The sequence below is a fragment of the Emys orbicularis genome, chromosome 3 (assembly GCF_028017835.1).
Source record: "Emys orbicularis isolate rEmyOrb1 chromosome 3, rEmyOrb1.hap1, whole genome shotgun sequence".
Classification (NCBI taxonomy): Eukaryota; Metazoa; Chordata; order Testudines; family Emydidae; genus Emys; species Emys orbicularis.
This window is the reverse complement of record NC_088685.1, coordinates 116,108,822-116,253,000: the sequence shown is the minus strand read 5'-3', so window position 1 is coordinate 116,253,000 and position 144,179 is coordinate 116,108,822. Positions and strand designations below refer to the sequence as shown.

The window sequence follows — 144,179 nt, the reverse complement described above, 5'->3', positions numbered from 1 at the left end:
ATTTAGGTGCCACCACCAGTCCCTGACTGGTCCTCACTACACAATGCCCCATTAGGTTTGCTATAAGGTAAATCTATCATCAAATTCCACTGAGTAACACCCAGCGACATTTTCAATGGGATTAATTTATCCTTAGACATTCTCATACCTGGGCAGAGGAGCAGGTTTTTAATTCAGCACCAGGTAACATAAGTTCCACACAGTATAAACAGTCCGTCCATCTCTACCTCCTCCTCTCCCAGAGAGGTCTGCTCCTCATAACTCCACTTTGAAAATCATACTACAGCAATTGTCCAAACAAGATATATGCTTTTCTCCTCCTCTGAGCATCACAGTAATGACTCAAAGCCATGTTAGTAAAAGTACCCTACCATTCCTATTTTTAGAAGACCAAACCTGCAAAACACACAGTAAATTTTTTCATTGTTCTCAGTCCAGTTCCTAGAAGCCCAAAGCACAAAAACCAGTATCACACTTGAAACCCTTGGTGGTGGTCTTAGCAGAAAGCCCAAGGGTTGAATGGACCTGGAGACTGAACTTTTCGATGCCTATAGGTCCTGATGTAAACTATGGAACTCGTGAATTCGTTTTGTTTGAACCCTATGGCCCTGCCACTGAAATTGTTATATATTTCACACTGTAATTCTTAATAAGTTTCTATTATATCAATGGAACAATTTGAACAGCTGTAAATTCTCACAGCTGTTAACTAAAGAAAGTATAGTTTAGTGATGCATGAGGGTGATTCAAATCTGATCAACAGTAGAATAAATCAGGAGCATCTCCATTATCCTCAATGGCATTACACTGGTGTGAGATCAAAAGCACGCCCAAAGTTTGTCTTATACTTTTAAGTTAGTGGGGCAAATTTAGCCCTGACATACATGCTGGCATGAAAGGCTCTGAGTCAGAAAGGAGGGGTAAGCTATTTAACTTGGACAAATTCAGCATTCAGTGGGTGTGCAAAACTGCTGAAACCTACATGTCAATGGAACCAGAAGGACAGGATAACAAAAGAAGTTAACTAAACAGTTATAAAATAAAGCAGCCTCCCCATCTTTTCTCCATTCAGATTCTGCTCTTAGTTATGGCAGGATAAATCTGGAGTAACTCCACTGACGTCAACTGAATGCATTGGTGTGTAAAATTTACAGCCATGTGTATGTCACTGGTGACATCATAGGCGCCGACTTCCTCTCTACTCGGGGGGTGCTCAACTCCCTCCTCCAACACAGGCCCACCCCTACTCCACACCTTCCTCCAAGCCCCCTGCCTCTTCACACCCCTGCTCTGCCCCCGGTCCTGCTCCCACTCCACCCCTTCCCATAAGGCTCCACCCCTGCTCTGCCCCTGCCCAGCCTCTTTCCACCCCCACCCCTGAGCGCACCCCATCCCTGTCCCTCCCTCTCCATCCCAGCGCCTCCTGCATGGCACGGAACAGCTGTTCGGCAGTGTGCAGGAGGCACTGGGAGGGATGGGGAGGAGTTGATCAGCGGGATGCCAGAGGGCAGGAGGCGCTAGAGGGAGGGCGGAGTTTGGCTGCTGGAGCACCCATGGCGTCGGCGCCTATGGTTGTCAGGCCAAAGACTTCCATGAGAGTTGCACCTGCTTACTCCTGCCTGAATTTGACCCATTATGTTCAAGTCTCATTAATCCTGTCTGCTTGGATTGTGTTCACAGTTTGTGTTTTCCAACCTTTAGAAAGCTAAGCCAATCTTCAGGGAAATGAAACCACTTCGCACTCACCCTCCTTCAGCCCTGACATGTGTTGTTAAAGGCCAGTCCATCTTCATTTATACATCTTTCATGCCCCCACTTAGTTCCTCATGCCCCCTTCCCTGTCGGTGGGAGGCATGCCCCACACTTAGGACAAAAACTGATACAGAGCATATAGGAAACATGAAATATATATCAGCTTGATCCTGAACATAAAATATGTATCTTATGTGCAATTCGGGTTATAGAAAAAACAACGAGGAGTCCTTGTGGAACCTTAGAGACTAACACATTTATTTGGGCATAAGATTTCGTAGGCTAAAACCCACTTCATCAGATGCATGGAGTGGAAAATACAGTAAGCAGCTATAAATATACAGCACATGAAAAGATGGGAGTTGCCTTACCAAGTGGCGGGGTCAGTGCTAATGCGCCAATTCAATTAAGGTGGAAGTGGCCTATTCTCAACAGTTGACAAGAAGGGATGAATACCAAGGGAGGGAAAATCACTTTTGTAGTGCCAATGAGACCAATGCAATCAAAGTGGATGTGGCCCATTCCCAGCAGTTGACCATTTCTGCTCTCCTAATCACGAGCTCACATCGATACCAAATCTAAATAATCAGAGACTGAGCTGATTCCAAGAAGGAAGAATTGACTGTTTGAGCTCACTAAGAAGTGTGTTACAGAAAACTGGGACGTGAAGATGAAGTATGCGTTCAGATAAAAACAGTGTTTCCAGATGTTTGTAACAAAGACCATCTGGGTTGTGTATGTGACAGAGAATGTGTGTGTGTATGTGTGTGTATTATATATATAGTCTCCTCGTGGTTACAAATGTCTCAGTGAATTGTTATAGATAAAATAGTCCAAATTCAGCCCTAGTGTAACTCCATTTATTTAAACTTAAACTAAGCAGGAGATTATCTATTTAATTGTGCAGCATGACTAGAGAAGGCTCCCAAACATTTTGGAAAGGCTGTCTTCAGGGGATAACAATGGCTTTAGGGTCAAGTTCTCAATTTTATCTTTCTCTACTGTAATCAGCTGAAGAAGTCTTTTCCATTATAACTCAGCTACTTGACATTCTGCAATGCACTCTAGTGTAAACCTTACTTTAACCAGCAGGAGAGAGAAAGGTGAGGAGACTCAGTCCTCATCCATCTGCGACACTTCCTATACAAGGATAGCAAGGCTATGTCTACCAACCTGATGAAAATGAGCATCCATTTTGCACACCACGGATCCCGATTTCACTCTGGTTAAAGCTCTCTCTTTTATAGCCATTAAAGGAAAGGAGATACCTATGTATCTCTCCTCAGTCTTTTGCAAACTCCTAGCAAGAGTATACACACTCCACTCCTTTCAATGAGTGAACAGGGAAATTTCAGCTTTAAAGTCAAAGCTGGAAGTCAACTCCCATGATACACTTAACACCAAAGTGCCCTCTAGTGTTCCTCCTCCATATTGGCAATTGAAGAAGCCTGCTCTCCTAAGATTTCACCAGTAACAGTTTTGCATTGTGTTGCACCAAAATGTTACCAAGCTGTGACAAAACGGTTCCGTTGCATCAAAAATGTTATGTTGCAATGTAATGATATTAAAAGTTTTAGGGATCCAGAAATATCCTACAGGCAGCCTGAAAATCTTAGATTGAATGTAGGAGTTTCCAGATAGGAGTCAGCCTACAAATCCTGTTGATGTCCAACCTGGAGAATAGGTAAAAGCCATTCTTCATCATTTCCAAGCCAGCATTTTTTGGCAGTCATGCATGTTGCACCTTAGTTAATTTAGTATAAATAAACAGATTTATTTCTGTCAATTATAGAATAGTGTATATTGTGACTTGGTAAGCCTCTGCATCACAACTGCAATAAAGGTGAATAAACTAAGATTTACTAATCAGAAGATGAAAATATTAATGGGTGTCACATGTACAACTGGGAGCAGAATTTGGTCCAGTCATTATAACCATGTGGCCCCAGATCACTCCTGGGCTCAGGCGAAACCACTATCAATGCCCCAGTCAAGAGTAAAGAAAAAAAACCCAGAGAGGTTATTTGGCTGTCACCCCCTTCAGGCAGTGTGCTATCTGCCTCAACAACCACTGGTAAGTCACCCCTAGCAAGTCATAAGAATAGTAGCCCCACATCAGGCCTACCTTCCCTGAGGAAAGCTCTGACTGACAGCCATCTTAAGAGATGTCACAAACCAAGAGCTGGAGATCTCTTCTCCTTGCCAGTCAGCTACCAACTGAGCTGTGTTCTCCCTTTTTAACCTCTCCCTCCAAGCCTGACACCTATGGCAAGTATAACAGGGCAGGACTAACTGAGCCCACAGTAGCTCATTTACCCTTTTCTGGCCAATGTGAGGTTTGTATAGCCCATCACACCATATATTATATGACACAGCCAATGTAACTGAAGTTGAACTTGCATGGCCATACACAACAGTGGGAAAATTCACGTCATGTACTTCAATGATGAAATTTCACTGTTCGAGAGGTTGAAATAATTTCATTCTTTAGCAATACAGTGCTTGTTAGAAATCTGAGCCATTCTTGATGCATAGAGGAATGCAGATACATTTTCATTAATTTATACTTAGAGAAATTCCTTTCCCCATTGAGTTATTCTTACTGGAATAGAAAGTAGAGTACATGAAATGTGTAGATAGTTTTTCACGAGCCTGTTGTAGTTATAACCCTTGACATTCCAAGACCCAAATGTAGGATTCCCACATTTTGTAATGTATATAAATGCCCAATATGAAAAACATCACCAAAAATAGTGTAGAGGGAAACTTGATATACAGTTGGATTTTTAACATGTATAATGTTAACTACAATCATTTCAAGATTTTGTATTTCTGTTTATCACTTACAGGAATAATCTGTTAGACAGCAGCAAGTATGTGAGAGATAGAAGTAGATTTGGCTCTAAAATGAGTTATATACTTTGTAATGAGATACAGTTAAAAGGAACATTTTAAATGAATCCAGTGAAGTTTGGGGAAATAGTCCATTATAGGTCAAAATATCCAATAAGCTTCTCAATTCCGTTGTTGCTGCTAGGTCAAACAGCATCATTATCAGATTTCTGCCCTTTTATACTATAAGTAAAAAGTTGAGCTGGTTCCTGTCATGATCACTTGCAGAGCCATGGAGCATTTCTAAAGCAGAGTTTTATTCATTCTCTGAAGACCTTTGAAACCGCCAAACAATATCCAGAAGTAGAATGCAATTCAAAATTTTTCATCTAGAGAAACAAATGAAATATATATGGGGAGTGAATGAAAAATTCTATATAAAATTGATCATGAGGACAGCTGATTGGCTTATTTTTGCCCTTCGTAATGAAAAAATCACATGCATATTTAGGGTGGTTATGTCCAGTTTATTTGTTAATTCAGCTCTGCAGCACTACACCACACCTTTTTTCTGTAAACAGTCAGAAAATCTTGAACATTATTGATCATCCTCAATGCTACATCAAACTTCCATTGACTCACTGTGCATAAGTTTATAACATGACTGATTTCTATCAGTCTATCACATTGCATAAGAAGATGGCTGAAGTTGCAGAGAGCTAATTTTTTTCAGCTAGATTTTGTGCTTCTGTAAATGTAAAGCCAAATGATATCAAAGCTTCATACATTTCAGCAAACTCTTGGCATAAAGTTTTCATGCTGTCAGTTTTGCACTCCAATCCAGTACACAAAAGAGATTTCAACATATCCAAGTGGAATTTTTCACTGGTGAGTGGACTTAGAGGCTTCAATCATACAAGTCTTTGCAGAATGAACAGCTTGGGATGCAAAGGTGTTATGCTTCAGTGCAAGTATGAGCAGAGGATATGTGTGGGTGCAAAGTAAGGTTAAAATATGGTGACTCTAAAAATGGTATAATTGGGTTCCATGTTTATTGTCTCAACCATTCCCATATCAAGCATGCTCAGCTTACAAGTGAAAAGACAACTATCTTCTCACTCCCTGTACTGCAAACTCCATCAGGGATCTGAAAGTCAAGCTGGGTTTCTACTTCCTATGTATCCACACATCAATAATCAAGGTTCTACAGGTCAATTAAATCTACAACCCTATTGCCTTCAATGTCACCTTCTTCTCTAAAAAAGGTACCCAGGGTCACCTCTGCTTATTTTAATAGTTTTTGTACTGCTCCCTGCACAGCCAACACAACTAAGAAAGAAAGTAAACTGGATTCCCTTCCTGCTGTGCATTAACAAAATTAATTGTTTACTAGCTTCCAATTAGTTGCCTCAGTACAACCCCATGTGCCTGGAACTTGATAAACAGTTATGCGGGCGGTGATCTTGGTTGTCTTGATTCTGCAGGGCTAACAGGAACAAAAAGCTCTAAAAACTAATCTAGCATTAATATAAGCAGAGATGACTCTGATACATTCCTTAGCTTAAGAAGTGATTGTGGCAGATGCCATCGCTGAGCACTCCCCTTTGTGTCTGTAGCAGAGCGCAGCAGGGCCCCCCTGGTTCCTGCCTCTGCTAGGACCACAAAGTCACTCTGAGGGTAGTCACCACTGGTGCAGTTTATTCACAGGCTTATTCCCACCACCATTTCATCATGTACAGTTGGCCCTTCACTGTCTGCAGGCTGTTTATACAGCCTCAGGCAAATTAAGCAGCAGCTGTCTCTGCCTCCCCAATTAGGGCCAGGTTATCTCCAGCCAGCTCTAATCTATCCCCCTAAATGGGAGCTGGTGTGACCGAGGGCTGAATCAGCAACCCGTTGCCCAGCACCCTGTCACAGTGGCACAGCGTGACCTTGCAGGCCCACTGCCCTCTCCTCTCCCTCTTAGGTCTCACAATGATTTACTTGCAGACCAGAGTACTTAAACCAAGTTTACCCCTTTGTGGGGCTTATTTATTAATTCTTGTTCAGACTTCAGGACTCTTCAGGGCCTCCAGTCCACCCTTCTTCTGAGAGCCTGGGTGCTAATTCAAACAGGCCTCCTCTCCGAACTTCAAGAGTCTCACAGCCTCCTCCTGGTCCCGTGTAATTATTCAAGTAGGCTTATCCTCCTTGTATTCAAGAGTTCACAGCCCTCCTTCTGGGGCTGTGCTAATAAATCAGGCCCACAAAGGTATTTAAGTATCTAAATCCCAGTTTTAGGATCTACTGCAATCTGCAAAGCTCCCACTCAGCTGCCACCTAACCCTGTGGGCACCTACATTTTCACTGTGAAAGTTCCCTAGGTGTCTACGCTTCTGAGCATGCACACTGCTGCCTCCCTCTAGGTGTCCAGATGCCTATATCCCAGTGTGATCCATGAAGTGAGGGAAGATAGGTGGAGAACATACATCACTAGGGTTGCCAGGTGTACAGCTTTTGATCAGAACACCTCCTCAAAAAGGGACCCTGGCAGCATCACTGACTGGGCCATTAAAAGTCCAGTTACTGCGGGGCGGGCAGGCTCCCTACCCGGCTCCGTGTGGCTCCAGGGAAACAGTCCGTATGTCCCTCCAGCTCCTAGGCGCAGGGGCAGCCATGAGAGCTCCATGCGCTGCCCCCGCCCTGAGCGCCGGCTCCACATCTCCCATTGGCTGAGAACTGTGGCCAATGGGAACTGTGGCCAATGGGAACTGCGGGGGCAGTGCCTGCAGGCAGGGACAGTGTGCAGAGCCCCCTGGCCATGCCTCCGCCTAGGAGCTGGACATGCTGGCCACTTCCCAGGAGCCACTTGAGGAAAGCGCCGCCCAGCCGGAGCCCACACCCCTCACCCATTCCTGCACCCCAATCTTCTGTCCCACCCCTGAGCCCCCTCTCGCATTCCAAATCCCTTGGCCCCAGCCCAGAGCCCCCCCCTGCACCCCAAACCCCTCATCCCCAGCCCCACCCCAGAGCCTGCACCCCATCCCAGAAAATGTATCCCCTCCTGCACCCCAACCCCCTGCCTCAACCCACAGCCCCTTCCCACACTCCAAATCCCTCGGCCCCACCCCCCCCAACCCAGAGAACCCTCCTGAACACCAAACCCCTCATCCCTGGTCCACCCCAGAGCCCACATCCCCAGCCGGAGCGCTCACCCCCCCCAACCTCCTTGCCTCAGCCTGGAGCCCCCTCACACACCCTAAACCCATTTCTGGCTCCACCCCAGAGCCCACACCCCCAGCCAGAGCCCTCACCCCCTCCCGCACCCCAACCTGGTGAAAATGAGTGAGTGAGAGTGGGGAAGAGCAAGCAATGGAGGAAGAGGGTATGGAGTGAGCGGGACCTTGGGGAAGGGGTGTTTGGTTTTGTGTGATTAGAAAGTTGGCAACCCTATACCTCACCTGTGGGGCCCAATCCAGTAGGCATACTCAGAGGCTGTCTACCAGATCCAGTCCCATTCACAAACTAGCTGGAGGAAGCGCTAGGGGGTGTGCCTACCTTATAACTTTTAGCCCACTGGCTAGAGCACTCAACCAGGATGTGGGCCTCTGACAGAAGAAGAAAAGGGATTTGAACAGGAATCTCCCACCTCTCATGAACAAGTGCTTTAACCACTGAACTACAGGACATTCTGATGCGGGGCTTCTTCACTTTCTCCTTTGAAGCTGTTCCAGTTTTGTATAAAGAGTTAGTCACTGGATCCAGGGGAGCTTTAACCACTGGACTATAGAGTCATTCTGACCCTCTCTCTCCTCCTTTGCCCCAGTGAAAAGGCAGCTTGGCTGGAGCACACTGCATGCTGGTGATTCCCCAGCCAGAATAATGACACCTAGACCAAGCACTCTGAGGGTGTGTGTATATATATAGATTAAAAAAAAAAAAAGGGTCTGGGCCTGATCTGCTGACTCAGGCTTGTGGAGCTCAGACTCCAGGACTGAAAAATCACTGGGAAGACTTTGGGCTTAGGCTGGAGCCTGAGATCTGGGACCCAGGGCTGGCTCTAGGCACCAGCCCTCCAAGCACGTGCTTGGGGCGGCACTTTCTAAGAGGCAGCACTCCGGCCCCCCTTTTTTATTTTTATTTTTTTGCTTGGGGCGGCATTGCCGGGAGCTGGCCCTGGCCCAGCCACTCGCCCTGCCAGCGCGAGCTGGGATCCGCGCCCCCTGCCCAGCCCGGCGGCGCCCTGTACAGCGCTGCCCTGGGGAGACTCGGCGCGGCAGCGGCAGCACGACCCCATCTCCCTCCCTGCATCCCGGGCGCCGCTTCCCTTCCCCCCACCCCCAGCCCCTCTCACGGCCGCTGCAGCCCGGGCTGCGGCGGTGGCTAGAGGGGCTCCCAGAGTATGTGAGGAGCGGGGGGGGGGGGGAAGGGGAGCGGCGCCCGGGATGCAGGGAGGGAGATGGGGTCCTGCTGCCGCACCGAGTCTTCCCTTCCCTTCCCCCCCCCGCCGCTCCTCACACACTCCGGGAGCCCCTCTAGCCACCTCCCGGAGTGTGTGAGGAGCGCGGAGGGAGAGAAGCGGCGCCCCCTGGGCTGAGCCTGGGCTGCAGTGGAGGCAAGAGGGGCTCCCAGAGTCAGGGCCGCCCGGAGGGGGGGGGCAAGTGGGGCAATTTGCCCCAGGTATGTCCAAGGCTCCCCCCGCCTCCGTCTTCCCCCATCCCCCGGCATCTCAGCCGGTAAGGGGGCGGGGCTGCAAGCTGCGGCCCAGCGGCGGGAACTCAGGCCCCGCTGGAGACACCAGGAGGCTGCAGCGATGTTTGGGAGAGGGGTAAGCGGCATGGTAAGGAGCCAGGGCACCCCCGACCCCATCCCCCACAGCCCTGACCCCCAGCTCCGAGCCTAGCCCCTCTGAGCCGGGCATCCCCCAAGCCCATCCTCCCCACAGCCCTGACCCCCAGCTCCGAGCCCAGCCCTTCTAAGCTGGGCACCCCCCGACCCCATCCCCCACAACCCTGACCCCCAGCTCCAAGCCCAGCCCCTCTGAGCCGGACACCCCCCAACCCCATCCCCCCCACAGCCCTGAGCCCAGCCCCTGTGAGCCGGGTACCCCCCAACCCAGAGCCCAGCTCCCCACCCAGCCCTGGGCAACAGCAGCACCACCCCCAGGCAGCGACAGCCCATTGGCACCAACCATCACCCAGCAACAGCCCATTATGTAATTGCAAATGTATACATACCATTAAAGCATTTAATGTTTTTAAATAATGTATTTAGTGTATTTTCAAATTATTACAAATTAATTTTTGAATCTATTTCACTAGTTATTTTTTACATTTCCAAATACATGTTACTATAGTATTGCAACTTTTTTTTTTATGGAAGGGGCCCCCGAAATTGCTTTGCCCCAGGCCCCCTGAATTCTCTGGGCAGCCCTGCCCAGAGTGTGTGAGGAGCCAGGGAAGGAGGGAAGTGGCGTCCCCTGGAGCCAAGCCCGGGCTGCGGCGGCGAGAGGGGCTCCCGGGGTGTGTGAAGAGGTGAGCGGCCGGCTGGGCTTGTCGGTGCTGAGCAGGTAGCCCCGCAGCCGGAGATCCTCGCCTTCCCGCCCGCCGGGGCTAGGCCAGGGCGCGGTGAGGCTGAAGAGCAGCAGGTCCGGGGGGCTCTCCAGGTCCTCGGCTGCCAGCATGTCAGGGGTGAGGGCGGTGAGCACAAACTGATCCACCTTGGCCACCAGCAGCGCCGCGAAGCCCAGGGAGGGGGCCGTGTTCTCCACCCCGCCCCGCAGCCTCACTGCCACCTGGAAGTACTCCCACTCCACGCCACCCAGCAGCTCCACCCGCATGGGGACAGAGTCACGGCTGGGCCAGGGCTTGGCCGCCGTGTGCTGGTAGCGGATCCCACGTTTGGGGGGGAGGGGGGGGAGCCCAGTGCTGCGGTGGCAAGGGGTGCGGGGGGGAAGAGAGAGCCCGGTGCTGGGGCAGCAGGGAGTGCAGGGGGGGGGCGCACTGGTGGGCTGGGGGCAGCCAAAATTTTTTTTGCTTGGGGCAGCAAAAAACCTAGAGCCGGCCCTGCTGGGACCCTGTGAGGTTGGAGGGTCACATGGCTTAGGTTCCAGCCTGAATGTTTACACAGTGATTTTTAGCCCCACAGCCTGAGCCCCCCCAAGCATGAATCAGCTGAGCCAGGCCAGCTGCAGCCATCCTGTGTAGATGTAGCCTGAGGCTGCTCCTACTTGTTTGCATTTGCATGCTCTGTTTGAAGGATGGAAGTCATTTATTGTTGGTGAAGAGTATCAGGTATGTGGTCCATGATAACTGCATAGGGAAAAGGAAACACAAGGTGTTGAGCCTCTGAAATTTGAGCTTTCCACAGAAAACTGCCTGATGCTAGCACGGGAGTTCATGAACCAGATTCTGCTCTCGCTCTTACCATTATGAATCCAGAGTAATTCAGCTAACTTCCATGAAGGTGCATCATAGTCACTCCAGTGTAAATAAGATCAGAATCTAGTCCCATGTGTTCCTGTGGAGCATTTCTTTGTGGGAGAAGATTCTGATGTGAGGGAAGGGGGACCCAATGCAGGTGGTGTTGAATTAATCTTTCCTTCATCATATTTTTATAATGCCTCTCAAACTGAAACTCACCTATTCTTATACATCAGGAATAGTAACATACATAAGCCAGTAAGTGAACACTTCAATCTCCCTGGTCATTCTATTACAGATTTAAAAGTCACTATCATTGAACAAAAAAAACTTCAGAAACAGACTTCAAAGAGAAACAGCAGAACTAAAATTCGTTTGCAAATTTAACACCATTAATCTGGGTTTGAATAGGGACTGGCTGGCTCATTACAGAAGCAGCTTTTCCTCTCCTGGAATTGACACCTCCTCATCTATTATTGGGAGTGGACTACATCCACCCTGATTGAATTGGCCCTGTCAACACTGGTTCTCCACTTGCGAAGTAACTCCCTGCTCTCCATGTGTCGGTATATAATGCCTGCATCTGTAACTTTCACTCTATGCATCCGAAGAAGTGAGGTTTTTACCCACGAAAGCTTATGCCCAAATAAATCTGTTAGTCTGTATCTACAAAAACAACAAGGAGTCTGGTGGCACCTTAAAGACTAACACGGCTACCCCCTGATACTGGTCACCTATTCTTCTGGAGCCTACTTCTTTAATACCTTGTATCTGGGGGTCATTATATATCAATGACTCAGCTGTTTCCTGCTCTTCCTCCTCACCTCTCAAAGAACACAATTTCACATATTTTCACACTCCTTTCCAAATGCAGGTGTTCCTAGAACTCATGCACCAATAATAAGAAAATTGTTGAAGGAATCACTTGATTCTGTGTTGGACATAAAACCTGCATTTTTCCAGCATGTGTCCCAGATGGCTGATTCCTGGATCTAGTCTAGTATTTGGGTGACAGATTGTACCATTAAACCAGCAATTATGTGGATTCAGTTATTGTGCTTTCCCCTGGCCCAATTCCCCTCCATGCTAGCCTCCATTTTGTGGGGTCAACCTGTTTGCTCTGTCCACAAACGCTCATGCGAGAGGCAGAACAACTCCAGTAGTTTGGGAGGAAGGGGGGGCTTATGGGACCACTACTGTCATGTGGGAATTTCATCCCAAGTCAGCTAATAAAGAAAAATAAATGAACCTCAGAGAAAAAAATGTTTCCTCTTCCTCCACTGTCCCTTTTTTGTTTCTTAAACAGAGGTTTGAAAAGATTTCTCTACACCAACTTCACAGTGTCTTTCTCAATGTCTGCTATTGTACCACGTGGTGTCTGGCTAATGCTGTTCAGTTAGTTATGCAGTATCATAGCACATAAATGTATGTTAAAATAATCATCACATGATATGATTTTCTTTGCCTGGTACTTACCACTGCTGCTGCTGCGGGAGATCTTTAAAAAACAAAACCTCAAACCTCTCGCTTCCTCACTTCAGATTGTCCCTGGTTTAGTAGTATATAACATTTAAACATACAAATGTTCTGTGTGTGGCCATAATTTGTACAGACAAAGGCAGAGAATGAATATTTTCTATAAACAACAGTGATCATTAGTAAAGCTCACATTTTTATTTAAAATTTGTTTTTCAGGGTGTGGGAAGTTGTTTACAAAACCCACAGGGCTAGAGCGGTTTCTAATTTCATTCCTTTATGTGGATTTGCACCAGGGATGAATTTAGTCCAAATGATACAATTATTATTTTCAGTTAAGATGTGTTAAAACAAAAAACCCCAAACTAAACACCCCCTGCTGTTTCTACAGCACAAACATTACAGCATGATGCTAGTGAGAATAAGAAAGTGAAAATTTAGTAGAAAATGACAACACAGAAACGAAGGTATCTAACTCTCACTCCTCTATTAACACTGCTCTAACCCCTAAATTTCAGTCTAAACTCACTAATTGTTGCTGCATATCTTGAGTCTGGATCTCAGTACCATCAGACTAAGGCCATGTCCTCATTACGAAGTTTTGCTGCCTCAAGTTACACCAGATACAGCTGCTGTAGTTACCAAATTGCTTGTGAAGGTGGTGGTGCACACTTGGCTCTTTGCATTGGCACAGCGTGTACTCACCATGAGTGCTTGTGTCAATCACAGAGCAATGCACCATGGGTAGGTATCCCAGTGTGCAACCCGCCACCATTCAGGGCATTGTCTTTTGACAATGCATGTTAGGTCAGAAACAACTCATGCAGAGGTGACTGGGATTAAGGGGTCAACTTCCCATAATGCAATGTCTTCCATCCTATATCATCATCATCTCTGTCCCATAAGTTTGAGCCTATTTTCGATTGCTCTTGAACCCAGAGGGCTTGTCACTTCCCGCCATCTCCGACAGAAGCATGGCATCTGCACAGCTCTACACTGTTGTCGTGAGAGTTTCAAGTATAGGACGTACGATCTTCCTGTATTTGCAGAGCCGCAAGAAGAACATGGTGATTTCCTGGCGGTCAGTTTACTGTGGGACATAGCAAGAACCAGTTCAAGACTGTTGCTGGCATTCACAGAGCAGCTGCAAATGGTGGAGTACTGCTTCTGGATCTGAGAAATGAGTACTGACTGGTGGGATCACATCACCTTTGCATGGTGTGTGTGTGTGTGTATATATATATATATATATATCTTCAATATATGTTCCATTCTATGCATCCGAAGAAGTGGGCTGTAGCCCACGAAAGCTTATGCTCAAATAAATTTGTTAGTCTAAGGTGCCACAAGTACTCCTCTTCTTTTTGAGGATTAAGATGAAGAGCAGTGGCTGCAGAACTTTTGGATGTGCAAGGCCACAGTCCTGGATCTGTGTGCCAACCTCAGCCCAGCCATCTGATGCAGAGACACCAAACTGAGAGCTGCCCTGACAGTGAAGCAGCAAGTGGCAATCACACGGTGGATTGCAACACCAGGTTGCTACCAGTCAGTGGGAAACCATTTTGGAGTCAGGAAAATCCACTGTGGGGGCCATTGTCATGCAAGTGTGCAGGGCCATTAATTGTCTCCTGCTATGTAGGACTGACTCTTGGCAATATGCAGGATGTACATTGGATGGCTTTGCAGCTATGGGGTTCCAAAACTGCAGTGGACCAATAGACGGCACACATGCCTATTTTGGCCCCAGAGCACCTTGCCACAGAATAGATCAATGGAAAGAGCTACTTTTCTATGGTTTTGCAAGCACTGGTGGATCACTGGGGATGCTTCACTGACATCAGCGTTAGCTGGTCAGGGAAGGTGCGTGATGCTCACATCTTTAAGAACACAGGCCTGTTCAAAAAGCGACAAACAGGGACCTTCTTTCCAGACCAATGGATCACCATTGGCAATGTTGAAATGACAATGATCCAGCCTGCCCCTTATTCCCCTGGCTCATGAAACCATACACCGGCCACCTCATCAGCACCAAGGAAAAATATTTGCCCTCCAGTCCCTCTGTTCAAGGTCTGATGTAGTACTGGCTTGCAGAATCTCACAGAACATGTCCTCCTGCATCCTCTTTTTTCTCTCCTCTATCTGGGACAATCGTTCCACTGGTGTGGATGGGGTGCCCCTGAAGGCTGCAGTGGCCACAGCTATAGATAAAACTCAAAGGTCAGTATAGTAATAACGGAAAACAAAACTTAACACTCAAAACACCCTCCATTCCCTTGCTCCCCTAAAGGGTTAAACAAGACGAGCTAATTGACACTCCTGCTTTGGAGTTCATGATTTCCAGTGCCATGCTCAGCTCAACCCATGGTAGGTATGACCCACTGGATTAGAGAAACAAGGAGGGAAAATACTTGGTTGCAGGAAACTATGAGTATAGGGCAATGGCACTGAATACTGGCACAGTTTTCCACAGGCAGTGGTTTTAGCTCATCTCACTCCTGAAGGTAATAAGGACACAGAAAGCAGAGCTGCTGCTGGCATCCTGAAGCTGCCCAGGCCCGTACACCACTAGCCTGTTTACTGCAATGGTGCCTGACAAAGTTATTGCTGACTTGCGTGGGAAAGTGTCCTACCTCAGAGGAGGAAATAAGGCTGCCATCCCAAGAAACCTTCAGTAGAGGATTGTGGAGTACCTCCATGGAAGTTTCATTGGGATCTCTCAGGAGGATTCAAGGGACATTCCTGTGCATATAAACTGCTCCACATGCCCCATCCCCGCCTAACTCTAGAGGGGAATGAAAAGCAGATAGTATCTCTACATCTTTGTTGTACTATTACTACTTCTACTATGAGTAAATTAATGAAACGTCAATAGCTGTGGCCTGTTAATTTGGAGGCACCAACACTAATGGAAAATTTCACATTTACCTCAGGTTCCTTTCCCTGCATCAGGCTCACCCATGCTCGGCTGCTGGGACTGACTGGACTGCAGTAGAGTCAAAAACAGGTCCTGGCTCATGGCACAGCTGGATACCCAAGTCACCTGTCCCCCATCCTCCTCCTCCACCACCTCCTTGCTGTTCACAGCAGGTGCCTGTGACTCAATATCCTCAGAAGTATCCACAGTGGCGTGCAGGGTGGTGGTGGAGTCTGCACCAAGTATTGCATGCAGCTCATTATAAAAGTGGCAAGTCTGCAGCTCAGCGCTGGATTGACTGTTGGTCCCCCTGGCCTTCTGGCATGCCTGCTGCAGCTCCTGGGCTTTCACATGGCACTGCTGCTGGTCCAGTTGTACCCCTCCTCCTGCATCCCCCAAGCAATCTGATCATAGATGTCAATATTTCTATGGCTGGTTCAGAGCTGTGCAGGCACAGCCTCTTCTCCCCATAGGCCCAGGAGATCCAATATCTCCTGTCTACTCCAGGCTGGAGCGCAACTGGAGCCTGGAGCCAGCATGGTCAGCTGGGCAGTTGCACACAAAAATGGAGAGCAGATAGAGGTGTGCTCGCCAAGCGGGGCAACCAGGAAAAGGCATTTCAAAAATTCAGGGCTTTAAAGGAGTGGGGGCTTCTGGTCTGTGGCCTCCTCGGCAGTGTAGTTCGCAATTCTGAACAGAATGGTGAATGTGGGACATTATGGGACAGCTGCTGGAAGACTGCTAGGGGTGATCTAGGTAAAGCAGCGTCTACACTCACACTGTGTCAAACTACATACATCAACCATAGCTCAATGCTGCTCAGGAGGTGGTGTTAATATGTTGGTGTAACGGGGCACTTACATCAGCAGGAGACAAATTTTAGAGCAAACACATGAACAGCTAGGATGATGCAAGGTGGTTTATGCTGACCTAACTTTGTAGTGTAGACCAGGAGTGAAGCTCCACATTACAAAGAGAATGTTATCACTGCAATTTATACTTGGGCAAATTCTTCAAACCAGCCATCAACCACCAGTCCTCCTCCAGCAGGTAGGAAGATTCACATTTTTCATGTGGGCGGTTAGTTGACAGATACTCACAAACAAGTTAAACAATTTTTCTCTTCTCTAAGCACAGAATCATGCAGATGACAGATTTTATGTACATAAGATTTATGCAGTGTATTTACTGTTCACAGAGCATTTTGAAGATACAGCATGAAAAGGAAGGCATTTATTTTTAGAATACAAACAAAAATAGAAGAGTTAGTCTTAAAGAAGGGTGTTCATATCCTACTCAGGGCTCCCATATTTATGTTGTCCTGTGAAGTTTGAACATGACCAGAGGGGAAGTAAATTAACAAATTTCCTAAAATATGAACATTCATGAGTTCCCAAATAGACTACACCTCTACCCTGATATATCACAAATTCTGATATAACGCGGTAAAGCAGTGCTGGGGGAGGGGGGCTGGGCACTCCAGCAGATCAAAGCAAGTTCGCAGTGTGGCTCCCACAGCAAGCGGCACACCCCTCTGACAGCGACTCCTAGGCGGGGGGCGCAGGTCTCTGTGTGATCCTGCCCACAGGCACTGCCACCACAGCTCCCATTGTCTGCAGTTCCTGGCCAATGGGAGCTGCGGACTCGGCGCTTGGGGCGGGAGCAACGTGCAGAGACATCCCCACAGGGGCCGCAGGGACATGCTGGCCGCTTCCAGGAGCAGCGCAGCGGGAGGGAGGCAGTGTGGGCAGGAAGCCGCCTTAGACCTGCTGTGCTGCTGCTGGCACGTCTCTGCGTGCCCCTTGCGGGGTGGGGAGAAGGGTAGCGGGTCTCTGTGCACTGCCTGGGGCAGGGGCAGTGCGCAGAGCCACCTCCCCCACCCCCGCCAGGGGCACGCAGAGACATGCCAGCAGCCAGCTGCTTCTGGGAGCGGCGTGGGGCCACTGGCCACGGAATGCAGCAGCCTGCCTGAGCCCTGTTGCTCATCAAGTTATCAGATGAGATTTGCCCTGCATTTTGGGGGCCTCCCGTCATTAGGGGCCCTGTGCCACCTCATGGTTCGTTTCATGGTAAAGCCACCTCTGAGTCACAGTTATTTATATTTAATGATCAAATGCATTGTCTAACCATCCATCATCATTTGAAAGAGAAAGCTAGCATTCTTTCAAGCTATTCCAATTTCTCATGAAGCACCTGCACTAACAATAAACTGGGGTACATGCAGGTAGCATTAAAAAAACCCCAAGAAATCCATACAAATACCTTTATCAATCTCCAACATCGTTCTTGACATACACACACTGTTTTATAATCATGTCAGTGACAGACATGAAGAGGATACCTTCAATTAAATTGACCAAATTGTAAAAATATGCACCTTTATAGCCTAGAAAAAAAGGACCTGTGATATTCACAATAATGAAGCAGTAAAAAGGACAGGAATTGAAACATACAAAATATTCATCCACACTCAAACAGGCATTAACCAAAAAAAAAAAGATTATTCATAAGTAATAAACTGCTGCCACCTTCTGAATAAAACTCAGATTTACCATAAATGGAACCATCAATGGGATCAGGTTTTCATCCCAAGGGGACAGTTCTCCCTTCTGGAACTTGGTACAGGAATAGAAAAAGCCAAAAGTGGCTTTAAGTCATTTTTTACTCCCTCATATTCTTGGTGTCCAAGGCAAAACAGGGCCCCAAACAGGAATCCAAGTAGCCTCAGAGCTCAGAGGCAGAGCTCCTCAAGCTAACACTCTGCTGCAGTGGGCCCTTAGGGGCTAGCCACAAAATTCAGGTGCAGATCTTGGTTTGGATTCCAAATGCTCCGATTCCCTCCCCTAAATAATATGGGGCTGTTAGTTTGATGACTCTTTATAAAGAAAATGTGCTTGGTTTATTATTGATGAAAGCCCTGGAGACTGAGGGCTTGTCTACACTACAAAATTAGGTCGGATTTATAGAAGCCGGTTTTATAGAAACCGGTTTTATGCAGCCGACTGTGTGTGTCCCCACATAAAATGCTCTAAGTGCATGAAGTCGGCGGACCGCGTCCACAGTACCGAGGCTAGCGTCGACTTCCGGCGCATTGCACTATGGGTGCCTATGGGTACCTATCCCACAGTTCCCAGAGTCTCCGGCGCCCATTGGAATTATGGGTTGAGATCGCAATGCCCGAATGATGCAAAGCAGTGCCGTGGGGGGTTCTGGGTACATTGCGTCACGCCCCTCCCCCGCCGTCACAGCAACGGCAGACAATAGATTCGCGCCTTTTTACCTGGGTTACCTGTGCAGACAACATACCACGCCAAGCATGGAGCCCGCTCAGCTCAGCTCACCGTCACCATATGTCTTCCGGGTGCCGGCAAACGTGGGACTGCATTGCTACACAGCAGCAGCAGCTTACTGCCTTTTGGCGGTAGACGGTGCAGCATGAGTAGTAGCCTTCATCGGCGCTCGGGATGCTGGTAGCTGTGGGGCTGGCAGCCGTAGGGCTGCATTGCACCAGCCCCTTGCCTTTTGGCAGTAGATGGTTTATTACGACTGGTAACCGTCCTGTCAGTATTGTCTGCTGAGCATCCAGAAGAGGCCGAGGGCGATCTGGGTGCTCAGCAGATCTGCAAGAAGAGCTTTCCTCAGGTCTGAAAGCAAGTAAATTTACAGGTTGCCTGAAATGCTCATAGATGTCCTCGTTGGACAATGATGGTTACCAGTCGTAGTATACTATTTGCTGCCAAGTATTGTCTGCTAAGCACCCAGAAAAGGCCGAGGGCGATCTGGGTGCTGGCAGACAATACTTGCCTTTAACCGTCCTCGTTGGACAATGATGGTTACCAGTCGTAGTATACTATTTGCTGCCAAGTATTTGCTGCCAAGCACCCAGAAAATGCCGAGGGCTATCAGTCATGCTGCACTGTCGTCTTAAGATGTAAAAAATAGATTTGTTCTGTATTCATTTCCTTCCCCCCTCCCTCCGTCAAATCAACGGCCCGCTAAACCCAGGCTTAGGAGTTCAATCTCTGAGGGGGGGGGCATTCTGTGTGACAGTTGTTTGTATTCCTCCCTGATGCACAGCCACCTTTCTTGATTTTAATTCCCTGTACCTGTACGCCATGTCGTCAGTCGCCCGCCCCTCCCTCCCTCCCTCCCTTCTTCCCCTGGTCTTTAGATACTAGTTTCGCGCCTTTTTTCAGACCAGACGCCATAGCTAGCACTGGGATCATGGAGCCCGCTCAGATCACCGCGGCAATTATGAGCACTATGAACACCACGCGCATTGTCCTGGAGTATATGCAGAGCCTGGACATGCCAAAGCAAAACCAGGAGGACCAGCTGAGGAGGAGGAGGCGATTGCAGCGCGGCGACGATAGTGATGAGGAAATTGACATGGACCTCTCACAAGGCACAGGCCCCAGCAATGTGGAAATCATGGTGTTACTGGGGCAGGTTCATGCCATGGAACGCCGATTCTGGGCCCGGGAAACAAGCACAGACTGGTGGGACCGCATCGTGTTGCAGGTCTGGGACGATTCCCAGTGGCTGCGAAACTTTCGCATGCGAAAGGGCACTTTCATGGAACTTTGTGACTTGCTTTCCCCTGCCCTGAAGCGCCAGAATACCAGGATGAGAGCAGCCCTCACAGTTGAGAAGCGAGTGGCGATAGCCCTGTGGAAGCTTGCAACGCCAGACAGCTACCGGTCAGTCGGGAATCAATTTGGAGTGGGCAAATCTACTGTGGGGGCTGCTGTGATCCAAGTTGCCAGGGCAATGAGAGACCTGGTGATATCAAGGGTAGTGACTCTGGGAAACGTGCAGGACATAGTGGATGGCTTTGCTGCAATGGGATTCCCAAACTGTGGTGGGGCGATAGACGGAACCCATATCCCTATCTTGGCACCGGCGCACCAAGCCACCGAGTACATAAACAGCAGGGGGTACTTTTCAATGCTGCTGCAAGCCCTGGTGGATCACAAGGGACGTTTCACCGACATCAACGTGGGCTGGCCGGGAAAGGTACATGATGCTCGCGTCTTCAGGCACTCTCTTCTGTTTCAAAAGCTGGAGGAAGGGACTTTCTTCCCGGACCAGAAAATAACCATTGGGGATGTTGAAATGCCTATCGTGATCCTTGGGGACCCAACCTACCCCTTAATGCCATGGCTCATGAAGCCATACACAGGCAGCCTGGACAGGAGTCAGGACCTGTTCAACTACAGGCTGAGCAAGTGCCGAATGGTGGTGGAATGTGCATTTGGGCGTTTAAAAGCGCGCTGGCGCAGCTTACTGACTCGCTGTGACCTCAGCGAAAAGAATATCCCCATTGTTATTGTTACTTGCTGTGCGCTCCACAATATCTGTGAGAGTAAGGGGGAGACATTTATGGCGGGGTGGGAGGTAGAGGCAAATCGCCTGGCCGCTGATTACGCGCAGCCAGACACCAGGTCGGTTAGAGCAGCACAGCAGGGCGCGGGGCGCATCAGAGAGGCTTTGAAAACTAGTTTTGTGACTGGGCAGGATATGGTGTGAAACTTCTGTTTGTTTCTCCTTGATGAAATCGCAGCCCCCCCCCCACGCACCCGGTTAACTCTACTACCCTGTAAACCAAGCACCCCAACCTCCCCTACCCTCCCCTCTTCAAGCACCACTTGCAGAGGCAATAAAGTCATTGTTACTTCACATTCATGCATTCTTTATTAATTGAGCACACAACTAGGGCGATAATTGCAAAGGTAGCCCGGGATGGGTGGGGGAGGAGGGAAGCAGCACACAACTAGGGGGATAATTGCAAATGTAGCCCGGGATGGGTGGGGGAGGAGGGAAGGAAAAGGACACACTGCACTTTAAAACTTTAAAACTTATTGCTGTGGAAATCATCTAGGGTGGAGTGATTGGGTGGCCGGAGGCCCCCCCACCGTGTTCTTGGGCGTCTGGGTGAGGAGGCAATGGGACTTGGGGAGGAGGGCTGGTGGTTACAGAGGGGCTGTAGCGGCGGTCTCTGCTCCTGCTGTTGGTTACAGAGGGGCTGTAGCGGTGGTCTCTGCTCCTGCTGTTGGTTACAGAGGGGCTGCAGCGGCGGTCTCTGCTCCTGCTGTTGGTTACAGAGGGGCTGCAGCGGCGGTCTCTGCTCCTGCTGTTGGTTACAGAGGGGCTGCAGCGGCGGTCTCTGCTCCTGCTGCCTTTCCTGCAGCTCACCCATACGCAGGAGCATATCACTTTGATGCTCCAGCAGCCGGAGCATCGACTCTTGCTTTCTGAGTACAAGTTGACGCCACTTCTCCTCTTCAGCCCGCGTTTCAGCACGCAAACTCTGCTCTTCAGCCCGCCACCTCTCCTCTCGCTCATATTGGGCTTTTTTAAAATCAGTCATTGACTGCCTCCACGCATTCTGCTGTGCTCTGTCAGCGTGGGAGGCAGTCTGTAGTTCAGTGAACATTTCGTCACGCGTCCTTCGCTTCCTTCTTCGAATATTCACTAGCCTCTGTGAAGGTGAAACATTTGCAGCTGGTGGAGGAGAAGGGAGAGTTGTTTAAAAAAAGATACATTTTTGAGAACAATGGGTACACTCTTTCACTTTAGATTTTGCCGTGCATCACACAGCACATGTGCTTTCGTTACAAGGTCGCATTTTTCCTCTTATATTGAGGGCCTGCCTGTTTGGTGTGAGAGATCACTCACGCAGTTCCAGGCCACAGATTTCAGCTTGCAGGCAGCCATGGTAAGACACAGTCTTTTGGCTTTTTTAACCTTGTTAACAAGTGGGGATGGTTTAAAACAGTACTGCTCTCATTACCCATACCAAGCACCCGCTGGGTTGGCCATTTAAAATGGGTTTGCAATGTAAAAGGAGGGGCTGCGGTTTCAGGTTTAACATGCAGCACAAACCCAACTAACTCCCCTCCCCCACACACCCAATTCTCTGGGATGGTCACTTCACCCCTCCCCCCCCACCGCGTGGTTAACAGCAGGGAATATTTCTGTTCAGCAGAGCAGGAAGGGGCACCTCTGAATGTCCCCTTAATAAAATCACCCCATTTCAACCAGGTGACCGTGAATGATATCACTCTCCTGAGGATAACAAAGAGAGATAAGGAATGGATGTTGTCTGCATGCCAGCAAACACCGGGACCATACGCTGCCATGCTTTGTTATGCAATGATTCCAGACTACGTGCTACTGGCCTGGCGTGGTAAAGTGTCCTACCATGGCGGACGGGATAAGGCAGCCCTCCCCAGAAACCTTTTGCAAAGGCTTTGGGAGTACATGAAGGAGAGCTTTCTGGAGATGTCCCTGGAGGATTTCCGCTCCATCCCCATACACGTTAACAGACTTTTCCAGTAGCTGTACTGGCCGCGATTGCCAGGGCAAATTAATCATTAATCATTAAACACGCTTGTTTTTAAACCATGTGTAATATTTACAAAGGTACACTCACCAGAGGTCCCCTGTGTGCCCACAGGGTCTTGGGTGAGTTCGGGGGTTACTGGTTCCAGGTCCAGGGTGACAAACATATCCTGGCTGTTGGGGAAACTGGTTTCTCCGCTTCCTTGCTGCTGTGAGCTATCTATGATGTTCTCTCCATCCTCATCTTCCTCGTCCGCCGAACCCGCTTCCCTGTCTCCAGAGAGGGACTGATAGCACACGCTTGGGCTACTGGTGGCTGCACCCCCTAGAATGGCATGCAGCTCCTCGTAGTAGCGGCATGTTTGCGGCTCAGCCCCGGATCTTCCGTTTGCGTCTCTGGCTTTGTGGTAGGCTTGCCTTAGCTCCTTAATTTTCACGCGGCACTGCTGTGCGTCCCTGTTATGGCCTCTGTCCTTCATGGCCTTGGAGATCTTTTCTAATGTTTTGCCATTTCTTTTACTGTTTCGGAGTTCGGCCAGCACTGCTTCATCTCCCCAGATGGCGATCAGATCCCGTACCTCCCGTTCGGTCCAGGCTGGAGCTCTTTTGCGATCCTGGGACTGGGACTCCATCACCGTTACCTGTGCTGATGAGCTCTGCGTGGTCACCTGTGCTCTCCACGCTGAGCAAACAGGAAATGAAATTCAAACGTTCGCGGGGCTTTTCCTGTCTACCTGGCCAGTGCATCTGAGATGAGAGTGCTGTCCAGAGCGGTCACAATGAAGCACTGTGGGATAGCTCCCGGAGGCCACTAATGTCGAATTCCGTCCTCACTACCCAATTCCGACCCCCATAAGGCCGATTTTATCGCTAATCCCCTCGTCGAGGTGGTGTAAAGAAACCGGTTTAAAGGGCCCTTTAAGTCGAAAGAAAGGGCTTCGTCGTGTAAACGTGTCCAGGTTTAAGTCGACTTAACGCAGCTAAAGTCGACCTAAACTCGTAGTGTAGACCAGGCCTATGATAATCTATTCACAGAACAAATACAGCAGGGGCAGAGGCAATTAGAAGCTTCCCTACATTGCCCTGCTGCCATCAACCCTGACCTGGAGGGACCCACTTATGGTGATTAGTGGCCTATTCACTCCATGCCTTCTTTTCTGAGTTTGACATTACCCATAAGGAAACTCATGATTGTTAATTATGGAGGCTCTACCAACACAATATCATTATGCTTATGATTTATTTATATTACCATAGCACCTAGGAGCATTAGTCATGGACCAGGACCCCATTGTGCTAGGCACTGTACAAACATGGAATAAAGAGAGGGTCCCTGCCCCAAGGAGCTTACAATCTAAGTTTAAGACTGGAGACAGAGGGTTACAGACAGGCCCACAGGTGAGTATGAGGAAACAGTGAGACAATTTTGCTGAGCATGATAGGCTGTGATCTGAGCACATCGATCTAATCATTGTAAAGTTTTTTGTAGGCAGCACAACAAAGTAGTGTTTTATGGAATGGAGTCAGCTTTGTAGATGTTTACTGGGAGCATCTCCCAAGGAAGAGGGGCAGCCTGGAGAAAAGCATGAAGGTTTGAAAATTTAATGACTAGTTGATGGGCATCATAGGTTGATTGGAAATGGGAGTCAACATCTCAACAATGAATGAGAGATGACATGTAGGGTGGGGATAGGCTGTGAAGGGCCTTGAAAGTGAAGACAAGCAGCTTACATTTGCTGTGATGTAGAAGGAGGAACCAGCGGACAGATGCAAAGAGTGGGTGACATGCTCAAAGCGATGGGCTAGGAAAATGATCTTAGCAGCAGCATTTTGTTGCTGGGACAAACACCACATTTATCTAGGCCAGAGAGAAGGATGTTGCAGTAATCAAGATGTGAGATGGTGATGAGAGCTTGGATGAGTGTGGGTGGATAGGAAAGGCCGTATCTTAGAAATATTGTGCAAAAAGAATCTGCCAGATTTAGATGTAGCCTGGATGTGAGGACCTAAAGAGAGGTCTGAGTTGGAAAAAAAAAAAAACACTTCCAAGTTACAGATCTGAGTGACAGGCAGGATGGTGGGGCTGTTCAGTGATTGAGAAAGGATGTGGAAGGAAGTCTTAAGGGGAAAGATTAAGAGCTCTGTTTTAGCCCTCTTCAGCTGGAGCCATGTTCATATCCATGCAGACTTGTCAGAGATACAGGCTGAGATTTTAGTTTGGACAGAAGGAGACCGGTCTGGAATAACCAGATAGATCTGTGAGTCATCAGCACAGAGATGAGAGTTAATTTGTGCTCATGGATTAAGTTACCCATTGAGAGGATTTAGACGAAGAAGAGAAGAGGACCAAGGACCGAGCCCCATGCAAGCCAATAGTATCACAGGAGCCAAAGGAGGACAAGATTTCAAGAAGAGGAGTACGATCAACATTGTTGAAGGCAGCTTACAAGTCAAAGAGGAGTACTGGTTCTTTGCTTTGGCTGGGAAGAAGTCTTTAGAGACTTTGGTGATAGCAATTTCAGTGGAGTGCAACAGGTGGAAGCTGGCTTGGAGATGGTCTAAAATGAAATTGGAGGGGAGGAACTGCAGATGGCCATTGCAGACAGTGCATTCAGTGAACTTAGAGATGAAAGGGAGAAAGGAGATGGGGCAGTAGGGGGAGAGGCAAGTAGGGTCAAGGGCAGTGATGTAATCAAGCCGGAATGCTCTTGCGGACTATGTTGTAGTTGAGCCAAAATTAGCATAATAAACAAGCTAAAAATCACAGAGATGGGGGTGGGGGTTGTTGGGGAGAGAGGAGTCAGAGGGAGGAGGTGGCAATGTGTCTATTACTGGGATGGGGCAGGGAGTTCCCGATGATTCTGAGGGACGGGCGGTTACAAGGAGAGCCTGGCTGAATTCACCCAGTCACAGCCCAGCTCAGCAAGCAAGAAGGACCAAGACATTCTACAGGCAGAGTCCTGTTCCTGGCTCTCAGCATAAGTGGAAAGTGATGAACCCAGTCTCGTTCTCACACATCAGTCACCATGCACAAAGTGGCCCCAAAGTGGGGTAACAGTGTGGACACTGATCACGTGACTTAAGCATCCCCAAGGAGCCAATCACCACCTCCCAATCTTTGATACGGTTACATAGCCAACCACCGCTCTTCAAAGAGAGCAGCCAATAAATCCCTAGAGCCAAATCCAACAGCCAATCAGTGTTAGCTATCCCCAGCTCTGCAGCCAATCACGGTATTCACATCTGACAGCTAATCATTGCCCATAGCCCAAAAGTGAATCACATCCTGGCTAGCCTGACCCAGCAGACCAATCACAGCAGCAGAATACCATGCTGGGATAAGCCCCTCCCCCTAGATCAGTGGTTCACAAACTTTAACAACCTGTGAACCCCTTTCACTAAAATGTCAAGTCTCACGAACCCCCTCTTAAATTTCCAGGGATTTTCTCCTTTACCCGAGTATAAATTATAAAAGCAGTGATCTTGGAAATACACAATTTGTTTTTATGACATGCTTATTACACACTATTATTTATTATTTATCATTACAGTATTTTGATTACATTATGGAAACGGCAACACTATTCCAAGATCTCACTTTCGTAGCTTGTATCACTTTGAATAAGCCTGTTATAAGACAAGGCTCCTATGTTTCATCAAGGAGTATCAGATGTGAAACAGCATGAAGGTATTTAAGAAGCCAACTCAGTTCCTCCTACACAAGCATTCAGGTCTTGAGCAGTCCACGCAAACAGCGCATGTTACAACAAACCTTAAACTTGTTCTTCATAAGAATTTTAAAAACAATACTATCTGCCTATTTAATTTTAAAAACAGCAAAAAATATCAACCTCCCTTTCCATTTCTTATAAGGAGTCTTGAAGTTTAAATCTCCTCAGTGTGATAGATATGCTTGCTTTGATCTGCTTCACTCTTTGAAGTCCAGGGGCTCCAGGCTGCTGGCCCCGTGCTGCCTGGGGTCCCTAGGGACAGCTCTGTCTGCTATTAGGGAATTTTTTCCTGAGAACCCCCTGTAACATTTCATGAACCCCAGTTTGGAAACCACTGCCCTAGATGGTCAGGGAGCCCTGTGATGGGCCTAGGCCAGCGATTCTCAAACTATAGGGCGGGCCTCCCAAGGGAGGCGCAGGAATGTTAAGGGAGGAGCAAGCTGTGTGCCTTTTTTATTTTAAGAGCTCCATCAGCCCCGGGAGGCTGGGGCTCATGCCAAAGGGATGTGCACACCCAGGAGACAGTGATAAAGGGAACAGCTGGAGCCCCACTGCTCGGGCTCTCCATCCCCCGCTCCCCTCCCTCATTGGGAGGCAGCCCAGGCTTGGGCTCTCCTTCCTCCACACTCCCTCAATCCCTCACCAGGAGGCAGCCTGGGCTCAGACTTTACTGTCTCCTCTCCCCCCCTCACCTGGAGGTGGTGGGGCTCCGTCTGTCTGCCCTGGGGTGGCAGCAGCAGCGCAGAAGTAAGGGTGGCAATGGGGCGCCAAGTCTGCTGTGAAAAGTGATATGGACAAATATCACTTTTCATATTGTCTCCCTTACTTCTGTGCTGATGCTGGCACAGCGCTGCCTTCAGAGCTGGGCACCCAGCCAGCAGCCGCTGCTGCTCTCCACTCTGCCTTCAGAGCTGGGTGGCAGTATATGTATTTGTGGGGAGTGAGGTGGGACATAAACAACTACAGACACAAAGAAGGGGGCCAGATCAAATAAGTTTGAGAACCACCGGCCTAGGCAGATAGTAGCAACACCCCAACTCCCAGTGATGCATGTTAGCTGGGGGAAGGGATCAGGCATTCCTATACCTTCAGATTTAGGACTACACTTCTGATCAAGGTTGGATATTTTTAGGATGGGAGAAACTGAAGCATGCTTGTAATGTAAGGGGAAGAGCCAGAGGGAAATGAGAAATTAAAGAGAAGACTAAGGGAAGGGGATGAGAGTGGGCATGAGGGAGCTCAAGAGACAGATTGGAATGGGATCACTCGGACAAAAAGAATTAGAGGAGGAGAGCAGTTGAGAAACTTCTGTGTCTGTGACAGGGAGAAGTACGAGAGAGTTGTTGGGGGGGGAGAAGCGAAGGGAAGGCATGAGGAGGAGATGGGGAACTTCGTATCATATTTTGTCAATTTTCTCATGGAAGAAATCAAAAAGATCTTGTGCCGAGAGTGAAGTGGAGGCAGGAGTATGGGAGGGTTTGAAATGTGAGTCAAAGGTGCAAACTAGTGGCTGGAATTATGCATGTGGGTTTCAATTAAACTGGAGACGTAGAGCTGTTTAGTAAGGAAGATGGCAGAACTGGAGGACAAGAGTATGAATTTGTAGTGGAGGAAGCCAGCCTGGTCACAGAATTTTTGTCAAAGACATTCCATAGCATGAGATGGAGGTGAGCAAGGGTTGGGTGGTCTCAGGGCAGATCTTGCAATGGGAGATAGAGACACAAGAATCAAAAGTGTCAATGGTGCTTTATCTACCATGGGAGTGCACCCACCTGAGATTAAATGTGACAAATTTAAGAGCACACGACTTTAGATGGAAGTTTAGAACTGGAAGTGAAGTAGAATCCCTGTAAGGGGTCAGACTCACCCCTGCGGCACCTCCTCGCCTGTCTCTTCCGGGAATTAGCTCTTCGACCCAGGAGCACCCTCTGCAGGCCAGTGATCTGCCTTGCCACTGGCCCCATGTCCCTCCCAGGACCCCAGTGCCCCTTTCTCTGGATGCTGCCCCCTGGCAGTACCCACACACTCTGGGTCTCCCCTCCCAAGGGAACCCCCACCCACTAACCCCTCCTCACCTCAGTGTAAGGCTACTGCCAGTCACCATCTAGCCCCACTCCCTGGGGCAGACTGCAGTATCAGCCACTCATCACAGGCAAGGTTGGGTTTGGACCTGCTGCCTTTGCCTACCCCTGGGCTGCCCTCTTCAACCCCCAGTACCTGTTGGCCCAATGCTAGGCCACAGCCTGGGGCTTTCCAGGCTGGAGCTCCCCAGCTCCTCTGCCTTTCCCCAGCCCTGCTCAACTCAGGTACCCAGTCTCTAGCTCCCTACAGCCAGGCCCTTCTCTCTCTGAATGCAGAGAGTGAATGTCTCCTTGCTCCTGGCTCAGGCCTTTACAGGGCCAGCTGGGCTCTGATTGGGGCATGCCCCAGCTGCAGCTGCTTCCCCCAATCAGCCCAGGTCTTTCCTTCCACAGCCCCAGCCCTCTGCAGGGCTGGCTTTAACCCTTCCCAGGCAGGAGCGGGTGACCACCCTGCTACAATCCCACATCCAATAAACGGACTCTTCACATTTTTTTAGTCACTTAGATGAGGTAGGTACAGTTGGAGCTACATTTCTCCCATTTCTATAGCACCTTTCAGCAAAGGCTCTCAAAGCTCTTTTCTGATCTTCAGGCTCATATTACACACAGATATAAATAAATAAATAGCTGCTGTAGCCGCGGTGTGGAGCGAAGCGGCAGACGGTGCGGCCGCGGTAGGTGCAGTTGAAGAGGTAGCAGCTCAGCGCTACATAAATCCCTGGTACACCCACATCTTGAATACTCCGTGCAGATGTGGTCGCCCCATCTCAAAAAAGATATATTGGAATTGGAAAAGGTTCAGAAAAGGGTAACAAAAATGATTAGAGGTATGGAACAGCTGCCATATGAGGAAAGATTAATAAGACTGGGACTTTTCAGCTTGGAAAAGAGATTACTAAAGAGGGATATAATAGAAGTGTATAAAATCATGACTGGTGTGGAGAAAGTGATTCTTCTAAGTGTTATTTACTCCTCATAACACATGAACTAGGGGTCAACAAATTAAATTAATAGGCAGCAGGTTTAAAACAAAGAAAAGGAAGTATTTTTTCACACAACGCACAGTCAACCTGTGGAACTCCTTGTCAGAGGATGTTGTGAAGGCCAAGACTATAACAGGGTTCAAAAAAGACCTAGATAAGTTCATGGAGGATAGGTCCATCAATGGCTATTAGCCAGGATGGGCAGGAATGGTGTCGCTAGCTCTGTTTGCCAGAAGTTGGGAATGGGCAACAGGGAATAGATCACTTGATGACTACCTGTTCTGTTCATTTCCTCTGGGGCACCTGGCATTGGCCACTGTCGGAAGACAGGATACTGGGCTAGATGGACCTTTGGTCTGACCCAGTATGGCCGTTCTTATGTATTGTGCTTTCCCTTCATAGCTCTCTAAGTGCATCACAGAGGAAGGCAAGTATCTTTATCCCTTTTTGTCAGATGCAGAAAACAAGGTGCAGAAAGATGCAGTGACTGGTCTGTGTGGTCACAGAAGCAGAGCTGGGACCAGAGCCCAGGTGGCTCGGACTTCGCACGGAGCTCTGCCTGCCTATACCAGGCCTCGCTATGACACAGAGGGAAAAGGATCACATACAGTCCGCCCCTGTGTCAGTGGGACAACCCCTCGGACCCTCATAGGGGCCGGCTGAGGGCAATGCTGGGGGGAAGGGGCGGGGGGATCTACACTAGAGGAGCCGCAGTAAGCAGGACGTAGAAAGGGGCGGGAGAGGGCCCAGCTGGTGGGCGGAGCCTACTCTGGCCCCGCCCCAGGCCCGGGGGTGGGCGGGACTCCCGGAGCTGTCCGTGGACGCTGGTGCTGAGCCGGCTCCGGCGCTGCTCCCCGTTTGATTCTGCTGCGTCCGGCTCCTCCCCGCGCACCCCGGGCGGGCCCGGCCGGGCCATGCCGCCGCCTCCCGCCGCCGGGGAGCCCGCCCCAGCCCGCTAAGCCGCCAGCTCCCGCTCGGGCCCGGCCCCGCGCCTGCCCGCCGGGCTGCAGCGGCGGGTGACTGCGGCAGGCGGGCCCTCTTCGCTTCGCCCCGCCATGGCCTCCCGGCTGCTGCGGCTGCTGCTGCTGGCGGCGCTGTGCGGCCGGGCCCCGGGCGGGGAGGTGGCGGCGCCGCTGGCCGAGCTTCGCTCGCAGATCTCGGGCGTGGAGTCGCTGCTGGAGGAGTTCCGCCGCCAGCTGCAGCCGGACGAGGCCGGCGGGGGCCGCTGCCGGGGCGGCGCCTTCTCCGCCCGGCCCGACGCCATCATCCGCACCAAGGACTCGCTGGCGGCGGGCGCCACCTTCCTGCGGGCGCCGGCCGCAGTGGCCGGCTGGAGGCAGTGCCTGCAGGCCTGCTGCGCCGAGCCGCGCTGCTCGCTGGCCGTGGTGCAGCGAGCCCGGCCCCCGGGCGAGCCGGGGGCGCTGAGCTGCTACCTCTTCAACTGCACCTACCGCGGCCGCGCCGTCTGCCGCTTCGCTCCGCACCGCGGCTACAGCAGCTACAGCCTGGGGCCCGCCAACCTCACCCAGCTGCTCGCCCACGGCCCCCGCGGGAGCCCGCTCCCCGCCCTTACCCAGGCAGCAGGTAAGGGGCCAAAGCACAGTGGGTATCGCTGCTTACATTGGGCCCACCCCCAGGAGCGGGGGGCTGGTGTGTGTGACACTGTGCTGGGGCCCCTCGGCGAGCTGGAGGGTTTGGGGAATAGGCTGGACAAGCACCTGGCAGGGCTGGTCTAGGTTGGTTCGGTCCTGGGGACGAGATGGGCGCTTGAGCTCCCTACATTTCTACCATTACAGCCGCTCTCAGCCATCCCCCGCTTCCGGTCCCCGCCGACCCCCCCCCCATCAGGGTCCGGTTGTGCCAGACCTGCAACGAGACAATGGCTCTGTCCTAAAGAGTTTACATTGGCAGCACAGCCTGTGCCTGCTCACCTTAGCTGGCTGTTCACAGGGACAACAGGGCCAGAACCTTTCCAGAGAATTCAAGCTGCTGTTGTCTGATAAGCAGAGGGTTGGGCAATCGGTTAGGGGGATGAGTGTGATATAAAAGCTCCCAGGGCAGCTTTTTAAATAGCACAGTTTTGTCACTGTTTATAAAAGAGTTTAAATAAACAGGAGACTCAGAGGGGGCTTGTTTTATATGTAATGTGGTTAATAAACCAACAAACAGATTGCAAGGAGCTATAGGATAGTTCTTGGTTCTGGTACTAATTGCACCCCTCTTTTTCTGAGAATTGTACAGGAGATGTTGTTGGCTGTGCGTCTACATATGAAGCAGCTAATCGTAATTGGTTTGTCCCATATGTAGAACAGTCTCATTGAAGGGTCAGTTCTTCAAGGTGCTAAGCACCTCAACTCTTACTTAAATCACTCAGTAAGCTTGGGCACATGGGCCCCAATTCAGCAAGGTACTTGAGCATGTGGCTTCCTTCAAGTCTTGATTAGTCCCACTGACATAGCCGTGTTAGTGAGATCACACTTAGTTCCATGGCTGTTGTTACTTTGGTGATATCATAAATAGATACCAAGGTAGGGGAAGAGAGTTTGTGGGAGAAAAAGATCCTTATTATATACAAACTCTGGGTAAAATCCTGAACTTACTTATTCACATGACTCAAGTTACTCAGATGAATAGTTCTATTGAAGTCAGTGGAACAACTCCTGAGAAGCTTTACTCATGTGTGTAGGTGTTTGCATGATGTGGCGCATTCTGCAGTAATTATGAGTATGAGGAAAATAAACTTTGTAGCTTTGCCTCAATATGAAGGTTGGTACCCAATATTCAAGATGGCAGTTCAGTGAAGAGCTAACAAATTGGGTTAAAAGATTCATGAGCCCAGCATTCCTTGCAAGGATAAAATAGATTATCATATTTATATAGGGTCTCGTGTGAAATTGTGAGTCCTTAGCACATTTAAAATTCAGCCCCATAATGGTAGAATCTAGCATCGTAGAGTTTAAGGATTTGTACAGTGGCTGAGCAAGATAGACTTCACGCAAAAACAAAATTGTTAGAAAAGACTTCTGCAAAGCAAACCCAGGGAGGAAGATGACAGGGAACCAAACACTATTTTCTTCTGTTAGAGTTTTGCCTGCTTAAGAACTTCAGTGTCAGATCTTATAAGAGCAAAAAAAAAAAGAGAAAGACTCCACGGATAGCCTAGAGATAAATAAGCAGTATGGGTGGTACTCGTCATCTTGAATCAACCACATAAAGAAAAGCAGCTTCCAGAGCAACTCTGAAGCATAACACAGCACAAGTAATCCAAAGAAATGAGATCTAGAAGAAAACATGTCTGAGGATCCAGCATTCAAGACTTGTTCTCTTCAGGATTCCTGACAAATGAAGCAAAGCTCTTTGACTCACTGCTTCACCTCCTACAAATGTGACCTATTAGAAAATAATATCTTAAAGGACAATCTATTAAGCTTAGTTATGGTTTCAGTACCTTTTGATGGAGTATAAATATTTCCTATACATCCTCTCGAGGAATTCAGTATGTCTACCCAAGTAAACACTTAGTGTATGCGCATTATTGAGTAGCATGACATTTAAGTAACATGAAAACACCTAATAATAGGTGTGAATGAAGAACACTCAGAAAGCATCTAAGGCTATGTCTACACTACGGACCTTACAGCGGCAGTACTGCTGCAGCTGGGCTGCTATAAGGTCTCCTGTGTAGCCTCTCTATGCTGGTGGGAGAGAGCTCTCATGCCGGTATAATTAAGCCACTCCCAATGGTGTCATTGAGAGCAGTTTTTTTCACACCCCTGACCAACAAAAGTTTTGCCGACAAACATGCTAGTGTAGACAAAGCCTAATACTATTTGCCCAACAGGACAGCCACTTGGGGTGGAGTTTTTGGACCTGATTTTCCACTCTGTTGCACCAGTTTTAAGCCACTACAACTTGATTGAAGCCAATGAATATTGAATAATGACTATTAGTTCAAAATTATAACTAATGTAGTTTCATGTAAAAGCAGCAAAAAGTCCTGTGGCACCTTATAGACTAACAGACATATTGGAGCATGAGCTTTTTGTCGGATGCATGTAGTGGAAATTTCCAGAGGCAGGTATAAATATGCAAGGAAGAGTGAGTCAGGCTAGAGATAACGAGGTTAGTTCAATCAGGGGGGATGAGACCCTCTTCTAGCAGTTGAGGTGTGAACACCAAGGGAGGAGAAACTGCTTTTGTAGTTGGCTAGCCATTCACAGTCTGTTTAATCCTGAGCTGATGGTGTCAAATTTGCAGATGAACTGAAGCTTAGCAGTTTCTCTTTGAAGTCTGGTCCTGAAGTTTTTTTGCTGCAGGATGGCTACCTTTAAATCTGCTATTGTGTGTCCAGGGAGATTGAAGTGTTCTCCTACAGGTTTTTGTATATTGCCATTCCTAATATCTGATTTGTGTCCATTTATCCTTTTACGTAGGGACTGTCCAGTTTGGCCGATGTACATAGCAGACAGGGCCGGCTCCAGGCACCAGCTTGCCAAGCAGGTGCTTGGGGCGGACACTCTGGAGAGGGGCGGCACGTCCAGCTATTCGGCGGCAATTCGGCGGACGGTCCCTCACTCCCACTTGGAGCGAAGGACCTTCCGCCGAATTGCCGCCGCAGATCGCGATTGCGGCTTTTTTTTTTTTTTTTGCCGCTTGGGGCGGCAAAAACCCTGGAGCCGGCCCTGATAGCAGAGGGGCATTGTTGGCATATGATGGCGTATATTACATTGGTGGACGTGCAGGTGAATGAACCGGTGATGGTGTGGCTGATCTGGTTAGGTCCTGTGATGGTGTCGCTGGTGTAGATATGTGGGCAGAGTTGGCATCGAGGTTTGTTGCATGGATTGGATCTTGAGTTAGAGTTACTATGGTGCGGTGTGTAGTTACTGGTGAGAATATGCTTCAGGTTGGCGGGTTGTCTGTGGGCGAGGACTGGCCTGCCACCCAAGGCCTGTGAAAATGAGGGATCGTTGTCCAGGATGGGTTGTAGATCACTGATGATGCGTTGGAGAGGTTTTAGCTGGGGACTGTATGTGATGGCCAGTGGAGTTCTGTTGATTTCTTTCTTGGGCTTGTCTTGCAGTAGGAGGCTTCTGGGTATATGTCTGGCTCTGTTGATCTGTTTCCTTATTTCCTCGTGTGGGTATCGTAGTTTTGAGAATGCTTGGTGAAGATTTTGTAGGTGTTGGTCTCTGTCTGCGGGGTTGGAGCAGATGCGGTTGTACCTCAGTGCTTGGCTGTAGACAATGGATCGTGTGGTGTGTCCGGGATGGAAGCTGGAGGCATGAAGGTAGGCATAGCTGTCGGTGGGTTTTCGGTATAGGGTGGTGTTAATGTGACCATCACTTATTTGCACCGTGGTGTCTAGGAAGTGGACCTCTTGTGTAGATTGGTCCAGGCTGAGGTTGATGGTGGGGTGGAAGCTGTTGAAATTGTGGTGGAATTTTTCCAGAGTCTCCTTCCCATGGGTCCAGATGATGAAGATGTCATCAATGTAGCGTAGGTAGAGAAGGGGCGTGAGTGGACGAGAGCTGAGGAAGCATTGTTCCAGGTCAGCCATAAAAATGTTGGCATATTGTGGGGCCATGCGGGTGCCCATAGCGGTGCCACTGGTCTGGAGGTATATATTGTCATCAAATTTGAAATAGTTGTGTGTGAGGATAAAGTCACAGAGCTCAGCAACCAGTTGTGCTGTGGCATCATCAGGGATACTGTTCCTGACAGCTTGTATTCCATCTGTGTGTGGGATGTTTGTGTAGAGAGCCTGTACATCCATGGTGGCTAGGATGGTGTTTTCTGGAAGGTCACCAATGCATTGTAGTTTTTTCAGGAAATCAGTGGTGTCACGGAGATAGCTGGGAGTGCTGGTGGCGTAGGGTCTGAGTAGAGAGTCCACATATCCAGACAGTCCTTCAGTGAGAGTGCCAATGCCCGAGATGATGGGGCGTCCAGGATTTCCGGGTTTGTGGATCTTGGGTAGTAGATAGAATAACCCCGGTCGGGGCTCTAAGAGTGTGTTGATTTGTTCCTGTGTTAGTGTAGTGAGTGTCCTGAGTAGATGGTGCAGTTTCTTAGTGTATTCCTCAGTGGGATCTGAGGGAAGTGGCCTGTAGAATTTGGTATTGGAGAGCTGTCTGGCAGCCTCCTTTTGGTAGTCAGACCTGTTCATGATGACAACAGCACCTCCTTTATCAGCCTCTTTGATTATAATGTCAGGGTGGTTTCTGAGGCTGTGGATGGCATTGTGTTCTGCACGACTGAGGTTATGAGGCAAGCGATGTTGTTTTTCCACAATTTCTTCCTGTGCACGGCGGTGGAAGCATTCTATATATAGGTCCAGACTGTCATTTCGACCCTCAGGAGGAGTCCATGTGGAGTTCTTCTTCTTGTGCTGTTGGTGGGAGGGTATCTGTGTATCAGTGCGCTGTTCAGTGTTATCTTGAAAGTATTCTTTGAGTCGGAGACAGCAAAAGTAGGCTTCCAGATCACTGCAGAACTGTGTCATGTTTGTGGGGGTGGCAGGGCAGAAAGAGAGTCCCCGAGATAGGACAGACTCTTCTGCCGGGCTGAGTGTGTAGTTGGATAGATTGACGATATTGCTGGGTGGGTTAGGGGTACCACTGTTGTGGCCCCATGTGGCAGGTTTCATGATTAACTAATTTGTTTTAAATTGTTTTTCTATTAAAAAGTCAATCTAAAATCTTTCTTAAAAGGTAACTTTCATGGTTAATGCAATTTTAATCTGCTTCTGTGTGGGTTGGCTATGATATCATAAATGGGATTATAACTGCTTAATACAATTAGGTAGGAGTTGAAGCAGAGCTGTGAGGCAGAAAGGCCATTTATTCAGGTTTCTGTCAGCCATGACAGGAAAGAAAAACTGAAGATTGTTAAATTGAGGTCTAATGTGGTGCTGTCCTTTCATTCTTGAATTAAACTGAAAAGTTCATCTGAAAGTTAATATGAACGTGAAAATGAAGACATCTCTCCTCACATGTCATGCTGTCACTGGCTTTACAATAATAAGCTTTACATTTCAAGATTTTTCCTCATACTAGAAACACACTTTACCTATTCCTGTTCTGTGATGAATCCTGGGTTCAGAGCACATTGAATCTTCTTTTATCTACTTTTTTCATTTTCTTGAGATATATTTAAAAGATGTCTTTTAAAAAACAGCATCTTTATAATCCTAAAATATGGTGATCTGTAATGTTTCACTGTTAAATTCTTTGAGTAATTTTCAGTAACCTCAACCTAAATTGTATTTGTAATTCTGAGAGCACCTATTGGCAGATTTAGACTTTTCAGTCCAATTGCATGCCTTGTGTAATTTCACTGAAGTCAGAGGAGTTACAGTAGGCCCTCTGTTTTTACCTAATACATTATCCCAGTATATTAAGGTCCAGATTCTCCATGGTGTTACTCCAGCTGAATGGAGATGTAACTCCATGGACTCAATGGTTTTATATTAAAGTAAAACTAGAGTAACACAGTCTTGAATCTGGGCCTTCAAGAAAAAAAATGTATTTACTGGAAGAAGGGCTTGTCCTTTTTGTCTTTGGTAGGACTATTATCGTCTTTTTAAACTCTTCATATCATAAGGAAAAAGGGCCCTGAATACCTGATCAGTAAGTTAAGTTTCTTCAGGGGTTCTTGTTACTGATAAAAAGTAGGGGAATTAATATTCAGGTAAACTGATGTCAACAGGAATGTAAGAGCTTTTAATAAAGCCATCTTTTTACAACAAAGCCTCCATTCAGATGCCATACCAATACCACCTAACAATTTTACTGGTGACACTCCAAGTCTGTAAAAGAAACAGGGGAAAGGAGATCTGATTAAATCTGCTGTTTTCTGCAGAAAAGTGGGGAGGGTTCCAAAGCTGTAGCTCCTTTTCCTGCAGACAGACAGCTCCACAATTTGAGAATGTTAAGTTATAAAATCAGCGTATTAGTATCCATATTAAAGCTTAATAAAGCTTAAAATAGAAGTTGAAATGCACACTATGAACTTGATCTCCCCTTCCTTGTGCTTTGTCATCATTTACATCTGTGCCGTGTGAGTGTAAACTGCTACCGAATGAGAATCATGGCATTAATTTAGACCTTCTACAGGTCTAAATTATTAAGGTTGCCTGACCCTTCCCTGTTTTCAGTTGCTTATTAAATTGCCAAGCTTAAGCCCCTTGGGCTGAAGTTTTTCATGTTGCCTGTCTGACTCAGGCAGAGTTTATTTTGAAAGATTCAGCAAAAATGGTTCAACTGTTGTTGAGAATGAGATTAAGGAAAAATAGGGTTCAACTGTTTTGTTAATATTAAAAAATTCCTACAACTGTTTCTTTTGCATTTGTTCTTTAGAGCATGGATTTGAAATTAGGCAGCAGGTTGCTTTGGTGTCAGGGATGTGCTTTTCCTTGGACTAATTTGGGTGGATTTTCAAAGTTATAGGCCTGTGAAAATTGTTTCCACATGCTCAGTACAGGTTGGTTAGAGGTTGGTAGCAAAATTCTCCCAATATTCCGTGTACATAGAGCATGTCCCATCCTAGGTGAACAGGACTTCTACAACTGCTATGGTGCTGAGCACTGGAACTGAGTGCAGAGAGACTGTTTCTCCTCTTTTTTTCAATGCTGCCCCCTTGGCACCCAGGCATTGTTAAGGAGGAGGAACTAGTGGGATTCAAATACAAAGGGGTGAAAAGCAGGGGATGGGGCAGGCTCGGTGGGAGACAGGGCAGAAGGGGAATGGAACTTTGTCTCAGTCACACACAGACTGGACTGCGCTGAGGGAATGAATCAGGAAAGGAATGCATAGTGAATGAAGCTGGTTTCTGTAAGACATGCATCAGTTGTTGCTGAAGTGGGAAGGTTTGTGGTAGAGCTGGTTGTGAGTTTCCCATTGGAAGGACTTCCCACAAAAAAAAAGAAAAAGAAAAAAAAATCTTTTGGAAAATTGAGTTTTGCTGGAAAGTTTTGATTTTTCCATCAGAAAATCATTCCCATCTCCACAGCTCCCTTGCTTCTAAACAGGTGGGCTGCTGGGAAGCCTGGCTCTGGAACAGGTGCCTGGTAGGCTACCTCAGACGTGGGGATTCAGGCTCCTCAGCTCCAAGGCAGCCCTCCAGGCAAAATGCTCCAGAGCTGTGGCTCCCAGGGCTTCTCGACTCCTTGGCGGCCCATCAGGTGGACTGCTCTGGAGCCAGGGCTTCCCGGGTCTCGGCTTCTCAGGAACCCAGACGACTCCCAAATTGTCTGGCTCCCTGCCGGGTAGGCTGAGAGGGTTCCACACCTCTCAGGGAGCCTTGGAAACATTTTGAAAATGTCACGACAAAATGTCATTTCATCTCTGTAAAAATGAAATTTGGGTAATCCTGTTCTGTGGGAAACTTGATTTAAAAAAAAAAAAAAAACCAAAACATTTATTTTGTTTCAAAACAGAATGAATTTGGACTTTCCCCACAGAATGGGAATTCTCCAGTTTCTGGCCAGCTAGAGTAGGCAGTGAATGAGGCAGGGAACTGCAAGAAGTGAAAGAATAGTCCCATAGTTGGGGCACTTGAATGTTGCCCTGGGCATTAGAATCTGTCCCTGCCTCTGCCACAGAATTCGTGTGTGTTTCTGGGCAAGTCACCAAAACCAGTGTTTTCTAAGATGCCTGCTGTTTACCTCATTTTCTGGATGCCCATCTTGAGAGCCTGGTGGCCTGATTTGCAGAAGTGCCGTGTGCTCACAACTGAAGTCAGTGGTAACTGTGCTTTGAACACAGAGTGCTATAAAATTCTAAATATTTTTAGATGTCCCAAGTTAATCGTTCAAAATTAGTGTTACTTTTCTGGCCTTAATTCCTCTGTGCTTCAGTTCCCTCATCTGTAAATTAGTGATAATACCACTTCACGAGATTGTTTGAAAATGAGTCAATTAATGTTTGTAGAGTCCTCAGTTCCTAGAGTGATGAGTGCCATAAAAAGGCCACAAGGAAATTAATAATCCTGTATTCATTGTTGGATCTGGAAGATGTAAAGCCCTGGAACCACACATTGAATGTTGTGCATGTGTATTTTATATAAGATTTATGTTGGCATTGGTCCTCCTAAATTAAATCAAAACCACTTCCAGCCTTCCTACTTGCTGTATAATTGTTTCAGCTGAAGCATCCCTGCTTGCAGCCGAGGTTTCATAACATGAAGATATACCAGTTTTCTTCCTGGCTGAAGCTGAGACATTATGCAGCAGTTTACCAGTATTGCCACTTAGACATAATTAAACTTCGCATTTAAAAGTTAAGGTGCATGCTTCTGTCTCTCAAGATTCAAAAGGGCATGGCATTAGTTTACATTGTAAATGCTGTTTTAAAAGCCTCTGTGTGTGTTTTTAATTAATTAAATCTTAGCTTTTGGAGAACTTCCATGGATATTTTTTTCCTTCAGCCTGTGATGTTAATTTGGATTGCTTATAATCATAAACTTCTGACAGAGCATGTTCAACTAACAGACACAAACACACTGAACTTATTTAGTGCTGAACAGGCAAAAACATAGGAACTCAGATTTTGAGGGACAGGAAACTAACAGTGCTGAAAGCTGTGTTCTCAAATCGGCGAAAGGCAGAGTAATAAATCAATGTCTTACGTAGAATGTTTATTCTGTAGTTAGCTATGAACTATTCTGTTTCCTCTGATGAATAATTAAGCTATTTTATTTTTTTAAAGAAAATGACAAGCCTCCACACAGCAAGGCAGGACAAGATATTGTGCTGCAGTCACCAGTAGACTGGGTGATTTTGGATGGCCGAGAAAGCTTAGATGACCATGGAATCATACAGTATGAGTGGACTTTGCTGCAAGGTGACTCATCAGTTGATATAAAGGTACATATAGTATTGCATGCAAAAATCAGTTATTTGGCTGATAATTGTATTCAGTTCAGTTGTAAATGTAGATGTTTAATGTCAGTCTATTCACATAGATGTGGTTCGTGATCAAGTTAGGATAAATAGTAAAAATGATTAGAGACTCATTTTTCTGACTTGCCAGTAGTGATCAAGTTGTATAATTAATGGTATGAGAAATTAGTATCAAATAAGTAGATTCAAAAATTCTGTTAATATATTTACTCTCTCTTTTCCATACGTTAGCTTCTTTTTCACGGCAGTTGTTCAGCTTCTAGGATCCAGGATAGGGGTACCTCAGTAACTTAGTTATTAAAGCAACAAGGTATTTTCACCAACAACTTGTTGGAAGAGCTCAGAGAAGTTTGAAGGAAAGTCACACTAAGGACTATCTCCAGTAGGCCACACCAATCTTAAGAGACCGTATTAATTTATTCCGAAGGTTTCCAGTACAATTTTGTTTTGACTTGAAATTAAACGCCAAAGTAGGGATACCACATCCAGGCCCAACTCCTGAATACTGCCACGGCAGCACAAAGGGACCAGAAGAGACCCTTAGCTGGCTGGGGAGACTTCCCATGGGGCAGACAGTGCATAAGGTTGTAGTAGTGGCCTTACCCAGGACTCTTCACAAATATGAGCATAGGCGGAGGGATAGCTCAGTGGTTTGAGTATTGGCCTGCTAAACCCAGGATTGTGAGTTCAATTCTTGAGGGGGTCATTTAGGGGTCTGGGGCAAAAATCTGTCAGGGATGGTACTTGGTCCTGCTGCGAAGGCAGGGGACTGGACTCGATGACCTTTCAAGGTCCCTTCTAGCTCTATGAGATAGGTATATCTTCATATTAAAAGGCATGCCTGGGACTCAGCCGAGGGGATGTCAGGGATAGGACGGAATGGGCCACAGCACATAATGCTGCAGAGATACAGGCCACACTGGTCCCTGAAACAGCCTAGAATCAGGAGGGCACAAATACCCCCTTAGCTAGGGTGACCAGACAGCAAGTATGAAAAATCAGGGGGTTGGGGGTAATAGGAGCCTATTTAAGAAAAAGACCCAAAAATCGGGACTGTCCCTATAAAATCGAGACATCTGGTTAGCCAACCTTGCCCCTGGGTTGCACTTGTGTGTGCTGTGCTGCACACAGTCAAATTCTCCTCAGTTAGACTGAAGCAAACCAGAACTCTGTTGACTTCAGTGAAGTCACTCTGTATTTGAAATGGTGTAATTGAGAGCAGTATGTGGCCCCACAGCTGTCAGACAATCAGGCCTTGTCAACACTACAAAGTTTTGTCGGCAAAAGCTGCCTTTTGCCAACAAAATAAAACCACCTCAGTGAGAGGCATAAAGCCTTTTACTGCAAAGTTAAAGCGACAAAGAGTCAGTGTAGACACTGGTGTTTGTTTTGTTGACAGAACTGGCTTCCGCCAGTATCCCACAATGCCTGCCATGATGCTCTGCTCACTTTTTTGATCTCTGCTGCCCTGCAGGCATGCACCCCTCCCCTTTCAAAGCTCCGGGCAGGGGTGCTGGAACAATTTTTATAGAGGCGGTGCTGAGAACCATTGAACCAAATTGTAAACCCTGTATATAATGGAAACCACTTAAGCCAGGGGGTGCAGCAGCAGCCCCAGCACCCCTAGTTCCAGCACCTATGGCTCCGGGAAGTATCTGACAGCTGAGCGTGCGGCTTCCTTTGGGGAACAAAGAGTAAATCGTTAGCGTGGAATGCTCCTGTTCTGCCCTTCACTAGGAATACAGCGACAGGCAGACTGGTGCTGCAGGGAGGGGGCAGGGTACTGCTGTGCTGCTTTGACATTCCTCAGAACGGAGAGCTCACAGAGCTGCTCAGGATGCCGCTCCCGGCAGCTGAGGAGGCGGTGGGAGAACTTGGAAGGAATCACAGACAGAACCATACGCAGGCAGGTAGAGCGGGCTGCTTTGGGAGAGACTGCTGTGCCGAACAGAGCCAGGCCTGATGTGTGTGTGGGGGTGTCCCACTCCCCCTGCCTCAGGATAGATCGGTCAGCCTGCTGTCTCCCCTGCCGCAGATGCACCACTCTCCTCTCCCTCCCCCATCATGCTTCAGTTGAAAAAGCTACTGAAAATCTACTAGGATGCCCTTGGAACGATGGGATTGAGAAACCTGCATCACGTGACACTGTACCTGCCCCACGAGGCATGCAAACCCTTCCCAAAGCACCCTGAGGCCAGTTACACAGTGGGATAGCTACCACAGTGCACTGCTCTCTGTGTCGATGCAGGAGCTGCTAGTGTGGATGCGCTCTGCCGACACAAGGAGCTAGTGTGGACATGCAACAGCGATTTTAATTACAGCGCTTTAATTAAAGTGGCATAACTTTTGCTGACAAAACTTTGTAGTGTAGACAAAGATTTTTAGTCCCTTGGGTGATAATTTAAGGTTTTACTGTATTTGCATATGGATTCTTACTAAAGGTCCCCATATCACAGCTAAAAGAAGTGCTTCTTTATATACTGATAAGAAAGCATGTGGACTTCTCTGATGGCTAGTCATTGAATTTATGTATCTATTGCCACACTACTTGCAGAACATACAGAATGGGATTTTCAAAAACCCTCAGCGTTAGTTAAGCCAGTGCTGAGCAGTTCTGAAAATCTCACCTGCTATCACTGGACCCACATCACCGAAACTGCAAACACAAGTGAGCCCATTTCCAATCATTCCAGTGCTAAATGTCTAGAGGTGATTTCAAAACTTGAATCTGTCACATGTCAGTGTATCATTGCTAGTCTGTTTATCTTAATTTAATGTTTTGTTGATGCAGAATTTAGAAGGTCTGGAAGGCATTAATTAGGTATGCACTCTCCATAGGAGAGTTGAATGAAATTCAAAGAATACCTTTTACCTATTTTGTAAATAAACTGAATATCTCATTATCAAGGCACCTTTCAGGATCACTACATTTAAATAATTTTTATAGAATAGTGATGAAAGGAATTAGTTGTTATACAAAAAACAAAAATGTGTTTTTAAGAAAGTTCCTTTAAATTAATATGCACTATGGAAGTGTGCTTCCAGAACACCAAAAAAAATCTAAATCTAAAGTTTGCATGTTAAAACAATATGTATTAATGTTTTTATCTTTGATTCAAACCAAAGGATAATCAATAACATGGGGAGGTCAATCTTGGAATTATGTAAGCTTGGAAAAGTCACATTAAAGTCAATGGTAGTTTTGTGTGAAAGAACCACAGTATTGGAGCCAAAGTAAATACCTGTGAAAGAGTAGATCTGTTTAACAAAAATAAACACTTTTCACAAATTCATCCTTAATAGGTGAAATCCTGGCTGCACTGAAGTCAGTGGGAGTTTTTCCATTGTCTTCAATGGAGTCAGGATTTCACCCATTAATGGATAATTAGCAGAGACCACATTATTAGAGTTTAGTTAATACTCATAATTATTCATACAAATATTCCATTTTTTTACCTTGACTTTTATTATTTTGATATTTGACTTTTTTATTGTCCATTTTATAAATGGTACATAAATCCAAAAGCACTGAGACTGGGGCTGTGTGTTTAAACAAGATAAAAGACAGCTGTTACATTGCACTTATGTACAAAAGAGTAAGTAGATGGCATAGGGGGAGATAGGGGTGATTATAAACGGATCCTGTCATCCTGCAGCGGCAATCAGTAGAAAGAAACTTCTCTTTCATGATAATTTAGCTAAAGAATAATTTGCTTGTCAAATTGCTGCCTACAGAATGTAGCCATTGAAGTATGTGATAGGTGGCTTTTTATTATAATTTTCTGGGAATTTTCTGTTTAGTTTCAGCCAAGGATTAGAACAATCAAGATAGATCCAGGACCCAATCCCAGTGGAAGGTGGAAAAAAAGGTCATAAGGCTTGTAACAGGGCTGGTCACCTCCCATGCACCTCCTTATGGCCACGAGTGCTTTTGCAGCATCCTGCTAATAATGTCTCCCTCAAAGGCCTCCTTATACAGACTCCACGTGCTTTTTTCTGAGGTCAAAAAAACTCTCCTTGGTATCTGGGTTTATTCACAGAAAATAACTCAAAATAAAACTCAAAGAGCTACATTAAATTCCCACAAACAAACATTTCTCTTCCGACTCCCAGGCCTCCCTGGGGAGCTTTTGCACTTTCCCTTACCTGCTCAGGGTCCATCTTGCATTAGCAGGCTACTCCCACTCTTTCTGGCTAGAATCTTAGGGTATGTCTACACTACGAGAGTACTTCGATTTTAGTTAATTCGACTATGTGGAATCGATATTACAAAGTCGAACGTGTGTGTCCACACTAAGGACAGTAATTCGACTTTGTGAGACTTTGTGAGTCCACACTAATGGGGCAAGCGTCGACATTGGAAGCGGTGCACTGTGGGCAGCTATCCCACAGTTCCCGCAGTCCCCGCTGCCCATTGGAATTCTGGGTCGAGCCCCAAATGCCTTCTGGGTAAAAAAATGTGTCGAGGGTGCTTTTTGGTGCCTGTCGTCATCCGTCCGTCACTCACGCCCTCCCTCCCTCCCTGAAAGCGCCGGCGGGAAATCAGTTCGCGCACTTTTCTGATTACTGACAGCGCGGACGCCACAGCAGTGCGAGCATGGATCCCGCTGCAACCATCGCTGCAGTTGTGGCAGTTCTCAACGCATCGCAGCTTCTCATCCACCTTTACCAGAGGCAGCTGCAGATAAATCAGGAGAGGAGGCTACGGCACCACCGTGACGGCATGAAGTCGGACACTAGCTCCGACCTCTCAGAAAACATGAGACCCAGCGCCCAGGACATCTCGCTGTCACTGGGTCTTGTGGATACCGTTGAACGGCGATTCTGGGCCCGTGAAACAAGCACGGACTGGTGGGACTGCATAGTGCTGCAGGTCTGGGATGAATCCCAGTGGCTGCGCAACTTTCGCATGCGGAAGGGGACTTTCCTCGAACTGTGTGAGTTGCTGTCCCCTGCCCTGAAGCGAAAGGACACCCGGATGCGGGCAGCCCTGACTGTCCAGAAGCGAGTGGCCATAGCCCTCTGGAAGCTTGCAACGCCAGACAGCTACCGGTCCGTCGCTAACCACTTTGGTGTGGGCAAGTCTACCGTGGGGGTTGCTGTCATGCAAGTAGCCAAGGCAATCGTCAAGCTACTGCTATCAAAGGTAGTGACCCTGGGAAACGTGGAGCTCATCATAGATGGCTTTGCCGAGATGGGATTCCCAAACTGCGGTGGGGCTATAGATGGGACTCACATCCCTATCCTGGGACCGGACCACCAGGCCAGCCAGTACATAAACAGAAAGGGATACTTTTCCATGGTGCTGCAAGCACTGGTGGACCATCGGGGACGTTTTACTAATATCAACGTTGGATGGCCTGGCAAGGTTCATGACGCTCGGGTTTTCAGGAACTCTGGTCTGTTTAGACGGCTGCAGGAAGGTCTTTACTTCCCGGACCACAAAGTAACTGTTGGGGATGTGGAGATGCCTACAGTCATCCTCGGGGACCCTGCATACCCACTCATGCCCTGGCTCATGAAGCCCTACACTGGCGCACTGGACTCAGGGAAAGAACTCTTCAACTACCGGCTCAGCAAGTGCAGAATGGTGGTGGAGTGTGCTTTTGGCCGTCTCAAGGGGAGATGGAGAAGCTTACTCACTCGCTGTGATCTCAGCGAGACCAATATCCCCATTGTGATAGCTGCTTGCTGTGTGCTCCACAATCTGTGTGAGAGCAAGGGGGAGACCTTTATGGCGGGGTGGGAGGTTGAGGCAAATAGCCTGGCTTCTGAGTACGCCCAGCCAGACAGCCGGGCGATTAGAAGATCCCAGCGGGACGCGCTGTGCATCAGGGAGGCTTTGAAAGCCAGGTTCCTGACTGAGCAGGGTCTCCAGTGACTGTTTACTTTGTGGACACAGATGCTGAACCTGCCCCCGTTTCTTTACCCAGTTACTGTTGACTATCCTTCCAAGTTACATGCCCCCTTCACCACCTTCCCAACAAATAAAATCTGTTCCGTTTTGTTAATGAACAAGGTTCTCTTTCTTACTGTTTTCGCGGGAATGTTTTAAACCGGGGACGCAGACTGTGGCGGGGGGCGGGTTTAGTGTTCTGATGCAAATGATGCTTCTAAACTCCGGGAATGACAGGCTCCGCAGTGCTGGATTGGTTGTTTCAACGGAGCCTGCCAGCAGTCCTGGGCGGGACTGCGTGTATGTGTCGGCCAAGTGACTTTCTGGCAGGGGGCGGAGGGTAACAGACCCCCTGCTGCGTGGCTCTGTGATCCAGGATAAGGACCGCGGCATAAGATCTCTAACTGCCCTCCCCCGCCACAAAGTCACAGATCAACCCCCTCGCACCCCAGAACATGAAAACCGCCTCCCAGACTGACCAGGGTAACTGGTGACTGCACTGTGTATGTGTCCTGATGCTGGACCTGCTCCCGCCTCTGTAGCCTGCTAAAGGTGACTGTTCTGTCCAAGTAACAAACCCCTTCCCCCCCTTCAGACAGTATCCCCTCTAAAAGACACTCTCGGAAACAGTACTTAACAGAAACAGATGTTTTATTATGAACCGCACATGAAAAGGGGGGGGAGGAAACTTGGACGTGGGCTTCTGTGAGATGGGTAGGAAAGGACTTTTCAAACTTTGTGGAACGAGAGCCTTACATTGCTGCAGCAGTGTGCAGGGGCTGACTGAAAGTTTTAACGGCCCTTGCCGCCCCTCCTTCTTTGGACTTTTGGTGAGGGGGGTGTGGGACTTGGTGGCGGGGGAGGGCGGTTAGAGATAGACAGCAGCAGGGCTCTGTCCTCCTGCCTCCGGTCTTGCAGAACATCCACTAGGCGCCGGAGCGTCTCCGTTTGCTCCCTCATTAGTCCAAGCAGGGTTTGAGTAGCCTGCTGGTCCTCCTGGCGCCACCTCTCCTCCCGTTCCATGACTGCTCTGTGCATTTGTGACAAGTTCTCCCTCCACTGTGTCGTCTGGGCTGCCTGCTCTCGTGAGCAGTCCATAAGTTCATAAAACATGTCCTCACGCGTCTTCCTCTTCCTTCTCCTAATCTGCGCTAGCCTCTGGGAGTGTGATGCCAGGCTGGGTTGGGAGACAGTCGCAGATGTGTCTGTGGGAATGGGAAAAAGGGAGTGAATTCCTGAGACAGATAAATGAAGTTGCTAACAAAGAACATAGTCTTTCTCTGTGAACAACACCATGCACTGCACCTTTCACATGCGCACTCAGGACAAGGTCGAATTTTCGGCCCTCGCCTTCAGTGCCTGGGGTCTTGCAGTTGCGATCAGAGAAGCGTGGCAGGACACCTCTACTTTTGTTGCAGGAAAACATGGTAAGCCGTAGACTTGTGGCAGCTTAAAAATGTAATAGTAGCACTGGGCTCCTTTCGCACTGAATGCAAGGCCACTCTCTGCTGGCAGCAATCAGGGAAGCATGAGCTCTGTCCCTGTCCCACCACCTCGCGGCTGTCCCCGGGAAAGATCACTGTATGCTGCCCCTCTGCCGCCTCCACCGCGTGGCTGTAAAGCAGTCCCAATACTAACATTCCCCTCCCTAATTTAAAGCAGGGCGTCATGTGCGATATAACTCTAATGAGGATCTCGGAGAGCGAGAGGGGAAGAATGCTTCGGGAGACCATGCAGAGGCCAGGGCCGTATGCCGCCATGCTGTGCCGTGCCATGATCCCGGACTACTTAATGGACTCATGGCGTGGGAACGTGTGTTACCACGGTGGACCGAACAAGATCGCCCTGCCACGGAACCTGATGCGCATGCTTGAGCGGTACCTCCAGGAGAGCTATGCTGAGCTATCCCAGGAGGACTCTCTGTCAATTCCCGGGCACATTGACCGTCTTTTCGTTTAAGTGCAGTATAAGGGACTACAGAGTGGAGCGTCCTGTGGTGGCCTAATCATGAATATCCGGACATTATTTGATTTTTTATACATAGTTAGGACTAAATAGTTGACTAAGCCAAATAAATCATGAACACCAAATTGCTAATAGAGTTAATATTCCTGTTTTGTTATAAATAAAAGTTTCTATGTTTAACTGAGTGAATGAAAAGCCCATTCTTAACAATATAAATATTCCAGTTATGTTAAAATTACATGTTTAGATGTTTAAAGCACTCACTGCTTGATCCTTCCCCTGATTCGGTGTCCGGGGTAACGGCTGTGGACGGTTGGTAGGGGATCTCGGAAAGGGTGATGAAGAGCTCCTGGCTGTCGGGGAAATCAGCGGTGCAAGCGCTGTCGACTGCCTCGTCCTCCTCATCTCCTTCCTCATCTTCCCCGTCCGCTAACATTTCCGACGAGGAACCGGCCGTGGACAATATCCCATCCTCTGAGTCCACGGTCACTGGTGGGGTAGTGGTGGCGGCCGCACCTAGGATGGAATGCAGTGCCTCGTAGAAACGTGATGTGTGGGGCTGGGATCCGGAGCGTCGGTTTGCCTCTTTGGTTTTTTGGTAGCCTTGTCTCAGCTCCTTGATTTTCACGCGGCACTGCGTTGCATCCCGCCTGTATCCTCTCTCTGCCATGGCTTTAGAGATCTTCTCGTAGATCTTTGCATTCCTTCTTTTGGAGCGCAGCTCTGAAAGCACGGACTCATCGCCCCACACAGCGATGAGATCCAAGACTTCCCGATCAGTCCATGCTGGGGCCCTCTTTCTATTAGATTGCACGGCCATCTCTGCTGGAGAGCTCTGCATCGTTGCCAGTGCTGCTGAGCTCTCCACGCTGTCCAAACAGAAAATGAGATTCAAACTGCCCAGACAGGAAAAGGAATTCAAATTTTTCCGGGGCTTTTCCTGTGTGGCTGGTCAGAGCATCCGAGCTCAGACTGCTGTCCAGAGCGTCAACAGAGTGGTGCACTGTGGGATAGCTCCCGGAGCTATTACCGTCGATTTCCATCCACACCTAGCCTAATTCGATATTGCCATTTCGAATTTAGCGCTACTCCTCTCGTTTTAGAGGAGTACAGAAGTCGAATTTAAGAGAGCTCTATATCGAACTAAATAGCTTCGTGGTGTGGACGGGTGCAGGGTTAATTCGATGTAACGGCGCTAAATTCGATATAAACTCCTAGTGTAGACCAGGCCTTAGTCTCAATGCCCAGGACTCTGCTGGAGCCTGCCCACTCCTAGCAGTCTCTGATCTCTTCCCCCCTGTAGCCACCTGCTGCCCTTTATAGGGAATTACTTGATCCCACTTGCGTGAGGCTCATCCTGTAATCAAGATTAGGTTAGCCCTAGGCTCTCCAGCCCATGGAGCAAACTATCCTGCTCCAGAATAAGAATAAGTAACATCAGGGAGATTAATTGCATGAGAAGAGAAAAGTGAATTTATCAATAAACCATGTTCTAAAGCAAGCATTAATTCTACAGTGCTACTGTCATTTGTGCTGAAAAACTCCTAAGGTCTTTTAGGTTTTAAAAAATAATTGTAAATTGATAAAATGAAAGAATTCCACAGAATTTCTCTTCATTTTTATTAGTGTTCAGCATTCCTTACATTGGGCTCAGTACTGTAAAGTGCTCAGTGCCCCCCTTATCTACCATGTATACCCTCAACTCCCATGTTGAGCATGTCACACTTTGCAGAAGGTGTTAGGCACCCCAAGTCTGTTGAGAAAAAAAGTTCTAGAACATTCATGGCGGTAACAATTAAGCATCATCATACAGTAGCAAATACTTAGTAACACTTTGAAATAGGCACATGCATGAAAGTTTAAGTCATGACCTACATACATGGTTTTGGAAGATTTATACAGTAAGAATTCTACTTCGAAAATGAACAAATCTGTGTAGTGTCCCACTGATTTCAGGGTAGACTGTAGAAGATCCACATGAGTGCAAGGGTCTACCCACGCAGAGCTACTTGCTCATTTGAGGCCTAAGTTTTCAACTAGTCCGAATATGGAAGAACCTCTTCATGTCTCAAAATTACTTAACCTTACTATTTTTTTCAATTATACAATTTTTAAAATGGAATATCACACTCTAGGGAATATGGTTACAATAAGATAACCGCATTTCTCTGGTGTGATAGATGCTCGTCTTCAGTTTGTGCTTCAGGATGCACCTGGGACTTGTGGTTATCTTTAAATAGCCATGCGTTCTTCATTTGTATAAATTCATCATAGATTTTTAGATTACTGTTTTCTAAATACTGGAGTACATGTTACTGTGTCCATGGTTAGTATGTGGAATTGGTGAGTAGAAATTGGTGCAAATTAAAAAAGCCACTCCACATTTTATAGAAACTGTCATTTTGTACTTGTTTTTTTAATTATTGTTACATTCGTTTATAGGGTAACCGTCATTTCTGTATGCAGTTTAAATTAATATTAACTGTAAGATATCTTTTTAAAAACATTTATGTTCTAATGCCATTTATAAATATTTATTAATATTTATTTATTTCAAATGATCAGAAGTGCTTAGATGAAACATTGGGCACCTTATACAATTTATAAAAGCATAAAAAAACTTCAGTTTAAATATTTAACACACATTAAGGAAAGCCCATTTTTGCAGTCACTACTGGTGAACTACCCTATACATAACATGCTAAAAAAAATTATTATTTAAATTACTAAAGAGTCATTGTGCCAAAAAATTTAGGTGAGTAAATATATACTGTAGATAAGAGGCCTGATTCTTAGTTACACCAGTGTCACTTTATACCTCTCTGGCGCGTTACGTGGACCTATATTTCCCTTTCTGTAGTGAAGTGATTTTTAAAATTTGCCATTTTTCTTTATTTACTGTTTTTACTATTGAAATTCCTTTAAATTTTAATGGCTTTTGAGTCCTTTTAAACATGGCAGGCATGAAGAATTGAATTTCAGTGACCATATGGGGGGGAGTTAGGCACACTACACTGTTAACTGGATTTGTGTGCATAAGCACTTGCAAAGATTACAATTCAGCCACAGCTATTCAAAAAACATTTTAATTCATTCCTCAAATATTTGTCTTGCTCATCTAAATATGTTTTTTCCCCAGAACTATGTAATATTAGTTATTTTTGCTAGTTTTTGGTTAGTTTGTTAACTGTTAATGCTATATAAACAACAATTTCACGGGGTTTGAACTAACGTCTCTTTCTTTCTTGACATTGTTCTAATCGTTTTCATTACAGCATTGCTGTACATATTGTTGAGCATTTTCAGTCCAGGTTCTTTGAGGGTATGTCTACACAGCAGCTGGGAGTGTGCTTCGCAGCCCAGGAAGAGAGACTTGTGCTAGCTCTGCTTGAGCTAGCACACTAGAAATAGCAGTGTGAATGTTATGGCATGGACAGCAGCAGGCATAGGCTAGCTGCCTGAGTCCAAGAACACCTGACCCTCTGAGTCTGAGCTTGGGTGGCTAGCCCAAGCTGCCACCCGCTATTTTTAGCACACGAGCTTGAGCAGAGCTTGTGTGGGTCTGTCTACCTGGGTTAGGAAGCTCACTCCCAGCTGCTGTGTAGACATACCCTTAAGAGCTGGTCTACTTGGGGAAATTGACTGGAATTTGCTATTGTGGAATAGGCTGTTCTGCAATAGCTGTTCCAGAATAGAAGTAATTTTATTCCAGAATAATTACTCTGCTTTGGAAGCCCAGTAATTATTAGGGAGTACAAGTGACTTTTGATCAAGAATAGTATCCCCATTGGTTTTCTCCTGTTGACAATCCCTAATGCAAATGCAACAAATTGGTTATCGTATGGTTATTGGATGATGCCCTGTATTACAGTGTTTAAACAAAATAAGTAGCTTCAGCTATAAGTGCAAGAGCAAAACAAGCAGTGACTGGAGACAGCAAATCTACATGTACTATTTTGTCTAGACACTATACCTGGCAACCCATTCTGCACACTTGCTGAGCCTCTCTGATCTTTACCTTGTTCCTTAATTACCTTGTTCCCAGATACCCTATTGTGCCATCAAAGTTTCCATGGACCACTCCATTTATGTCTTACCCTGGTCCTTTTGCTGGTCTGTCTCAGTTCCCATCCCACCACAAGTACTTTCCTGCACATTTTTTTGCCCCACCTTTCAGTGTTATGTGCCATAATCCCTCTGCCCTAATGGCCCTTTCTGGCACTCTGTGTCATCTGTGTCTAGCCCACTCTAAAACTCTGGTTCTCCTTCCTTTTTCCCACCTGATAACTCCAGTACTTTGCCTCTGAGTACATCTACACTTAGATGTGGAGGTGTAATTTCCAGCTCAGGTAGACATACCCACGCTAGCTCTGATCGAGCTAGTGCACTAAACATAGAAGTGTAGCTGCAGCAAGGCAGTTCTGAAGGATGAGCTAGCCACTCCGAGTGCAACTCTGCCTGAGAACTTGGGGAGGCTAACTTGTGCCACCACAACTATACTTCTATGTTTAGCGCACTAGCTCGATCAGAGCTGGCATGGGTATGTCTAACTGAGCTGGAAATTACACCTCCAGCTCAAAGTATAGACATACCCGTAGTTTCCTGAAGCAGCTCCAGAGTGCTCTCTCAGCTTCCACTGGCTCTCCAGTATCCTCTGTCTCAATTTTCTTTGGCTCCATCCATGTTTCAAATATTGCCAAGTCAGAGGTCCTAAGTATCACACAGTTGCAATATGTAGTGTAGACAGGATTTTAAACATGTTCCCTAACTCAGTTAAAGCCCTGGGGTTAAGATTAAGGTTCCTTTTCCACTACAAATTGCACTTGTGTTATACATGTATTAGGAGACATGTTCAAGGCTTAGTCTGGTTACAGAACTTAGGTAAACATCCTTTCTACCTACAAATTGCAATGAGATTCCACTGCTGGATCCTCATTTGGATTGAAGCCTTAGAGATTATTTTTTAAAATACATTATTTATCATTTTATATTAACGTACACTTTGGAGCATTAATAATAATTGAAGTACAAAGGATCAGACTCAGGGGTAACGGATCTGCAGAGATTTCAGGTCAGGGGATGTATGTGCAAAGGTGGTGTAAAGCTCACATTTGCACTCCCCTGGTGCTGGCTAGGTTCAGGGCAAGACCCTCAGTGCAGAGATACACCAGCTGCAAATGGCCCCAAGAGGCTAATCCACAGCCATTGATCAATATGATGCACGGATGTCCCAGCAACCCTTCTTTATCTCTGATCACATCTCCATTTCCTCTTTAGGGAAGGGGAGCATCTATATCATATTTGTACCATTGGAGGATGCCCCTTGTATTGAGTAACTTTACTGTAATTTATAACTAGATGTGAATAGAATCTCCTGTATAATAACTGTGGTGTTTTTCTGAGACAGACTGACAGATTGTGGGCTTTGGAGGAGGCTTGGCAAGTGTTTAATCATTCTTAGATTATGGTTCCAAGGCTGCAGACACTTACTGGTCAAACAAATGAATCAAATAAGGGGAAACTATTTGTTAAATACAGTGGAATCTGGATTTTATGAAACCCAGTCTAACTAATGACCAGTAATACAAACCACAAAATAAATCACATAAAAAAAGTGATGTTGATGAAGAACTAGTCGACACCCTTTCACATTCTGATGCCTTCAGTGTATTGGAAATCACTTTGAAGTGATTTGAAGCATGAGAAGAAAGTAATGCAGTGCACCATAATGCAACTTATGCACCATACCAGCTGTCATTTTGAAGTGTTCAATTTTTTTTTAGCTTTTTGATTTTATAAACTCTTCAATCCCAAATTAGTTTGTAAAGTAGGGTGGAAAGGGCTATAATTTAATCTCTTCCTCTCCACAAAAATGAATTCTCTTTGATAATGTCCTCTTGAGAAAAAAGAGAGCACTTCCAAAATGACACTTTCAATATTTTGAAAATCTCAACCCAGCAGGAGATGCACCAACAAACAATGCAGGGTACTAGTATGTTCTCATTGCATGATTTTGCTGTTCTCTTCTTGTGAGTGAAACAAGCAGGCTCCTGAAATTTAAAAGAATCTTCAGGGAGTTGATGGCTCAAAGAATTTGTAATAGGAGCCTAGAGCCTTTCACCGGTTGGTCACCAGTGTGAATTTAGCCCAGGACAGTAATGAACAAAAGTCATTCATCTGATGAGTCTCTTTGTGAATGAGTTGGTAGCTTCAGTGTAGCTCCCGGGGCAGTAGATGTCCACATCACAAAATGCACTGTCTGAGTTGGCGGTAACTGGTGTCTTTGTTGGTAGTCTTAACAGAATATAAGGACTGAACCAGCATGAAAATAAAACTGTCCTTAGAGTTGCCTCCTCTATTCATGAGGTTTGTGAAGGGAGGAGGGAAACTTGTACTGCTTCTGCTCTAGCTGTACATGTTCAGAAAGAAATAAAAAGATCTCCAAGGTTATAAGTGAGACTGGTCATGCATGTAAGATCTGCAGAATTGGGCCTGTGCTTTCAGTACTATTTTTGCCCTACTTCTTCAAAACAAGCCCACTCGTTCGTAATGTAGCATTGTTAGAAAAAATGAGCCTAAAGAAAAAGTCTAGCAGAATTCTAGGATCACACAAATATAGGCCAATTTTACAAAGACAGAAAACTGAATTCTAATGGGATAAAACATTTTTGAGTAGCATGAGTGCATTACCTGATGGAAATTTCAAGGGAGTTATGAAAGTCATTAGATCATCAGTGGTACAAATTTCATATCCTAGTGAAAACCGCTGTTCATTCTTTAAGCTGCTGCCTCTTGCCAAATTGCAGTTTACTAACAGCTACTTTCTGAAGCCAAAATGAGCTGTTTAAATTGCTGTGTTACTGTACATATTGTTCCTCAGAGAATAGTCAGATTATCACACCCACACTGCATTTGGACACAAGACAAAAGAATAGGTTTTTTTACTTTGGTGAATGGTGCTAAATACATTTGAAAAAAAGGTGGTAGTTCTGAATTTTTTTTTTAATTGTCTGTAAAACAAAATTTAAGAATATTTAGAAACCCAGGAAAATATCTTAGGAAGTTTTAAATAATATGTTCTCTCAATACAACACAAATTTGTGAATCAAATGGTATTTCCTCCCAACATAATTCAGTGTTTCAATTATTAGAAAAGTAGTTTCACAGTGTGAGGAGGAAAGCTATATGAATATTTTGTCTTTTTACCATCAAAATTATTGGGCTTGTAGATATATATATATATATATATATATATATATATATATATATATATATATATATATATACAGAGATTACTTTAATATTTAATATATTGACTTACTATAGGCGGGGTAGGTAGCACTTCCTACTATTCAAGTTGCTCCACACTTTCCATTATTAAATGCTTTTTTCAGTTGCTCATACCCTCACCAAACTTTAACAGTTTGGGCTGACAGTTTTCATACCAGATGCTGCCTCAGACTGAATCTTTATGGAATAAAGCTGTAAAGAATAAAGCAAATTTTGATTCACAAAATCAGCCATTAGGTTTATGAGGTTTTCACCTGCCAGCATCGCCTGCTGGATATACATTCCAGCATCACCTGCCATCATGTATATCACCTGCTGGATATACACCTCTACCCCGATATAACGCGACCTGATATAACACGAATTCGGATATAATGCGGTAAAGCAGCACTCTGGGGGGCGGGGCTATGCGCTCCGGCAGATCAGCGCATCAGCATGTCTGGCTCCGACATGCTGCTCTGAGTGGCGTGTTAAGGGTGCCAGGCTGGGGCTGAGGGGTTGGATAAGGGGCAGAGGGTCTTGGGGGACGGTCAGGGGACAGGGAGCAGGGGGGATTGGATGGTTCGGAGGTTCTGGGGGCAGGGTGGTCAGGGGATGGGGAACGGGGGCATTGGATAGGGCGTGGGAGTCCTGGGGGTGATTAGGGATGGGGGGGGTCTCTGGAGGGGGCGGTCAGGGGACAAGGAGCAGGGGGGCTTAGATGGGGATGGGGTCTGGGGGGGGTGGTTAGGGGCGGGAGGTCTCTGGAGGGGGTAATTGGGACAAGGAACGGGGGGGTTGGATGGGTCAGGGGTTCTGAGAGGTCAGTCAGGGGGCGGGAAGTAGATGGGAGTCGGATAGGGGGCGGGGCCAGGCTGTTTGGGGAGGCACAGCGTACTGCATACACCGTGTTAGTTCTAACAAAAATGATTTGCTGACTATTAACGGAAATGGTCGAGGCCAAAGCAAGTTCGATATAACGCGGTTTCACCTATAACGCGGTAAGATTTTTGGCTCCCGAGGACTGCGTTATATCGGGGTAGAGGTGTACATTGAGATATGAGCTTACTTCCCTTGGAAGTTTGGATAGCCTCTCTAGACTCAGAAAAACTTTCTTTTAGGTGTAGTGAGGCTGATGTGACTGCATATTGTGAGATAAACCTAGGCTACAGGTGAAATGTGGGGAACCTCTTTCTAAAGCACAGACTAGCAGCATTGTGAAATGTTACCAAGCTATTTAAATACTCTGTCCATCACTTACATGAAAACCCAGTTTTCTAGCCAAATTGTTGCTACATATTTTTTACAATTGAAGAATGAAGTAAAATAAGCTTTCAAATTGGATTTCACCCATCATCCCAGTAGATATTGTAGACGATCACATATCCTGTTTGTTCTCTTAATATCTACAGCTGCAGCACTTGATAATTGAGCACAGAGAATTATTACTAAGACCAGTGCATGAAAGCTAAACATTTTGTATTTTCAAGTAGAAGGCATCAAAAGTTCTAAATGTTATGAAATGATATCTACATTTGATTGATCTGGTCTGACTTGAAAGAGAAATATTTTATCTCCTTGAGAAGCAGCGTACAAAAGTGTTTCCACTATTTGTAGAAATGTATGACTGGTCCGATTTTGTTAATGTGTCTATGTCAGTTAATGGTAAAGTAGCCAGGATTAGAATTTCAAAAATGAACTTTCTGACTCTTCTCTTTTTATCAGGTACCACAGCCAGGAACATTAAAGCTCTCTCACTTGCAAGAAGGTGTATACATTTTCCAACTGACTGTGACAGACACTGCTGGTCAAAAGAGCTCAGATAATATCTCTGTGACTGTTCTTCCAATGGTTCACTCTGCATTAGGTGAGAAAATGGTTGAAATTACAGTTTGTGTGACTGCTGCAGTGTGGCATACCTAAAAAGTCTCTTGGGATAGATGGGAATGCAGCAGTATATCATAATGTTATTTTGTATTTAATAATAGCTTTCTTCCTTTTGTATTCCTATTTCAAATGGGGAAGGGGTTAAAAACACTTTTGGAAGAGGGAAGGAAAACCATCTCTCTCTCTCTATATATATATATATGGAGATATACCTATCTCATAGAACTGGAAGGGACCCCAAAAGGTCATTGAGCCCAGCCCCCTGCCTTCACTAGCATGACCAAGTACTGATTTTGCCCCAGATCCCTAAGTGGTCCTCTCAAGAACTGAACTTGCCACCCTGGGTTTAGCAGGCCAATGCTCAAACCACTGAGCTATCCCTCCCCAACACAGCCTTTCATGTGTTTGAATAATTAATCACTTTATTGCAGATGAACATGCAGGGTAGAACTTTGGAATTGCCATATGTATCAGGCATGTTATGATGGTCTATTGTACATTCAATGCAGGATCAATAGAACATGGCAGGGCATATGCTGTTGTGAAAGACCACTAAAGAAGCAGTTAATAAGTGTAAGATCCACAGACCAATGATGATAAAAATTTCTTTGTGAATTTTTATTCAAAGTAAAGCAGGTTTGGATTGTTTCTTTTTTTTAATGTTTTTAAACTTTCTTCTGAAATGTTTACAGCCCAGTTATTGCAACATTGTGCTAGTGCATGAATGGAAACTGAAATTGGCTAGAAAGTGACTATGTATTTTCAAGTTCTGAAACCAAGACTGGGGGGGAAGGCAAGCAGCATGAATGATGAGAGGAACTTCAATTCTTGAAGTTCTCAGTTTTAGTAATAGGGTCTTTCTACATTAAGGAAATTTACATCTGTGTAACTATGATTAATGTGCAAAGCGGGGCTTACATTGGTAGAGCATACTTTGAAATGTTACCAGATTAAGTTGCACCAGTGCAGCACTTCTCCTTTAGGTGTTTGCACTAATGTTAATAAATGGATGAGCAGAAGAGTAGAAAAGAACCAATTAATAACTTGTATGCTCCAAAAATTAATTATATAAATGTATTCAGGAATTTTCTTTAGATGGTGTTTTTTCAGAGGGGATGAGGTTTCCTTTTAAATGTTTCCCACAAATGTTTGCAACCCAAATGATATTGATGTGGTTACACTAGTACAGATTTCCTTAATGCAGACAGGGCCTATGGTGTTTTTAGCACTAACCATTATAAACTGTGTTTTTCCAAGTATGGTTTTTAGCTGGCAGTGTACATTCATGCCATACCTTAACTGTAGTTATTGTTATGGAGTACAGCAGTGTAATAATTTGAGTTGCTCCCGCACACTGGTTTGCTCTTACAGTCTTATCCAAACGCCGGAGTTGATAGCATTTTACAAACCAAAGAAACATGTTGGCATTGGGAGAACTGCTGCAAAAGTGATTTGTAAACACTTGATAATTACAAGGTCAAAATGTGTTGCAGGAAAGCCTTTAATATTTAACAGCAGTGCTGAGGTGTCCAGAGATAGACATTCTCATTACCAGAGAAATCTAAAAATTAGGGCAGGCAGCAATCCAGTTCTTTCCCATTAAGGTCATTTGCAAGTATGTTCGCTCAATGCTACTCATGTACATGCTACATTTGAAATTACTGGGGCTACTCATATGAATAAAGGATGCAGGATCATGTCCTTCATTTGTCCTTTGATCAGTTTTGACAAAATACAACACAAAGAAGAAAGGCACACAGCTCTAAAAACAAAATTAGTATGTATGTGTGTGCACACGTAAAATAACATACACTCACAGACAGGAAATAAATATCTAACTATGAAATGGTGTGTGCGGCAAATGGAATTAAAGCCCCATCATTCAAAATGTTCCTGTTTATTTGACTTTAGGACCTGTCCTGGGTTTTTGAACCCAAGCCAGACTCCCTACTGATAGTCTGGGCGAGTGCTCCAGGAAGCGTGGTATTTGCTGCTCTGGATTTTTGTAGAAACCAAACTGCTTCCCACCATTAAGAGCTGCTGTGCAGAGCCCACAGGAAAGAAGCCAACTGCTGACTTCTCCCTACTGGAGCCAATATTGTGCTCCCTCTGCTGTTTGAGTGCAGGGTAAAACTTCCTTCTTCCTTGAATAGCAGCAGCACTATCTAGCCCCCAACCTGGCTCTGTTTTTCTTAATTAGAGAGTTTCCCAAACTCACTCACTGAAAGGAGCAGAAGTGCAGAGCTGAGTCAAAAAAGTCAGGGAGGGAGGGGTATCTTGATCTCCCTCAGTACAGGGGCTATGTTTACACAGAGTTTGAAGTGTTGCAGACCTCTTGGCAGCTACAACCGCCAGCTCCCAAACTCCTACTATAGAAAAGCTACCAAAATAGTGAAGTGGGTGCAGTGTCTGACTCTTCTTTATAGCTCCTGTGTCAACACAGTGTGAAACAGCTGCTTCATTCTAGTCTTTCTGCAGCATTTTATTTTACATGTTGTCTTTCTTGGGTTTTGCTATAACATTAAAATATTAATACCTCTTTAGATTTAGTATCCAGTATTTGGGCTTCCCTTCTTGTAATTTGAGAATTGTTCTACCACAGGCTGTACTGGAGTTTGTTCTCGCTACCAGTTTATCTGTGATGATGGCTGCTGCATTGACATCACCTTTGCTTGCGATGGAGTGGAACAATGCCCGGATGGATCTGATGAAGCTTTCTGTCAGAACTGTGAGTGCATAGTACACTGTTTTTTGTCTTGGAAGCAATGGCTGGGGGTTCTGACAAGAAATGCAGTAATGTGCTCTCTCAGTGCACAGTTAGTTCTCTCTAATCAGAATAGTTATTTAGAGCCTTTAATTGAAAACAGCAGGTATACAGGGTAGCTGTCCTCTTATTAGGTGTTCAAAAATGACCTGAAATGTTTTTTTAAATCACTTTAGAACTGTTGGAGATTCCAGAGTAACAGATATTAAATAGTTCTCAACAAAACATTTGAAAGATCAGTTCTTTCTTCACTTTTGTTCCAAGGCCAGGGTTCTTATTTTCATCTGAAGGAATAGCTGAGAGGTTGAACATCTAATGCAGAGTACACATCACAAAAGTTGTACACCTTTCAAAAATTCAAAATGTTGGGATGTTTAAAAAGGATCTGTTATGGGATCCAGCCAATTCCCACTGCCTTGTTATCTTGCATCCCCCAACCCAGTTTACACCACTCACACAACTTTGACTTTATGCCCTTCTTTTGTTCTGCAGTGGGAATATGCTGTAAGATGCTCTCTCTTCTTGATATGGTACATTGTTTATTAGGAGTGTAGTTAAGATTTAGAAAGGAATATAGCCCCAGGGTACATTAAATTGTCAGTTCTATCCACTCTCAGTTTTATGTAGTGGTGGTGGAGAGTGTTTTTATGAATTGAATTGCAATGATTGCACCTTCCCAACACATGGGTAACTGAAGGAAGGATGGTCCAGTAGTTAGATGCTAACCTGGGATTCTGGAGACATGGGTGCAAGTCACTTAATTTCCCAGTGCCTCAGTTCCCCATGTGTAAAATGGGGATAGTACTAGTGTGGAGCTCAGATACTGTTGTAATTGGGGTCATATAAGTACCTAAGATTGATTGATTGTTGTGGTTTTTGTGGCTGAAATGCTTAGACAGTTCTTCAGAGATGTGCTACCCATTTTGTGAAATAATTATAGGTTGACTATGGGATGCTAGTAGCTTTAAACTTCTATAGTCTTAATCTACATTTTACAATAAAGTGAAAAGCAAGATCATTACATGTAGATTATTGTATTTTAGTTTTATATACTAGCGCTGCAAAAACAGACATTAAAAGTTAATTTTATAATTATATCACATTACAGGGCGACCCGAGGGATGTTTTCTCAGTTTAAGGAGAGGTTAGCAGAAAACATAGGAGAGCAGAGAATCCTAAATCCAAAGAATTGGTTATTGTTGGTAGCAGATTTGCTCAGTAATGACAATGGTTAGATTAAGGAAAGCCTCATTTGATTCATTGCTGTAGCCATACATTGTTCACTCTGAGTCAGGGCCGTAGCAACAAAGAACGTGGCCCCCTCCGAACGGTGGCCCCCTCCGAACATATGTCCAGGTGGGGCCCCTTACAATGCAGAAACTGGAATGCGGTATTTATTTTGCCACTTTTAGGGGCCCCCTTCCTTGCGGGGCCCCCTCCGGTCAGAGGGTACGGAGGGCGCTTGCTACGCCTCTGCTCTGAGTTGTAACTTTTAAGAACATAACTCTTTTCCAGGGATTATCTAGTGGGAGCTATGCATCTAAATCCTCTGTAACTCTGACAATTTAGAGTCAGCATCTCAGAAGGCAAAGAAAAACTGTCATATAATAGGGGTCTGAATGCTGAGTGGTATCAGAATCTGATAAACATGTTAAAACTCCCCCATGCCAAATTCTGCCATCTTTACTATCACAAAACTCCCATCACTTAACTCCATACAAAAATAATTATTGTTTTTATTTCCATTAATTCAGTCAGTCCTGGCCGAAAGACAGTAACTCATGCAGCTATCAGCACTGCCCAGCAAAGGATCGTAGGACTGACTAAAGATGCAGACAACTCTGTGGAAAACACCCAGAAAAACACTATAAGAAATCAACCACTACTTTCACTTGATGCAGACAAGTCTAACCAATCACTCTCTCAGGGACCAAAGAAACAAATCAGTGGGTTTATGCCAGGTAAGAATAAAAAAAAGAAACAGTTTCAGTTAGTCAGTCTTTATTAACCAAAAAAAGCACCTTTTATTATAGATGGCACCTAGTCAAAAGTAAAGTCTTGCAAATGTAGGTAATGTGGGGAAAATTGTAGGAGGTTAATAATTATACCTAAAAATTTACCTTTAAAGTTTGCCAGGCATCATTTCTAGCAGTTGGTAAAAAGAAAAGAAAAATTCCAAAATGCTAGAAATACTGTCTAACCAGTTTAGAGGCAAACAGTACAAAACACTCAAAGAGAGCAAATATGGAAAACTTCTCCTGTGGGCTCTGCTGTTATTAATTATTTATATAGCAACATCAACTTGTTAGGCAGTTTACAGGCACGTAGGAAAATAGTTTCAATGGGACTTCATACATAGGAAGGTACTACTTCGTGTGAGGAAGGGTGATAGTATCTGCCCCGATGTGAACTGAGAGAAGGAAATTCTTTGTTATGATCTCTTCCCTTTTTAGAACTGCACTTTTAAGAGTACGACTAGCTGATGTAAATGTAGAGAAGGTTCAGTGTCTGATGTAGGACAGTCTTTTGTGACACCTTTGTATTTCTACCAGTGGAGACAAAAACAAAACAAAACAAAAAAAAACCCAAACCCCACATACTGTTGCCTTAATAGGCAAAGAGGCTTTTGTGAAGAAGCATATCACTGTTGGAAGTTACAGAACACTATCTTAGCAAAAGCTACAGAAGCTGCAGTGAAATCAGACCTTTCAATGCAGTCAAAGCATAGGTAGTTCCCTTGCCAGGAAGCTGAAACAATCCAATACGGTTAACAAATTAAATTAACTAGAGCCTTTTATTAAAGAATAAGTTACAACTACACAGAGAGTACAAGACCCTCACCTTTTAATGGATTTTTAATGTTTAGATGTGAGCTTAGCTTCCAGAGATACATCTGATTAGAAATATGGTTTTCTTTTCTTGTTGCAACAGAGCAGTGCTTAGTGCCCCCCGCTGCCGGCCCTTGTAAAGGGCACTTCCCTCGCTGGCACTTTGATATTTCTTCAGGCACTTGCCTACATTTCATCTATGGTGGCTGCAAAGGGAATGAAAACAACTTCCTTCAAGAGTCTGACTGCCTCAGTGAATGTGTAGAAATTCATGGTAAAAATGACCTCCGTTGGGAATAAGGGAATATATCTTTATAAAGGGTTTTATTTATTTATATTTGCTCCAGCAGTGTAAAATGAACTCTACAACAAAGGCTCTTTAGAGGAATAACTTAAAATTCGCTATTCTGCCTGAAGTCCTTTTACCTCTTACATTTATTACTAACACCGAAGATTATAACTGAAAGTTAGAGGAAAATGGAATGGTAGCTTTTATTCAGTTTGTTTCCTTTGTGCTATTGTCCACACTTCTGTATTGACAGTGTCAATGTTTACCTCTGCCCAATCAGTTTCTTGGTCAGCTTCCCATGTTAGCATGTGCCTTTCATACACAAAAAGAGGAAATGGAAAAACATTTCTAAAAACGGGAAACTGATTATAAAACCACAGAAATTGGTGTGGGAAGTCAGGAGCAGGAATAGCACTTGAAACTACTTTTAACTCACTTTTTTTAAGTGGGCAAGATTTCCAGCTGACAATGTCTTTCTTTAATTCTTGTGCTTTTACCGTTACTTTTTTATAAGTTTCAGTTAGAATTTAAACTCATTTCAGTTAAAGTTAAACATTTCCTTGTAGAATAGAATCTCACTGATCCACTAACCCAGTACTTTTAACTAAAACCATGGTAATCTCTGCCCATATCTCAGCATTGTTATAATAGCTTAAATTTCCAGACTTCATCACTCTCACAGCATATGCTACAGCACATTTACTAGTATGCTAATATAAGAGTAACATAACTGAATGATACTTATCAAAATAATTGAAAGCAAGTGCATTTTGTGATAAAGTAGTCTTGAAGCAAATAAACCTACTGTGCAAGGATCAGTAATAACAATGGGTCTGTAGGGCACTCATGTACAGTTAGCAAGGTTCTGCAGTATCTCTTCATGTCCCATGTTGGGAAGTCTGTGCTGATGAGGTACTGATAAAAATCTAAATCTCAGCACATTGGGGTTTTGGGCTTAAAAACGTCAATTATAAAAAACGATCAATTATTGCACCTGTAAGAAATACAGGCTTGGCAGACAAGTACACATTTTTGGGATGAGATGTTTCTTTAAGACACAGTGTTGCTTTTTTCTGAAGAATTTTGAATAAATCCAGTAATACTCTGACACAAAATATTTACATGAGCTGTGTGGTGTGAGCATCTCAGCCTCAAATAATTTGGGCCTAAAGTCCTAGGTAGCAAACTCAAAGCACTGAAACTTATAGTCTAATCTACCTTGTGTTTGCTAGTACTGATGTGTTTTTACTGGTTTAGTGAGAAGAATCAATTACATGATAGTCCCTTATTACAAAAAATCCCAATAGTGACCAGCCTTGTGGTGATGTCATGTAGGGGAATGATGGTAAATTTTGTTTCTGGGCTTGGTGTCCTTCCTGGCTGAAGAGAGTGCCTTGATTGCACAATAGGGTCCCTCCAGCCTTCTCTTAAAGAGAACTGGATAAATTCATGGTGGTTAAGTCCATTAATGGCTATTAGCCAGGATGGGTAAGGAATGGTGTCCCTAGCCTCTGTTTGTCAGAGGATGGAGATGGATGGCAGGAGAGAGATCACTTGATCATTGCCTGTTGGTCCACTCCCTCTGGGGCACCTGGCATTTGCCACTGTCAGTAGACAGGATATTGGGCTAGATGGACCTTTGTCTGACCCGGTACGGCCGTTCTTATGTTCTTATGTTCCAGCCACCTGATGAGTGGCACTGTTAAGCTTTCAAGGAAACTTCTTCAGTCCTCTGCTTGAAAGATTGTAGCTTCAGTGTTGGCACAGGCAGGGTTAAAGGAGTAAATCCAATCAGGGAAAGAAGGACCCAGTCTTCAGTGAGGATAAAAAAGTACTAACACTGAGGAGAGCTAAGGATAGCGCGAGTAGAAGCCATTCAGGCTTCCTCACACAGATCTACAAATGTACTTCTGTGTAATAAACAACACTCCCATTTTAGTATAGGTCCTCTCCTGAGTTGGCATGCCAAATTCTCTAGTGGTTCTCTCAGCTGGTCCACAGGTACATCATGTTTACGCCTGCGAATAACTAGATGAGGCCCACCAAGCTAATTTTACTTGTGAGCTCAATCAAATTGACAGTATGTCTCCCAGGTGTTGCAAAGGTAGTGTTTGTTTATGAACCACTGTGCCTCAAAAATATATTAAAATGAAGTCTTAATCTCAACCAATGAGACTTTCTTTGCAAAATATGATTTTTTTAAATATATTCATTAACAGGTGCAATTTCACAACAGACTGCAACGGATCCGTCATCTCAGTCCAATTCAGAGCCAGGTTTGACTTGTTTTTAAATAATTGTTTTGTATATTGTCACAAAATTATAGGCGAGGGAAGGTAAATGAAGTGGTTTAATAGATGCTATGGTTGGAAGTTGACACTAGGCAAAAATCAAACTAGAAATAAGTGCAAATTTTAATAGCAAGGGTAATTAACTATTGGAACAGCTTACATGAGGATGTGGTACATTCTCCGTCACTTTGAATCTTTACATCAAGAATGGCAGTCCTTCAGTGGTATGCGCTAGTTCAGTGGTTCTTAACCTTTACTGCAGCCTGCACCCCTTTAATTCTCAAAATACGTTCTCGCACCCCTTATCAAAAATCGTTGAAGTAGGTCAGTTCTTTAAACCTAGATATATTTTTTGTTTGTATATTACAGTAATTGTTAAAAAATGTATAATGTTAATAAATACATACGTTTGATGAAACAAAGTAGTTGTACTTACGTGCCTGTGTTTAATTTGTGTTTTCGATGATTTACCTTCTAAAAAAATCTGGCATGTTTCACACCCCCAGAAAGGGCATCTCACACCCCCAGGTGGTGCGTGCACCCCAGGTTAAGAACCACTGCTCTAGTTCCAGGGCCGGCTCCAGGCACCAGGCAACCAAGCTGGTGCTTGGGGCGGCACCTGGAGGGGGGCGGCACGGCGCGGCGCTCGGGCCGCCGGGGAGAGCGGGGCCACAGCCGGGCTCGCCGCCCTCCCCCCGGCGCTCTGGCCGCCCTCCCCCGGCTGCCGGGGGGAGAGCCGAGCCCCAGCCGGGGCTCGCCGCCCTCTCGCCGCACTGCCCCCGGCGCTCTGGCCGCCGGGGGGGGGAGCCGAGCCCCCGCCGGGGCTCACTGCCCTCCTCCCAGGGCTCCGGCCGCCCTCCCCCCCCGCGCCCTGCCCCCGGGGGGAGAGCGGAGCCCCCGCCGGGGCTCGCCGCCCCCCCCGGGCTCCGCCCCCCCCACGGGGGGGGGGGGGGGAGGCGGCCGGAGGCTTTTTTGCCTGGGGCGGCAAAAAAGCCAGAGCCGGCCCTGTCTAGTTCAACCATAAGTTATGGACTTGATGCAGAAATTATTGGGGTAAATTCTGTGGACTGTGTTATGCAGAAGGTCAGCCCTGGAAATCATAATGGCACCTGCTGATCTTAATCTATGAAGAGAAGAGATTTTCTTTGTGATAAGAGGTTGCAGGAAGCAGATTCTTACTCTTCCCTTTAAATTACAATGATCGTTAACAACACTACTGGGGACATGTCACCCTTCCCTTCTCCCCTCCACTAGTGAGCTCCCTATCAGTGATCTTGCCTCTGGGTACTAAGATATTGGATAAATGAATCTCTTTGCTACATGTGCTCAGATACTATAGTGATGGACAGCAATATAAAACTCTATGATTAAACCGATGATTAATGTGTCTGACTGGACTAACTGTGGTGTGGATTATTTAGGACCCTGTCTACACTACATGAATTACCTGTTGTTAACCATGGGCTAACTCATTGTCCCTACACTCCCTCCCCAATTGGTGTTGGAAATAGTTAGACCACAAAGTAGACAAAGCTTGTGATAAAAAAGATATTTGACACCTTGTGCAAAGAGCACACTTTCTGTAACAGGGTCATGGCTTGGCTCTGTCTACACTAGTGCCCAAAACATTTTCACTGTCATTGAGATCAAATTCTGGGGGACTGGCTGGGAACAATGGTCAAAAGGAGATAACTTTCCCTCTGTAGACACCCTCTGAATTGTGTAATTCACACACCTTCTCCTCAAGAGACCAAACACATCACTTCTGCATTGCAGCTAAGTTGCTGTCCTAAAGCTGCTTTCCAGTGTGGTGCTCACAATTGGCTGCCTATTGTGGTGCTATTACATTTGTGAGGTAGTGTCATAAAAGTTTGCTTGCAGCTAAGCAAATTGGAATGGCAAGCTGGCTGTGAGCAGCAACAGCAGCTCTAGCAATCACAGTCTATGTAGGAGGCCTGAGTTTAGGAATGCCCCCAAGACTTTCACTTCCCAGGATTCTGGGTGTATAAGTCACCGTAAAAACTTTGCATTCCTCAGGTTTAGTGTCTCTCACTGTGTCCCAACTGGCCTATGCCAACTGCCTTGCTGCACTGTTTGGTGAGGGAATTACAACCCTTGATTGAATCCCCAAGCCATTACTTTACTATGCTTCTGAGGCACACAACAGCAGGAACCACAACTTAAATTTATAACCAATTTATCTTATATAAAAGCACACTGTATTGGGCACACGCTAAAAAATAAGGTGAGAGTCATAAAGTACAAATGTTAACTGCAGACAGGCTTTAGACTAATAGTACTAAATGTACAGCTAGACAAGCAATAAGCTGAAGTACACATTATGTCACATCAGGAAAAAAATCCTTGCTCCTAAGTTATCTCAGCAAAACTGTCACCCAGCTTGTTAGCTCAGGGTCATACGTCCATGCAGGACTCGGGGGAATGCATTTCAAGACCCAGGAAGAGACTGTGCTAGGGTGAATGATTTGTTTCAAAGGAAAACCAGATTCCTTTGTTCTTCAAAAATCTACACACACACTTTGTATGAAAGCACTACAGTTGCCCATTGTATCTTGTTCAAAAACCTGTTTGGAGTTGCCTTGTCTTTTTTTCCAGCCCACAACAGATATGGACACTAAGCAGTATTAGCTTTGATTGGCTTTGCCCGGCCTATATTAATAGCCATTTTCTTAATGATCCTACATGTTTTGTGATGGGTCTGTGTTGTTCCCCAAAATTTGTTCCCCCAAATTCTCCCACTTTTGTCCATACACATACAGCCATGTTTGCTAGATGAACCTCTATAAGCTGTTGGTGCTAAAACTTGCATTGTCTTGGCATGATAGAAATTTGAAAATATTCATCCTTTAGATCGAAAGTGAGGATGTTGATGGATCTAGGCTACATCTACACTATGGAGTCTATATCAGCCTAGCTATGGCAGCATAGCCCTCTAGTGTAGATACAGCCTACACTAACAGAAGTTTTTCTGCTGCTGTAGGAACACTATCTCCCCAAATGATATTCTCTATGCCAACTGAAGCACTTTTCTGTTGACATAGTTGCATCTACGTGGGGGTTTTGTCGGCATAGCTTGTGGTTTTTTTCACACCCCTGACTGACATAGCTATGCCAGTATAAGTTGTAAGTGTAGACCAAACTGCAGCCTGTCACTTTCATTAAGTCACCCTGCTACTGCATCACAGATTACATAAAATTGCAAAGCCGTGAGAGGAGACTATGGGCTGAATTCTGTAGAACCTGTGCAAGCAAATCTGCTATTAGGAATAGGCCAACCACCTCAACTTTAACAGTTCCTTAACAGCAATAAAACATGTGCTTTCTTTTCCCTTTACAGTCTAGAAAGAACAGTTTTATAGCAGCTCTTCTACATTAAGTTGAAGAGCCCAAATCCACCCTCCTTAGAATACCTTTCCCACATATTTATAACCTCCTGAAAGTATTTAGATATAGTACTATAAGATTTGGATGTTGGAGATTGAGATGGGTCAGAGTTAAGGGTGTTTGTGGGACCTAACTGAATTTCCTGACTTACAAAACTTGATTTTTTTCAAAACTTTAACCAGAATTAGAAATGTCCTGGTTTTCAAGTATTTATAGCTCTCTTCTGTGGTGTTTTAACTGATATTTGGTTACATCCCTAACCACGTCTTAGTGAATTTTTTTGTTTGGAACGTATATCTATCTCCTAGCCAGTACATAGTGAAATTACCGATGCATGGCTGAAGTTCGTTGTAGTTGGTGCATGATGTAGGGGGATTTTTCTTTGTAACTTAAGTTTTAAAAAAAATATTTCAAAACATATACGGATCAGCAGCTCTTAACCTGGAGTATGGTAAATTTATCCACTTGCACCTTGAGTAGATTGTCACATGACTCAGAGACAAATCTATTTCCTCAGTCACTGAATTGTAATATTGATCTCTCTCTTGCTTGATTTTATGCAGCTAATAGTTCCTCAGGGAAAAGGACAGATAAGAACGAAAATGGCATTGTTGTGTCAAAAAGTGATCAGGATGCAGGGGGGCATCCAGTCCCAGAAACAGGTAAGACTGATATATATTTTAATCTACAGATTTTCTCTTGTTATTTCTGATCTTTAAAATCAGATCATCATCAGCTCAGCTCCAGCGGATCAAAGCAAGTTCGATATAACGCGGTTTCACCTATATAGGGGGATATGATAGAGGTATATAAAATCATGAGTGATGTGGAGAAAAAGGATAAGGAAAAGTTATTTACTTATTCCCATAATACAAGAACTAGGGGTCACCAAATGAAATTAATAGGCAGCAGATTTAAAACAAATACAAGGAAGTTCTTCTTCACGCAGCGCACAGTCAACTTGTGGAACTCCTTACCTGAGGAGGTTGTGAAGGCTAGGACTATAACAGCGTTTAAAAGAGAACTGGATAAATTCATGGTGGTTAAGTCCATTAATGGCTATTAGCCAGGATGGGTAAGGAATGGTGTCCCGAGCCTCTGTTTGCCAGAGGATGGAGATGGATGGCAGGAGAGAGATCACTTGATCATTGCCTGTTAGGTCCACTCCCTCTGGGGCACCTGGCATTGGCCACTGTCGGTAGACAGGATACTGGGCTAGATGGACCTTTGGTCTGACTTGGTACGGCAGTTCTTATGTTCTTATAACGCAGTAAGGTTTTTTGGCTCCCGAGGACAGCGTTATATCGGGGTAGAGGTGTATGTCATAGTTTCCCAATGTAAGGTGCACAAGATAGTTCTGCATTACTTCAACCAGGCTGGGTGCTATTGCTTAAAAAATGCAAGAGAACTGTAATTCTTCCCCGCCCCATTTTTGGTATGTTAAAGTGTAAACTTTCTTAACCTCTCTTTAGGTGCTGTGCTACCCCTGGCTTTAGGCTTGGCCATCACTGCTTTGCTGCTGCTTATGGTTGCCTGTCGGCTGCGTTTGGTGAGACAGAAACTTAAAAAAGCTCGCCCCATTACATCTGAGGAGTCTGACTACCTCATAAATGGGATGTATCTATAAAGATGGGATTTAGGTTACTTGTTTTCTCCACTTCGCAGTTTTCCATAAGCCTCTGCCTCCAGCAAATGACTCTCTTTAATAAGACTTCAAGCTTTAAAAAAAAAACCTTCTAGAAATATCTCTTTAAAGTCTGCAAGGTGAGAAACCTGTTTGCCCCCTTTGGTTATATAGTAGGATTTTTCTATTAATTACCAAGTCCAATTAGTAATTTGGATTAAATCCTGCTGTGGTTTAAAAAAAAAATCAATGCAGGCTATGCCTGAAAATAACCATGTTTTTATCGTATGCAGAAAATGCTGCAGGTTGGAGAGGCCACCACTTGATGGCAGAGTATCTTAGTCTTACACCTCATTTACTCCCATCCAGGAACACAGCTGGACATAGTTGTGTTTCATGTCTGACAGTAGCCCAGGATTAGAGTAATTGGGATACAGCGAATCAGGACGGAGATACACTGACAGAACTGTGTAGGAAAGCAGCTACAGTGTCAGTCAACACCTTGCCTTGCTCCTCACTGGTGTCAGAAGAGTTGCCCTCTAAAATATACACATTGTTGTTCAGCATGTTAATTTACCATCTGAGGAAGATTTGCGCACCTGTTAAAAAAGCAGCTTATGCACTGGAAATATTTTTGTCAGAGGTTTTTGTCTTTGTTAATTAATAGCAATCTGTATCTAAGCAAAGTGCCACCTTTTGAATTGCAGTTTTGATTTTTAAAAAGTATTCCCCATTCTGCATAGCTTAAATCCTTTTACAGCTAGGACTCAAAAATGCAAACACGTAACATTCCAATGAAAAATATCAGCACGTTTGGACCTACTCAGTGCCAACAGCACATGTGTGAGATCATGGGACTGTCCCCAACTGTCCCCTCTCCCAAAGCTCATAGCTTGTTCACCTTTTCCATCCCTAACCCAACACACAGAATTTCTAAAGAGATAAATGCAATGACTTTGGTTTGTGCTTTAGCCTGGCCATACCTTTGTTAGAGAGGACAGGATTTGTTCTATTCAGTGTTGTCGGTAATAAGTGAAGTTAGTTCCAGCCAGTCTAACACAATTAGTGCTACTGCGGCTTCTACTTCAGTGGGCTTGATACTCAGGACTAAACTTTCCATATACAGATGAGACGTTCCTGCTTCTGGAGAAATTTAAGAATCTTGTCAATTGAACCCTTAGCTCCCAGCAAAGCTTTAGTGGCTATCCCAATAAAAATTTCCTAGAACTAGAGCAAGTAATTGATGTGTGAATGAATTTAAAATGTGCTAACAGTAAAATGTGTTCAATACATGTTAAATATATACTGTGCTGCTTATCCTGTTTGTCTGAATGTGCAAGGGTGTCACATCCATTAAGTGTCCCAGTAAAAAAATCAAGACAGATGAGGTATGCATCTTTTTGTATGTCGTCCTTTGTACTTCAAGGAATTAAAGTCAATTTGAATATTGCTGTGGTATACAAATCACTAATCAAAAAGCCCATGATGTTCAAGTCTTGATTACCTTTATGAAAAATAATAGCGATAATAAACCTATTTTATTCTTAAATTTTTGCATTGTGTTCATTAGCAGTTAAAGTTTAAATTCTCATGTTAACATTGTCCTCACCAGACAGCTTGCATTTTCTGGAGGGAAGGAGAGATCAAACCATCATGTCAGTAGTCTGTTTCCCCCTTCCTAAACAGCATTAAAAGGGCCTGAAGTCTTTATTTCCCCAGAGTGGATTAATTTCAATCAAAGCAATTTAAATAATTGATTTTAATCATATTTTGCATTTATACATGTTAATTATTTTCCTGAACAAAGGTTGATTTTTATCAGTAAGCAAGCATTAAGCCATGTTGATTTGCAACCTTATATAGTATTTACATTAAATTTGGTGCTTCTTTTTCCTAACCAGAAGGATGCATTATATCAATACACATTTAAACAATTTTATAGCTTAATTTATTCAAATTAATTTTTACATTTGTATTATGTTAGGAAAGGGTGAATCATGCATTCCTTATTTACTAGATGATTGATTTTTTTGTGTGATTTGTGTCAAACTCTATTTGGATGGAACAGAGACCTTTTGAACTTTTCCAAAACACACACACACAAACACAGTGTTAGCCACCACAGAACAACAAATGATTAGGGAACTCATGTGGGAGACCCAACTTCAAGTCACTACTCGGAATTAGGCAGAGTAGAGGGCTTAAACCTGGGTCTGTTACAGCCCAGGCAAATAACTGCACCAGCAGGCTACCGTCACACTCTATCTTAATCTCTCCTGCTGAAGCTGTTCCACTTTGTATAACTAATTAAATGGCCTATAGAAAGTCTCTTTTCCAATGACTAATTGTTGGGGCACTCACCTGAGATGTTAAAGTTCCTACTCATTAAAATATTTAATTTATATGAAGTGGAACAGCTCCAACAGTAAAGACCCCAGAATAATAATAATGCTTCCTATCTCACAGGGGTGTTGTGAAGTGTGTTGAAATTACCAATGAAAAGTACTTTATAAGAAATATGACAGGTTTCAGAGTAGCAGCCGTGTTAGTCTGTATCCGCAAAAAGAACAGGAGTACTTGTGGCACCTTAGAGACTAACAAATTTATTAGAGCATAAGCTTTCGTGGGCTACAGCCCACTTCTTCGGCATAAGCTTTCGTGGGCTACAACCCACTTCTTCGGAGCATCCGAAGAAGTGGGCTGTAGCCCACGAAAGCTTATGCTCTAATAAATTTGTTAGTCTCTAAGGTGCCACAAGTACTCCTGTTCTTTTTATAAGAAATAGGTCATGTTATGCTTTTTTTGTAACTTAACCACAAAAGTCAATGTTTTTGTTTTGTTTTTATATATAGTTTTCTGGCAATGAGGGTGGTGTAGAGCTGGGGAGTGGGGGAGGAAAAATGCTGTGTTAACCTGCATGTCAAGGTCACATGGTGCTTTGGATGGGTCCCTCTTGGGTTGGATATTTTTCAGATCAAAATAAATTGAAAGGAACTATAAAAGATGCATACATATCAAAAGCTAAGCAAGAGATCTTAGTACCATAACTTAGTACCTTGTCAACAAACATGTGGACAAGGGGGATCCAGTGGACATAGTGTACTTAGATTTCCAGAAAGCCTTTGACAAGGTCCCTCACCAAAGGCTCTTACGTAAATTAAGTTGTTATCGTATAAGAGGGATGATCCTTTCATGGATTGAGAACTGGTTAGAAGACAGGGAATAAATGGTAAATTTTCAGAATGGAGAGGGGTAACTAGTGGTGTTCCCCAAGGGTCAGTCCTAGGACCAATCCTATTCAACTTATTCATAAATGATCTGGAGAAAGGGGTAAATAGTGAAGTGGCAAAGTTTGCAGATGATACTAAACTGCTCAAGATAGTTAGGACCAAAGCAGACTGTGAAGAACTTCAAAAAGATTTCACAAAACTAAGTGATTGGGCAACAAAATGCAAATGAAATTTAATGTGGATAAATGTAAAGTAATGCACAGTGGAAAAAAATAACCCCAACTATACATACAATATGATGGGGGCTAATTTAGCTACACCTAATCAGGAAAGAGATCTTGGAGTCATCGTGGATAGTTCTCTGAAGACGTCCACGCAGTGTGCAGCAGCAGTCAAAAAAGCAAACAGGATGTTAGGAATCATTCAAAAAGGGACAGAGAATAAGACGGAGAATATCTTATTGCCCTTATATAATCCATGGTATGCCCACTTCTTGAATACTGCATACAGATGTGGTCTCCTCATCTCAAAAAAGATATACGGGCATTAGGAAAAAGTTCAGAAAAGGGCAACTAAAATGATTAGGGGTTTGGAACAGGTCCCATACAAGGAGCAATTAAAGAGGCTAGGTCTTTTCAGCTTGGAAAAGAGGAGACTAAGGGGGGATATGATAGAGGTATATAAAATCATGAGTGGTGTGGAGAAAGTGAATAAGGAAAAGTTATTTATTGGTCCCATAAGAACTATGGGCCACCAAATGAAATTAATGGGCAGCAGGTTTAAAACAAGTAGAAGGAAGTTCTTCTTCACACAGAGCAGTCAACCTGTGGAACTCCTTGCCTGAGGAGGTTGTGAAGGCTAGGACTATAACAGGGTTTAAAAGAGAACTAGATAAATTTATGGAGGTTAAGTCCATTAATGGCTATTAGCCAGGATGGGTAAGGAATGGTGTCCCTAGCCTCTGTTTGCCAGAGGGTGGAGATGGATGGCAGGAGAGAGATCACTTGATCATTACCTGTTAGGTTCACTTCATCTGGGGCACCTGGCATTGGCCACGGTCGGTAGACAGGATACTGGGCTGTATGGACCTTTGGTCTGACCCAGTATGGCCATTCTTATGTCCTTTCTCTCACCCCAGGCTCCACTACTTCAGAGTATGTTTCTCTCACTCCTGCTGTCATGTCTGAATTAAGTTGGGACTGTTACCTTTATTTGTTCTGTAAAGCTCACACTTTTCAACACTAAGAAACAATATGGAAGACCACCCTAGAACACACTAATGTATAAAAGGGAGCCAAAATATCCTTGAAACCACAGATCCAAACAGTGTTTTAAGAAGTGCACATCCTATTTCTTAAATTACTCTCTACTACCTATGGTGTAAACAACAGAGGTCTTGAGCATGCCAGCAAGTACAATCAGAGTATTTCAGTTGAGAAATGATGGTAGGTACTCTACTTTAATGCCAAGGTTTTTGCTCCTCTTGGCAGCAATGATATTGCTAGCTCAGTTTTTTCCTGTTTAATCTTCAAGATAACTCTCCTAATGGCACTGATGTTCAACTGAATCCCACAACAAAATTGGGCCCAGTCTACAAGCCCTAATTCTGAACTGACTGACGTGTGAATCACAATCAACACCAATCAGTACAAGGAATTAACACAATATAAAGCTGATGTGAAATCATGATCAGGCTTAATATCTCAAGTATCTGGGTACAACCAAATCAGGTCAGTAATTAAGTGAAGCCAAAAGCAAATTCACACATTTCTGGTCATGTCCTAAATGAAGACCTATATAATATGTATGTGGCCTTTATATTTCTTTGTGGACACAAGAATGATCAGAATGTGACAGTGAGACTTGATGCATAACTCTTTGAAGAGAAAATAAAAAAAAATACTCATATGGGTTCCTCTCACTTTTAATTTTATTTGACAAAGTAGCAATTCAGATACCGCATTTATTCAAGCTCTTCAAATCCTCTGTATTTCAACGTCTCTTCTCCAAGAAGCCTTAAGACCAAAACCATTGCTTCATTCACCATGGAGGAATCTCAACTTTCAGACTCTCTCATTGTTACCCCTAGATTCAGATGACAGTAATATGGCAAGCATCACCCCTTCCTGTGGAACAGGCATATTAACCCCCAACAGCCTTAGTCCCAGAAGTCTTATAGCTCCTGCAATGTGGGTCTTTTACACAGAAAATTTTGGATCATGTCTACCACCTCATCCAACATAGGCTAGCTTGTTACACTTTGTCTAGAGCAGTGGTTCCCAAACTTGTTCCGCCGCTTGTGCAGGGAAAGCCCCTGGTGGGCCGGGCCGGTTTGTTTACCTGCCGCGTCCGCAGGTTCGGCCGATCGCGGCTCCCAGTGGCCGCGGTTTGCTGCTCCAGGCCAATGGGAGCTGCTGGAAGTGGTGGCCAGTACGTCCCTCGGCCTGCGCCGCTTCCAAACCGGCCCAGCCCGCCAGAGGCTTTCCCTGCACAAGCGGCGGAACAAGTTTGGGAACCACTGGTCTAGAGAGAAGAATTTGGATACATTTGCGTTCTTATTCTTAATTTAGCTGATTAAATTAGTGAGAAGAGGCAAAGTTAAGAACTCAGTAAATTAGAATGACAGTGACCAAAAGGCTAAAAATTAGGATTAAGATGGTGTTATCTGTTGAGATATTTTATCCTGCTGCATGCATCATTTCAGATATTTCACTTCAATACTAAGAATATATTCACAGTTGATTGTCGATTAGCACAAATTTGACATCAGATGCAAACCCATTTTTCTTCATTGTATTTTCTAGAACAAGCACTAAGTAATCAAGTGACTTTCTTAATTTGAAATTAGTCTCCTTTACAGGATTAATGTTGTGTATGTGCTCCCAAGCTTCAATTGAAAGATCAGGGGAAGGTGGTATATTAGCCTCCTAAATGTCTAAATTAATGATATGACAAATATATTTTACACAGGAATAGGAGGGACTGACCTTCACATGAAGGTAATTTACTTGTTCTTTCACATTTCAGAGGCCTTTCAATAATACCCTTCATACTTTCAATGATTAAGTCTATCTCAGAAAATATGTCTGTTCTAACAAAATCAGGCTGGTAATTGGTAATTAAATGGTAATTAATGGAGATATCCCATCTCCTAGAACTGGAAGGGACCTTGAAAGGTCATCAAGTCCAGCCCCCTGCCTTCACTAGCAGGACCAAGGCTGAATATTTTTCAAAAAGAAACAGTGGCCTCTTTGAACCAAATCATGCAGGTTCTTATTCATCTAGCTCTGCTTCTTTGTAATAAAAAAGGCAAAGAGCATAACATTTATTTTACCACTCAAATGCTAGTGCTCAGGAGTTGCAGGAAGAACACATACACCCCCCCTAAAGCAATCCAAGAGCTATACAGTTTTTAAAGTGCTTTTGGTTTTCCTGATGTCATTAACTGCAGCAAACACAGAACATAAAACCTGGGTCTTGAGACTGTTAAAAAAAAAAAAAAAGCCTTTAAATTACTCTTTTAAATGGATATTTGTAGTGTTTATACACACACACACACACACACACACACACACACCCCTATATATTTATTTGGTCAGGGTTTTGGGATCCATCAGTTCTTCGGTATTTATCAGCTTTTTTTCCCTCTTCTATAAAAATTGAAGTTCCCCTAAAACATTAATCCAAATTTTTTCCATCACTACCTGTAGTTGGAAGAAAAAAGTAGGTAATACTGCAGAGATTTTATGTCAAAAGCAGCTAATTTTTAAACAATATGGATGTTAATTTTATTGGAGTACAGTGTTCTGCATTTCAAGCAGTTATATTTAACATACTGATCCTGATCTCCCATACAAGAAGCACACAAAACCCTTTTTGCTTTTAACTTTATTTGGCAAAGCAGCACTGCATAAACTGTTCAGTGATTAGGACATAGCTTACACAGCATTTGTTATGTTAAATTCATATATATATCAGCAGTGAGCTACAAAACAATACTGAGCTACAAGTTTCCTCTAATTTTTTGACAAGGAAGGAAAAAACTATGTCAGTTATGTCCAACCTGAACCATAGAGTTTATAACAAGAGCTGTCACCTCTGATGTCCTGAAGTTTAATATATATACAAATGCCCACTTTTAAGGTAATAACGCAGCTGATGGCATCTATTACATGCTAGTCTATGACACCGTGTCACAAGCTTTAAAAAGGAAGTTCATCTCATTTTCTTAGTAACATTTAGCAGACATCTGAACATAGAGAACCTGCCATTGTGTATGTAGTGTTATAAGGTGCACAGAAGCAATTTTACCAGGGAACAATGGAGCTGAAATAAAGTGTTCCAAAAGTATCAGCCATCAAAATTAAAGAGTTCACAAACTGTAGGTCTGCATTTTTGCAAAAATTCATTTCTTTAACCAGGTGAAAGTAAAAAAGGCATGTTAAGAAGAAACAGCCCAAATTTAAACTTTCCATCAACTCTTTGCTAGATTTGCCTTAAGCCTCTAAAAAAATGAAATAAAAACACCACGCTTTTCCATGCTGATAACAGTATAACAAAATCCAAAACAAGCTGCAATGCTGTTGGTTTTCAAAAAGCTTTTAGAACTGGAGATGGGCAGTCCACTGTAACACTATGTTTGGGTCAAGATGATGTAGCTTTTACAATTCATCCCTGCAGAAAGAAAATAAACGCAGTTATATTCTTCTCCCAAAGGAGTTCAGTCTTGCAATTTTGATATTTAATCAATGAATATGCCGCAGTGCTCAAATACAGCAGCAAAACTTCAGAAAACTCTTCAAGCATTTAAGCCACAAGGAAAATCAACAGCAATCCAATAGCACCTCATACTACTAAGTGAAATACGGATCTACTGTGCAATATGGGTCCCTATTCCTTCTCTTTAAAGTATATCATTTGCTTCCACGAACAAGTCAATTAAAATATCAACAGCTTAAAAAAAAAAAAATACATGACTACCTGTTGTCTGAAGAAGTGACTGTCTTACACATTGGGGAATTTACTGGAGAGAGATTTGTTTGAAATTATGGTCCAATTATTCTCGTTACCTGCACAAAAGGCTGCAAAATGTGAAACCCGAGTTCAAAGTTAAACTTTAGTTGCAGTGTCTGGTCAGTGATGAAGAAGTGGAGAGAATCTGGCACTATCTATATGTTATGCCTGTTTATGTCACAGAGCAACTTTATCAGCTCCTGAAGAAATTACTCAGGCCAGGGCTACATGCATGCCTTCAGCTACTGAGCGTGCGATTAAAACCAGAGAGGAATAAAGACTCAGACTAAAGTAAAAGACAAAGTAATAGCCCAACACCTGTCAGGAATGGTGTAGATCAGTGTTTTTCAACCACTGTTCCGCGGCACACTAGTGTGCCGCGAGATGTTGCCTGGTGTGCCGTGGGAAAAAAATATTAAACCATGCTTGAATGTCGGAACTGGTTACTAAAATTTTTGAATCCCACCACTGATGTTAAGGACTATAAATAGCTCAGAATATCAGCTTTGTGTTCAGCCAAACAGGCCCAGGTTGCGCACTGAATAAAGTATTTTATAATTTTTCATATTTCTGTTTACTTACTATTTCATAATAAAGTAATTATAAAATACTTTCTTTGTGTTTATTTGATTCCTATTCAAGAGAATTACTTTATATATAGTCAATATAGGCACAGAGTTAAATTTTTTAACATTTTCTAATGGTGGTGTGCCTCGTGATTTTTTTCATGAAACAAGTGTGCCTTTGCCCAAAAAAAGGTTGAAAAACACTGGTGTAGATAATACTTAGTCCTGCCGTGAGTGCAGGGGACTGGACTAGATGACCTCTCGAGGTCCCTTTCAGTACTATGATTCTATGAAAAGGAAGTAACAAAATAGTTTCTCTAATCATGTTTTGATCACTAGGATGACCCCAGAACATCAAGGTTTCTATTATTAATGTAGGTTTAAACAGTGAAATACAGAACCCATATTCCAACTGTGAAACTAGAATACATTAGTGACTGAATTCTATACCCCAAAAATTCTTTTTTTTTAAAGCATTAGTTTTAAATCCAGTATTTTCCTACTAGTCAAAGTTGATAGTTATGAACAATTCCATCATCATGAGGAAGTTCAATTACTGTAACAGAGAAGTAAGTTTGCCTTTACCTTCAGAGAATAAATGCTCCATATAATGGTAAAACATTTGCCCCAGTTATGAGTAGTCTACCTCATTAATATTAGAAAAGGCACAAGTAGTTTTTATTAAGAGCAACTTCACTAATGAGATTCTTGGAAGAATACAATAGTATTTCAATCAATCTACTAATGCAAGCCAGCCCACAAAATATATGGCTACATGCATACAAGCAAAAGAGTGTTCAAATCCCAAAGAGGATGCATTTGGAGTCATAGCATGGAATGACAGCATACACAACTTCTTAAAGTCAACTGAAAGGCTTTTACCTAGCAAGACTAGAATTTAAAGTTTGAGTTTTCTCCTGAAGTTATTAATTCCTAAAGCAGTCAGGCAGCTTCAATCCTTAAGGTAATTGGATGCTTAGTTTTGGGTCTCAGAGGAACATTTTAAGTGCAATGCAGATGGATTTAGTGGTGCAATTATAGACAATGTTGATCTGGCTAGATTCTGCTATTTCGTTTAATATTTACAACAGAAAAAAAGTAAAGATAATTCTAGCATTCTGGCAAAGCTTCCTGTGCCTAGTTGTTGATGGGATTTCAACACTGAAAGATCTGCAATATCAAGGCACAAAGGCAATATTACAACATATTAAGCCTGACATTAACTGTGGCAAGAAGAATTTTTTTTTTAATTAAAAAAAGAAAAAAAAATGTTCTGTCTTCAAACACTGACAGTGGCAGACAATTTCCCACCCCCACCAATGTAATTTGGCACGATTTTGTCTATTATTAATGCATTGAGCATATTTAATTTGAAGTTATTTTGCTTAGCAATACTAATGTGTTCTTAGTACTCAAATTCATGGCAAATGGAATACTGCGGTATAAGTAATTTGCCATTTTATTTTAGTTTTGTGCTATGTTAAGCACATCCTGAAAAAAGGTTAATGTAACTTCCTGTAAATACAAGTACATTTTAGCATGAAAATACCCTTTAAAATTAGTACTATTATTCATATCTCTGCATATTAAAATCTATATTAATTGAATAAAGTGAAGCAGCTGGTATCTACAGAGTTTTATTTGATCTTCAGTGTCCAAATCAAAGAATGTTCATGCCAGTTCATAGTAAGACATGATATATTTTATGCATTTGAATTGTGCTAGCTATTTTCCAATATTACAAGAAGTTGATAAGTAGGCTATATAATGTGCTGTTCAATTAAGTATTTCAAAAATTATAAAACTAAGGCCTGTTTAATCAGGTAACAATTCACTAGTTCTGAACTAGTAAACTTCCATTTAAAGTAAACTTAAACCTGTGGACTTAACTGCACATAATCAAAACAGCATTAGTTGGTCTAAACTTCAAGTGTAAAAGGACTTTGTAGAGTATCAGGTTTCAACTGAAGTTCTGAAACTGCAGAACTAATTCTTTAGTATACCCTCCTGAACAGTGCCAGATTGGTCCTGCAACAGAACTTTTTTTTGAGTCTTTTTATGTCTAGTTTTTATCCCTGCAGGGAAGGAGATTTTTCCCAACTTTCCTTGATAAACTATTCTATAGTCTTCTAGATCTGTTAGAAAGGGAAATTTAAGTGAATCAGAGAGACCTTTCTCTTCCCTACACATTACTGCGGACTATGAAAGCCTTGTACAGTGCTGATAAATCCTCTCCATCTTTGGCATTTACACGTCTCCCAATCTCCCCCACTAGTTACTGCTTAGCCAAGCTATACATATTTAGTTTTTGTCTTTAAAACAGTCTCCTCCTTCAGCCCCTGGGTACTGGCAGTGTTGGCCTAAGTGCTGGAATTTTTGAGGAGACTGGAAAACCAGCACATACTGAAACCAGTTCTGCCAATCCCCAAGCATTCAAAAGTCCTGAGCAGGACCTCAAAAAGTAGTAAATGATATTGGCTAAAAATCCGGAGATTTTAAAATAAGTTTTGGTTTCTTCTGGCTTGCCTTTTTAGTGTTGGCGTATTTATGGTTCATGTTTTCAAGTTTTTGTCTGCATCCGTAAGGGCCAAAAACTTTTTTTTTAAATGAAAACAGAGATTATCAGGAAATAACCTGATTCTCCCAGCTGGGGATTTAAGGAAAGCACAAACTATCATGACAGTTGGCAACAATGACCCGAAACAACTGAACTCTGAGATGCAGCTAGCCTTGATGTGTAAGAGAAGAGAAATCAGAGGATTTAATGATCTGTCTTCATGTGCTGGGAGGAATTTTAACTAAATTAAGCTTCACAGGTATACATTTGCTCTTTCAAATCTGCAGTTCAGATCTTTTGATAATTCGGTACTAATGCTTTCCTGTTCTTCCTACCACAGAATGTTTGACTATTTTCCCCTAGATATCTTGCATTTTTCTTAGTTGAATATTACTCTTTCCTGCCCTATTTCTAACCTTTCTAGACCCCTTTGCATTTGTGTCCTCATTGATGTTTACACCACCTTCCAATTTAATATCTTCAGCAAATTTCATTAAGTTGTCATTACTTCCCCCTTCTTGATTATTTATGATAAATAATACTAGACCCAACACATATACTTGCAGCATCCTAGAAGCATCTCACAACCTGAAACATTGCCTTTTGTCACTGCCCTTTGTTTGTAGCTCTTCAACCAGTGTTCAATCCATGTGACAGTGCTCATATCCAAGCCAATTTGAATTGGCCCCAAAATGCAGTATTTTATAAAATCAGTTTTCATCTACTAGACCAGTCAAGATACAGATACAGTACATGTATGCTTGCTTAAGCCACTGATTTTTTTATTAAACTGAAAAAAAAATCTATATTTTGTCTGTGGAAATTCCCCTTCCTCTCGATTGAAAATCCTAATCTCACTCACTAGTGTAAAGAGCCTAAGGGAATCAAACACACACATCTCACTGAATTTCCATAGAACCTGGGCACCTAATTCCCTTAGGCTCATTGAGGCATTGACAATCATCAACTTTATTCTCTAACCAGAGACAAATGTAAAATTATTAACCTTTTCAGAAAAGGTAATTAAGCATGTTGCACAATTGGGGTGAAATCCTGACTCCACTGAAGTCACTTTTGCTGTCACTCAGTTAGCAGGAAATTAAACTGTCTCATGGTCTTATTTCTCATTTATGAGTTACTAAGTTTTGAATGTGAATTCTTTAAAAGTCTAGAATGCTTATTTCCATCAAAATACATTAACTAAAAAACAAAGCCAAGCCTGCTATAGTATCAGGGGGTAGCCGTGTTAGTCTGGATCTACAAAAACAACAAGGAGTCTGGTATCACCTTAAAGATTTATTTGGGCATAAGCTTTCGTGGGTAAAAACCTCACTTTTTACCCACGAAACGCATCCGAAGAAGTGAGGTTTTTACCCAATAAGCCTGCTATACAGACTCAAATCATTTAGTACTGAAGGCTTTATTATCCCCTAAATCCTTTTAAATTATCTCTTCATATAAACATATTACTAGTAACTAAAGTCCTCTGAAGATAAAACAAAAGAGAGATCCTAATTTAAGTATGTGCTACTTTAAAATCACAGCCAGCCAAATTTCACATTCCAACAGTGGGAGCTGGCAAAAAAGGAAACTTCCAAAGCATGGGACAAAAGCAGGAAACCCATCAGTACAGTGCTAACAGAGCACTGGGTACCTGCTGGGACAAGGAATTAGTGTTAAATTAGCTTTACAAGCTATTAGCTAGACACTAACTCATTAAACTCACTCTACAGTGCTTTACTATAAGTGTCAACTATGGAGTAATCAGTCAAAAATTAAAGTCAGGCTTCAATAAGCTGCAGTCAAATGAAACTAATTGCTTTATTTATTTGTATAGACATTTCTATAACTTAAATGCTAGATGTCAAAGCACTTACAATACATGCTATAGATAATTGAGAGTAACGAGAAAAAATTATTTATCGAACACAATTAAAAAGTCAAACAGCTTGAAAGTTATTTGCAGAGCTCAGTGTGCATGTGTGCACTTTAGTTAATGAAGCTAACACATTCACAAGTGTTTCTACTCAGGAGGCAAAGGGGGACTGCTGGTTTATTCATTTGCATACTAATGCCTGGTATGTTTTTCAAGATGACAGCTGTGTTGTGTCTTTGCTGGATTAGGGAGCCAATAACAAACATTCATTTGTCTACTCCTAAAAAAAGACTTATTTAGAAGTGATGAACATTGGCAGCTTGCTGTATTAGAGAATACTGTTAAAACAACCATTTGGCTTTTGTTTGTTTGAGAAAGAAGGGAGTTATAGTCTCTTCACTCTCTATTATTTTTAGGCCCAGGAAATTAAGTATTCGTTTTAGAAGATACTGCTTCCTAATAAGGATCCTGAAGGACTTTCCTTACTTATGGAGTCTTGAAAAAATTTGCAGTAAAAGTATAAGTTTCTCAGTTATTTCCTGACCTATTACAAGTAGATCTACTTGAAAAAAACATAGCAGCTCTATGAAACATAGTGCAAACTCACATTTCATCTAAAGTATCCTTTTATATTTTATCTTAGCTACCTGTGTAAATCTAGCCCCCCCCCCCCAAAAAAAGTTACAGTTGATGTGATATTTAAATTTAGAAAGTATTGTGTTCAAAACAATGGAGAAAACACTCTTCAGCACCAACAGAAAACCTCAAGAAGCCATGAGTTCAAATGAAACAAAGCACAACCCATGCAACATTTTTTCTGCTTTTAACGTTACTCAAAAATTTAGCAGAACCTCCTCATAGTGATGCAACAATACAGAGAAGGTCACTTTCCATGATATGGAAGAGCAGAAAGCAGTGACAGCAGCAAAGGCAGCCCTTGCAGTCTATCTGCTTAAAATCCACACCCTTTCACCTTGTATGCGTGTATCTGTGGAAGAAGAAAGTGGAACAGAAAATCACTTCCACCTGGACCATTGCTTCTCTTTATCTGTTAAAGGCACATATATCACTCCCATCAGAGGCTTCATTTTGACACTGCCATCTTCTAGTTTATCATATTGTTCCAGCATCTGGTTTCCACCTGCAGGGCCGACCGGTAATATCAATCTTCCACCAGGTTTTAATTGGTCTATGAGCTAGAACATAACATACAAAGATAATTAGAGTATATATTTCAGAGTGGTAGCCATGTTAGTCTGTATCAGCAAAAACAACGAGGAGTCCTTGTGGCACCTTAGAGACTAACAAATTTGTTGTTGTTTTTAGAGTATATATATATAGCAATTCATCTTAGAGAAGCCAGACTTTATTCACTGCACAAAGTAAACAGTTCTACATTATTTTATCCTGGTTAATCAAACTGCATAGATTGAAAAAGTTTTTTACGAATGCACAATTTCAACTGTTATGCAATACATAATGGCCTGAGTTACAAAGCCAAAATCTATTTTTTAATCCAACTGTATTTGAACAGGATGATACAGCTATTGATATTTTAGACCATTTATAATAATTGCCTGAAATGTAATTAACTGATTATCAGTTATCCCAACTGCAAATAAAATAGTCACTTGTAGTTAGTTGTGTTTTTGTAATTCTGGTTTCTTCATAAGAGCAGAAAATTTACCTGAACATGGTTACAACTCAGTTTAATGGTAATCTGTAGCAGACTCGTTACTAAGGCCATGTCTACACTAGAGAGCTTACACCAGCACAGTTGTACCGATGCAGTTGCGCCTCTGTAAGATCTCCCATGTAGCCACTCTACGCCAACAGGACAGAGCTTTCCCATCAACATAATTAAACCACCCCCAACGAGCAGCAGTAGCTATGTCGGCGGGACAGTGTATCCTATCGACATAGCACTGGTCCACACTGGTGCTTTTGTCAGTGTAACTTATGTCACTCAGGGGTGTGTTTTTTTCACATCCTTGAGCGACATAAGTTATACCGACAAAAGTGCTAGTGTAGACATAGCCTAACTTGCTGAACTTAACAGCACATTATTTGCTGTTGAGTCAGAACAGGGTACAGTCTAAGACTATGTACATACTACAGTGTAAGTCGGTGTAAGTTATGTCTCAGGGGTGTGACTAAGCCTCCCCCTTGAGATACGCAAGTTACACTGACCTAATCGCCAGTATGGACAGCACTATGTCATCAGGAGAGATTCTCCCGCCAACAGCTCGCGAGGGCTGCATTGATGTAGCTGCACCGCTGTAAGCTCTGTAATGTAGCAATAGCCTAACACTGTAGGGCTGCTGACGTTCTTGAGCCATCATGACCATTTGATCTTGACTTACAAAGTTATCCCAGAGAGCAAAATATTTAAATAAAATGGTAAGTTACGGAAGGATAGTCTCACTGTTTAACTACGTGGCAATTCTTGCTCAACAGCCTTTCTTCCATAAAATACCACCTCTTTCAATGTTGAGGGAATGTGCTATTTTTATGAGCACAACAGGTTTCTAGCAGAAATAGCAATAGGGATGAAGTGTCTAATTTTCACTGACACATTACGGAACGAAGAAGTTTCTTACAAAGTTGAACGGAATCATTTTACTAAAATATTAAACTATGCATTTTTGCACAATTTCACTGTTGCATAAGGTAAAAAAATGTAAGATTTCCATCTGCCAATACCTATAGAATTCCATTGCAAAAGTATCAATGACTATCTCGTGATGGCTAACCTCCCAACACCACCCTAAAAAACTCATTTACTGCAGTTTACAGAGGTTTTCAATAATAATTTAAAATTGAAAGTCTTAACTAGCACTTACCATACCACTACCTTTCCGAAGCTCACATTAGATCAGTGTTTAACTCTGCCACTTCTCACCACTCTCTTGGAGAAAAGGGAGAGAAAAGTTTCCCTTTCAGAACCCTAATTCCCACCATTTATACTCACTTAAGTCTGTGTATTGTCCACCATCATTTCTGGCAAGAACTGAATGAGACTTCTTTTTAATACCATAAACTTCACTCCTTAGTCACTCCCCTTTCCCAACAAGGGCAGAGCACATTACCCTCCAAAACCTCTCAATCCTTTCCAACCCAGGAAGCAAGGAACCAGACAAGTATTTAAACTTTACACTCTAATAGTTGATAAAAACCAAGGGGCTCTATTAGATTATTGAGCCAAAGAGTTTCAAAACAAAAATAACAAAAGTCCAATATGTGAAAAACCCATTTCAAATATTCTTATTTAGGGAAAAAGTATTACAACATGCAACATTTTCATACTGATTGGAAGTTTAATGAAAGGGATTTTTTTTTTAAGAGACACTATGCCTGTGGATATCCCAACTATATAAACCTGCCAGCATTTTAATTAAGAAGCTAACATAGAGAGATTAATGAATCACACACAAACATAAAAGGCTTACTGCTTGGGGCACAACCGGGGCTGCAGCTCCTACATGAATAGCATCATAGGGAGCTTCTTCTGGATATCCCATTCTTCCATCCCCCACTGCAAGAAAGCAAAACCTTTTAACCCTTTCATAGGGATGCGGAACAGCTGAGCTGAAAATTTTCAAGTTATATTCAGCTGCAAATAAGGGGCTAACCTCCATTTTAAACTGAAGTTCTGGACAAAACTGAGTTGTCATAAGAATGTGTGATAAGTCACTTTTTAATGTCGTATTAACTGCATTATGTAAGTAGTATCTTCAGTCAATGAAGAATACATACACGCACAGTATCTGAAGAACTATTGGAGCACTAGAAACCACAGGATGTTCAATATAAATTAAGAAAGTAATCCATTTGCTAAAGGAAGTTAACTGGTTGTGATACAATACAAAAATGGAAATAAGGAGCATCCAGACTACAGAGAATATGGATGCCACCACACCAGATACAGGCTTTATATTTTCTACAATTTAAGAGTGGAGTACCATCATTTTATGAATAATTTTTGCACCTTCTAATCAAAGGTTATAACATTATCCTTAAGAATAACTATTATTTCAAATATTGGTATTTGGATTTGCAACTGATATTTTTAATAGAGGGTTTTTTTTTTTGTTTTTTTTTTTAATTTAAGCAACACAATAGAGCATCTGTAAATTTTACTTCCAAAGAAATTTAGAAACATTTGGATTTCTGCAGTCAGCATCTCTCTGTGTATTTAAGTACAGAAGTTAACCGGGGCTGGCCTGACTCCTTAATTCAATGCCCAGTGGGAAACAAGAGTTCACATTTGAGTTTGGGCTCAGTCTCTGGGCTGGAGCACCTGAAAGCTCTTCAGAAGCAGTGTGCTCAGTTCGTTTGTGGGGGAAGAATGTGACCCTCATGTCGCTTCAATAGCAACTTCTATCAGCCAATATGGAGCTCTGGCTATGTGAAGCCTACTAAAGGGAGAATATTAAAAGTTACTGAGGGATGAAACATGCTTTTCACCACATACACTTTACAAAACAAAAACAAAAAACAAACAAACAAAAAAGTTAACTCACACCAACCTCTAAACCAGGGGTCGGCAACTTCTGGCACGCGGCTCGCCAGGGTAAGCACCCTGGCGGGCCGGGCCAGTTTGTTTACCTGACGTGTCGGCAGGTTCAGCCAATCCCAGGCCAATGGGGGCTGTAGGAAGCAGCGTGGGCCGAGGGATGTGCTGGCCGCAGCTTCCCGCTGCCCCCATTGGCCTGGGACAGCAAACCACGGCCAGTGGGAGCCACAATCGGCCAAACCTGCCGACGCGGCAGGTAAACAAACTGGCCCGGCCTGCCAGGGTGCTTACCCTGGCGAGCCGCATACCAGAGGTTGCCGACCCCTGCTCTACACCTTGCCCAGGCTCCTACTTGAATATCCAATTTAGGTTAGCTATTTGGGGCCTTGTCTACATTACAGACTTGAACTGTTACAAATAACTACATGTTTTGGGTACATAAAAGTAGTAATTCTGCCCTGTTTCCACACTAAAACTATATTCTTGTTGCACTGTAGTTGCAATGCCCTCTGGGTACCTATCCCATAATTCTCAGCACAGACCCTTGAATCAATGACCTTTGAGATTTCAAAAAGGCCTTCTGGAAGCCCTGTGGAAATTGTGATGGGTCAAGGTCAAATTCAAATAATGTGAGACAATCCTACAAGTCCACTGGCAATGCTGGCACCATTTATAAGTCGTTCTGAGGCCAAGTTAAACATTTTACTCTTGTTCCTTGCTCGGCAAGAAACATTTCTTTTGGCGCTTTTGATAAGCGGTCATGAAGTAACTAAGGCAGCTATGATGAAGCAGTGGAGGATATTCCAGAAGACTGACTCTCCACAAGCACCAACTGTCCAGTTTTCTGAATTTATTACAATGTAACCACCAACAACCACCATCTTTTCTACTGTATCCATGGCCTTCTCAGAGTCCTGGGTCTCAAAGAGATCCCAAAATCCCAGCATTGTATCAAACAACTCCTGACTTGGTTCTGTTTTTTAAGTCCACCCATTTCATAGAGTCACTGTTTCCCCATGTCCTCCATGTCCCTCATAATTTGAATGCCAAGACTTGTTGTACTATCTATAATAACAAAATGGACTAGGTAGTTGGTAAAAGCCAAAATAGTGGGTCCAGATTATCATACAATGGGCACATTTTCTACCCTGAGTGATTGATTGTTGTCCTGGGGCTCATTATAAGCCATCAGTCCTTTTATTATCTCATGGCACCATCCATCATTGCCAATCATTTGACTACTAGTCATGCATTTACATATGACAGTTGGATGGCCTTAGATGTCCAGTGATGGACCCCAGAGCCTGCAATCTGGCTTTGACATAGCTAGCAGCACATTAGTAGGATAGTCTTCTTATGAGATATTTTGGTGACAGAACCAGTGAGGTGCAGAAACAAAAGATGTTGGATGCCGTGAAAACATATAGCTGAGCTGCATCGGGCAGTACATCACTATATTCATATAGTTAAGTGAATTCCAAGGAGCTTGACACCTGTGCAGTGGAATGCAGAAAATAGACCAGGTAGGCCACCTAAGCAGCAACTGATGCACTGTATGACAGTAATGGGAAAACTATTTGCACTCTTAAGGCTATTACAAAAGTGATATCTATGCACTCTGGCACTGTATCAATGGAGATTAACAGGTGAAAGTTAACACCACAACTAAGAACGTCTAAATGAATTGGTGATGCACCGCGGGGAGCACTTGTATATGAAGCAAGGTGTATGTATAGGCATGCTGTCATAGGGCAACCACATAGTGGTTAGCACATAATTTCTCTAGTTCGGAAAAGATCTGGAATGTCCCCACATTTTGGAGAAGAGAAACAAGTCAGAATTTTTAGAAAGGACTTCAGCTATAGGGGCCGAGTAGAAATATTAAGTGTAAGGTGAATAGTTTACTAGCAATTTTCTTACAGAAGCACCTAGTGACCCTGCACCAAACCATTTCACACACACACACAGATTGCTTTTTATAATTGAGACACTGCTTTTTCCTGCTATATTTCCATCACAATAGTTAAATTCAGATTTGTAGTCTAGTAAACATTATGACTGGGCATCCTTCCCTCATTGACACTGATTTAATTATACTGCCTTGGTATCAATTTATATTACCAATTCCTGCAAAATACAGACACTGACAGTACATTTTAGAACTAGTTGAGCTGATTAATTTAATTGGTGCACTTTACTATTCTAGTACTTTTTCATTTTTGCAACTTTTTGCCAGTAAGTCTTAACTATTACTGCAGAAGCACAGAGCGCCTGTACTATAATGCTCTAATTTTGTAAGCAAGTTCATGCACACATACAAGGAAGCAGTAAATACAGGCCTGGTTTTAAAAAAGTGTTACACTTAAGTGAATTCTTGTTCAGTTTGTGTTTTACTACAGGAATATACTATTATGTCAAAAAAATGCATTCAGTGCACTGCCTTTTTTTTTTTTTTTTTTTTAAATGCTAGAAAATCAAAATCATACAAAGGGCAGGGAGAGATTTTCAAAGGCCTAAAAGGTGAGTTAGGTCTTCAAATTTTCAACTGGAGTTGGGCACCTAATGCCCTTTGTATCTTTGAAAATCTTCCTCCGAGAAATTAAACCAATCAGGTTTCCAAATTCAGGTCATTTGCAGTCAGCTTTTAGTCAGAATATTAATTTAATTAATAAGTATGCCAAAGTATTTGATGCTCACCCATCAGTTTCACTCTTCCTGAAGACAGTAATGTAGGATCATCCTTTTTGACATTATTTATTGAGTCATCTACTAACTCTTTGATATGATCAATTCCTACAACTCGTCCTTGGGGACCAACCTGGAAGAAAATTATACAGTTGAATAGTTTGCTAGATTTGTTTTATTTTAAACGTCATGATTTCCATTTTCTGAAGCCAGTTCAATTCTTTAAGTCTGCTCAGTTAGTAAAGCAATATATTAGCCCAATCCTAATAAAGCTACTGCTCAGAACCACTAAGTTCTGTTTCTAGAACCAATGCATAATAAAACTGTATTGGCACACTTTTTATATCAGTTAATTTCTTTGTTGTAGCTATTTTTTTTTTTTTTAAGATTTTAAAAAGTGATTTTGTTTAAGTTTGGTCTCTTAGAGCATTGATACAGATTTTTCCCTTCACTTTTAAACAGCTAAAGTCCTACCATACACAACTATATCATCTACTATTGGCAGCAAGAATTTCAGGAACAAGCTTTAATTTCTAACCTCGTTTTGCTATGTCCAGTATCTTTCTCGGAAGATTAATACTTTCTAGAGAACAATTTTAATTCAAAACCAAAAGCTACAAGAAGTTGGTTAAATCTCATTTTTTGGTTCCTACTATTATCTAAATTTATTTACCAAGCCAGTCACCATGGTATCTGAGCATCCCACAAATTTATTAAGTCTAACATACGCTAGTTTCTCTACTCCTCCAGCTGCAAGAATGTTTTTCTTTTTTGTAGGGTTATTACAGAAAAGCCAGGTTGAAGTAGTAGGTTTTGCATTTTTCTCTAAAGTGCCAAGATTCTTTATTGAGCTTGCTTCTGAAAGAGACCAGGATGACCGTCATGGGCCTAAAGCTCTGTCCCTTGCACTCGAAAGTCTCACTCTTGAGGTTTGCAGTTCCATTGATCCAGTGACATGTAGCTGTTGAGGATTTAGGACTTGTCAACATTGGGAAACTGAGTGGCATAGCTACAGCGGAATAATTATTCTGCTATAGCCATGGCAGTATAATTTCCCTGTGTGAACATTATTCCTGAATTAAAGTGTCTTCCTAAAGTAGAGTAATTATTCTGGAATACTTTTATTTTTATTCCAGAATAGAGGTTGTCTACTTGGGAAGTTATACCAGCATAGCATAACTATTCCACTATAGATATGTCTACATGGGGAAATTGGCAAGTCCTTAAAAAGGTATAATATTAGCATACAGACTTAAAAGATTAGCATATGTTAGTGTAAAAGCATACAGACTTTAGTGTAAGCCTTGATCTGTTTAGCACATATTAGATCTTTAAATATGTTTGTTAACACGTGCTAATGTAATGTCTTAAAATAATAGTCTAGACAACTTCACAATGAAGTTGTGATCCCATGGAGAGACTGGTTCCTTGGTAGGTGGAAACACACTTACTAAGTCCTTTAGAAATTTTATGACAGTCAAGTGCCACAAGGAAGACTGACCCTCTAAAGGTACATGATGCACTGAGATCACTGCCAAGTGTACTTTCATTGAACTCAGAGATAGTCTAGAATTATCTGTTAAAATTGAAACAGTCTAAACCTATCAGTTCTGAGGCTTCAGAGATTTCTAGTGACACCAGTAAGAAAACCTTGTCCACTTCATCCAGTAAATCTGTCCTCTAGAGACCTTGCTACTATTAAACTAGGATGCCTCCAATAGAAGAGGAGTAACAATGTTCTATGCTTAATATCCATCCAGTAGCCAGGCCGTGGGATAGAGGACTGGATGTAGGATCTTTCCCTTGGCCTGCAACAACAGGTCTGTTACGAGCAGTAGCAACTTGGATCAGGCAGTTAGAGAGCCTCAGAACAGCCAGGAACCAGAATTGTCTGGGCCAGGCTGGGGAATTAAAATCAGTCTCACTGAGATCTGCTTGACCTTGCAGAGCATACTGGGAATAGAGCGACACAGGCGAAGCGTACAATAAGCCTCCCTATCCACAGGATCAGAAAGGCACCTGTCAGGGAGCCCAGGCTCAGTTCTCCTTGTAAGCAGAAGCTGTGGCACTTTCTCAAATAGACCTGTTTGTGACACAAGATGACAATGGCCCTCCTCTGAGATGATGTCATGGAGAATGACGTGTTCGACTTTCCACTTGTGATTTGATAAGAAGTGTCCGCTACTGTGTTCTGCTGACCAAGCAAGTGGACAAGCAAGCAAGAAATTTGATTTGAGTCAGCAGTTCCGCAACATGACAGCTTCCTGACAGAATGGGGAAGACTTGGCCCTTCCCTCATTTGTTGATGTGGCACATGGTATAGGTATTGTCCATCATTATTTGAATGTCTTGACCTCTAATGAGAGTCAGGGAAGAGTCACAAACCTTTCAGACTGCCTTAAGCTCTAGGAGGTTGATGTGCATTTGTCTCTCTTGGGATGTCCACTGATCTTGTGCAAGCAGGTCCTTCAGTATGTGCTCCCCAGCCCAAGTGCAATATCTCTGTCACTACTGTTCAGGATGAAAGGGGAGGTGTGAAGGGAACTGCCCTGTAGGCAGACATTAGGTCTTTCTACCATGCCAGAGATTACTAGGCCAGGAGGGGGGGCATGGACAGGATCATATCCAGGTGATATTTGCCTGGGAAGTATACCAACTTCAGCCACCCATGCAAACAGCAAGGTGTAGTTGGAGAGATGCAAACAAGTCTCCTAGATCCAGAGTGGGAATAATCAAGGCAAGGGTCACCATCCTGGACTTTAGGTTGAAAATAAATTTGTTTAGCTGTCTCACATCCAAGATGGGTCACAATCAGTCTTTCTTTAGATGAGGATGTATAGGCTGGAGAAACCCTTTCCCTGATACTAAGGCAGGAAATGCTTTAGTGCTCCAGGAGAAAGGAGGGGATCTCTTATTGTAGAATATCCTCATGAGAGTGGTCCCTGAAGAGCAATGGGGAAGAGGTGTTTAGCGGATAGGCACCAGAAGAAGTTGTGTACAGTAACCCAACGTTACGGCAATGGTATCCAGTCACTGGTCCAAGGTAGCACAAAAAAAAGAGAAAGGTGATTCCCAAAGGGGAGAGTTGGCTGTGGTTCTGAAGAAATGGATCCATATCTCCCAAACAACTGATCAAAATTGGTGTTTTGAGAAAGGGTGAAACCGTTGAGTCACTGAGGAAGCCACTCTCCTTCTGTGGAAGAGCTGTGTCTTCTTGGGTGGCTCTGAGGACCTCTGGTAGAAGAACAGTGGGACTGTTCTTTGGGGAGCTGCTATCTGAAATGCTTCCTACTAAGACAGGCCTGGTCTACACTACCACTTAAGTCAATGTAAGTTAAGTTGCTTTAGGGGGTGTGAAAAAAAAAAAAAAAATCACACACCCCCGAGCAACATAGCTTATATCGACCTAATGCGGTGTCTACACTGTGCTACGTCGGCGAGAGATGCTTTCCCGCTGTCTTACCTTCTGCCTCTCAGGAAGATGGGAGAGTGCTCTGCCATCAACTTATCGTGTCTTCACCAGACCCGCTAAATCGACACCACTGCATCAATCGCAGCAGCACTGATTTAGAGTGCCCGTGTAGATAAGCCCACAGAGTACAGACCCCAAAGGACTGCACCCTCAAATCCTTTAAAGCGTGAAGGGCTTCATCTGTCTTCACACTGATGCTGGCAGACATGGTGCCAGCACATGTCAAGGCCTCAGGCCTCACTGAACACTGACAAATGTATAGCTGGATATCAATCCGGGTCACCTGTGTGTTAGTATTGTTAAAATAGATATTAGAGTTAAGAATGTGCTTAGTATTTAGACTTTATGGAATGCTTGTATGATGCTGCATCTATTAATCCTACTTATGAGATCTGTATCCCATGTTATAAAGTAATCTTTAAATATTTGCTCTAACTATAAAAATGTTCACTAAAACTGTAAATCCACCAGAGTCAGGGGAAAAGCATTACCAAGTGTGAAATACTAGTTCACCACAAGAGGTTATCTCCTCCCCAACAAAAGGTCTACAGACATCAGACAAGCCACTGTGTACAAAAGACTTTGTTAATTGCTTCCCCTACGCCCCTGAAGAGGATACAACACAAGCCCTCATCCCATCACAGCTTAAACACTGGGGAAAGGGAATAAAAATGCCTGTTAAGGAAAAATTGTTATCCCTATGCTGCTTGAACTCTGAGGGACGAAGATTTCTAAGCATGAGTAAGGGGTCCCCAGCTGTTTGGCTTGGGTTAGCCCTAAAGGACATATAAAGCTTGCATATTACAGCTTCCAAAAGATGATAGCTGCTAAGACTATATTTCATGTGTGTGTAAATAACTTATTTCTTTTCTTAGTTATAAACCTTTAGATAGTGCTTGTAGCCTGTCCTATAATAAACTGTCTTTCATAAGAGATCTAGAATGCACTTGACTTGGGATAAATAACTGGTCCTTTGGGACTGTGAGTAACAGGAATATTGTTGTGATTTTTGGTGTAAGGGACCACCAATCACAAAGGCAAGCTTGCCTTGGTGGCAAGACAGACCAGAGTGCCCAAGGGGACTGTCTGTGACTCCATGTTAAGGCTGTTATATAGTGCTTTAGGAGTTCACACTTGTTACTTGGTTGGTGAAATCTAATTATAGAACATACAACCCATTTGGAATTTGTGCTCTGTTCCTGGACAGTTTGCCCTGAGGCTGGCACTCACACTTGTGAGCTGCTCCAGACAGCCTGACAGAGGTAAGTTCTGCTTCATCCAGAAAGGAGAATAACAAGGTGACCGGTCCTATGGGTTCTAATGGGGGAAGAACAGTTTCTTCCTGTTTTTATTGATGGCTAAGGGAGACCTGAGCTGCTGGGGGTTCAGGTGCCACCTGAGTAGCACTCACCTTGAATGAAGGAGCCTCAGGCACGTGTGGCCTATTCCAGGAAGTATTGTCTCCCATGAAACAACCAAGGTGCCCAATAGGGCCATACGGGCATAGAGGGGTATGGACCTTGAGGCCACGGTACTGGAAACCAGGGTACCTGGGAAGGATGAGGTGCTCAGTGCCACATCCAAGAGTCCTGGTACTGCCAGTGAGAATGAGTTTGAAAGGAGCAGAGACTCCAGTTCCCATAGAACCAGGAAGTCTCTCGGTGCCACTACACGTCAGCTCCGCACCCCACTTCCCACAGTACCAACTCTTGTGAGACTGCTGATTCTGCCATCAGCACTAGTGGCATAGTCTGGAATGCAGGGTGTACTAGTGCTGCATGTGACTTCATCGGTACTGGTCGGGAAGCAGTCAGTGCTGTATCCTGCACTGGTGAGGATTTTGATGGTGCAAGCCTGAGAGTGTCCTCAGGGTTCTGAGACAGCACTGGGTCCTCAGTGCTGTGGGCCATTCAACGCTTATATGGTAGCCACATGGGGCACAAAATCTCAGCAGAATGGTGGAGGGGAGGAGATCGCTTCACCAAAGAGTCAGAAAGTGATCTTCAACTAGAACTCCATGCACTGTCTACACAGTGCCTTGTCTCCATTTTCATCAACTTTTAGTGGAAAACAATGTTCCATGCAGTAAGTCCGCACTTGCACTTTTTGGAGAGGAGTGTACAGGGGGATTCAGACAGCCAGGATCCAATGCCAGCTCCATAGATTTATTTAACAGAAAGATCTGCAGCTTTGTTTCTCTGTCCTTGTGGATCCAGGATGTAAATATGCAAATCACATTTTCCTTGGGGTGTGTGATTCCCTGAGACAGTAGACACATTTGATATGCCCATCATTAGCAGATACACTTCTCTCATAAGAGGGGCAGTACTTAAACCCCACAGACCTTGAGAAGGCCATCTCAGGAAGTCTTTTTTGTTGTTGTTGCCAACACTTGAAGGAAAAGTTAAGGCCACAGCTATGCATTGGATGTTATTCTCACACACTCTTCAGAATTTAACACCAACAAAAAACAAATATTAATCTGCTGTACAGTGTCACTGGAGAACAAAAAAAATCTTAACAGCACATCAGTGTAACAGGAGAAGAAAAAGCAATGTTAGGCATAAAGATTCCACACATTTTCAAGACAAGCCACAATTTGACTTATTTTTCATATTATCTCTTTTGAAGATTTAGTTCACAAGTCTTGTTCCTTCAGAACACAAAAAATGACCACGTGGGAATTGTAGTTTTAAATTATTAACTACTGAGTTGTACAGACCAACAAAGTTTGGTTTTGGTTGAGTGGGCATAAACAACTTAATTAGCCATTAGTGGACTATAGGAAATAGATATGGTTAATAGAAGCTAAGGTTTTTTTAATTTAACTTAAAGATAAAAACCTAATACAACTTATTACCCAATCACAGCATAACACCTGCACACAGTTTAACTATGAAGTAGAAGAATAGCAGATTAACCAAAGGTGACTTGGTGATGGGAAACAAAGACTATGCGCATTAATGCAAATTATTCCTTGTAGTTTTACAGATTAAGTAAATTAGTTTGGAATCCAGCAAAGACAAACAAGGTGTCACCACAGAGAGGTGAGTGAAGAACTTAAACACAGCAGCAATCAAAAAAGCAAACAAAAGGTTAGGATACAGAGGGAGTGGAACTGATAATATACTATTACATGAGTCAATGACATGCCCCCATCAGGTAATATTGTGTTTAGTTCTAGTCACCTTATCTCAAAAAAGGATATAGATGAAATAAAGGGTTTTGAGACAGGTTATTAGAAGCACAGAAAGACTTCCATATGAAGAGACTACCTCGTTTAGAGAGGAGATTAATAAGAGGGGATGCAAGGGGAGTATGTACATTAATGAACAGTGTAAAGAAGGTAAACTGGATGTTACATAGGTGAGGTGATGGGAAGCTCGGAAGAAAAATTCAAGAGGAAGTCTTTTTTGCTCAACGGTTGACACTACTCAAGTGTCTACTGAAGAAAGATTTAGACAAATGAAGCACCACAAAAAGACCTGGGGTTTTTTGTGTGACCTTAGTAAGCTACCAACGGCGGACAGGAACATACTCGAACAATTGTATAGACCTTCACTGGACGCTGACACATGGGGAATGTTTGGACGTCAATGATAAAGACCTCTCAAATTGGATAACATCTATCAAATTTTGCCACATGGGAAGCACTCTCCACTCCAAGTTCTCCAATTCATTCATGATGCAGAGCTGAAGGACACTTTTCCAAATGCATGGATAGCTTTGATGATTCTGCTCATGCTGCCGGTCAGTCGCAAGTGATGAGCGCAGCTTTACAAAGCTCAGGCTCTTTAAAACAAATCTTCGATCAGTGATGGCTGACGAGAGACTGACATAGCTTGCTATTTTATCGCTTGAAAATGCCACTGGCCAGTCTTTGGATCTCTCTGACGCTGTGCTTCACTTCGGCAAAGGTGAGAAAAGCGACCTTTTGAACTAAAGAACTAGGGTTAACAGTCTAAGGCTGTCACCTACTGTAACACTATTTAATACTGGTCCACCCAATGTTGGTGCACAGTTCAATTTCTTTATGTTAGTACATTTCAGTTATTTTTAAATTAAAAAGTTTGTATAAGCTTAGAGGAAACTAATTTTTTTTTATTTGTTTATATATGGCATAAATTCAGATATACATATCCTAACGTGCAAATTTATCATCTTATATAATGGATAAATCATGCATGTAAATCATGCAAAGACATGAAATGGGCTACACATGCAATAAAAAATAAGGTATTCAAAAGTTTAACAAATGGAAGGGGGCGCCGAAGATGCTCCTCACCTGGGGCACCATTTGGTTTAGGGACAGCCCTGTCCAGCAGGATCCAAGTGTGGAGGGGGTGTCCAAATGCGGGGGGAGGGTCTCGGCATGCGGTCTGGGCATGGGGAAAGTCCGGATGCATGGGGGTTGGTCGGAAGGGGGAACAGCTCCCCTTACGGTGACCCTTCCCCCAGTGGCTGAGGAGCGATGGGAGCAGGAAGCGGGGGAGGGGGACAGTGCAGAGCCCAGGGAGGTTTCTGGGGGTGAATCTGAGCTTGCCCAGGCCGCTCCATGCAGGGTAAGTGTGCTCCTCCCTAAGCCGCAGCCCAGCCAGGACTAGCAGCTGAGACTGGCGCAGGGTGGGGCTGGGGAGGGCCAGGTGCGGGAGGGTGAGGCTTGGCAGGGGGGTGTTGAGGGAAGGAGGTGAGGCTTGATGGGGGTCCAGGCATGGGGAGGAGGGGTCTGGATGCATGGGGGTTGGGTGGACGATGCATCTTCTGGTCTCCCCTCCCTCCGCAGTGATTTACCTCTCCGCCAGCTGCTCCAGGCACCCAAAACGATGTGCCCACACTGCTGAGACGGGATGCGTGACCGCTCTTGTGGCTTCCCTTTGCTTCCCCGTCAGAAAGTCATTTTTCTGAGGGGAAGCAAAGAAATCTGTGCGGGACATGAATTCTGTGCATGCACAGTGGCACAGAATTCCCCCAGGAGTAAATCCTCATGCTTCAGACTATAAGGCAACTGCTAACTGACTGACGTTAGGAAGAAAACTTCCCTTCAGGTTATTCCTTAGTTGTCCACTATGAAATTTACTGCACATTATTCTGAAATATTTGGTATTAACCATCATCAGAATGGGATACTAAACTAGATGTTCAGTTGTCTGATATGGTAGGGCAATTTCAATGGTTCCTATGAAAACTAATCCAGTTTACTAAAGGAAGATCAGGATGCTAGAAATCAAGAGATTGTACATTCATACTGTTATTTTTTCTTTTAAATTTAACCAAAACAACACTAAGTATTTATCCGGACTGAAAAATTTCTGTTGGTTCAAGTTAAAACAGGTTGCTCACCATTCGTGAAAAACACGCTGTAAGAATTCCACTTCCAGATCCTACATCAAGGGCTTTGGCTCCTTCATGTAACTGTTCAGATAGTAGTTCTAGAGCATATGCATGCTGACAAAGAAAAACAAAAGGGCATGTACTATTTTAAAGCTTCATTTTACCCACTGCATATTCACTTTTTCAGAGATTTCAGGTTATACATGACAACCCAGTGTTGTTATAGGAAACGGACGTCAGTGTTCTTCTGCACCACAGAAAATTATTTTGATGCTTTTCCATCTAACTTTAAGACATATTGTTCTCAACTGTTTCCTCTAACAACAAAATATAGACTATGCCATCTCACTATTTTTAGGTCTGTAGCATATGATTATTTTTTAAATAAAATAATTGATACAGATTCTGCACTGCATTCTAGACCCTTCGTAAAATTCTGCAACATACAAAGGAAGTGTGCTGGCACAGGTGGTGGTTAACGTAAGCTATGCTCCAGCTATCCTCAGCTTGCACAGTCTCTTGGAATCTATTTGACAGTTGGAATACGAGAGAAGCAGCACATAGGTTGCTTTAACCCAGGGGTCGGCAACCTTTCAGAAGTGGTGTGCCGAGTCTTCATTTATTCACTCTAATTTAAGGTTTCACGTGCCAGTCATACATTTTAACATTTTTAGAAGTTCTCTTGCTACAAGTTTATAATATATAACGAAACTATTGTTGTATGTAACATAAATAATGTTTTTAAAATGTTTAAGAAGCTTCATTTAAAATTAAATTAAAATGCAGAGCCCCCCGGACTGGTGGCCAGGACCCGGGCAGTGTGAGTGCCACTGAAAATCAGCTCGCATGCCACCTTTGGCACGCGTGCCATAGGTTGCCTACCCCTGCTCTAACCTTTACAGCACCAACACAGAGCCAGCGTAAAGAAGCCATAAAGAGCTCCCTGATGGCTGCCACACACCTAACACGCCACCTTGTATCATCCAAAAACTCATGAAGCAAAGAATCTGGGACAAAAAAAAAATCTATCATTTATGGATAATTACAGGATGAGCAATGTTATCCTATAATTTGTTTTTAAATCCATAATTAAGGGGTCCATATAATGCCTAATTTTATGAGCTGAGTTCTCTGCTGCATCCGTACACAGCTGAGGTACAGCAGATAAGGGGCTGTCAGGAAGCCAACTGCTGCTCCCCGATTTTGTTCGGACCAGCTCTAATTAAAGCAAAAGGGGCAGCTTTTATTCATACTACTGGCATAATGTCCCTAATGTTAACTGCAGCAAATTGGAAAAAGTGGAGCCTTGTTCTGCCACCCCCTCTACCACCTCTTTTCCCCCTCATACTAAGCAGTTCACTCCTGTGGAAGAAGGCAGAGGCAGAGCAGGCACAGAAGACAGCATAGCCAGCTCTGCCTGTTTTACAGTAACCAGAGATTCCCCCTACAGAAGGGAATTCTCTAGAGGGTTTCTCCAATCAGGCGCCCCCTTCCATTTGTTAAACTTTTGAATACCTTATTTTTTATTGCATGTGTAGCCCATTTCATGTCTTTGCATGATTTACATGCATGATTTATCCATTATATAAGATGATAAATTTGCACGTTAGGATATGTATATCTGAATTTATGCCATATATAAACAAATAAAAAAAAATTAGTTTCCTCTAAGCTTAAAGTTTCAGTTCACTTTGCACTGAACTAAGCAGACAAGAATCTGGGGCCACATGCAATTCCACAAAGCCATATTTTTAAGTTGGCCACATGCAATTCAATCAAATAAAAGAAAGAATTTGAAGGCTAAGAGTTCTTTTATTTTAAGCCCACAAGTAAAGGTGACCTGAAAAGCCTTTGGCCTGGTCTACACTAGGAGTTTATATCGAATTTAGCGCCGTTACATCGAATTAACCCCGCACCCGTCCACACCACGAAGCTATTTAATTCGACATAGAGCTGTCTTAAATTCGACTTCTGTACTCCTCGAAAACGAGAGGAGTAGCGCTAAATTCGAAATGGCAATATCGAATTAGGCTAGGTGTGGATGGAAATCGACGGTAATAGCTCCGGGAGCTATCCCACAGTGCACCACTCTGTTGACGCTCTGGACAGCACTTCGAGCTCGGATGCTCTGACCAGCCACACAGGAAAAGCCCCGGGAAAATTTGAATTCCTTTTCCTGTCTGGGCAGTTTGAATCTCATTTTCTGTTTGGACAGCTTGGAGAGCTCAGCAGCACTGGCAACGATGCAGAGCTCTCCAGCAGAGATGGCCGTGCAATCTAATAGAAAGAGGGCCCCAGCATGGACTGATCGGGAAGTCTTGGATCTCATCGCTGTGTGGGGCGATGAGTCCGTGCTTTCAGAGCTGCGCTCCAAAAGAAGGAATGCAAAGATCTACGAGAAGATCTCTAAAGCCATGGCAGAGAGAGGATACAGCCGGGATGCAACGCAGTGCCGCGTGAAAATCAAGGAGCTGAGACAAGGCTACCAAAAAACCAAAGAGGCAAACCGACGCTCCGGATCCCAGCCCCACACATCACGTTTCTACGAGGCACTGCATTCCATCCTAGGTGCGGCCGCCACCACTACCCCACCAGTGACCGTGGACTCAGAGGATGGGATACTGTCCACGGCCGGTTCCTCGTCGGAAATGTTAGCGGACGGGGAAGATGAGGAAGGAGATGAGGAGGACGAGGCAGTCGACAGCGCTTGCACCACTGATTTCCCCGACAGCCAGGAGCTCTTCATCACCCTTACCGAGATCCCCTACCAACCATCCACAGCCGTTACCCCGGACACCGAATCAGGGGAAGGATCAAGCAGTGAGTGCTTTAAACATCTAAACATGTAATTTTAACATAACTGGTCCACCGTGGTAACACACGTTCCCACGCCATGAGTCCAGTAAGTAGTCTGGGATCATGGCACGGCACAGCATGGCGGCATACGGCCCTGGCCTCTGCATGGTCTCCCGAAGCATTCTTCCCCTCTCGCTCTCCGAGATCCTCATTAGAGTTATATCGCACATGACGCCCTGCTTTAAATTAGGGAGGGGAATGTTAGTATTGGGACTGCTTTACAGCCACGCGGTGGAGGCGGCAGAGGGGCAGCATACAGTGATCTTTCCCGGGGACAGCCGCGAGGTGGTGGGACAGGGGCAGAGCTCATGCTTCCCTGATTGCTGCCAGCAGAGAGTGGCCTTGCATTCAGTGCGAAAGGAGCCCAGTGCTACTATTACATTTTTAAGCTGCCACAAGTCTACGGCTTACCATGTTTTCCTGCAACAAAAGTAGAGGTGTCCTGCCACGCTTCTCTGATCGCAACTGCAAGACCCCAGGCACTGAAGGCGAGGGCCGAAAATTCGACCTTGTCCTGTGTGCGCATGTGAAAGGTCCAGTGCATGGTGTTGTTCACAGAGAAAGACTATGTTCTTTGTTAGCAACTTCATTTATCTGTCTCAGGAATTTACTCCCTTTTTCCCATTCCCACAGACACATCTGCGACTGTCTCCCAACCCAGCCTGGCATCACACTCCCAGAGGCTAGCGCAGATTAGGAGAAGGAAGAGAAAGACGCGTGAAGACATGTTTTATGAACTTATGGAGTGCTCACGAGAGCAGGCAGCCCAGACGACACAGTGGAGGGAGAACTTGTCACAAATGCACAGAGCAGTCATGGAACGGGAGGAGAGGTGGCGCCAGGAGGACCAGCAGGCTACTCGAACCCTGCTTGGACTAATGAGGGAGCAAACGGAGACGCTCCGGCGCCTAGTGGATGTTCTGCAAGACCGGAGGCAGGAGGACAGAGCCCTGCTGCTGTCTATCTCTAACCGCCCTCCCCCGCCACCAAGTCCCACACCCCCCTCACCAAAAGTCCAAAGAAGGAGGGGCGGCAAGGGCCGTTAAAACTTTCAGTCGGCCCCTGCACACTGCTGCAGCAATGGAAGGCTCTCGTTCCAAAGTTTGAAAAGCCCTTTCCTACCCATCTCACAATAGCCCACGTCCAAGTTTCCTCCCCCCCTTTTCATGTGCGGTTCATAATAAAACATCTGTTTCTGTTAAGTACTGTTTCCGAGAGTGTCTTTTAGAGGGGATTCTGTCTGAAGGGGGGGAAGGGGTTTGTTACTTGGACAGGACAGTCACCTGTAGCAGGCTACAGAGGCGGGGGCAGGTCCAGCATCAGGACACATACACAGTACAGTCACCAGTTACCCTGGTCAGTCTGGGAGGCGGTTTTCATGTTCTGGGGTGCGAGGGGGTTGATCTGTGACTTTGTGGCGGGGGAGGGCAGTTACAGATCTTCTGCCGCGGTCCTTATCCTGGATCACAGAGCCACGCAGCAGGGGATCTGTTACCCTCCGCCCCCTGCCAGAAAGTCACTTGGCCGACACATACATGCAGTCCCGCCCAGGACTGCTGGCAGGCTGCGTTGAAACAACCAATCCAGCACTGCGGAGCCTGTCATTCCCGGAGTTTAGAAGCATCATTTGCATCAAAACAATAAACCAGCCCCCCGCCACAGTCTGCGTCCCCGGTTTAAAACATTCCCGCGAAAACAGTAAGAAAGAGAACCTTGTTCAGTAACAAAACGGAACAGATTTTATTTGTTGGGAAGGTGGGGAAGGGGGTATGTAACTTGGAAGGATAGTCAACAGTAACTGGGTAAAGAAACGGGGGCAGGTTCAGTATCTGTGTCCACAAAGTGAACAGTCACTGGAGACCCTGCTCAGTCAGGAACCTGGCTTTCAAAGCCTCCCTGATGCACAGCGCGTCCCGCTGGGATCTTCTAATCGCCCGGCTGTCTGGCTGGACGTAATCAGAAGCCAGGCTATTTGCCTCAAGCTCCCACCCCGCCATAAAGGTCTCCCCCTTGCTCTCACACAAATTGTGGAGCACACAGCAAGCAGCTATCACAATGGGGATATTGGTCTCGCTGAGATCACAGCGAGTGAGTAGGCTTCTCCATCTCCCCTTGAGACGGCCAAAAGCACACTCCACCACCATTCTGCACTTGCTGAGCCGGTAGTTGAATAGTTCTTTCCCTGAGTCCAGTGCGCCAGTGTAGGGCTTCATGAGCCAGGGCATTAGCGGGTATGCAGGGTCCCCGAGGATGACTGTAGGCATCTCCACATCCCCAACAGTTACTTTGTGGTCCGGGAAGTAAAGACCTTCCTGCAGCCGTCTATACAGACCAGAGTTCCTGAACACCCTAGCGTCATGAACCTTGCCAGGCCATCCAACGTAGATATTGGTAAAACGTCCCCGATGGTCCACCAGTGCTTGCAGCACCATGGAAAAGTACCCCTTTCTGTTGATGTACTGGCTGGCCTGTTGGTCCGGTGCCAGGATAGGGATGTGAGTCCCATCTATAGCCCCACCGCAGTTTGGGAATCCCATCTCGGCAAAGCCATCTCTGATGAGCTCCACGTTTCCCAGGGTCACTACCTTAGATAGCAGTAGCTTGACGATTGCCCTGGCTACTTGCATAACAGCAACCCCCACGGTAGACTTGCCCACACCAAAGTGGTTAGCGACGGACCGGTAGCTGTCTGGCGTTGCGAGCTTCCAGAGGGCTATGGCCACTCGCTTCTGGACAGTCAGGGCTGCCCGCATCCGGGTGTCCTTTCGCTTCAGGGCAGGGGACAGCAACTCACACAGTTCGAGGAAAGTCCCCTTCCGCATGCGAAAGTTGCGCAGCCACTGGGATTCATCCCAGACCTGCAGCACTATGTGGTCCCACCATTCTGTGCTTGTTTCACGGGCCCAGAATCGCCGTTCAACAGTATCAACAAGACCCAGTGACAGCGAGATGTCCTGGGCGCTGGGTCTCATGTTCTCAGAGAGGTCGGAGCTAGTGTCCGACTTCATGCCGTCACGGTGGTGCCGTAGCCTCCTCTCATGATTGATCTGCAGCTGCCTCTGGTACAGGTGGAGGAGAAGCTGCGAGGCGTTGAGAACTGCCACAACTGCAGCGATGGTCGCAGCGGGATCCATGCTCGCACTGCTGTGGCGTCCGCGCTGTCAGTAATCAGAAAAGCGCGCGAACTGATTTCCCACCGGCGCTTTCAGGGAGGGAGGGAGGGAGGGCGTGAGTGACGGACGGATGACGACAGGCGCCCAAAAGCACCCTCGACACATTTTTTTACCCAGAAGGCATTTGGGGCTCGACCCAGAATTCCAATGGGCAGCGGGGACTGCGGGAACTGTGGGATAGCTGCCCACAGTGCACCGCTTCCAATGTCGACGCTTGCCCCGTTAGTGTGGACTCACAAAGTCTCACAAAGTCGAATTACTGTCCTTAGTGTGGACACACACGTTCGACTTAGTAATATCGATTCCACATAGTCGAATTAACTAAAATCGAAGTACTCTCGTAGTGTAGACAAGGCCTTTGAAAGTAGGAGACTATGGCGCTACTTCAGCAATCATTAACATGACCAACATATATACTCCAGTTATAAAAATCTGCATCTAGGTATTTATACTACAATTGGTGTGGTACATGCTTTCAATATTGTATGAATTTAATTTGATATTACCCATCAACATGGAGAGTGAACAATACTTTTGCTGAAGATATTATTGTCACAATAACGTCAGATATTTAGAACTTCAGTTTTCTCCAGATACCTATAATTTTTATATTTACACTAGCATGTTCTCCATTTAAGTTAAGGTTCTAATGCAGGGGTAGGCAACCTATGGCACACGTGCCAAAGGCGGCACGCGAGCTGATTTTCAGTGGCACTCTCACTCCCCAGTCCTGGCCACCGGTCCGGGGGGCTCTGCATTTTAATTTAATTTTAACTGAAGCTTCTTAAACATTTTAACAACCTTATTTACTTTACATACAACAATAGTTTAGTTATATATTATAGACTTATAGAAAGAGACCTTCTAAAAACGCTAAAATGTATTACTGGCACGCGAAATCTTAAATTAGAGTGAATAAATGAAGACTCGGCACACCACTTCTGAAAGGTTGCCGACCCCTGTTCTAACGCATCAGAAATCTAGTTGAACAGCCCTCATGCATAAGATTATTTCAAGACTAATCATTTTTTTCACAAGTCAAATTTCTGTTTTGTGCACTAAAGGACAAACTCTGTCGCTTCCTCCATGTGTGTAAAAGGCCTTCTTGAAGCAGAACTAATGCGGTTCTTCTGCATGAGGGGCAGGATTTTCAGGAGACCATAGATTTATCCCCTCCTCCCTCCCCCCAGTAGGGACTCCATGCGCCGCACAGGAGCTTAGGAGCAGGGTGGGAGGATCCATCACTGTCTAGTCCTTTCACTTCTCTACCCCATCACAGGAATACTGATAGTGAAGGAATACTCCTTCCCATTCCCATTTTTCATGCCACAAAACCCAACTCTGAATTTAGTCTTAGCAACTGCTATGTCTCACCTAGACTGTCAGACTCCCAGGAAAAATTATGCAACTAGTTTTAGAGGTCAGTCACAATAGCAGTATTAGTTTTCTTCAATGAAAAGATCAATTAGTCTTAATAGTAAACTGATGACCTAAAACAGAAGTAGCATTTATTTAGAAAGAACAAAAAAAAAAAAGGGAAGGTATGGAACATAGGAGAAAATTTTAACTACTCTGTTATTTTGTAGCTCTAAGTAGCTTCATGGTTCTGTTGACTTTGTAGCAGGTACCAACAGCAATATAGCTTAGAGTATAGGCTGTTAAAAACCTACCCTCCTTTCCCAAAGGGTTGAAGTTCCTTACCTACAGTAAGAACTGAAATCTAGGATTTTGGCATGTAGACCTGGAAAGAGTGTACCAGAGCACTACCTTCATTTATTGGCTGATATAACTTGACCTTTAACTATAGAGTGCCCTACCATAATCACTGTTCCTATACCAAATCGTAACTCTTCATTATAATTTTCACTTGGTGGCAAATAGCCTATTTAACGCTGCAAAACTTTCAAATATACACATTTTCCTTTTTCCATCACCTTTGAGAGGAGATTTTAGAACAAAATCCCATCAGCCTATTGAGTTAGACAAGAACAAAAAAGTATTCTAACCACAACTCAATACTGCAATGCTGAAAACGGTTGAAGTTTATAATTAGAACTCAAATATGTGAGTAGCACCTTTAGTAAGTTTGGGAAAAAAGTCAGTTTAATAAATTTTAAGTTGTCAATGAATGTGTAAGTTATTAAAAACTTGTATACAAAGTACATTGTATTGGTTTTTTTTAATCCATCAGAGGTCTTCACTTGCACTATCCTAGTTTTGGACACTACTGCTAAAAAAGGAATAGTTTGCACATAAACACTTTATGCGTATTTTTACTTTCTACCTTGCTTATGTGATGGACTAGAGAGGCAATATGGACTCAGTGAATTTAGGCTGAACACTAAGGACAATTACTGATATTGATTTACTGTTATGCAGACTAACTGTTGTCAAACTTTTAAAAACTTAATGTTCCACTAAGAATTCAGAAATACTTGGTGCACTACTTACATAATTCTAATCAGCGTAGTTATAACAGATTTTTATTCTGATATTATATTTACCTTTCTATTTAAAGAAACTTGCATGCTCTCTGTTTGTGGGACAAGTGCCACCAGTGGTAAGTTTAGTACAGTGTGAGAAACGTGGATCTACATTAAGATTCTGGAAAAAATGGCTACTCACCTTCTCGTAATTGTTGTTCTTCGAGATGTGTTGTTCACGTCCATTCCAATCAGGTGTGTGCGCGCCACATGCACAGTCGTTGGAAAGTTTTCCCTTCGCAGCTCCCATCCGGTCAGCTGTGGAGCCCCCTGGAGTGGCGCCTTCATGGCACTCAATATATGACCCTGCTGACCCGACCCCCCTTTAGTTCCTTCTTGCCGGCTATTCCGACAGAGGGGAAGGAGGGTGGGTATTGGAATGGACGTGAACAACATCTCGAAGAACAACAGAAGAACAAGTTTTTTCTTCTTCGAGTGCTTGTTCACGTCAATTCCAATCAGGCGACTCCCAAGCTCTACCCCGGAGGTGGGGTCGGAGTTAAGGAATCGCTGACTGGAGCACTGCCCTGCCAAATGCTGCATCATCTCTGGAGTGTTGGGTGATAGCATAGTGAGAGGTAAATGTATGCACTGATGACCAAGTTGCTGCCCTGCAGATCTCTTGTATCGGGACCTGGTCCAGGAACGCAGCCGACGAGGCTTGTGCTCTTGTGGAATGTGCTGTAAGAGTTGGGACTGGGACCTTGGCTAACTCATAACATGTGCGGATGCAGGATGTGATCCAGGAAGACATTCTTTGAGATGAGACGGGGAGTCCTTTCATCTGGCCTGCTACCGCCAGGAACAGTTGGTTCAACTTCCTGAACGGTTTCATGCGCTCAATGTAGAATGCTAGCGCTCTCCGAACATCCAGTGAGTGCAGCCTCTGCTCTGGGTACTGGTGTGAAGCTTAGGATAAAAGATGGGTAGAAAAATGTTTTGACCAGTGTGAAATTGTGACACTACTTTGGGGAGGAAGGCTGGGTGAGACCTGAGCTGCACCTTGTCCTTGTGAAAGACCGTGTAGGGTGGGCTGAAGGTTAGAACCTTTAATTCAGACACCTGCCTGGCTGATGTGATGGCTACCAGGAAGGACACCTTCCACAACAAACGGAGCAGGGAGCAAGTCGCCAGCGGTTCAAAAGGAGGCCCAATTAGCCTGGTGAGGACCAGGTTAAGGTTCCATGCGGGAACCGGTTGCCTAATCTGTGGCTATAGACATTCCAAGCCCTTGAGGAAACGTCCTACCATGGGGTTAGTGAACACAGAGCGTCCAGACATTCCTGGATGGAAGGCTGAGATAGCAGCAAGATGCACCCTGACAGATGCCGCAGCTAAGCCCTGTGGTTTGAGATGCAGAAGGTACTCCAGGATGAATGGTATAAACACTTGGAGTGGAGGTGTGGGTTGCTGGGCACACCAGCAAGTGAATCTCTTCCACTTGGCTAGATAAGTAGCCCTGGTGGAAGGTTTCCTGCTACCAAGTAGAACCTTCCTTACCAATTCCGAACATAGGAGCTCCATGCGGTTTAACCAGGAAGCTTCCAGGCCATGAGGTGGAGGGATTGGAGGACTGGGTAGTGGCGGTGACCATGGTCCTGAGTGATCAGATCGGAGTCCACTGACAGCTCCAGAAGCGTGGTGTACCAATGTTGACGGGGCCACACTGGGGCCAGCAAAATCACTTCTGCTTTGTCCCTGCGGATCTTGAGCAGCACCTTGTGTACGAGTGGGACCAGTGGGAAGGCATACATGAGGCGGTCTTCCCAAGGTAGCAGAAACGCATCCATTATTGAACCCGGGCTGCGTTTCTGGAAGGAGCAGAACATTGGGCACTTCTTGTTGCTCCGGGTGGTGAACAGGTCGACCTGGGGAAATCCACACCTTTGGAAGATGGGATGAAGACATCTGGACGGACGGACCATTCGTGGTTGCAGAACAATCTGCTGAGGTGATCCGCTATCTCGTTCTGCACTCCTGGGAGATAGGACGCCTCCAGATAAATGGAGAGGGCTATGCAGAACTCCCATAGTTGGAGAGCTTCTCGACATGGGAGGGGGGGGGGAAATGGGCTCCCACTACCGCCTTCCCTTCCTCTATGATGGCAGATAATTCAGCCCTAGAGTCCACAGGGATCAGCTCTTTGAACTTCAACATGGAGGACCATGAATTGAAGTTATACCTACTATAGCTTGCTGGTTAGCTATCCTCAGCTGGAGGCCCCCAGTGGCATAGACCTTTCTACCAAATAGGTCCATCCTTTTTGCCTCCTTAGATTTGGGGGCTGGTCCTCGCTGATCCTGACACTCTTTCTGTTAACCACCGACACGACCAGAGAGCATGGCTGTGGGTGTGAGAATAAGTATTCATAGTCCTTGGAATGGACAAAGTATTTGTGCTCCGCACCCATGGCGGTCAGCGGAATTGAGGCCGGGGTCTTCCAGAGGTCTTTATATTGTTTTGAACAGTTTTGATCAGAGGCAGAGCTACCCGTGATGGACTTTGGGAGTGAGCATGTCCACCATGGGGTCCTCGGCCTTGACCACCTCCTCCGCTTGCAACCCCATGTTGCGGGCAATCCGCCTAAGGAGGTCCTGATGTGCCCTATGGTCAATCAGAGGAGTGGCCGAAGCGGACGCCCCTGCCACAGCTTCACCAGGGGAAGAGGACGAGGTGGCCAGAGGGGGTACTGGGTCCTCCTGCCCCACCGGCTCCCTGACCTCCTCTTGGTCAGTGCACGCCCTAGTGGTGGTTACAGCCTGGGATGCTGTAGCCTGACTCTGCAGCTGGTCCCGTGTTGGGGTCGCCTCTGTTGCGACTTGAGCCTGAAGGGGCGGTTCGGACAGAGTGGCCTCAGATCCCTGAGGTGTAGGCCTGTCCCTAGGAGAGTGGGGTGGCCGGTGTTCTAATACTACCAACCTCGACCCCCTTGAAAAGGTACCCTGGGCCTGATGGTAAGCCCAGCGGGTCTAAAAGGACCACTGCGCCAGAGGCTGCAGCTGCCAGGACGGCAGCGCCCTCCTTCGTTGCCTCTGGGACTGCGCCTCAAGTAGTATGAGTCGGCATCAGACTCCGAGGAAGCTCTGGCATACAAATGCCAGAACACTCCGTACGGACGCGCCCGGTGCCAGATCCTGGAGGTCTGCAGCCGGCTGTGGGTGGAGAGCAGATTCCATTAACAGTTGTTTTAGTCCGAAATCACGCTCCTTTTTGATTCTTGTCCAAAAAGCCCTACAGATTTTACACCTTTCCGTTTGGTGTCGTGGTAATCACTGATGGGCATATATTTATTACAAGCACTGCAGGGTTTAAAGCCTTGGGCTCGCGGGATGCCCAGCGTCCGAGGGGGGTTAAGGATTGGGGAGAGACCCTGCTCCCAACCTACTATCTAAACTAACTATACTAAATTAACTTTAACTAACTATAAACCGTAATGACTAACAGAAGAACGCTAAGGGAGCACTTGCTGAGCAAGTAAGCACTGTTCCAACAGCCATCATGGACGGTAAGAAGGAACTGAACGGGGGGTCGGGTCGGCAGGGTCATATATTGAGTGCCATGAAGGCGCCACTCCAGGGGGCGCCACAGCCAACCTGACAGGAGCTGCTAAGGCAGTGGCTCTCAAACTTTTGTACTGGTGACCACTTTTACATAGCAAGCTTCTGAGTGCGACCCCCCCTTATAAATTAAAAACACTTTTTAATATATTTAGCACCGTTATAAATGCTAGAGGCGATTTGGGGTGGAGGTTGAGAGCTCGCGACCCCCCCATGTAATAACCATACGACTCTCAAGGGGTCCCGACCCCCAGTTTGAGAACCCCTGTGCTAAGGGAAAACTTTCCGACAACCGTGCACGCAGCGCATGCACACCTGATTGGAAATTACATGAACAAGCACTCTAAGAACAACATAGCTACTATTGTTGTGATTTCTTCATTTCTTGGTATACACCTCTAAAAAATGTTTTAACTTTTTCAAATATATAAAAAAGCCAAAGTTTCAAAATAGACAGTTTGAATTAGTCCCTACCCTTTGAATTCTAATAGGTAACTTTAGGGAAAGACAAATGGAGCATAAGCTATGAAAATGTTTACTGTACTTTCCCACAAACTTTATTTCGCAAATAAAATACTATAAGGGCTAAATATACCCACATTAATTCTTAATTTCAAATAATGAAATAAATGATCTGAGAATACTTTAGTATCTGTGATACATCATCAATGCACTGAAATATAGGACAGTTACCTGTTCCGTAACTGGCGTTCTTCGAGATGTGTTGCTCCTGTCTATTCCACAGTAGGTGTGCGTGCTCGCCACGTGCACCACTGCCGGAAGTTTTTCCCTTAGCAGTACCCATACTGGGGGAGCACCACGGCGACCCCTGGAGTGGCGCCTGTATATCGCGCTACAGGGGGAGCCACGGGCTCCCCCCACCCTCGGTTCCTTCTTGCCGGACAACTCCGACAGAGGGGAAGGAGGGCGGGGTGTGGAATAGACAGGAGCAACACATCTCGAAGAACGCCAGTTACGGAACAGGTAACTGTCCTTTCTTCTTCGTGTGATTGCTCCCGTGTATTCCACAGTAGGTGATTCCAAGCAATATCTGCTGGAGGTGGGTAGGAGTTCATGAAGGTTTGGGACGAAGTACCGCCCTGCCGAACCCAGCGTCATCCCTAGACTGGGAGACAATGGCGTAATGCGAAGTAAATGTGTGAACTGAGGCCCAAGTGGCCGCCCTACAAATGTCCAGGATGGGGACATGGGCGACGTAGGCAGCTGATGAGGCCTGAGCCCTCGTACAGCGTGCCCTGATGACCGGTGGCGGGGGAATCCCCGCCAGATCATAGCACATGCGTATGCACGAGGTGATCCAGCGGGAGAGCCGCTGGGTGGAGATAGGCTGTCCCTTTGCCCTCTCGGCCGAGGCAATAAAGAGTTGAGAGGACTTCCGGAATGGCTTAGTCCAATCCAGATAAAAAGCTAACGTCCTACGCACATCGAGCGTGTGGAGGCGGCGTTTCTCGGTAGAGGAGTGGGGCTTGGGACAGAGCACGGGAAGGAAGATGCTCTGCTCCATATGGAAGGCAGAGACCACCTTCGGGAGGAATGCCGGGTGTGAGCGGAGCTGGACTTTATCCCTATGAAAAACCGTATAGGGAGGTTCTGAGGTCAAGGCCCTGATCTCTGAGACACGGCGGGCCGACGTGATCGCCACGAGGAAGGCCACCTTCCACGAGAGGTGCGACCAGGAACACGTGGCCAGGGGTTCAAACGGGGGCCCTGTGAGATGGGACAAGACCAGGTTGAGGTCCCACTGCGGCACGGGTGGCCTAGCGTACGGGAACGAATGGTCAAGGCCCTTCAGGAAACGGGAGGTCATCGAGTGGGAGAAGACCGAGTGGCCTTGCACCGGTGGGTGAAAGGCCGATTTGGCCGCCAGGTGCACCCTGACCGAGGCAGGTGCCAGTCCCTGGGCCCTAAGGGATAAGAGGTAGTCCAGGATAAACTGGAGAGGTGCTGCGGAGGGGGACACTCCCCCCTCACTCGCCCACCTGGCAAACCTGGACCACTTAGCCACATACGTCCGATGCATGGATGGTTTCCTGCTTTCTAGGAGGACTCGCCTTACCTGCGCCGAACACCTATTCTCCTACTCATTCAGCCACAGAGCAGCCACACTGTCAGGTGAAGCACGGCCAGATTGATGGAGGAGGCGTCCCCTGTCCTGGGAGAGGAGGTCCGGGCGGAGCGGTAGCACCCTCAGGGGGGCCGCTAAGAGGCGTAGGAGGGGCCCGTACCAGTGCTGGCGGGCCCACGCCAGAGCTATGAGAATGACTTTCGCCTTGTCCACCTTCACCTTCTGAAGGACCTTGGCGATGAGGGGGAACGGGGGAAAGGCATATAGGAGCTGGCCCGACCAGCTCATGAGGAACGCGAACTGGGGCCAACGCTGGTTCTGACAGGTTGCAAACAGGTCGATCTGGGGAGCTCCCCACTCTTGGAAGAGCCGCTGAGCGACCTCTGAGTGGAGCGACCACTCGTACTGGGGGGAGAAGACCCTGCTGAGGCGGTCCGCTTGCGTATTGCGGACGTCCGGGAGGTGAGCCGCCCTCAGGAAGATATCGTGGGCTATACAGAACTCCCAAAGGTTCAGGGCTTCCCGGCAGAGGGCTAGGGAGCGAGTCCCACCTTGCCTGTTGATATAGTACATGGCGGCGGTGTTGTCTGAGAGGACTCTGACCACCTTGCCGCGGAGGTGCATGAGGAAAGCCACGCACGCCAACCATACCACCCTGAGCAACTTGACGTTTATGTGAAGGGGCAAGTCCGGGGCCGACCACGTTCCCTGAGTTTGCATGTCCCCCATGTGGGCTACCCAGCCGAGGTCCGAAGCATCGGACATCTGGTCTATGGAGGGGTTGGCCTCCCTGAAGGGAACCCCTTGCAGCATATTGCTCGGGCAGGACCACCATAGGAGGGAAGCCAGTATCGGGGACGGGACCGTGAGAACCTTGTCCAGACCGTCCTGAGCTTGGGAGAACTGGGAGGCCAGCCATATGTAGAGGGACCTCATACAGAGCCTGGCATGGCGGACCACAGAAGTGCATGCTGCCATGTGTCCCAGAATCCAAAGACACGCCCTCGCCGTGGTCACCGGGAAGGCCGTGACCGAGGCGATGAGATCCCTTAGGGTCTTGAACCTGTCCAGGGGGAGAGAGGCTGTGGCCCTGGAGAAGTCCAGCAGGGCCCCAATGAACTCTATGCACTGAACGGGCACTAATGTTGATTTGGTCTCATTCACAACCAGGCCTAGATCGGCGCATGTCGACAGGAGCAGCTCCACGTGGGACTCCACTTCGAAACGAGACTCCCCCTTGAGGAGCCAATCGTCCAGGTAAGGGAAGATTTGTACGCCCTCCCGCCTGAGGTAGGCCGCCACCATGGACGTACGTTTTGTGAAAACCCTGGGAGCCGTGGATTGGCCAAAGGGGAGGACCAAAAATTGGTAGTGGTCCATCCCTACCATGGATCGGAGGAAGCGTCTGTGCCCCTCGAAAATATGGACGTGAAAGTATGCGTCCTGAAGATCCAGGGCCACATACCGTCCCCCGGGTCCAGGGAGTGGATAATAGAGGCCAGGGACACCATGTGGAACTTGGAACAGGTTGGGAACCTGTTCAGGTCACGCAGGTCCAGAATAGGCCTGAGACCCCCCCCCCTTTCGCCTTTGGGATCAGGAAGTATCGGGAGTAGAACCCTTTGCCCAGGAACTGAACCGGTACCCTTTCCACCGCCCCTAGGTGAAGCGGCCGATCCACCTCCTGACGCAGGAGGCGGACATGGTCTGGGTCCCCTGGGGCCATCATGGAGGGCGGGTGATTTGGTGTGGGTGAGGTGAACTGCAACGCGTAGCCCTTGGAAATGGTACTGAGGACCCATTGGTCCAAAGTTATGCGGGACCACGCCCTGAGGAAGGCAGACAATTGGTTGCAGAACACAAACTTTATTAATCGGGGGGTCTCCCTGGCAACAGGCCCGGTGCCCCCCTGCAAATAGTCAAAACCGCCTCTTTCCCTGCCTCTTGCGGGACAGAGTGGGACTGCTGCTGAGACCGACGCTTCTGGTCTCTGGGTCCTTTGTACGGGGGCTCATATCTGGTTCTCGCAGGTTGAGCTGCCGGAAGCGATTTGGCCTTGTCCTTAGCCAGAGGGACATAGAGGCCCAAGGTCTGCAAGGATCTTTCATCCCATGCAGCCTAACGTCCATCTGGTCCAATGGTTCTTGCCATCGAACAGGAAGTCCTGCATCAGAGATTGGGCCTCCGTCGACAGCCCGAACAACAGGAGCCACGACGCCCTGCGCATGGCAATCGCGGAAGCCATCGAGCGGGCTGCCGTGTCAGCAGCATCGGACGCCGCGTGCAGGGCTGCTTTAGCCACCGCCGACCCCTCTTTTATCAGAGCCTTGAAGTCCTTCCTGTCCCGGTCCAGGAGGAGGGGCTCAAATTTAGGCAGGGACTCCCACAGGTTGAAGTCGTACCTGCTCAGTAAGGCCTGGTGGTTGGCTATGCGAAGCTGGAAACTAGCCGACGAATAAAATTTTCTGCCAAACGAGTCCAGTCTCCTGGCGTCTTTGTTTTTGGGGGTGGGTGCGGACTGGCCCTGACGCTCTCTGTGGTTTACCGATTCCACAACGAGCGAGTTGGGTGCCGGGTGGGAATACACCATGAATACATCATGGTCCTTCACCGGCACAAAGTATTTCCTCTCGGCCTTTTTCGAGATTGGGGCCAAGGAGGCAGGAGTTTGCCACAGGGAGTTAGAGATGTTGGCAATACCCTGGTGCAGAGGCAGGGACACGCGGCCCGGCACCGAGGGAGACAGGACGTTAAAGAGGGAATCAGACGGACCCTCCATCTCCTCGGCCTGCAGCTGAAGGTTGGAAGCCACCCGCTTTAGCAGGTCCTGGTGCGCCCTGAAGTCCTCCTGCAGGACCGATGGTGGAGGCGCCACTATGGTCGGTCGGTGCCGGGGCGTCGAGACCGAGGTCAGAGTCCTGGCGCGGGTCCACCGACTCGTGATCCGCCGACTTGTCCCACGGGCGGCCAGAGGAGGCCGATGGAGCCCGGGACGCTCCAGCGACCGAACGGGTCTCCGTTTGGGCTGGCACCGATGGCCACGGTGCCCACTGGCACCACTGTCCTTGCCACGGAGTCCCTTGCCATTGGTTTGGCTGAGCGCGCGATGGCAATGTGTCCCCCGGCGGAATGGCACGCGCCGAGGATAGGTGGACAGGTGCCGAGCCCTAGGTCGCTGAAGAACGCTCGGTGCCACGGGAGCGGTAGGAGTGATGTCTGTGACATCATCTCCCTCGGGACCAGGATCTCGATGACGATGAACAGTACCCACGCAATGAACTGCTTCAGTACACATGACGGCGACGCTAAGCCCAGTGCCCTGACGCTGAGGTACCCCGAGGGAAGCCTCTGGCATGACGTCTAGACGAGCGGGAGCTGGAACGGGAGCACCGACGTGTGTCCCGTCGAGAGCGGCTCTGGTACACACGTCTAGCAGGTGAGCGTTCCCGGTGCCTCTCTTGGTGCCTACGCTCGCTGGCAGGCAGCGTAGAGGGTCCCCGCGACTCCCTTCCAGACGGTGGCCCGGACAGTCTGGCCGGCGTCGAGGGTGGCCGGGCGAGCTGTCAGAAGAGCGGCCGCTGCGCGCCGAGCGCTGCGGGGAACGATCTTCGGAGCAGGAACTGCGGCTGCTCAGAGGTCTGGTGGGCACCCAAAGGGGGCTTGCCTCGCAACCTAGGGCCCATACCCGTTTGCGAGCTCGGGACGGGTAGAGAATGTCCTTCGCAGCCTGCACCGCCTCCGGCGTCGACGGCATCCGTACCGGTGGGGATGCCTGGGCCGACGGTACCGGGCTGCTCCACTCCACACGAGTCGGAGCCTTTGAGCCCGGGGGGGATCGAGGGCTGCCCAGCGCGGGACCAGCCTCCCCCTTGTCCTTATTGCGGCAGCGTTGCGAGGTTGGGCCGTTCCCTTGCTTTTTGGAGGGAGAGCAGCGCCGACTAGTCGAAGGGGCCTCGCTATGTACCGACGATGCGGCGGCCGGCACCGAGTCTGATCTGCGTACCAGCGTCGGGGTCAGCGCTGACTCCATCAGGAGAGCTTGAAGTCTGAAGTCTCTCTCCTTCTTGGTTCTTGGCTTGAACGACCTGCAGATCTTGCAACGATCGCTGATGTGAGTCTCTCCCAGGCAGCGAAGACACCCAGCGTGAGGGTCGCTCCTGGGCATAGAACGGCGACAGGAGTCGCACGACTTGAAGCCTGGGGCACGGGGCATGCCCCAAGCCCACTCTAACAACTGAAGAACGATCTACAACAGTACCACTAAGGTCAAGAAGAAGGGTTGCAACAGAGCTGGAGCACAAAAGTTCCGACTACCTTCACTGGCGGCAAGAAGGAACTGAGGGTGGGGGGAGCCCGTGGCTCCCCTTATAGCGCGATATACAGGCACCACTCCAGGGGTTGCCACAATGCTCCCCCAGTATGGGTACTGCTAAGGGAAAAACTTCAGGCACCGGTGCATGTGGCGAGCACGTACACCTACTGTGGAATACACAGGAGCAATCACTCGAAGAAGAACTCCTAGTGTTTACTTGTTAAGACTCAGCCATGAACTGTCTGGGTCTCAAATCACTAGGCAAAGGCCTCACATCTCAGTATAATTTCTCTCTTGACAAAAGAAAAGATTAAATAAATTACAACAATTCCATCTGGTTGAATTCACATATAATGATAGACAGAAGTACAGGCAAGATTACAGTAGTTTACAACATTACTACCAATAGATAGTGAAAGCTGTTAGAATAAGTATACTTTTATTCTGGAGAGTGACTAGATTGCTAATCATCTTCATTAACCATTCTGTGTTATAAATCTAATGCTTACCATGTGTGGGGCACTGATAGTTGCTTGGAAACCTATAAAACAAGAAAGAGGTAAACCTACTGATGTAAGAGTTGAGCTATCCGTGTTATAACATTCCTGTCCAACTTGTGTATGAAACATCACATATGCAAGCCCTCAAATGAGAGACTACAGCTGCTCTAGCTGTGTAGTTATATATTAGTACTGTATTCAAAATCACGGTACAAGAAGGTCTGACATGCCCAACTCTAAAGTGAAGAGAAAAGTATTGCTACTTTCCTCAACTGGTCAGTACATACAGCAATGACGGGTACTGAGAAAGAGGAAAGTTTCTATATCTTTCCAAACTCTCTTTCATTTAGCATCTTATTTTTAGTTTAGTACAAACCTTTAGTTTTGTAAAGCTATATTGCATGAAAGCTGCCTATGCAATATTTACATCCAAAGAGCAGTGTTTCCCCTTTCCACTATTATTTCCCATGTGCCAATCCTGGTTCATATTTTTTTGTATGCGTTTTTGCACCAGATTACAAACTCCCTGACGTAGGGATGGTGTCTGTTTGCCTGTAAATCAGCATGCATATATATAAGGGGAATGAATGGGGGAGAACTGTATTGCATGCATTAACACTTAGGGAACATCAAGTCAATTTTTAATTTGATTTTTAAGATGCACACAAGACAAAGTTGGTTTATGTAGGAATATACAGAAAGTTCAATATGGACTAATGAATAATAAGTACTACTAACTAATCCCACCATCAGCCAAAATAAAAGCTGAAAACGAGAAGAAAAAATAGATTCACTTTGATTCATTTCCCAAAAAGAAAAATAATTAAAGGCTCTGAGTGGGAGCAAGCAAGTTCCAGAATTCACGATCCTTCACTGAAAAATGCCCTGCCAGCAGTCCCTTCTTATTTAACCTTTTAGGTCAAGTACCCATATCAGCTGACCTCAATTGCAGTATTATACAAAGAGAAAGAACATCTCTAACGTAACCAGATCCAAATTATTTAGAGTTTTATACAGTAAAGCCATCACCATAACTGCACCTGGTAACAAAATGAAAGACAATATTGACTAGAGGACTATAATATATTCCAAGAGGCGTCACTGAAGTCTACATTAGCCAAATCTTCAAATTAAAAAAGGCTGGATCAGCTAATTATGAGGACCTAAAAATGCTCCCATATAAACTTTTCAAGCATTTCTTTAAAATAAAATACTTTCATATTCTTATCACACATGCCAAACTCATACTCTGTTGTAAAAGTGAGGATAGACATTTTAGATAGATGCTCTCTTACCGATTGATTGAGGAGAGTCCATATAAGGGTTGCATTTTGCATAGTGGCAACGGTCTGTAGCCAACATTACTTCATATACTTTATCTGATTTGATTATTCCATTTTCTGAAAAAAGGAGAGTTTTATTTACAAAAAACTGAAAGCACGATTCCTTTTTTATAATGATATGTCTATGCAAGGACACAAAATGTAAAATAAATGAATTCATAAATTGCAAGAAATCATGTATTATAGACTCATAGACTCATAGACTTTAAGGTCAGAAGGAACCAATATGGTCATCTAGTCTGACCTCCCGCATGATGCAGGCCACAAAAGCTGACCCACCCACAACAGAATCTTCCAGCCTGCGACCCCTGCCCTATGCTGCGGAGAAAGGCGAAAAACCTCCAGGGCCTCTGCCAATCTACCCTGGAGGAAAATTCCTTCCCGACCCCAAATATGGCGATCAGCAGAACCCCGAGCATACAGGCAAGATTCTACAGCCGGACCCTCATTTTACCCGCGATGGCACGTTAATGCCTAATTGACTAAAATCTCGTTATCCCTTCAAACCATTCCCTCCATAAACTTATCAAGCCTAATCTTGAAGCCAGAAAGGTCTTTCGCCCCCACCGTTTCCCTCGGAAGGCTGTTCCAAAATTTCACCCCTCTGACGGTTAGAAACCTTCTTCTAATTTCAAGCCTAAACTTCCCCACGGCCAGTTTATATCCATTCGTTCTCGTGTCCACATTACTACTGAGCTGAAATAATTCCTCTCCCTCCTTGGTATTAATCTCTTTGATATATTTAAAGAGAGCAATCATATCCCCCCTCAGCCTTCTTTTGGTTAGGGTAAACAAACCGAGCTCCTCGAGTCTCCTTTCATAGGAAAGGTTTTCCATACCTCGGATCATCCTAGTGGCCCTTCTCTGTACCCGTTCCAGTTTGAGTTCATCCTTTTTAAACATAGGAGACCAGAACTGCACACAGTACTCCAAATGAGGTCTCACCAGCGCCTTGTATAACGGAAGCAGCACCTCCCTGTCCCTACTAGAAATACCTCGCCTAACGCATCCCAAAATCGCATTAGCTTTTTTCACAGCCACGTCACATTGCCGACTCATAGTCATCCTGCGATCAACCAGGACTCCGAGGTCCTTCTCCTCCTCCGTCACTTCCAACCTATGCGTCCCTAACTTATAACTAAAATTCTTATTAGTCATCCCTAAATGCATCACCTTACACTTCTCACTATTAAATCTCATCCTATTATTGTTACTCCAATTTACAAGGTCATCCAAGTCTCCCTGCAGAATATCCCGATCCTTCTCCGAATTGGCAATACCTCCCAACTTTGTGTCATCCGCAAACTTTATCAGCCCACTCCTACATTCGGTTCCGAGGTCAGTAACGAATAGATTGAATAAAATCGGACCCAAAACCGAACCTTGAGGAACCCCACTGGTGACCTCCGTCCAACCCGACAGTTCACCTTTCAGTACTACCCGCTGCAGTCTCCCCTTTAACCAGTTCTTTATCCACCTCTGGAATTTCATATCGATCCCCATCTTTTCCAATTTAACCAATAATTCCTCGTGCGGCACAGTATCAAACGCTTTACTAAAATCGAGGTAAATTAGATCCACCGCATTTCCTTTAACTAGAAGGTCTGTTACTTTCTCAAAGAAGGAGATCAAGTTGGTTTGGCACGATCTTCCTTTCGTAAACCCATGTTGTAATTTGTCCCAATTGCCATTCACCTCAAGGTCCTTAACTACTTTTTCCTTCAAAATTTTTTCCAAGACCTTGCATACTACAGAAGTTAAACTAACAGGCCTGTAGTTACCCGGGTCACTTTTTTTCCCCTTCTTAAAAATAGGAACCACATTAGCTATTTTCCAGTCCATTGGTACCACCCCCGAGTTTACAGATTTATTAAAAATTATCGCCAAGGGGCTTGCAATTTCTCGCGCCAGCTCCTTCAATATTCTAGGATGGAGATCATCCGGTCCGTCCGATTTAGTCCCATTTAGCTGGTCAAGTTTGGCTTCCACCTCTGATACTGTAATTGCAATCGCCCCTCCTTTATTCCCCTCTGTCCCGCTCCCTCTATTCCTAAGCCCTTCATTAGCCTTATTAAACACCGACGCAAAATATTCATTTAGATATTGTGCCATGCCTAGATTATCCTTAATCTCCACTCCATTTACATGCTTCAGCGGTCCCACTTCCTCTTTCTTTGTTTTCTTCCTATTTATATGGCTATAAAACCTCTTACTATTGGATTTAATTCCCCTCGCGAGGTCCAACTCTACACGGCTTTTGGCCTTTCTCACCGCATCCCTACATGCTCTGACCTCAATAAGGTAGGTTTCCTTGCCGATCTGTCCCCTCTTCCATTCTTTGTACGCTTTCTGTTTTTTCTTAATCGCCCCTTTGAGACGCCCACTCATCCAGCTAGGTCTAATTCTCCTGCCTACTAACCGTTTCCCCTTTCTCGGGATACAGGCCTCGGACAGCTCGTGCAACTTCAGCTTGAAATAATCCCAGGCCTCATCTGCCTTTAGCTCTCTAAGTATGTTAGCCCAATCCACTTCCCTAAATAGTTGCCTTAATTTATTAAAGTTGGCCTTTTTGAAATCGTAAACCTTAGTCACAGTTTTATTTCTGTTAATCCTTCCATTTAGTTTAAACCGAATTAGCTCATGGTCACTCGAGCCAAGGTTGTCCCCTACTACCATTTCCTCAACTAGGTCCTCACTACTCACCAGCACCAAATCTAAAATGGCATCCCCCCTCATCGGTTCAGCTACTACTTGATGAAGGAATTCATCTGCTAGCACGTCTAGGAACATCTGAGCCCTATTATTGTTACTAGCATTTGTTCCCCAATCTATGTCCGGGAAGTTAAAGTCCCCCATGATTACACAGCTCTTATTAGTTTTTACTTCCTTAAAAACATTAAATAGTTCTCTGTCCGCATCCAGGCTAGATCCCGGCGGTCTATAGCACACCCCAAGCAGTATCTCAGGGGAGGCTCTAGTAGTTCTTTTACCCAGTGTAATCATTGCCCAGACAGACTCTGTCTTATCCATTCCATCACTTATTATTTCTTTACATTTTAGCTCATTATTCACATACAGTGCCACACCCCCACCTTTACCTTTTTTCCGGTCATTCCTAAACAGCACATACCCTTCCATACCTGTACTCCAGTCATGACTACAGTTCCACCATGTTTCGGTTATTCCTATGATATCAGGTTTCATTTCTTGGACCAGGAGCTCCAATTCCTCCATTTTGTTACCTAGGCTTCTCGCATTGGTGTATAAACATCTTACCGTATGCTGTCTATCCTTTCTCCCATTAGTTATGCACTTTGGTACGGACCCCGTAGTGTCCATCCGCCCCCTCCTTCTAATGTCCAATTCCCTACCCCTATCTATATCTGTGCTTATCTCTTTGCCCTCTTTTTCAGTGTTGGAATCTGGCGTGGAGATTAACTGGACATCTCCCAACCGTCTCCCCCAAGTTCCTAGTTTAAAGCCCTTTTGATGAGATGAGCCAGCCTCCCTCCCAGAAGTCTATTCCCTTCCCTACTCAGGTGAAGTCCATCCCGCGAGAACAGCTGTCTGTCCCCGAAAGCCTCCCAATGGCCATACATCCCAAAGCCCTCCTTATACCACCACTCCCTCAGCCAGCTATTTATCCTCACAATTCTGTCTGCCCTTTGCTGTCCTTCTCTAGGAACAGGCAGAATCCCACTGAAGATAATCTGAGCCTCAACTTCCTTAAGCGTCTTCCCCAGCCTGGCATAATCTCCCTTGATTCTCTCTAGCGAGAACCTAGCCGTGTCATTCGTTCCTACGTGAAGGACGATCAAGGGGTTCTTACCTGCTCCTTTTAGGATCCTTTTCAACCGCAGGTCCACATCCCGTATCTTAGCGCCCGGCAGACAGCACACCCTTCTGTTTTCTGGGTCCGCCCTGGTCACAGGCCTGTCTAACCTCCTCAGTAAGGAGTCCCCAATCACATAAACCTGCCTTTGCCTAGGGGCAGCGCAATCTACCAATCTATCCCCTGTTCCCTGCGGCCGTAACTCCTGTCTGTCTCCATTTTCCCTTATAGTCCCCCTATTGCCATCCTGTATCCTCCCGGGGCTGAGTATTGATGCTGTCTCCATCAACTCCTCCCCCCTGTCTATTGGACTAGCTGCCCTTCTTTTCTTCCTCTGCCTCCCACCATCAGTTACCACCTGCTGCGTCCCCTCCTCGTTAGCCAAACACCCAAACCTGTTCCTGAGTTCTATTTCCCCCTCACTAGCCCTCCTTTTCCTTGGCCTGCTTCTCACGGTCACATGCTTCCACTGCTCTCTTGTTCTCCCCCCCCATAGTACTTTAACCTGTACTATGCTTCATTTTAAGCTTTGACCAGCATTTAACACATTGAATTTTGAGCTACACCACAAGTTTTTCTAAAAATTATCAAATGCTTTCAATTTTGTAATATGTTGAAGATTTTATATTCATTTTTCAAAGATCTGCCCCCCCCCCCCAGGAAAATGGAGCTTGTTGAATACTTTTGCCACTCCTGAAAGAATACTGTCAATCTCTCATTTAATACTGAATATAAAGCACATTGTTCTGCTAACAAACAATTTATGGTTCCTCTACATACACAGGAAGGAATAAGACCACTTACAAGTGAGAAACTACAATATATTTGCCTATTTGACAAACTGTAATTTATTTTCAAGTGCTGTTTCACTATTTGTCTTGAGAAAAATGTTCCTCTTAAAAGAAACTCCTACATCATTAGGATTCTGACATTTGGTCTTAGCCAGCCCACAGGAGAATTCACATCAAAACAGTTACATCTTTGTTGCTCTCCCAACTGAATTGTAAATGCTTTTGCCATTTTACATTCATGTACATTACCAGTTCGGTCAATAAATTTTTTGTTTAACTTGTGATCAAGTTTTTTATTGCTAAATGATTATTTAGCCTTGTTTTCTTTAATGTTCCGAAAAAGCATTCATGTAATCACAAAAGTATCTCAAAAACAACTGGAAAAAACAGCATACTTCACAGCCAGTCACTTACATAACAAAAAGATATGCAGTTTAAACCAAAAACAAATGTTTTAAAAATGAAGTGCTCTATGAAGCTATTAACATTAAACAAGGGGTAAAAATTTAAAAAGCACCTAAGCCATTTTTGAAAATGGGACTTAGGCTCATATAATAGGCGCTTTTGAAAATTATACCCAAGATCTAGTAATCTAAAGCCAAATTCTTAAGCTTGTAATGGGACTGTTCTTATTAAAGTTACTTCAATTTTTCAACTTTTCATTCTGGGAATATTACTGCAAAATATCCATATGGAAATGGAGGTTCATATTTTTGCCTTTATCCTGCTATCACAACAAACTGTTAGTTCCACAGATCAATTATAACTAAACCTACAACAAAAAACACTAGTATACTAACGACAGGTAAGGGGTGAGAAATATCCATATTCCCATTGAATTAGACAATTGAAATCCAGTAAATATTTATGAGTGGCCAACTAGGAAAAATATTCCTAAATTTGTACTTTGACCTTTCCATTAGAGGTCACAAAAAGGTTTCCACCATTCAAGTCCCTTCTGAGATCCTGTCTTGAAATCTCATTAACACTTTCGTTATTGACTGCCACCAGCTCGGGTATTGTTTAAACGGCAAGGGGGAAGCAAAATAATCAAGAGGGTTCCATGGCAAGTGACTACAGCATCACTGCCTGGGCATTGAGGAGCTTCTGAGATGTAAGTAAGGTACATGAGTGCGCAGGAAAAATCCCAACTATTGATTTCTTGTTTGAGATTGTAATGTTGAGCAGGAAGCCTCCAATTTCGAGAAAGTTGGGCTAAGATCACCAGTTAAATAAAACTATTTTAAAAAATGATGGAATGTTAGCAAGTCTGCTGCAGCCATCTACACTGATATGCACATGCACTCAAAGGGTTAATTGCTACAAACTAGAAACATAGTCTACATTTCTTCAGCACCTTCCATTCAGGGGAATCTCAAAAATGCTTTATGAATGTTAGACTTCACGCCACTGATTATTTTATTCTCAATTTATAAATGGAAAATCTGACCTTCGTAAGTGACTTGCCCAAATTCAGACAGTATGCGGCAGAAGCAGGAATAGCAATTAGATCTCCTTGACACAAACTGCTTGATTTAACCACTAGATAATGCTCCCTCTTGATAAATATTTTGATCTGAATTATAAAAAAAGAACACTGATTTATATAATGGGCTGCAATTCCTCAATAGAATGCTACTCCATTTTTCAAATAGTGTCCACTGTACAGTAGGTATTATAATTAGCCCACAGTAACACGTCAAAAGATTTTATTAATCCACAGGTAATAGTAGCAGGAAGTTTGGGAAGAAATATGCCACAATATTAATAATTAAGAAAAAACAAGTTTTGGTTTTATAACAGTCTTGAGTCTTTGACGGTATCACAGATTTCCCTTTCTTGAGGCTCAGGCTCACAGTAAGAGAAAGGCAGAAGCTCTAAAGTTTTTGGCCCTCTCAGGGTGTCCCGACACTGCTGTATGGAGCATGACTCCCAGCCCTGGCAGGCAGGCAGACTTGTGCGGACTTTGATCAACGTAGTGAGCTAAAAATACCAGTGTGGACATGGCAGCCCTGGCCACAACTTGGACTAGCCATCAGAGTTCAAGCCTGCCCGTCCCTCTGGGTCGGAGCGCAGGTGGCTAGCCTGAGCTGCAACATCCACCTGCTATTTTTAGCTCACAGATTGAGCAAAGATACCTCAAGTCTGTCTACTTGGGCTGGGAGGCATGCTCCTGGTTGCAGTGTAGACACATCTCTGAAATAATGAAACTTCAACGCAAGCCCCCCCATCATTCACCCACAAGGTGACCAACTCCCGGTACCTTAGTTCCATCTGGAATGATCCCTACCAGTTCCTGAATCGCTCAGGAAGCAAAGAACTCCCATAAAAATCCATTAGTAAAAGCATATACAATAAGAACTTGTCTTGGAAAAAGTGTCATCCCCAAGTACAAACAAGCAAGGCCACTAAGGCCAAAAACATCAACTCAAAATAAAATGTCCAAATCTTGAGGGCAAACTGGTAGATAGATGACAGGGAAATAAATGCTGCATGAAAATATATTTAAAGTAACTTTCCTATTTAAAGATACCACACACAGGATTTCAAGCTCCTGGAGAGTTAAGAGATGAGAATTAAAAGAGTTAAGAATACTGGTAGTGAAAACACTAGAGAAAGAAGAGATACTCTGATGTAGAATAGGTTTTGATCGTTGGTGAACTAGTGAGATGCCAGAAGAGTCAAACAGGCACAAAGCAATTCAGGAACTCCTTCACCAACTGTGGATAAAGCATTACAGCACTGACATAATGTGCTTCTTCCAGGAACCAACTGCGCTTGAAAAGTTCCCACCTTGATTTCTTTCAAGAGATCAGAGCCAAGAATGGAAATCTCCTTCAACTATATCTTTAGAGTACATATAATTAAAATATACAAATTAAGTTTATTTGCTTTTTTTTATATTTAAGACTTATTAAATTTTTTGTTCTATGCAGTAGAATAATTCAAATTTTATTTTAGACTGAGTTTCCCTTTTAAAGGGGATATTAATAAATGTCCCTGGGATGTGAAACAGATTTTACTTTTTTAAAATTAGACATATTTCATGTCATATAAAATATGAAAATACAGGTATAAGGAAAAAAAGAGAAACCAAACACTGTAAAAACACAAAAAGAGAGACACCATTATCAATAATACAGGAAAGAAGAAGCTGAATGAAACCAGAAAGGAAAAGAAAATATAACCAGAGATTTTTTTTTTTTTTTAAATCAATTTTCCCCAAGGAGAGCAAGAAAGTTTTCCAGGCAAGTCTCTTCAATTTCTACTGAATCTAAGCTTTATTTCAAAAAATGTCCTAGCTCTTATAGTTGTGAAAAAAAGACTTCTGAACAGGAAGTATTAGCTAATGCAGTGCTGTCTTCCTCTGTCTATGCAGACAGCTCCCATGTGTCTGTTGTTGTTCATAACTTTTTCAAACTGCAAGATGCAGAAAATTGATCAGAATACGGTCATTTTTAATTACTGTATATAGTCGATCGTAAGCCGGTTCGTTTATAAGCCAACACCCCCACCCCAAGATGGATAAGAAAAAATGGAAAATTGTTATGACCCATTAATAAGCCAACCCTATAATTCAGGGGTTGGCAAACTTTGGCTCCCAGGCCATCAGGATAAGCCGCTGACAGGTTGAGACGGTTTACCTTGAGCGTCCGCAGGCACGGAGGTAAACCTAAGTAAACAAAGTGTCCCAGCCCGCCAGCTGCTTACCCTGATGGGCTAGGACAGCAACTGGTGGGGAAATTTTTTTTGGAGGGGGGGGGGCGCAGAAGCTGAGGGTCAGGGGAGTAACCCCTGTGACCACCCCCCACATGACCCCACCCCTAGCCCGGGATCCCCACACTCTCCCCATCCCATCCCTTCCCACCTTAGCTGGGGCGGGCCAGGGGAGGATTCTCTGGCCTGGCCGGAGCTGCTCTGGGTGTCATGGCCATAGCGTGTTCCGGTGAGCGGGGCTGAGCGGGGCCGAGCGGCGCAGCCACAGCATGCTGCGGTGGGCAGGGCCGGGCGGCGCAGCCACAGCCTGCCAGCCCTGGAGCTGCAGCTGCTTCGGAGGCTGGGGGGAGAGCAGCGTGGCCAGAAGCAGAGAGACTCTGGCTCCACTTCTTCCCTTGTGGCTCTGCTGTCTCTCCTTGCCCCCTCTGTTGGGGAGAGGGACTGTGTCCCACCTCTCCCTCTCTATACCCGTTCATAAGCCGACCCCCTTCCCTGATGCTTCCCTTTTTTACTAAAAAAAATTCGGCTTATGAACGAGTATATACAGAATCCTGTGAGCAGCCACAAAATTGACAAGAATGAAGTCAGTTTCACTCTACTCCTACTTAGGAAAGCTGGAAGCAGAAGGCACTGAAACTACTCGCTGAGGAGAAAAAAACAAAAGAAAGGCAAGCTAGAGGGGTTTAGAAAGGTAGAACAGTAAAAATATCCTCACAGCATCCAGAAAGCCAAAGGAGAGTAACGGAGATATCCCCCAAACATGACAGCCAGGAGGCTGGCAGAGGGGCAAGGTAAAGACTCACACAGCATCCTCATAAAAGCCAGAAGACAGGAAGTGGAGAAAAATGCTGCTTTGTAGCTGTAAGTGGGGTGCTGGGGAGCTTCAGTTTCAGACACCTCCTAAGCAAAGCCTGCTACAACAGGGGAGGAAAAGGTTTGGCATCTCTTCCAGACCCCTAAACAGTTTCTACCTACTATCCTTCTAGCTTTCATATAGATCTGTGACTAGTAATTTTTGCCCTCCAGCAACAGGTATCAAAACTGTTGCAACCCAAACCTGAATAAGCAAGTGAGATACTGATGGAATTAATTAGAAAATATAAGTACAATAGAGAGAAATGAGGCGGCAGAAGAAAGAAATGGGAGATGAAAATATGTAGTGGAGCCGGGGAAGAGAGTATGCCAAACTGATCCCCAGGCTTCCTGATATGCAGTATCCCAAGAACGAAGCCTGCTAGCCTGGGTGAAAAACTGTCTGTGCTGCCAAAGCCCCCAAAGCCACAACTCTGAAATGTATAGTATTTAGAGTGTTGTGTATTGCATTTATTATTTTTTCTTTGAAAAGTGCAATTACTAAGGCTGGTTGAATAGCAGAAAAATGTTGACTGTATACATGAATTAATCCAATACACCGCTACCTCGATATAACGCGACCCGATATAACACGAATTCGGATATAATGCGGTAAAGCAGTGCTCCGGAGGGGTGGGGCTACGCACTCCGGTGGATCAAAGCAAGTTCAATATAACGCTGTTTCACCTATAACGCGGTAAGATTTTTTGGCTCCTGAGAACAGCGTTATATCGAGGTAGAGGTGTATTTTATATACTATTAATTTAACTGGTATTTGGCAAATATTCACTAAGTTATATTTGACCAACAAAAGAATTGGACAAATAAAACAAGTTCCTCAGATAAAGAAAAAAAAAGTGAAGTGAAGCCAAGAAAGGGGAAGAAGATATAACAAGAGCCCAAGATGCATTAGTAGCTTATTTGATTAATGTATTTAATGAATTTCACAGGTGATGAACAAGATATTAACCTTTTTTTCTTCTTCCTATTAGGCCACTCCAAGTAGTAAGTTACATGTTTTTAAAATGTGTTAAGTAAGAAGATTATGTTAAATGCAGAACACAACTTTTTCATTCCATTAAATTGCAGGAGTGTGGTCTGTAGTATATGTGGCAACACAAACATTTTTCACTCACATTAGCAGGCTTAGTCCCTGGGCTAAATGTCAGGTAAATTTTTCAAACATCACGAATTGGTTTTCATTTTAAGAAAAACTAATATGTGATAACTGTACTAGAGAAGCAATTTAAGGAACAACCAAGCATTTGAACTGATGATCAACAGTGAGAGCAGGCAACTGAACATCTATTTAAGGAGTTTGCCACAATATTATCCAGTATAAACCACTTAAAAGTATTAGAATATTTAACAGACAATAATTCAAACAGGACTTTGATAATTAAGACCTGTATTATGGTTTACATAACACTGTTTATCTTTCCCCACACAAAGACAGTGAATTTACCCATTTGCCATCACTGCATGTATATTTTGGAGGATGTAGCTGTTTGAAATCCTAAATAAAATTTTTCTCCAATGAAAATTATGAAGAACTCCTTACTAAGAGGAAAACATGTTGATTTTAAATTGGCCTGATGTTACTTTAACTTTTCTTTCATCAATGGCCAGTGTGGATAAAAATCAATGATTTTTTTTTTTATTTAAATCAGATTTTTTGATCAAATGCTTTTTGAGGAAAAAACCTATGTAAAGATAGTTTTAATTAAGATACATTATAGCTCAAAGATATCTCATCATGGAATAGGGATTATAAATTCTAATTCTATAGTATGAGACAATATATTCACGTAATGTTTAAGAAAAGTTTTGTAAATGAGTTCCAATAATTCATGGATTAGGGACCCAATCTTATGGGGTCCAGGGGCTTCAGTATAGATTTAGGTTAGTCTTTCTATCTACCCAGTGCTCAGTCTAGAAGATACCATCAGAGATGCTTAGTTTTGCAGTTCTCAAATTGTGGATTTGTGTCTCCAGAGATAACATGCTTGTTAACAGCAAAACTGTTTTTAAATATATAGAGAGGTGAGAAATAGACCTCAACCCTATTGTCCCTCTGCAAATTTGTGTACACAGAGTCAATCCCTTACCTCTCTCTAAAAGTGAAAAGTTTCAAAAAGTTCAATGAATAGAAGATTGTTGGGGGTGGAATAGATCTGGACAAGGAGAAGAATTCTGGAGATAAATGTGAGATGGGAGGGACAGGCAGTAGAAACAAAAGTGAAACTATTTGAGCAGCATATTCCAGAAGTCTTGAGGTCTTTCTGAGTGTAGCCTTCATTGATTTCAGATCTACCATACCATTCTCTCACTAGAAGGGAAAACCTATAATGGCAGCAGGCCGTAAAAGAGACCCAGTTTGGGAATATTTTAATGAAGTTCCTCTACCTGTGGGTAAGACAGGCAAGTGTGCAAAATGCAAACAGTGCAACAAAGAAATGCAAGGCCTGGTTGCCCTAATGAAACATCATGAGAAGGGTTCCTTCTCAGGAGGAAGCTGCGTTGAAGATGACGAAAGGAACATGTCTGAACATGCAGGATCTTCAGGTTGGTAAACTTTTTTATTTCATACTTCTTTCTTAAGGACTGTCTATGTTCCTTCTGGACTATTCTTGAATTCTCATGTTTGAGCAAAAAATACAGCTGTTACTCTATGGTACTAATTTTAGATGCAGTTGTAATAAAAATAAATAAATAGCTGAAATAGGCAGATCTTCCTGTTACAATTTCACCTTTAAAGTAGTACTGAGTGTCAGCGAATGCAATGAGTAATACTAAATGAGCAGTATGGTAATAATAATTAAATAACTGCATTGACTTATTTTGTTTAGAAGAATCCATCCTCAACATACAGGATTCTGAAGACTATCCACCTTCAAGATCACCATCATTTTCTATAGTTTCAGAGTTATCTGCCAATGATAGTGTTTCAGTCACATCGTGTATGTTACATAGCCACAGTATATCACCTGTAGCAAAAAGGGGGGGGAAAAATCATCCAGAAACAACCATAGATATATTTGTGATAAGAAGCAGCAGATTACAAAAAGAGGTAAGTGATGAAAAAATTGCCCGGTTTGTTTATGCAACAAACTCTCCTTTTCTATGTAAAGAAAGAATCGGGGGATGGGGGGAAATCTAACTTTTGATGTCAAGCTTTATAAATATGGCAAAAATAGGCCATGTAGTGTATTAAGGGTTTATTTTGTTCAATAAAAATAATTTTATATGCTGTTGTGTGTTTAATTAAATTCCAGTTATCATTCCAATGCAGCTTGACACAAAAGATGAACAAAACATTAATCCAGTAAATAAGCAATATATCATTCATAATTTTCTAACATACTAAAAATATACAATTAATGAGAATCTGAAAATGTTAAGCTATATATAATTACTTAAATAAATGTATATAGTTTATAGTGGACCCTGTTAGGCAGCAAAAAGATGTATCAAATCTAGTGTAAAGGCTCTATTTAGCTGTAAATCAACATGTAATGCTTATATCAACCAATGAGAATGTACCTTTCTTCAGAAAATAAAAAGCAAAAATGGAAAACTTGATCAAAATCAGCAATTTTAATCAAGAATTTCAACTTGGTGACTTAAATAATGGTTCAAATCAATCCATTCTGTGATATTTCTATTAACACTCAGAATAATATTAGCCGTTATTGGCTCATATTCAATTTGTGATTCACAATAACCCCCAGATCCTTTTCAGCAGTACTACTTCCTTGCCAGTTAATTCCCATTTTGTAGTAATGCATTTTATTTTTCCTATGTGTAGTACTTTGCACTTTTCTTTATTACATTTCATCTAGTTGATTTCAGACCAATTCTCTAATTTGTCCTGGTTGTTTTGAATACTAATCCATCCTCCGACGTGCTAGCAATCCAGCTTGATGTCATCTACACATTCCATAAGCATACTCTCCACTCCATTATCCCAAGTCATTAATGAAAATACTGACTAGTACAAGATACAGGACAGACCCGTGAGGCACCCCACTGGATATGTCCCCAAAGTTGGACAGCAAACCATTGGTAACTACTGAATACAGTCTTTGAACAAACTATGCACCCACCTTATAGTACTTTCATCCAGACCACAACTCCCTAGTTTACTTATGAGACTGTCATGTGGGACTGTGCCAAAAGACTTACTAAAATCAAGGTATCTGACATCTATGGCTTCAGATGGGAAATCATCTTAAAATATGCCTCACAAAAGGCTTAAGAGAGGACCATAGAAGTCAGGAAATATGTTCAGAAATCTGCCAGCAACTAAGAAGATGGAAGGTTCTTTACTGAAGAATCCCTACAATGATGAAATTGCTGCTCTCAAAAGACACTGAAATGATTTTAAGAAGCTTAACATCTGTGAAACAAAATCTTCAGATAAGTTATCTTTAGCTTACTTGAGAGCAGAGTGACAATTATTTGTGAACAGCCTGCCTATGTTACTCAGGTAAAAGCATGGGTTGAAAAATTCACTCATTCAGGGAAGGCAGAAATCTCTCTCAAGTGAGTGTCATCAGCTACTCCAGAATCTGAGCTTTCATTTAAATTTTATATTTTTTAAATTAAGTTGATATTTCATAGTGCTGTGAAGAAAACCATCCAAATGTGAACCAGGAGGGAAAGTAACAAGAAGCAAGCAAAGATATAGAGATCAGTATTAGACAGAACCTTGAATGCAAGGATGAAGCAGCTTGATGAGAGATCAGATGGGAAGCTAGTGGTGGGGATCTGAGAATGTGTGGGGTGGGTTATGGCCTGAACAGCAAGCATGTCAGTGGCATATTGCAAAAAGAAGCAAACAAGGGAAATTATTTTTGCGGCAGCATACTGTATTGCTTGGAGAGGATAGAACAGGAAGAAAGTTAAAGAGGTAATTGCAATAACCTACGTGAGACATGACTAGGGCAGGGACCAACATTTTAGCTGTGGAAATGGTGAAGAGGTGGCAGAATTTGGAAGTGTTGTATAGCGTGAAGCAATATGATTTGACACAATCCTGGGTATGAAAGACAGGAAGGAAATTAGGATGACCCCAACATTATAAGCTTGAGCAACTGAGAGGATAGCAGATTGGTCAACAGAATGAGAAAAGTGGAAGAGAACCAGTTCAGAATCCTACAAAGAGCACTTCACCCAAGCAGCAATCAATGAATTATGAACTATTATGCAACTCCTCTCCCTTTTTCTAGGATCACTACATGCTTTAATACACCAGTAAATTAAATGCTAGTTAAAGCTATTTAAGATTGACTAAGTATATCTATTTCAAAAATATTTTCAGTTTACTGTAACTTTTCAGTAAATTACACTTACTGGGCTTAAGTTGTCCAGGACTGATCTCTGTTCAAAGAGGAAATTGGTTTCTGAACATTTGGGGAAAGAATGTTCAGCTACTTCAAGTGAGAAAGAAAACAAATTGAGAATTTTTTTTATAATGGTTAAAAAAATGGATTTCTTAAGATGGCACTAGCATTGGAGCTGGGATTCAAACAACGCAGAAAAACCAGCCTTCAATGAGAAATGCCTTTGAATGTTCCATCAAAAATTATTCTCATTTAGTAGAGTTGAAATCTGTTTGTTCACAACCAGCATTTCTGTTGTTTGTTTTTAAAGAAAACCTGCATAACATTTTAAGCAAAAGGTACAGCAAGCTAACCGTAATAAGTTAGCTGGGCAAAAATTTACTGAAGGTTTACAGTGCATGAGGCATTGGTCTCTGCAAAGTCTCTTGTTCAATCGGTGGGCATCTTTAGACGTACTATTGTGCACTGAATATGAGACAGGTCTCTGGGGCTCTCCCCTTTTAGTCTGCACCTTCTAAAGGTATGAAACCAGTGGGTATGTCTACAAACCATCTGGAAAGCATGATTTCCAGCGTGGGTAAACACACACACTAGCTCTGCTCTAGTGCCCTAAAAAAGCGTGGCTGAAGCAGCTCAGGCTAGCCACTCATGTATGATCCTGCCCAATCCCTTGGGTATATACTTGGGCAGCTAGTCCAAGTCACCATGGCCACACTGCGTTTTTAGTGCGCTAGCTCGATCAGACCTAGCACATGAATGTCTACCTGCACAAGGAATCCCACCTGCAAGCTACTGTGAAGACATACCCAGTAAGACAGGCCTCAGAAGAAATTCTGGCCAGATTCAGTGTGCAAGTACACAAAGCAAAAACACAAGGACTGATCTCCTACTATAAATGATTAATACCATTATAGAACAATGACAGTTCTACAGTTAAGGTCGCAACTGAGTGAGGAAGCTTATAATTGAATAAAGTTATACTAACATGTCACGTTTTCTCATACTAACAGCATGTTCTGACATTTAACCCTTTAAAAATGATTTAAGAACCAGCTCAGCTACTACACACTAGCCTGACAGAGTAATATTTGTTTTCTTTTTATTTATCCTAGGATTATATACATGCATAAACACACAAATTAACTCAACATCAAGTTTATTGGATCATTTGTGTTTTGCCATTCTGTCTCTTAACAAAAGGTACATCATTGTATTGATAACAAAGCTATAAAAATAAAAGAATAAAGTTTTAAAAAATACAATACACAGGTGAATTCCTTCCCAAATGTTAATTTTGAAGCAATGTCTAGAACCCTTTCTTCTGTAGCCTGCATGCATTTTCCTTCACTGCAAATTAGAAAAATATATCTAAGTTATTTCTATTAATAAAATGTGTATAATGGAATTAAACTGTATGTGACTCTGCAGATTTTTTTTAAAAGTCTGTTTTATCTATGCTAGGTCAATACAATATTAAGACTTATTTTAATTGTTGTTTCCTATTTAGAATTTCTGGCCTCAATCCTGAAGTTGGCTCCACTCAGACAGATCTCTGCACGAGCACAGAGAACAATGAAGTCAATGGCACAGGCCTCATTGCACATAATAGCTTTGAATAAATTATTAACTATGTAATTCAGATTCTCTGCAAAAATACTATTTCAGTGGTGTTAAATAGATATCTTAATGAAAGCACTGAAAATAGAAGTACAACTTAAATCTCTTTACAGATATGTATTTTATATTACTATTATTTCAACTTCTTCAAAGTAGAAGTTTCAAAATCCAATTTACTTTTTACGCTGTTTGACATTTTTGCAATTCTCTCATCTTAGAGAGAGCAAAGCAATGAAGTCAATTTCACCTTCAGTAGGTTTGGAAGGATTAGATTTTTATCAGTAAATGTCAGTGTGTGTATGGTGAAATCAATGTTTACTAATGGACAAAAAAAATACTTCCAGCAATAATCATTGAAGTTTGCAGAGAGGGAAAGTAAGAAAAATACTGCTTGACAACTTATTAGAGTTTGATTTAAGGATATTTACTTTGTATGTTTTGACATGTGACGTTGCAAATTTGTGTTTTAATGGTTAACAAGCTTTAACTTTTTGAATATCAACTTCTATCATCATTAAATAATTATTGCCTGACAACCCCTATAATTTCCCAGAACTGTGAATGTTTACATTGATGAAAATTGAAACAGTGTTTAAAAATAAATACATCCATCAAAATTATAAATAATAAAAATCAAATTCTGCCAAGCCTAGTGATGAGCAATGACAAAGGTAAACACTAGAGAAAGGGAAAGGGCTCTGAAATAAAGAGGCTAGGAGATATTACCAAAAACTACATTCTTCCCTCCCTGTGAAACAGAGTGACTGAGAAACAAGCACCCTTGCAGAACCCAGAATTGCAGAAGTAAAACAATGGAGGCAAACTACTAACGCAGTTTACAGAAAAATTATGTCCTTCTTGTGGCCACACTCACCTCCCAATGTTTAGGAAACTCTGGGAGGAAAGATCCTTTCCCCTTCCAGGAGGTAGGAGAGGGGCACTACAAATGTATCAGTCAAAGGCTAATATGAAAAATGATGGAACTTAAGCCTACCAGGCTCCTGATCTTAACTCCCTACCGTACCTCCTCTCAATTTGGATCACACACACAAACCAGCCCACACCTCCCCTCGGGCTGCAGGTCACTAAAACAGAACACAGCTGTGGGCATCAGTCCCAACCTTGCCGCACCCAACACAGGAGCAGTGCAAGCCCTGGGGAAAATGAGAGAAAAACTGCACCTCAGATGGGCACTGGGAAGGTGGGGTGATATCAGAGGAGCCTGTAACCTGGACGGCCCACAGGCACCAGCTGAGCCCCGCGCTCCCTGAGGAGGAGGGGACCGGAATCCTACCAGCGCGTTGCCCTGGATTTCATTTGTGCATCGCGGCCACAACCAACCACTCCTCCCCCCGGGATTTAAGCCGCTAAAAGCCACGCGCCGGACAACGTCCAGCGACACCGATACAAAGGGACCGTGACACGGTGAAGTACCGCTCCCCGCAATGGCCTCAGGCCATTCAACGCTCCCAGCCAGTCTCCCCCGCTATCCCTCGGACCCAACGGCTCCCCGCCGGGGCTGGGTCCGGAGCCACAGCGCTCCCCGCCCCGGTGGGGGATCCCGCCCCGGCTGCCCGCCCCGGGCACGCGCCGCCTGAAGCACGGCGCAGAGAGAAGGGAACACGAGACGGCCAGCACCGGCAGGCAGGGTGACAGCCGCCGCCGCACGGCACGCCCCCACTCCCGGCGGCTGCAGCCCAGGCCGAGCCTGGAGCGGGAGAGGAGCCGCCGCTGCATCCCCAGCGGAAAGCCGCCGCCCTCAGACTGGCTGCGCAGGGAGCTACCCGCAGGGGCGGGGCTGGTCCCCCCAACACACAAACCCAGAGGCGGCGGTGGCCCCGCGCCCCCAGCGGACAACCCATCCCTAGAGCCAGGTTCCTCCCGGCGCTCCCCGGCCCGCTCAGTGACAGTTGGTCTCTCCCCAGCCCAGGACGGAATGTGACGTGCGTCTTGCCGAGGAACGGTAACGGCCGGGGGAAGGGGTTGTTGGGGCCGTGCGCGCCGGGGCCCCTCCCTCGCCTGGCCGGCCCCAGACTCACTGCGCAGGTTGTGGATGAGCTCGGAGTGGCTGGAGCCTCCCGACTTCCAGGCCATCGCTAGACACACTCTGCGGAGCAGGTAGAGAGCCGCCTTCAGCGCCGCGACTGCGCAGAGAAGCTTGCCTAGGAACGACACAACCTCTAGCGCCGACACAGGCGCCGCCTCCTCCCCTGCCGCGCGCCCGCCGTGGGGAGGGGCCGCGCGCCCACCGCCCCGCGCGCCCGACATTCTCAACGGCCGCCAGCTAGCTCTGCGCATGCGCACCCATAGAAGGGCAGGGAAGAGGGGTCGAATATCTTCGCTTGGGGGCTGGTGGGGATCGGGGGAAGTAGAAGTCGCAACGTTCTAGCTGCGTCACTGTAGGTGTTGCACACATATAAATTATATATATAGGCGAGGATATGTGGGATCTGTTTGAGGAGAGGCTGCATGCAGTCGGTTTTAGGGGGGAGCTGGCAGAGGCAGTGAGAGCCACAAGCAGCATGCTGCTTTACAGCGCCGCCTCAGCAAAGGCTGGAGTGTTTGGGATTTTGGGGATGTGTGGGAGGGTTGGTTCAGGCCTGTTTTAAAGAAAAGGGCAGCTGTGAAGTTTGAACCTAAAGCCAGGCTTCCGCGGAGTGCTGTAGTCCCAGTTCTCGCCTGTCTCTCGCTATTAAATGTATAGCACAACAGTAGCTTTTTCTATGGCTTCCGTCGTGGCAATAGCTGAGTGACAAATATGGCGATTTCCTGCAGTGTCCTTGAAAAACCTGATTCAATTAAATTTAAGTATCTTTGGAATCAGTTGTACTAAATACAAAAGTTATGTATGTTTGTAGGTCAGTATTGTATGTACCATGCCTGGGGGGTAGATGTGAACCCTTGGAATCTGTTAGTCTTTAAGGTGCCACCAGACTCCTGGTTGTTTTTGTAGATATAGACTAACACGGCTACCCCCTGATACCTGGGAAGTGTTATGAACTTCAAAGGACTGTGCTGACAATGTGCCAGACAAGAAGGAATTTAAGGGACATACAATGTTAAGTGGTTTTCCTGGGAATCTCTAGCAGGAGGTGAATGCAAATTCTTTACTTCCAGCCTTTTGAAGCTGCACCCTAAGGAGAGAACCATAATCTGCTGATTACCTGTTCCCTGACTCTCAGGGCAGGTCTACACTATGGCAGGGATCGAGGCTCTGAGATCAATCCACCGGCGGGTCTAGTAAAGTCCCGCTAAATCAACAGCAGATCTCTCTCCAGTCGACCCCTGTACTCTACCTCCAACGAGAAAAGTAAAGTAAGTTGATGGGAGATTTTCTCCCATCGACCTCCCATGGTGTAGACCCCGCAGTAACTCGACCTAAGGTACATCGACTCCAGCTACGTTATTCACGTAGTTGGAATTGCGTAGCATAGGTCGACTTACCGCAGTACTGTAGATATAGCCTCAATGTCAGAGAACTAAGCTGAATGAAGGTGTGACCGGGGTCCTAGTAGGGAGCCAGCTATGGTCACTCAATTAGGGTGAACTGCAAAGAATGGGGCAGACAATCCCCAAACAGATGGTGGATATTCCGATACTTAGATTTACCAAGCCAGCATAAAACAGCTTCTTTATTACCTTACTGGTTACTCAGAAGTCCAAACAACACAGTTCCCTTAAAGTGATCCAGCCTCAGGCCTCCATCCAGGTACCCATGTCAAATATGATGAAAATTTCTGTAAATCTTATTTCATTATATAACACAAAAGGTTCTACCAATCCCAAAGGTTCGGACACATTACCTCCCAGATTAATGAATGTTTCAGATCTTACCCAAATATACGCTACAGCCAATTCTTAACTAAACTAAACTTTATTAAAAAAACAAAAGAGAGAATGGTTAAAAGATCAATATACATACAGAAATGAGTTGAATTCATTTAGGTGCAGATTCATAGAAGAGATGGTGAGCTTTGTAGTTGAAAAGAGTTCTTTTAGAAATAGTTAATAGGTTATAGTCCAATGTCCAAATATCATATTCAGGGCATACCAGCATAACTGGGACCTCAGTCTTGCGACTCAAACCTCCCCTGAGGAAGCCTAAGCAGATCTGAGATGACAGAATCAGTTCCCAAGGATCTTTTACACAATTTCATGTCCTCTTTGACAAGTTGGGAGTTCCTCCAGGAACACAAGGCAATTAGGATGACTTTGAAGGAGGTCCATCACCGGTACTTAGCTATAGAATTAACATAAGGCAATTTGCTTGTTCCTCCACCATTCACTGACGCTATCACAGCATAGGCAGGGAACTGGCAGCCTGTCAGGAGGGAGAGAGATGCAGGTCTCTATCCAAGACAGGTTACAACTGAGGAGCCAGAAGCCTAGAGTGAGTGCCGTTGGGGGACCACAGAGGGGGAAATACAGGTGCCACTAAACTGTGACACTGAGCACCTCCTGTTCATGTATTTCTTCACAACACCCCTATAAAGTTGTCACTCACAAGAACTGTGGCACAGAGATTACATGACTTGCCTAAGGTCACAGTGTGTGTCACTAGCAGGAATAGAAACCCGGTTTCCTGAGCCTGACTTGTTTTAAATACATACTGGCTCTGATTCTTTTCCTCTGACCAGTTTTATGCCCATATAACTCAACTGACTTCAGTAGAGTTATTACTGATGTGATTATGGAAATACTGTTTGCAACTCCATAGTCAAGGTTGAGTTCCATTTTGCATTTAAAGCAGGATTCAACTTATTTGTGTTGTCTGAAAAATATACAATATCCTCCCTAAATGTACACTGCTTACTCTTAGAGTCCAGAAGGAATTTAAGTAATTTTATTAATTAACCCATAAGTTTAAATGGTTATTTAAAAATTTAACATCTGTGTACATCTGCTCTTTGTCCCAAATGATCTTTACAATGAAAATGACACTTTAAATGTTCCTTATTGTTAAAATTAATTGAAATCTTTTACATATGCTATTTTTGAAGAAATTAGGTTGCCAATAAACTACATTATTGATTGCTGTATCTAATTACTATATTATATAGGGTACAGACAGGTCAGGTCAGTTGTTCAGGTAACACATAAATGGGGCCAGTGTGACAGCAGAGGTAATTCAATCACCACCTATCCTCTATAGCTAATTTGCGTGCCACAATTCTATTGGTTGTAATGAGTGAGTGGTATGAGGAAGGTTAAATACGTGACAGATTATCTCATTGATAGCAAAAAGAACGAGGAGTACTTGTGGCACCTTAGAGACTAACAAATTCGTTAGTGGCACCTATTTGTTAGTCTCTAAGGTGCCACAAGTACTCGTTCTTTTTGCTGATACAGACTAACACGGCTACCACTCTGAAACCTGTCTCATTGATAGATTACTTGGTCCACCTGTCACTGCCCTTTAAAGATTCTGTGGCTGCATGCTAGTTTGGACTTCAGTACTTGAAAAGCTCACTATGGCACTGCTGTTGCCCCCACCACACACTGAGGCACCACTAGCAGACACACTGAGGCAGGTGCATGGGAGATATCTTAAAGCATGTGCACACACACACAAAATGGGCTTTAGGGAATACGCTCTCCCTGCTCCTCCTTCACATAACACAGGTTTCACTAACACAGTCCTCTAAACAAATAATTCAATTGCAAATTGTGTCAGAGTAACCAGTATCCCTTGTGAATGAAAAGTTTAGTGTTTATATATGAAAATTTTAATATTTTTTAAAACTAAGGACATTCTCAGAATATAACATTAAGGCTGCCTTGTAGTGATACTACAAGGGGAAAAATATGTAAAAGAAAACAAACTAATGTGTCAACAGAAATCAGTTGAATCTAATCTGGGACCTCAAACACCTTCGTAACCATATGATTATTGCATGATGTCACTACAGGGTAAAGTTAAGGTTAGTTGGATGCCTAACTGCATTTTTTTACTTTAACATGTTTGGATTTCTTCTTATAAACTTAACTCTGAATTTACAGAGTTTATAATGCTTGTTCCTTGGATTATTACAATAGTCCTGTGATATTTTTTTTTCACTCTTAAATTATTGATGCATACTCCCAGCCTTAACTACACCTTAATGTACTTTTTGTCTGAGAATTTATACTGGTATGACATTGGATTAAGGCCTACAGCCCTTGTTCCAAAGAGTTTACATTAATAGGCCCCATCTACACTGGCAAGTTTCTGCGCAGTAAAGCAGCTTTCTGCGCTGTAACTCCCGAGGTGTACACACTGCCAAGCCACTTAGTGCACAGAAACTGCGCAGTTATAGGTCTCTAAAAAAACCACCCCGATGAGAGGCGTAGAGCTTTCTGTGCTGGGGCTACAGCGCTGCGGTGCCAGTGTAGACACCGTGGCGATTACAGTACTGCAATTGGCTTCTGGGTGGTGTCCCACAATGCCTGTTCTCACCTCTCTGGTCATCGGTTTGAACTCTACTGCCCTGCCCTCTGGTGACCAACCGTCATCCCCACCCCATACATTCCTTTGCAAATTTGAAAGTCCCCTTCCTGTTTGCTCTCAGAGCATCTTTCCAGGTGGCCATGCCTGCTCCATGCACCAGGTGATCCCCCGCTTGGAGCAATGCCGAGCTGCTGGACCTCATCAGCATTTGGGGAGAGGAAGCTGTGCAGTCCCAGCTGTGCTCCAGCCATAGTAATTATGATACCTACGGACAGATTTCACGATGCATGATAGAAAGGGGCCATGACCGGGACTCATTGCAGTGTCGGGTAAAAGTGAAGGAGCTGTGGAATGTCTATCACAAGGCGTGGGAGGCAAACCGTCGCTCCGGTGCTGCGCCCACGAGCTGCCGGTTCTACAAAGAGCTGGATGCGATACTCAGTGGCGACCCCACCTCCACTGCGAAGGCCCCTGTGGATACTTCGTTGGCTCATGTGCAAGTCTAGAGTGGACCAAGCCAGGAGAAGGAAATCTTGGACAAAGAGGGAGAGGAGACCCAGAGGCAGAGGATGGCTCGGAGGCCAGAGATGCATGCAGTCAGGAGTTCTTTTCTACCCTGAAGGAGCCTAGCCAGTCACAGCAATTGGACCTTGGCGAAGCGCAAACAGGAGAGGAGGCCCTTGGTAAGTGGATCTGATTTGGGGAATTGCTGAAGCGATTTGTTGGGGGCAGGAGGCTTGCAGAAATCAGGCTTGTCTCCCACCGCCTGCCTATTCTGAGCGGCGGATAGACTCCCTCACTTCACGGGAATCTCCCTCAGGGATCTTCTGGAAACTCTTGTGGAGATACTGGGCAATCCGCTGCCACAGGTTCTTCGGCAGAGCTGCTTTGTTTCTCGCCCCATTAACAGTAACTTTCCCTTGCCACTGTGCCGTCACAGGGGGGAGGAGGGGACCATTGCTGCACACAGGTGAGCCGCATAGGGGCCAGGACGGAAGCCGCAGACTTGGAGAAGACCCTTCCTTGATTCCCTGCTCACCCTCAGCAGCGAGATATCTTCCATAATGATCACATCCTGTGGAAAGTGTGGGGACAGGAATGATTATCAAGCCCCCCCTACAGTGCTGGCTCTCCCGAAAAGCCACGTGCCCAGTGTACAACAGGGTCCGGAAAGAGTGATTCACCCTGACCCTGTGGCTACTCACCATTTTGGGGGTCTTGTGGCTCATGTGTGCTTGCCTGGGGTCAGCCAGTTAGTGACAGGTGTTTGAGTACTGGCTGTGTTTTAAAGGACCAAATCAGTGTTGTCTATGTTGCAAACAATACTGCTTCTGTAAAATGTTGCATTTAAACTTCACAGAGATGACCTTGGGAGGCCAGCTCCCTTATTGGCGGCTGAACAGCTGC

At 44.6% G+C, this 144,179-nt stretch overlaps 2 protein-coding genes across 5 annotated transcripts; one reads left to right on the top strand and one right to left on the bottom strand.

Annotated features, from left to right (window-relative positions):
- The first annotated feature begins 30,569 nt into the window (after positions 1-30,569).
- Positions 30,570-72,173, top strand: LRP11 (LDL receptor related protein 11). The gene is made up of 9 exons (XM_065402269.1): positions 30,570-31,098; positions 40,224-40,381; positions 57,273-57,414; positions 60,037-60,162; positions 61,953-62,159; positions 63,130-63,300; positions 65,535-65,591; positions 69,575-69,673; positions 70,484-72,173. Exons 1-9 carry the CDS (start codon positions 30,570-30,572, stop codon positions 70,636-70,638), a joined length of 1,644 nt encoding a protein of 547 aa, XP_065258341.1. The 3' UTR covers positions 70,639-72,173.
- Positions 72,174-77,610: 5,437 nt separating this feature from the next.
- PCMT1 (protein-L-isoaspartate (D-aspartate) O-methyltransferase) lies at positions 77,611-138,613 on the bottom strand. 4 transcript variants are annotated; one of them, XM_065402271.1, is made up of 8 exons: positions 138,385-138,613; positions 120,144-120,248; positions 118,858-118,889; positions 99,891-99,995; positions 91,091-91,211; positions 87,327-87,412; positions 84,851-85,073; positions 77,611-78,539 (listed from the first exon to the last, which is right to left on the bottom strand). In XM_065402271.1, the coding sequence occupies exons 1-7, from the start codon at positions 138,611-138,613 to the stop codon at positions 84,894-84,896; spliced, it is 858 nt and encodes a 285-aa protein (XP_065258343.1). In that variant the 3' UTR covers positions 77,611-78,539; positions 84,851-84,893. The 4 variants fall into 4 exon arrangements, with proteins under 4 accessions (XP_065258343.1, XP_065258346.1, XP_065258345.1 ...); XM_065402272.1 differs by having other exon boundaries at positions 77,612-78,539; positions 84,904-85,073; positions 138,385-138,519; XM_065402274.1 differs by lacking the exon at positions 99,891-99,995 and having other exon boundaries at positions 138,385-138,544.
- Between the last annotated feature and the right edge of the window lie 5,566 nt (positions 138,614-144,179).

What these genes read in the sequence shown, in the direction of transcription:
- LRP11 (XM_065402269.1), top strand. Translation starts at nt 30,570, where the DNA reads ATGGCCTCCCGGCTGCTGCGGCTGCTGCTGCTGGCGGCGCTGTGCGGC. An exon ending in TGAAGCTTTCTGTCAGAACT is followed by an intron (nt 60,163 to 61,952) that starts GTGAGTGCATAG and finishes CCATTAATTCAG; the next exon opens with TCAGTCCTGGCCGAAAGACA. An exon ending in TGAATGTGTAGAAATTCATG is followed by an intron (nt 63,301 to 65,534) that starts GTAAAAATGACC and finishes ATTCATTAACAG; the next exon opens with GTGCAATTTCACAACAGACT.
- PCMT1 (XM_065402271.1), bottom strand. Translation starts at nt 138,613, where the DNA reads ATGTCGGGCGCGCGGGGCGGTGGGCGCGCGGCCCCTCCCCACGGCGGG. An exon ending in GGACTCTCCTCAATCAATCG is followed by an intron (nt 118,890 to 120,143) that starts GTAAGAGAGCAT and finishes CTTGTTTTATAG; the next exon opens with GTTTCCAAGCAACTATCAGT. An exon ending in AGGAAGAGTGAAACTGATGG is followed by an intron (nt 87,413 to 91,090) that starts GTGAGCATCAAA and finishes GCTTTCTTGCAG; the next exon opens with TGGGGGATGGAAGAATGGGA.